This window comes from Lygodium microphyllum, chromosome 30 (genome assembly GCF_053477565.2).
Source record: "Lygodium microphyllum isolate KBCC chromosome 30, Lygodium_microphyllum_v1.1.10, whole genome shotgun sequence".
In the NCBI taxonomy this organism is placed as follows: Eukaryota; Viridiplantae; Streptophyta; class Polypodiopsida; order Schizaeales; family Lygodiaceae; genus Lygodium; species Lygodium microphyllum.
In genome coordinates this window covers 78913128-79057306 of record NC_141164.1, presented here as the reverse complement: position 1 = coordinate 79057306, position 144179 = coordinate 78913128, and the positions used below count along the sequence as shown (strand labels likewise).

Here is a 144179-nt window from a genome sequence, read left to right as displayed (position 1 = left end):
AAAGTATCTAAAGCATTGCCGATATCATCATCATCTTCAGTGAAGTCTAGCATATCTTCATGGTCCTCGTCATTAGTTACTCCCAAGTGATTGATTTGAATAGCTTGCTTCTTGGACAGACAGTTTGTTGCTAAGTGTTCAGGTTGATGACACTTGTAGCAAACCATAAGCTTTGCTTTGGAGACATTACTGGTAAGGGCTAGAAGTTTGGATATATTGGGATTTGGCTGGAGGGAAGACTTAGGGTTTGAATTTGTATTTGATGGTAAAGCAGAAGGTCGAGTTCAAGGTTTACGGAAAGAAGAAGAAACAAAGCGATTTTGATTGAATTTTCGGAAGTTAGAATCTAATTGCTTTGTACCAAAGTTACCATTAACTAAAAATTGTTGCGATCACTTTTCTCGTCCACGAATTTTATCCTCCACATCATGCGCTAAAGAAATCATATCCTCCAAAGTCTTTGGCTTGAACATGTTCACTTCCGCATAGAAGTGACCAAGCAAACCGGACATATACTTGCACTTGTGGATCACCTCAGGAACATCTTTAAGCATTCGAAGTTGAAGTAAAGCACTCCAGAAACGTTCAGTGTATTGCATGATAGATTCACGATCTCTTTTGCAAGAGATCCCACTATTCGATAGCTTTCTCATAGAATTGAGGTGGAAGAAAATTCTACAAATTTTTCTTTTGAAAGGCTTCCCAAGTAGAGGGACAATCAACACTCTTATGGATAACAGTACACCATAATGATGCTCTGTTTGCTAGATAGTTAGTGATGCATTTAAGCTTATCTTTTTCAACATATTTCTTTTCATGGTGAAAATAGTCATCAAACTAACTAATGAAAGCAATAGCAATTTTTCCATCACATTACCCATTAAAACAGCGAAATTTAAAATTTATTTTACTTATCTTGGCCTCTTTCCTAAGAGATTGTACATTGAGTGTCGCATCAATAGTACGTCGAATGACATCTTCAGGTTGCGCTCTGTCTTGATCGACAGTGGATTATTGAAGTGTAGCTAGTTGTGCTTGCAAGTTTTGACGTTCCCTTCGCTCTTCTTGAAGCTGCATCATGATTAGATCCAATTTCTGTTCCATAGCCAGTTCTGACAAATCGCCTTTGCCCATAAAATCATCCATGTTATATTCCAACATCTTGCAAAAATCTCAAACAACCTCACACACTCGAAATCTCGTTAGAAGGATGAGCGTAGCTCAAATTTGGGTTTATAAGGCTTGCTTTTTTTTTAAATGGATTTTGCTTTTACGATCTTGCTTTTCTCGAGTACGACAATTGAAAACGATCTTTTTCCAAGCAAAATAGTCTTCCACATAGACTGTGCATGACAGCTTACTTGTTGTAAATCTTCAATCAAGTTGTAGGTGGGAATAGGGGCTAATTGAAGCTTCAAAACTGGTTTGGGAATACCACAGTGTGAACACCTGCTGTGTAGAAGATTGATAATTAAACTTTAATCTTTAGATTAAGCTTAGTAGCTTAAAGCTTTAAAGAAAAAGCTTAAGCAATTTGTTTAATCAATGCAAGACGGCTGCACGTTTTTTATCATGTTGACTTCAGCGAGTACATGTTGAAGTCATAATATGAGAAGTTTTTAAGCTTAAGCTTTCTAAGCTTAAGCTCTCTAAGCTTAAGCATTAAGATTAGTAATTCTCATTAGCATCAACTTCTTTCTATGTGATAAAATGAATTAAAGAGGAAACTTCCCAAGTGGTCCTCCGCCTGCTGTGAGAGTTCCTTCGCGATAAGAGGGTACAACAATGGGGGTTCTTCACTACCAGGAACACGCCTATGTTGTTAGTTCATCGCGAGACAGCTTGTAGAGCCCGTTCGTTCTAGGAGCTTTGCCTTTCCGCAAGATTGCAAGCGATTGGAAGCTCTTGATCTCAGCTTCACTCTAATACCACCAATGCACAGATAAGATGTTGTATGCATGTGTAGTGAATGTCGAAAGGTCCCCAAGAACAATGAACTCTACAAACCTTCATAAAAGCAAAAGGGAATTTGCACGACATGAGACAAAAAGATAAATTGGGTGCAATCTCCCCCCATGCCTTGTGTGAGCGCTTCACAAGGCATGTATTTATAGATTTATTTATCTTTAAGCTAAAAAATAACCCACTTTACAAATAGCATGCTTTTGCATTTGCCCAAATATAGAGTAAGGTGTTTGGGCATCCAAAAGTCAAATACAAGTATCAAAGAATGAAATATTTAACCCAACGCCTTTGCGCATACAATATAATAAATGTTTTGTCAAGCACTTTAATAAATAAGCGTACTTGAATAAATATTGGTGCCGCGCCTTTAGTGATAAGGCACACGCCCATCAAAAATAGTAATTCTTCTAGGCATTTGGATTCATGCTATCACCCAGTGCTACCCAACGCCACGATCACTTGCTCTACACATCAACTGAAGCATTCACAATTGTTAAAAAAAGTGAATATCTAGCAGTCTTTAGCTACAAAATAATTAAATGGGTCAGAACTCTGTCTTGACCTTAATTTACTTTGAGTGTGCACTCTAAACTCGTAAACATCTATTAATTTAATATGTATTTTACGGAATCACCTGTTATGGAATTACCCATGTGCACATTAAATTAATCTGACGCTTGAAAAGGGCAGGTGTCCCCGTCAACTTCTTGCACAAGGAATCGACTTTGAGCCTTGGCAAAATAAATAAAATCATAGAATCCATCGTGGAATATGCTTCCTGGCATCAGTGTGTATATGGGCATACCTTTGTGGACCATATGTGCATGCATGCACAGCCACTAACAATCCTTGTAAACTCGTTGCATACCTAGGAACATGCACAACACCACACTAACCCAACTGCCTTTTGCATGACACCTATAAGTACACTTGCAAGTTGCATGTCACAATTGGAAAGTGTCCTAAAAGAAAGCATTTTTTACATTTTTCTTCAAAACAAACAAAATTAGGAAAAAAAATAAAAGAATGGCAAAACCAACAAACAAAACAACAAAACAAACTTATAAAGCATTCACAGATTTTGACATTGATGACAACCACTACACATTCTTAGCTCATGGACTAGGATCTACACAAGAGTGCATGTGCTTAAGAAGTGGTTGTGAGCTTCATAGTTTTCCTATCAATAGGGACCCAAGCATTAGTCACACCCTTGACCTAGAAAATACACTTGTGCACGACCTCATTAATCACATCATTAATCTAGTCAATTTAGAGACCACATGGACTGCCACAAGCACTATGGATAGCTAGTAATCCTGGTGACTTCCAAGCCACAATTGAAGGCTTCTAGCAATCTATGAGCTTCAATGCTTCAAGCATGACTCTCGGAGTATTACAACAAAAGATAATAGAACGAAAGGGACAAGGAACACTCGCCCTCAACCTCCCAGTTGATCTCAAGAATGACACAAAGTTATAGCTTGCCGTTGTGCAAGCAAAAATGGATAGCATCTATAAGATATTACTCAACACAAGAGCAATTGGCTCATCACAAGACTCTCTTTGATTTGGGTGCAATGGAGACTATTTGGCCCATCAAATATGCTCTAGGTTGGAATGCATATCACACAAACCATTCTAACTAGGATAAGAAGCACGCTGACCCATAGAGACCAAGCTCAATTCCCTTTAGTGTCCAAATAACTAGACAAATACCACCCTTACAATTTCATTAAGTGATTTGAGCAAGTTTGTGAGGCAAATAACCTCATGGGTGATTATAACCAAGCTCAAGCATTCGGTCTTTATCTAGGTGAAAAAGGCTGCACCTTGTTTACAGATCTAGATGCTACAGAGAAGGCCTCATTCACACTACTAAAAGACTCATTTATCAAGTGTTTTGGTGAAGTTGGTTGCAGGGATAATCTCATCATTTGGATAATGAACATAGAATAGCAGGAGGGGGAGAGTACAAGAGATTACATCTCTAAGCTTAGGAGCCTAAGGCAATTACAAAAGCCTTCATCAAAGGCATCTGGGATGAAAGGATTTATGAGACATTAACCAAGAACTCTGAGCTAAATCACTCCATCATAAAAAATGACATCCTCAATGAGGCTATCCATGTGGAGGACCTACACAAAGAGCACAATAGGGACAAATGAACAATGGGATCCCATCTGGAAAGTGATATAGGACAAACATAGACAGAGAATAAAGAGGCACTAAAATTAATCACCGATGTTAAAAAACAATATCAAGAGTTGCTTAAAATGATAGAATCCCTAAAAATCTCAAAACTATATTGCCAAAATGTGTAGTGCATGCAGTGAGGTGGAGAACTCTTCCTTCGAAATGCTTCAGACCACCAAGGGTGTGCAAAAATTGCACACATTTTGGACATGAAGTCACATATTTCAAAGCCCCACAAAGACTCCATGGTCCTAATTTTTGCATATCAACATTATAGTTGAGGTATTGATTATCCTTAGCAACCTCCATTCGCTCCACAATGGGCTTTATTAGCTCCTCTAGGTCACAAAGCCCATAGCCAACAAGTTGATATCAACCCATCTAGTATTCCTAGGCCCCCAATGCCCATTATTATGTACACACCTAGCAATGACCAACTCCACTTCATTGAAGAACCTAGGGAAGAAGAAGAATATATGAATGCTTTTGTTTACTACAATGATGAAGGACATCCCATCTTGATGGACTACCACCCAGTGTTGATTATGATATTAAGACAAGGCCATGAGTGACGAGGCATGCCTCCAACCTAAGAACCATCACTTGTTTTGGAACTATAGGCAACCAATGTACCTTTCCTTGAGAAGCCCACAAAAACATGAGCAAGCCAAAGCCAGCAAAGTTGATTAGCACTATTATAAATGTGGAATTATGCAAATGTACCCAAAGCTATCCACACTACAAGGCAAGCAGTAGCAAAGGAGTTGTGCCATCCATGCCTTTGAGCCTATTTACTGTAGAAATCCTACATGATGAAGAATGTATTCCCATCCCAGTGCACGTCATCTCACTCGTGCTCAAAGCAAAGTGTGGGGGAATCCACCTTGAGGGACCCGTGATGAAGAATGGAATAGCAAGTAGTAAGAAGAATGCAAAGAAGAGAAGAAAAAGGGTTCAACTCAAGTTCAAGAGTAAAGGGCTTACATCCCCACCTCAAACAGCTATTGTTTCTGGCATAGAGAGTGTAACAATTTTACCCTAGACCACTAAAGAAACCCTCACAAAGGTTAACACCTACCCTAACCCATGCAACAACTCGCTACAATCGACAAGGTTAAGGAATGGGTAAGGGCAACATGGGAAGAAATGTATATCGATCAAGTTAATGAAATCCTCAACATTCCTAGCTTGTCCCCTATATCCCATGCTTCTCTTCCAATAGGGCCACGACAACCTAACAAAATTACCACCACAGAGCCACCAATCGATCCTTAGCCCCAAGATTAGGAGATTTATCTTACTCCTGTTGGTTGCAAGTTGCTCATTATACATCTACAAATATATCATACCCACCATTATTGTAGCTCTTTCATCAACTAATATTTCCATTCCACTTGGACCGTTGCTCAAAGGTAGTCCCATGATTTGGCAGGCATTGAAAAACTATGTGGAAAGCAAAAACTCTACAAACCCTACCCAATCACACCATACATCGTCACTCAATATTAGTGTCCCTTTAACCCTCATTAATTTAAGGGTTAGCACATTTTTGAAAGAAGTCGAGTGATATATTATGCTTCCTGTGGAGACCCTTGGAGACACTATGTGGCAAAGAATGGTGGACACATGAGCTAGGGTAAGTATTGTCAATTAGAGTGTACTCCAAGCCTAGGGAAATCCACCAATTGAGCCAGTGCACTTTAATTTGACCATGGCCAATGGATTTAAAGTTAGACCCTTGGGAGTCTTAAGGGATTGGCTGGTCAAGATTGCTGGAGTGTAATTCAAAGTAAATTTTGTTGTCATGAATAACATAGACTATGACCTATTACTCGATCGACCTTGGATGTACAATGCATGTCTCATTGAAGATTGGGGCAATGGTTTAGTCTTTCTCAAAAATTGAAAGGAGGCAATCTACATTGAGATGGAGTTTTGGTTGCACAATGCACGTCTCATTGAAGACTGGGGCAATGTTTTAGTCTTTCTCAAAATCGAAAGGAGGCAATCTGCATTGAGATGGAGTCTTTGTTGCACAATGTGCACATCTCATTGAAGATTGGGGCAATGGTTTAGTTTGTCTCAAAAATGGAAAGGAGGCAATCTACATTGAGATGGAGTCTTGGAAAACATCCCATGTCAACCTAGATGCTATCTCTACACTATTATGAGGTGACTCTAATGACCCTCCGTCAACACACCCAATAACCAAATACATTCCCTTCCCTAAAGATGAGCAAATTATATGAACATACTTGCAACCCTTGAATTGCCATTCACACTAAGTAATTGGAATATCATTAAGCCCATGCTTAAGTTAGAAAGATGCACCACTTACTATAGATGTTATCATCAAACCTTCAATAGAATCTATTTCAAATCCCCTTTTTATGATGACCCCTGACTTAGCCGCCACCACTTTCAAGGGCTATCCAACCCCGATAGATAGGCTCGCATTGCATAAAATCCTTACCCAATGGCGATCGTGCTTCCAAAATCAAACAGATACCAATTTGATTAGTTTTGAAGAACTCATGACTGGCCCCACATGGTAATGGACAAGTCCTGTTTGACTTTCACAATGACCTTTTCATCTTGCTAATGCAATACCAAGATGTCGATGCTGAGAAACCAAGTGACTTCGAGGATGGTCTCTTAATTCAAGACAACAAAGATTCTGATTCCAACTATGTAGATTATGACATTGATGGCTATACCATTTAGCAAATCTACTTGGATCCCAAGCCCTCTTAGCCTGAGACTCTTCTCATTAATTCTGAGGTTGTTAAAGTAATGCCAGAATTGGAATGGCTTAAATATCTTAAAGTTATAGACTACAAACAAACAAGACATCATAGCAATATAATCCATGTCCAGACCTTGAGACGTTGCTTGCAAAAAGTGGTAACCAAAAAGGCCAAGAGACCATTAGAGTGAGTGTTTGCACGATATAGACTAACCCAGAAATTCCCCAACTAACCCAGTCCATGCAGTCTAAAACCAAACTTCCAATCCATTTGTGAGGGAACCGAAGAAAACACTTGAAGAACAAGACATGTGGCACTATATTAGAATCTTGCAATCATAAGACCAAGTGATTTATCTCCCCACTTCAAAAAATTTAGGAAAAGCGATCAAGTAACTATACTGCTTGGAGCTAAGCGTGAAGGAATATCTAGTGAACCCATTGAGGGACCAATGAAAGTCAAAGAGGTGAATATTGCCGAGGCTCAAAAACCTATATATGTTGTTGAAGACCTAAGTGAAGAGAATGAAGAACATCTTGTAGAATTATTTAAAGAATATTAAGATGTTTTCACATGGAGCTAGTGTAACCTTAAGGAAGTCCCAATACAAGTCCTTGCTTACACCATTCCTCTTAAGCCCGATGCCAAGCTTGTCAAGCAAAGACCATGTCCCATGAATCCTTGCTATGTCCATCATGTCAAGGATGAGATTGAGAAACTCCAAAAAGCATGATTCATCTATGAAATAAAGCATACTGACTAGGTGTCACCTATTGTTTTGGTACTCAAGAAAAATGGAAAAATCCAAATATGCATAAATGATAGGAAACTGAATGTTGCAATGTTATGAGATCATTATCCCATGCCCTACATAGATCATGTGCTTGAGCAAGTGGCACAGGGTAAGGAAGCTTACAGCTTCTTAGATGGATTTTTAGGATATAACCAAGTCCAAGTCCACTTAAACAACAGACTAAAAATTGTCTTTGCCACTAAGTGGGGAGTGTATGCATATATTGCCATGCCGTTTGGGCTAATTAATGCCCCCGTGACCTTCCAATGACTCATGTTCATTGTCTTTAAGAACATTCTCGGGAATGGCTCAAGGTGTTCATGGATTATCTTTGTATCCATTCCAATTGGGAGGAGCACCTTGAGAAGCTTCGGCTTGTGATGTCAGCAATACCACTTGTCTCTGAATCCTCTAAAATGCCAATTTTGGGTAAAACATAACATCATCCTAGATCATGATGTATCCAAAAATGGAATTGCCACAAACACAGCTAAGATCAAAGTTATTATAAACCTCTCTCTACCCACCAATTTGAAGGGGATCCAGTGTTTTCTTGGCTATACTAGGTATTGTCGTCATTTCATACTCAATTATGTTGCAATCACTTGACCTCTTTATAAGCTACTAGTCACCTTGGACATGAATTGAGGAATGCCAAGCCACCTATCAAGCATTGAATAAGGCTCTCATGATAGTAGCCATTTTAAGAGCCCAAAGTAGATAATCACATTTCATGTACATATCAACGTCTCCAAGATTGCAATTGGAGCTATGTTGTGCCAACCTAGTAAACACAACATGGATTTCCTTGTTAGCTTCATTAGTCGATAGCTTAATGAGACTGAGATGAATTACTTGGGCATAGAATGCAAAGGCTTAGCAATGGTTCATGTTGTAATAAAGAAGTTTTCCTATTATATTCTTGCTACACCTTTCACTTTCTTTGTGGACCATCAAGCGTTACTTTATCTCATGAACAAACCTTGTGCTACATGCTGCATTTCTCGTTGGCTTCTCTTATTATTAGAATTTGATTTTCTATTGTTGTAAGGAAAGGAAAATAGCACTTCATGGCAGACCACTTATCACGAGTCGCCAATGGGAAAAAGGCTGTAGGAGTTAATGGCCAACTCTTGATGCTCACATATTCCATATTCATTAAGAAGCTCAACTCTTCAAGGCCAATTTAACATGTCAATGGGCTAACAACATAATGCAAATCCTTGAAAAATGTCTACAAGAATGATCAAATGAGAAAGCACAACTCATGCACTTATTAATTAAAGCCTGACCTTACCAATCAATCTTGCTAGTCAGGTATCACCTAGGGTAGGATGGGCTTCTTATGAGATGCATCTGTGAAAAGAAGAGATTGAGACTGTGTTAGAAGAAGCTCATGGTGGCATTGTAGGAGGAGGCTTTGACGTAACCTCTACTAGAAAAGTTCAATCGCAATTATGGTGGCCCCCTCTTTTTAAGAATGCTACATGATTTGTTCAATACTATGATGAGTGCAATTGGACAAAATTATCTATCAAGAAGGATAAAATGGAACTTACACTAGTAGTCTCATGCCAACCCTTCGAGAAGTGGGGTATAGACTTCATGGGCCCTATCACCCAACTACTCAATACTTGCAAGCCCAATACATCATCATAGCCACAAATTGTATGACAAAATGGGCGGAGACTAGGGCCACCCATAAAAATTATGTGAGAACCACTGCTCAATTTCTCTTAAAGCGGGTCACCTCATGTTGTGGATGCCCCATCGAGATCATCAGTGATCAAGGGACACACTTCCTCAGTGAAGTGATTCAGCATCTCATGTCCGCATTCTTGATTATCCATCAGAATTCCAGTCCCTCTTACCCTTAACCAAGTGGCCAAGTAGAAGCTATACACAAAATCCTCATTAATGTCTTGACAAAAATAGTTTTAGCTTCACAATCAGATTGAGATCACAAACTCATGGTAGCACTTTGGGCCTATCACACAGCCTACATTACTACTATAGATCAAACTCCTTTTCACCTTACATACATCACTGACACCATTATGCCTATAGAGTTCTTGATTTTTAGCTTGTGCATTGGTGTCCAGAAGTGATGGGAAGGCATCAAGTCCTTGCAACATCACTTGGAGGAACTTAAGCATTTGACAAAAACCCAACTCCTATAGCAACTCACACCTTGCTTGCTGAGAAGGCTCAATCCAATGCTTGGTTTAATAAACATGTCAAATAAATATCATTTGACAATGGGAATTTTGTCTTACTCTACTCAATTAAAGGTGATAAGCAAAAATTAAAATTACAAAGCCTCAAAACTTTTCATGTCCATGCGATTAGGCAAGACATGAAATGTTGAGTTAGGAACCCTTGATGGCCAACCCATTGGCCATTCTAATGGAAATTGAATTAAGAACCACTCTCTGCCTAGACATCCATTATATGAACCACCCATGGAAAATGTAGAGAGTCCCGTTGTGCATGTAGAATAGATGTTCCATGAATAGTTCAATACCCAACCTTACCGCCTTCTACTCCTAACTCCACCATAGTAATTGTTAGAGCTATCACAATTAGTGACATAGACCCTACTGACGAGCCTATGATCCCAACCACATACCTTTGCATTTGCCTCACCTCAACTAATTTGGAAGGTGGCAATGGCCTCTATGTAGTTGAGCAACACTCTTTGCCTTGAGATGGGTCAATCATGTGAGCATGTCAAGCCTACAATGCAAATTATCACCTTGGGATACATATTATGGGGAGACTACGATGTCAAGTTGTGAATTGCTTAAGGATGGCAGTGAGATCATGTTGAGAAGTATGAGGCCAAGTAGAGATTACACCTTGAGTATGTGAATAGGGTGTAATGTTCTTGATGAATGATTCATAAAATTAGCACTTGAGATGCTTTCTCAAAAAAGTAAAGTGCTATGTTTTTGGAACCCTAAAGTGATTTTCTTGCATTCCAAGCTAAGGAGACACTTGCTCTTACTCTTCTACTTGCTAGCCACTACTATCATTATGCTTTTCCCTTGTTTTTAATTAATGAGGGTGGAAGCTATAGCGAATGTGATTATGATCACCTTGAGTGGTGTGGCAAGGTTTCTCTCAAGATTGTGAATTACATCAAGTGAATCCATCATGATCAATTTGTGCATGATCAGCTCCAGTGTTTGTCTCAAGTAAGGTTTTATAATTATCTTGAGTGTTTGCCTCATGTGCTGGTGGTGGGCAGTGTTTGCCTCAAGCAGGATGGATTACTTCCAGTGGATCACCTCAAGTGGGGGGCAAAAGGTTATCACCTCACGAGTGATTGCATGATGATGATCGCCTCAAGAGATCAAGCCAAGGAATTACCTCAAGTACGCTAGAGATTACCTTGAGAGGCTACCTCAATCGGAGAATAGTGAGTCACCTTGTGTGGAGCATCATGTCACAATATTACATTGAGTAGGAGAATGTCTCTATTCATGGCCAACATGAGATTGACTTGAGTGGTTGGTCTGCAAGGATTTATCACCTCAAGTGATCTATCATGGGATCACCATGTGGTGCGCAAATCGGATGCTAGATGCGTACATAGTGAGCGCCAAAAGGTCCCCAAGAGCAAAGAACTCTGCTTAAGCTCAAAAAGCAAGAAGATAGACTTGCACGACATTAGACAAAAAGACCAATTGGGTACAATCTCCCCCCATGCCTTGTGTGAGCGCTTCACAAGGTATGTAATTATAAATTTATTCCTCTCAAAGCTCAAAAATAGCCCAAATTTTACAATAAGCATGCTTTAACTTTTGTGTTTGCTTTTGTCCAAATAAAGAATAAAGAGGTTGGGCGGTCCAAAAGTCGAGCTCTGCCCAAATACAATGTTCCATAATGAAATATTTAAACCATACGCCCATGCGCATACAAAATAATAAATATTTGTCAAGTGCTTCAATAAATAAGCACGCCTAAATAAATATTAGTGCCACTCCTTTAATAATAAGACGCGCGCCCATCAAAAATGATAATTCTTTCTAGATAATTTGAATACACGCTATCGCCTAGTGCTTCCCAACGCCATCGCCGCCTGCTCTACACATCAAGTGAAGCATTCATAATTGTTAGAAAATAATAAAATTAAATCGACAAAAGTGAATACCTAGCAGTCTTCAGCTACAAAATAAATAGATTCGAACTCTGTCCAAATCTTAATTTGATACTAATGCACTCTAAACTCATAAATGTCCATTAATTTAAATATGTATTTTATAGAATCACCCACTGTGGAGTCACCCACGTGCACATTAAATTAATATGACGCCCGAAAAGGATAGGTGTCCCCGTCAACTTCTCACACAAGGAATCCACCTTGTGTACGAGCCCCACTAAATAAATATAGTTTTATGGAATCCACCGCAAAACCTCACGGAATCCACCGTGGAATAAAAACTCATGAAATCCACAGTAGTCTCACAGAATCCACCGTGGAATATGCCTCCTGGCATCACCATGAGTGGAGAAGGAGACAATAGATTGCCACATTGAGTAGTTGGTCATGGTCAAAATCTTGAGCTAATTTGCAATATCACTTTGAGTGACTCATGAATGGTCTTATCTTGAGTAAGGACAATTACACCTTGAATTGGAAATTGAGTGGGCCTACTTAGAGCTAGAGTTGTGATTCATCACCTCAAGTTGGAGGAGTGGATCCTACCTCAAGGAACAAGGACCAATCATGCATCACTAGAGCTTAAATCTTGTGACTACCTCAAGCAAGTGAAACACCTCAAGACAAAGACAACCTTCTGCTGAGGAGCTCACTTCCAAATCTAGAGTCTTAGGTTCATCTTAAGCCAATTTTGTACCTCGAGTGTAGATGAGTTGGACCACCTCGAGCAACAAGGGAACACTACCCAATCTAGGTGGGAGAGAAGGAGCAAGATGAGAACAATGGGGGTGATAACATGAATGTTTTAGGTTGCTTAAGGAATTGAGTGTGATGGGAGGATCACAAAGTGATGGGGAAGGTGGTGTTGAGAAAGAAGGGCTCTATCATGTTGAACTAGAAGAAGAGGTTCAAATCAATCATAATGATGATAACCACAAGCCATTTCCCATTGATAGGGTGTGATAGGGGAGGATGAGTTTCCCAAGGTCTATGAGGAGGAGAAGGCAAACCATCTTCCCTCTCTCACTATGTCCTTCCCAATGCATTTACTAAGGGAGAGCTCAAGCTACAACCTCTAACTTTATGGAGCAAGTGCAAGTACTATGACCAAAATGAGGATCGCTATCACCATAAGGTAAAAGGGATGTGATGCATAACTCAAGGTGGTTTTTGGCTAGCCTCTCACAAAGAGTTTGGGATACCCACTAGATGATCAAGCAACCTTTGACTAGTGTCCTTCATGTTTATGTCCGTTTATTGACTTCATAGTGGTGGCAAGTTCCCTCCTTCCATACCCAAGAGCTTTTTGGACATGAGCTCAAAATTTTCCATTTACAATAGCAATTTACTATGCCACAAATGGCTCAACCCACTCAAGTATTGAAGAAATAAGGAGGTGACCTCTAGGAAGCCATTGATGAGCACTCTATCTTGTCTATTCTGATCAATGAGTATGGGAATTCTATAGGTGGTTTAAAACCTAACATTTTTAGTCCTAAACCTACAATTTATGATTCAAAGCACTCCATGGTTGATAGGAAATCCAAACATGATCAAACTATGTGTTATCGGCATCTTAAACTAGTTCATCGATGTCTCAAAGAGCCCCGAGTATATAGGTAATTAGGTTAAATCCCTCAATTGAGTACATGAGGCCTCAAATCCACAATTTTTCAAAGAAAAAATTGAAATATAAATGTTTGTAGCTTCTCTTGAGTCCAATTCAAACTATCCGGACTATGTCCATTTATAATCTCAGTGAAACTAGTCGTGCCCTATAGGAAGATTACTTGTATTAGTTGAAAGTCCATCTTGATATCATGATTAAAATAATATCAAATCACTGTGTACAATAGGTTTTGGGCCTATTTTGGTAGCAAAATCATTTGAGAATTTATATCCCATAGAATAAGAGCATTAACAATTCGAATTCACTAGCTGCTTATACCTCTCACTAGCTAGTTTGGTATTGAACTTGTCAACACTTGCGCTTCTATTATAACACTAAAAATTCAAAAATTTTGAGAGAATTTACAGTCAAAACTCATATTATTGCATCAATCATTCACTTCAAAATCATATGTAACAAATCTCCCAGTATGCTATATATTAGCACCATTGATGACTAGCTAGTCATATTGTACATATCCCCATGGTTTAATTACTCCATGACATTATAATTTCAAAAAAAAAAGCATAACCAATGAATTAACAATTGTTTTTAGCAAAATTTTTAATGAGCCTACTTGGAGTAGACCACATCTAGCTAGTTGCAATCCTCTCTTGACCCATGACATGCTTTAAATTTCCCATGATAAAATATTATAAAAATTAGTGAGAAAATAGTGAAAATCCTATACTTTTTTGAGTATCGACTTATTTGAAGCATGAAAAAATTCTAAGCACTTGATAGTCACTAAAATGCATGTACTAATGATTAGTCGACAAGTGATGAAAGCTTTTTTAAAGTTTTTCAATAATTTTCAAACCAAAAACAAAAATCCTAATCTAAAAAATCGCATTAGTCATCCTAATCTATCAAAGAAAAATCCAAGAATCCTCGGATTGGTTCCTTCCAACCCGCCCTCCTATCCTACGATACACATAGTTTTTGCATCAAGGTCATCATTGCAAGAAACCAATCTCACTCAAGTCCAACATATTCCTCTTGCGATCTATAATTAAGAAGATCAGTCGAATGAGATTCCGTCGTTTCCTAACAATAGAACCAAAATGTAGCTCTTATCAACTATCTTGATGAATCTAGACAGATGAGTGCATATCAATTCATGTCCTCAATCGATCAATCACTCTCATAGTCTCTCATCCCACAAGCTCCCCTACCATGTATATCTACTAGCTCGACTATTCCCATATAGAATCCATGACTCTACGAAGCTATGCAAAAATAGTCTGGCCAATAGACAAAGCAAAAAAACTAGCCAATTGTTGTAGTCTAGGTGTGTTAGAGAGCTCCCAAGCTTTGACAATTCCATTGATTCAAAAGCTCCACATATCTCAATCCCCTCAAGCTCGTGTAAGATTGTGTCTCCTTGCTTGTTCCTCCAAGCCGAGCAAGATTCTCTCTCTCTCTCTCTCTCTCTCTCTCTCTCTCTCTCTCTCTCTCTCTCTCTCTCTCTCTCTCTCTCTCTCTCTCTCATAGATATATTGGTTTTCATCTCATAGGACACATTGGCCTTTTGCAGATGTATATATATATATATATATATATATATATATATATATATATATATATATATATATATATATATATATATATATATATATATCCTTCTTTCTCAAGCTCTCCCACTCTGTCACACAAGCTCATTGTCTCTCTATCCCTCAAACTCAGGTGTGGCCCAAAGAAGGTGAGGAGATGAGATGGAGAACCTCACAACAAAGATTAGAGAAGCAAAACAAGACTAGTCTAATCATAAACACACTTCCTACTTCAATCTCCAAGCTTTCATGCACATAGAAGTCGTCAAAGAGAAGAGTTGTGAGATGAAAAGAAGAAAAGGATAAGCTTTCTTAATTTATAACCATTGGAATGTTTCAGTAAGGTATTTTTCAACCTTAAAGATGGGTTGTCTCCCTTATATTTGGGTAGGATCAATTCCTATAGTGCGGCCATGGCCAATAACTCCTTCCTTTCATGTCCTTGGGGCCAATAGTGACCCATGCAAATTGTCTCAACATTAAATTTTCCTCAACTCATTCATTTTTGGCACTTTAAATGCATGTTGAATTTACAAGGCACACAAAAGTGAGCTTGATGCTCAACAAATATTAAATACTCGGGGAAATAAATGTTCGAGGAGTTCTAATCATTAAATTTACTATTTTGTCACGAACATTGTTTCCTTCATTAGGAGCAACTAGGAGAATAAGCTCATGGCAACTCTTTGGACCTATCAAAGAGCCTGTAAGATTGTAACAAACCAAATCCCTTTCAAATTTGTGATGTGATATGGACCCAAAACAAAGACAATACAATCTCCACATATTGCTCAAAAGTGGTCCATAGGAGTTCCATTCTTGATTGCCGTCTTTCAACTTTAGCTTGAACAAGTGGACACAATAAAGGATTGTGCTAAAGGGTAGCCAAGTCCGTAGAAGACAAATAAAGTAGTGTGGGAACACTAGGATGTTCCATCATGCTAGGTCCAAAGCTGCAAAGCTCTTAGAGGTTGTGCACTCCTTGCAATTTCTTAGCTCTAACATTAAGTGTGACAAAGCATCCAAAAAAATCAAAAGACTGCTAGCATTGCTTATAGTAGCTAGGATTTTGTTGATTGCTTTTGATTGCTTGCTTTATGCTTGCATGAGCTGGGATTTTTTTTGTGTGATTTAATTTAGGATATTTGTGATGTTTTTTAGTTAGCTTTTCATTACATAGTTGATGTTTCTTGGCTAAGATTGTTGTTCTTTTTCTAGGAGAAACTAAACTTCACTAAAGCTACCAAACATTGAGGAAAACAAGTAAGTCTTTGTTACCTTTGACTTTGCACTTCAAGGTTTTGGTTCACAAGCACTACACTTGTACATTTGGTTAGATTAATGCCATGGGGTTCATCTCCCTAGAACAAATTTACTTCCATGCCATGGGTTGAGGTTGACACGTGCATGTACCATCTCTTAAGCACTTGCATAGTGTGAGACCCCCTACAACTTTATGCAATTTCGATACATGTGCACTTGAAATGCATCTATCATTGTGCATGCATGTTCTTGCACACACATTGGAATTTTTGAGGGTCATGTAAGACATTGAAAATTGTGAGAAGGGTTTTGTCTTCTAGTCATCATTAAATGACCACTTCTTTAAAATCATCAATGAGTTTATGGGAGGGTGGAGAAAAGAGACATTATCTCTTTTGAAGAGCGATGAGATGGAGTGTAAATGACTCTAAACCTAATCAAGGAACATTTGTCTTGCATTGTTGCATTGAGCATGCATGCATTAGTTTTGGCTAATCACTATTCCTTCACTGCATTCATGTCTTTATATTGTTGGGGGTAAAGGTGTATGTGCCAAACTTTCCATATTCTCTCACCATATATTATACTTACACACTTTTATACCACAGGTGGTGGGTGCCTATCATTATCACTTTATTCTTTATTATTTTAATAACTATTGAATAAGGGAAGGCCGATCACACATTGCAACTATTGGAGTTCCCACATATGGTGTCTCTCTCTCTTGCTCTCTTGCTCCATCCACCATAGCTCTTGCTTTATTCTTGCTTCCACTTATGTGCTACCACTCAGACTCTACCTTTCAATTGGTATCAAAGCTTGGACTAGAGAAGCTTCACCAATCATTTGCTTTAATCTACGAAGAAGCTTCAACTCTAGGTTTCATGGCAGTCATTGTTTCTTCCTCCCAAGGTATGCATTGTCTTCCCTTCTCCTGGCTTGTTCCAGCTTGCTCTAGCTTATAGAGAACCTTCCTATGGCTTAGTTGAGCCTTGTTGAGTGCTTATTGAGCTGAGATACAGCCATTCTATCCTTTTTGAGTGGATATAAAGCATGCTACAGAAGCCTTGGACAACTACGATAGCTTAATATCACTTTTATATTTTGGCCTTAACTTTTGCATATGATATTGGATTCATGTTTTCTACAGCTAAAAACAAAGAGCAAAACAAGATCTACATATTTGAGCACTCATAGACTTGATTATGTGTAGTAGAATAGAATAGTTATGGTTTGGACAACAAGCATTTGATTCATTTATGCTCTATTGATGCTTATAGGAAATGTTTGCAATATCGAATGATGCATTGATGTTTCAAAAAGACTTTTGGGCTGATTAGAGCTTGATTAGCTTAGTCAATTAATTGTTGTGATGATAGTTTGGAAAGCAAGTATACAACAACAACCTTCATGCTTTGAATGCCTATTGTGCATATATAGTATTTAAGGCATACTACATGTCCATGGTGATGTCTAACATTGATGTATAAGCTCGGATATGGTTATGATATGCTTTGGCACTTGGATTTGAGCTACATTTGATATACTTGAGCTTTAGTCAATTGCCTTGAGCTTCCATGCTCACTCACTCACAGATATTAAAGCTTCATTAAACACTTATGCTCTCAGATATATTTGTGATATGCTTGGGCTTCTTAGATGCTTTGATGTATATGTCTTGAGCTTTGCTTGCTTACTTTGCATTCCAGATTCACTTCCAATGGGAGACACTTGTACTCACTTGGTAGAGCTTGGTTCTTTGAGATGGTGAGACTCTTATTCATGTGGTCAGTGATGTGTATACCATGAACTGAAATATTCAAAAAAAGTCAATAGTAACTATTGACTTTGTCAAGCAAGCTTACCACGGTACTTTTATGCTAAGGCAATTACTACTACTATGCATCTCATTAATAGATCCCCATGCACTAGTCTTGGTTGTCAGGTTGCAAAGGAGGTATAGTCTAGAAAACCTCCATCATATGCTCATTTGAGGGTGTGTGTATGTGAGGCTTTCTGTAATGTTCCTAAGACACACGTAACAAGCCAGATTTGAAGTTTTTCAAATGCATCTTTCTAATATGGTGATACAAGCGAGATGGGCTATTGCCTATGGGATCTGTAGACTCAGAAGGTTATCTATAGCCCTGATATAATTTTCCATGAGGAGAATATGTATAAGCAACCTAAGTACGTAGTTGAGGTATGCATGGTGGTCTTTTAAGATGAACCTTCATCCTACTGCAATTATCGATGATGTAGTGACCCACAATCCGTGTATTGTATAGATAGATGTTGTTAGACAGAGAGGACATATTGTACAAGCACCACTGTTAAAATATTGAAGATACAAGCTAAGGAGGATCACTTATGAGCAAATAGATAATCATAATGAGCCATAAGCAATGACAAAGAAGAACAACTGATATTATCCAAGCATAATACAAGTACAACTAAATGAGAATGATAGATGAAATGAGTATAGGAATGGGTGCCTTTTATAGGCTTATAGTAGGTGGTATTGGTAGGTGGAAAAAAGTGGAAAGTGACCATGGTATTCACCAACCGTGGTTTTAATAAACCATGCATACATGACTTAGTCTTATACTTTATTTGCAATGTGTTTCTTTGCCTTGATGTTCCTTACAAAGAGGCTATGGTGGATGTGACTGCACATTTCTCAACACCCCTCCTCAATCACAACCAAGAAGAACATTGAGTATACAGAGGCTATCATGAGTAGAGTCTTGCTAAGTGTAGAGATGGAAAGAACCAATCATATAAATTTAGAGGCTGTCACAAGGCCTCACTAAGTGTGTAGAGGCTGTAGTGTGCAAAGGTTACATGAGGAGTATAGGAGCTTATGGTAAGAACATTAGGCAAGTCCACATTTAAAACTTTAAAAAGTCTATCAAAAAATGAGCTATAAAAGAGAAATTGGTGAGTCCTATCCTTTTTGTTCTTGGGTGTCTTCTTCTTCTTCTCCATTGTTGTCTTCATCTTCTTTGACTGTTGCAAGATATGCTCTTTGAGACCTTTTCTTAGCATGGTAAAACTTCTCAATATGCCCAGTTCTGTTACAAAAGTCACAAACTATGCTCTTCTTCCCTTTCACATAGAGGAGTTGTTGGTCTTCTCTTGGGATGCTTGTTTCTCCCTTGCTCTTGATCTTCTTTTCCTCTTCCAAGAGAGAGGCTTTGATATCCACAAGCTTCGATGTTGATTAATGTGGTAGACACATTGTCAAACTCAGGTGGAAGACTCTTGAGATGCAAACGTCTTCATCCATCTTCAAGTTGATTCTGTAAGTTGTGTCAACAAGCTTTCCATATAATTCAAATGAGTTGCAAGTGAGGTACTACTTTTCATGTCAAGCCTAAAAAATTCAATCAGTAAGCCATATTTGGAAGATTTTGAGTGAGCTCCAAATAGGGTTTCTAATCGATCCCATGTTGCTTGAGAGGTTTCACAATCATCAACATGATGAATGTAGTTGTCATCAAGTTCGAGCTTAAAAATAGCTTGAGCCTTATCATCATTTTTATCCCATATGACTGAAAGTGCAACTTCCCTTGGTTTCTTTTCTTGACCATTTGTGATTGACCACAAGCCTTTCTTCATCAAGATCAGTTTGATCCTAGTTTACCATGTATGGAATTTGACATAATTGAATTGAACTATCGGTGAGTCCTTGCCCATGTTGAGGTTGCAAGATCAGTAGCAAATTAGCTCCAAAAATTTCAGATTTCAGTAGCAGAAGAGTTGAGCACAAGTGCCAAGAAGCACTAGGTGATTAGTATCAAGAGTTACTAGGTGACTAGTATGCCCTTTGAACTTGAGATCTTCAAGGTCTTGCAGGTCTGAGTCTTCCCCTTCTTGATTTGATGCTAGAGTAGTACACAAAAAACTCAGATTTGATCAGAGGCAAAGCTGATTGTGTCAGATGACATAGTGACAAGAGTCACTAGATTAGTGTCAAGAGACACTGTGCTTGAATATGCTTCAATCTTGCAAAAAAATCACCAAGATCTCCCCTCCTCAATGATTTGTTGTGAGAATGTATGCCAAATCCAATGATATTTGAGTGGTCACATTGTGGCTTAAGTGGCAGAGGAAAAAAATGAAGTGAAATAGAAGCTTGAAGTTGAAAGAGCTATGGCTTCTCTGTTGGGGTTATAGCAGGCGACTGATTTTTTGTTGATTGCAGCATGTACATGTGATTATTTAGCAAGAGATTTGATGGGAAGGTAGATTAGATAGTAGGCTTCAAAAACCCCATGGAAATCGTCAGCAATGTTGCATGCACGGACTCTGCAGGTTGTAGAAATGGACAGTAAGCGCGAACAAGCAGCAACCGAGAAACCACGCAATGCTGGAGAGGAGAGCCACCAATGTCACACTGTAAAGTGATAGAAGTCAAGGAAGAGTTCCCCAAAAGAAAGCTAGATCTGAAATGGCATGGTTTGAGAGATTCAAGCCCTCCAATGAAGGTGGGTGGCTATGGAGATATGTGAGAGATTCATGGAAAAGTGGAGGGAGTCAAAAATTCAAACTGGATTGACCCAATCAGTGGCCTAATGACTCATTAGCTTGAAATACGCTCTGATACCATGTTAAAATATTGAAGATACATGCTAAGAAGGATCACTTATGAGCAAATAGATAATCATAATGAGGCATAAGCAATGACAAAGAAGAACAACTGATATTATCCAGCATAATACAAGTACAACTGAATGAGAATGATATATGAAATGAGTGTGGGAATGAGTGCCTTTTTTAGGCTTATAGTAGGTGGTATTGGTAGGTAGAAAAAAGTGGAAATTGACCATGGTAGTCACCAACTGTGGTTTTAATAAACCATGCATACATGACCTAGTCTTAGGCTTTATTTGCAATGTGTTTCTTTGCCTTACTGTTCCTTGCAAAGAGGCTATGGTGGATGTGATTGCACATTTCTCAACAACCACAACTAGCTTTGAGATGCTCTGCTAGAGCTTCACATCCTCTTGAGCACTATGAGCCCTTTATGAATTATGTCATGGTGACAAACTCTGCTGAGCCAGTTACCTATGATGAGGAGACTATGTATAGAGGTGATTCTCGTTCTTGGGAGAGGGCTATACAGCTTGAATTTGATTTTTTTAGAAAAGAAATGTATGTGGGACTTTGCCTGATGAAAAACATATATTGCCATGCAAGTGGGTGTACAAGTTGAAAAGTACCCATGGTCACCTAAAGCTAACATGGAAGGCTAGATTGGTTGCAAAGGGTTTTAAGCAAGAGCATGGTATTGACTTTGATGAAGTATTTTCTCCTATACTCAAGATGACTATCCTATGCTTCATATTCACCACGGTTGCTTACTTGGATCTAAATCTTTATCAAATGGATGTTAAGACTGCTTTCTTACATGGGGACTTGCATGATGAGATTTTCATGTAGCAACCTAAGGGCTTTGTGGACAAAGGTAGGGAATACCTAGTATGCGAATTGAAGAAGAGACTTTATGGGCTTAAATAAGTACCTAGGGAATGGTACCATAAGTTTGATGATTTTATGCATTCACAAGGGTATTTCTGCAATGATATGGATCTGTCTCTATATACAATGAAGACTCATGATGGTAGCCTTGTTATTTTGGTACTCTATGTTGATTATATGCTTACAATTGGGAGTGCTCATACTGAGCTAGATGCTTTGAAGAAATCTGCTTAATAACAGCTTTGAGATGAAAGATATGGGATAAGCCTTACACACACTTGTATGTGCAATCACTCTGAGGGACTTCTGTACTTTTCCTAAAAGTAGTATATCCATTGAGTACTTGAGCATTCCATATAATTACGGTACTTGTGGAAGATCTCAATAAGTAGTATATTCCTTAGAAGATTGATAAGTACACGATGAGATGATATCTTTCCTTATCTTGCTGTACTCCATGTACATGTCATATTTTTCTCTTTTCCCTTTTACTTCTCACTAAGGCACATTTGCATTTAAGTGGGAGGTTATTGAGGTAAAGGCAATTGTGCCTAATCGCTCAGATTTACTCACTATACACTATACCTATACACTTATACACTACACATAGTGAGCATCCATCATTGTCACTTTATTATTTATTCTTTTAGTGACTATTGAATAAGGGAGGGTTGCTCACCCATTGTGATTGTTGGAGTTCCCATATATGGTGTCTCTCTCTCTTGCTCTCTTGCTCTCTTGCTCCATCCTCCGTAGCTCTTGCTTCCACTTGTATACTTCCCATATATGGTGTCTCTCTCTCTTGCTCTCTTGCTCTCTTGCTCCATCCGCCATAGCTCTTGCTTCCACTTGTGTACTTCTGTTCGGGCTCTACCTTGCATAAGCATTTATTCCAAAATGCACTCCTTTATAGATCATTATTGATTGAGCACAAGATTCATTTTTCCAAAGCATGGATTCTAATTAGGGTACTTATTGAGATCTTCAAAATGTATGTACTTTGACAAGAAGACTTTTCAAAGACACATTGGATCCCTAACATGGTTGGGCCTTTTCAATTTTGGTTTTTTGTAAGAGGATAAGGTGGATTTATTCACATTGTATTTTTCTTGAATGTTACTACCATTAATCAAAGATATTGGATTTGTGAGAACCTTCTTGATGCCAAGGGTTACATGTTCAGATGGGTTTATCTTGCCCTTGTGAATGTTTGATCAATGGGTTCTTTTGACACTCTAGTGGAGCTTAGTGGATTTTTTTGGTATTTGGCTTGATTTGTGCAAAATACTCGATCAAGATATCTCAAATTCATTGTGAGTAGCTACATATTTTAGACATTGAAGGAAACGTCTAATGAGAGTTTTATGGGATTATGTGCTCTAAGGTATCACCAAGAGAATGATGTGAGAACACACCTCTTTCAAGAGTTACAGCTCATTTTGTGATGGTGTATATGAATGCATGTTAGTACACTATTATTGCATCTCAAAAATAAAATAGAAAAAATAGGATGGAGAAAATGATAACCATGAGAAACTAGGTGACATGCAACTAGTCTTAGGTAGTTGTATTTAAAAAAAATAAAATCCAAGTGCTTGGTTTATAGTAATATTTTGTAATTATCTTCTTGACCATGTGTTGTTGGTATGCAAGGATGAGGATTATACTTGATAGAGCTATTGAAACTTGCATTTGTTCTATAGATCGATCACGCCTTTGTGAGAGGGTATTCTCATGCTCAATCAAAATTACTCCACAAGTTGTGCATATTATTAGTGTATGAATGATCCTTGCACTCTCAGTTCTCCAAGTTGATTTTAATTTGTATCTATCATACTAGCTTATGGTATATGGTTTTAGTGACGTATTTCTTGAAGTTATAGTTTTCATTTTCCTAGAAGAGCTTAATGAGGCCATGGGATTTGACATTTGCATGGGTGCATTGATGTTCTTTGTTGTATTAGTATAATAATGTATGCTTATTCACGACAATAGTGCGATTATATAATTAAATACAATTTTATATCTTAATCTATATGTTGAAAAGAACTACATGATTATTTAGAATGTTTTGATAGAGTTTCGTTACTCACGAGTTTTTAAAACTAATCAGATTTGGCTAGAATGTTGTTGTATAGCCTAAGATCTTGTGTCGATGAATAGTTATAAAATAAAATAAAAAAGAATGTTGCTTGGTCAAAGTTTATGCGGTGGCTTTCATGCTTAACTAAATTTTTGGTTAATAATTAACTTATAACTTTGTAAAAGCATAGTAGTAACCCAATAAAATACATAAACATGCTATAAAAGCAACATATTGAAGAGCTGGTGCATGCTTCTTTGTTGTTTTATAATTATGGGGAACGTGTTGTTCCCAATCTCTTGAGAAGATTTGAAATTTTATTTGATTTTCTTTATTGTTCTTTATCAAAAAATGGAAAAAAAGGTAGATTCTAACCTTATGAAAGATTGTACATATGAAGATTGCAATTATCTTTGCTAAAGTCAAACCTATAATTATGAGATAGAACTGAATAAGAAACCTAGATTAATTCTAAGTAGAACAATTATTAGTTTCATGTTTAACCACACAAACACACACATTGTCTCTCTCTTTGTCTTTTGATTGGAACACTTCAATTGACTTATTAATTATCAACTACAATACAAACTAGTGTATTGCATTAAGACTTATTAGTTATTAACTACAATGTACAATTACTACAATCAATCAATCAATTATAACACTAACCATTACTAATAACTAATTACTTAATTGATTACAACATTAACTATTTATTAGCTATGTTATTTGAATTTAATCACTAACCACAATGAGTAATCTCTCTCTCTCTCTCTCTCTCTCTCTCTCTCTCTCTCTCTAACACTATTTAATTGACATAACACCATGGCACTAGGGACGATGAGAGACATGGAGATGGTGGGCATAACAAAACAAACTAATAGTATATGATAAGACTATATTAGCTACGTTATTCATGTTATACTAAAATTAGTTTATCTTAATACCTAATAACACTAATTAATTAATTAGTTTACATACTCCAACACACACACACACACACACACACACACACACACACACACACACACACACACACACACACACACACACACACACACACACACACACACACACACACACACACACACACACACACACACAATCTAATCAACACTGCAACACAACATTAGGGACGACAAGAGATGGGGAGATAATGGGCATGTCAGAACAAACTAATATTGTATTGTAAGACTTAGTTTACCTAATACCTAGTAATACTAGTTAACTAAAAAGTAATTAATCACAACCATTAATTATCTAATCAATTTAGATACATAATCAACTACTCAAAACCAAAATAATGTAGTAATGTGTAACTAAACTCCATAGCCTGCCTAATAACTAATTAAACACACACAACAAAAAAACTAAACGAACACAAATGTAATTTAATTTTTACTAATTAACTACTAAGAACTAAAGTAGCACATAATTTACTGAGAACTACCATATATCTAATTGATTAATACTACTACATATAATTAATTAATAATGGCTAAAGTAACCTAATTAATTAATCAAAATAAATAATAATTAATTATTACTAACAAACATACTAGTTAACTACTAACATAATACCTAATTACTAGTTAACTCCATTGTCTTTGTGTGTATTGAAGGCGTACTAAAGGTGGAATGGAAAGACGACGATGAACAATGTATGTCCATAGGCAATGGACAATGGACGTTTACAACAAGCAGTAGTAATGCGATGGACAACATCAATGAACGGATAGGAGAAATAGATGGAGCTCACAAAATAGACATCGGCAAGCTCACAGTACCTGACAACAGCAATGGATGAGAGTAGTTGGACAGACAGTAGCACGGATGGAGCTCATGGTACTCCAGAGCAGTAAAGGATGGATGATGTAGCTCACATCAATTTCACGGGAAAATCGAAAAGCAGCAACATTGTATGGGTAGATAATTGCAATACTTATCACCTTAAAAAGCACTAGCATATAGTAGCAACGTTCGCTTTTTTGAGCATTGGTTTTCATTAGTGTTTGTACTAGGCGCTCCATGCCTAGACTCGTCCCGTTGCTTTGCACCGGGGCGGGCGCAATTTTTGCAAGGGCTACCACGTGGCACCTGCCCCCCACCTCTCCTTAACTAATAGTATAGATTTTGTATGAGTTCCAAACAAAAAAAAAAGATAAATCAAAAACCTTCAATAGATGGACGTGTAAAGAAAGAAAAGTGAATTTTGCGTTTGACGCAAGGTGGACAAGAACTTACAAGAGAGAGAGAAAGCAAAGGTCGAGTATATACTCGAAGAAGGCTTCAGCCTTAGTCAATTAGAAAAGGCCTCCTCCTTCCTTTCCCATTCGCTAGTGGCGAGAAGGTCCCAGCAACCAGGGAGGGGGGTTTTGGAGGAGGCCGCTGGCTATTTCGTCGATGGCAAGTCTGCTGTGTGGTGTGGCAACATGCTCAGGAAGGTGATGGTTGTGGCGCTTGGGCTGGTGGAGACAGTCGACCAAACAGAGTTTGGAGCAAGTCATACTTTGCCTGTACGGCAGCGGCACCTTGTAAATAGCTAGCGATGGCTATTCTGCGGGTGAAGGTGTTCTGATAGTGGCAACACCGAGGCTAGAACCGACATTACTGACCAAAGTGGCAATAATACAGCGATGTAGTTGGAGGGTCACCTTTGAAGCCTTGGAAGGTGACAATTCTCTCTTGTTCATGTGTATTGCTTTGGAATTACAGATGTGATGCCATTCTCTTTTCTTAAAAGAATTTCTTTTGATACTACACTGAGTCACAAGAGGCATTTTTGTGTGATTGTTTTGCTTTTGTTCTGGATAGAGAAGATTTTTCCATCGAGATTGTTTGATTTGCTTAAGTCATTCTTCCCATTGGCACTCCTTTTCATCTCATCTTTGGGTTGTGAGGCGTGTTTTCATGTGTCACCACTCGGCAAACAACGTATGGATTCCATTATGCCCTCATTATGTCTATTGGGTTTTTCATGTTTATTGTATGAGCAACTATGCAAAAACGGTGGGAGGACAATGAGGCTTGGAGCAAGTGTCTCAAGGAGTTAAAATAACTCTCAGAACTAGATTACTAGCCATGCATGCTCCAATTTGTGAAAAAGCATGAAGGAAAGTCTCGTTCAATAAGCACATCAAGTAGTGGATTTCATGCAAAAAGAACTCACTTTTCTTATTGTTAATGACCAACTAACGCAGATGCAATTCATTAAACATCATTGTCAAAGTGTTTCCTATGCTCTACCTCATTCTTTAAAAAAACAATCATGTTGTCAAAGAATATCCCCACATCATTGTCAAAGTGTTTCCTATGCTCTACCTCATTTAAAAAAAAAACAATCATGTTGTCAAAGAATATCCCCACAGATACTCAACGTAGTCTAAAGATGTGATACATCATCCGATTAAATGTGGCAACAACATTCATAAACCCAAATAGCATGAAAAGAAGCTCAAACAACTCAAAAGATATGCTGAAAGCTGCCTTAGTATATCCTTTGGTCTAGTACATGTTTGATGATACATGCTTTTTAAATCAATGTGGTTGAATATGGCTGCCCCTTGCAATCTATCCAAAATGTCAAATATCTGCGGGATTCTTTTTTGTGATTTTATTCAAGTACGATAATCAATGCAGGTATACCATGAACCATCCTTTTTTTGCAGTTAAAGCATCGAGGAGCAAAAAGGAGATGTGTAATATTTCCGTACGAAATATTAATGACCCCGCACACGATGCGCAAAAAGCGGTTCAAAATAATCTTCCGCGCCGATAAATGTTGGTGGCTAAGTGTTCCCTCCGCGCGCATTGATAAATTCCAGCTCCGTGACGTGTATAAGATGCCGTGGCTTGAAAACCGCAAGCCCGCAAGAGAACACCTCTTTTAGAGGGAAAAATGGGATAATGGTTAAAATTTTGACAATTTTTTTTAATAATTCCCTCCCCCCCCCCCTCAACAGATGCATGGCAGGGGGAAAGGGAGTGTGAGAGGAGTGATGAGAAGTAGAAGAGCACGGGGGGAGGAGGAAGCATGCAAACTAGCCACATGTGTGGCTATCTTCCCCCCCCTCTAACTATATGAAACCCCTCTCCCCCCTTCTTGAAGCTTGGGGGGAGGAGAGAAGGAAAAACGACTGCTAATGCTGCCATGAAAAACGCGCTATGCCAGGGAGCTGCCGCCATCGACGCCTGCTGTCGCCATGTTGGCCCACTGCCACCTCATCATCATTACCATCATCCTAATCATTATCCTTTTCATTATCCCCTCCATCACTTCATTCTCTCTCCACGTTTTCTGACAGAGAACAGAAGCTTAGAAGCTTCTTTGGAAGCTTCTAATTTTAGGCTTTCATAAAGCCTGTTCTCCTGTGCATTGCGGGTTTTTTTATAAAAAACCAAGTCTGCAAAGGTCCATGTCCTGCACAAAGGAGAAATACTTGGTCGGAGAGGGATTCGTAACGCATAAAGGGCCCAAGAGGAAGTTGCTGAACCGGGATTTGAGTCGTCAATCCAAGAAAATGGCGAGAGGCGCACATGCGGGAGCCTTCACTCCGAGTTCGCATGCGGATAACACCCGGACCTCAATGCCCAGGTTCTTAAAAATTGGTTTCGCATGGGACGAATACACTAGGCATATCCAATTCTCATAGGCAAGTTTAATCATGTTTGGAAATTTTAGATTAGTCACCGATGTACAAGAATTAGTTGCATGATGTGCATTTTGAAATTGCTTGCATTTCCAAGTGCAATCCTATTGCATAGGTTAAAAGGTGGATTTGTCTAAATGCATCCTTGATTGCCTCGCGAAAAAGAACAACGCATAATGCATCTAGGCAATAATTTCCTAGTTGTGATTCGTATGAGTTAATCATTAACATCCATTAAATGATGTCCAAGTAGTCGCATTGCATGAAGGGGATTTAAGTACCTTGCAAATGGCATGCGGTGATAATTACATCCTAGGTTGGGCTGAGTGTCGAAGGACGAATTGAATTGATAATGGTCTCATGGTATTCGTTCATGCATGGAGTCTTTCCGTCAAAGATTGTATTTTAGGCAAGAATGCAATTTCATATTAAAGCTTGAATTCAATGCATTAAGCGAAGGGTTATGAGCATAGTTCTTGACGAAATTCAACGTAGGTTTTATACGAGTTAGCCCTAAATTGTCAATCATTAAGGCTTGGTTCCGTTGCATCATTATAGTCTTAGCGCGAGGGAAAATAAATGATCATTGAAATCTTTTAGCTGTATAGAAGGAAAAGTCTATGAATCGCATATTTCCATGGAATGTTATGTCTTGCAATTATTTACATCTCTTAAGAAAAGGATTTGCATCTCTTCTAAGGAAAGATTACCTCTTGTCTCAAGACAATTAGATCAGTTAGGTAATTCGTTGTAAGGGTGTAACTCAAATGATGACCACTTCAATGCGCTAGGTAGAGCTAAGCCGCGTTAAAATTCTGCTTAGTATCGCACTCGGAAAAACCGACTTGATAATTCCGACCTCAAAGGTCCTACCCACATTCACGGAATGTTAGGGTTAGTTAGATGCCCATACAATAACGATCTAGGGTTTTTACCCTAGGGTAAATTGGCCTAATACTAGACTTCCGATTGAGTTTAGAAACCCTAGGGCCAAACGTTGTCGGCCTAGTATGGTTAGGGTTGGGTTGGGTCAAGAGGACTCCCAAACCCTACATCTTGACCAAATGTATTTCTTGACCAAGGAACGCCGTTTGATGGGAGAAATGATTCCACAAGTTAGGTGCGACACTTGTCTCGTGCAACAAGTTGCAACGTCGCATGGTTTTGTGTTTAAATCACAAGATAGATTTGCCACTCCTTGGAACAAGGTTGACAGGTTCTAAGTACAAGTTTAATCTACAAGAGGATGAGTAGTCATCCTGCTACATCACCCTTCCTTGGGCTGATTTGCCAAGTTAGAGAAGTTATGTCTTGCCTAGCAAGCAATTGACCAATCAAGTTAGGGCGACAAGGTTGCCCAGGATTTACTGTCTTAATTTAAGGAACCTAAGGTGCTGGTTAATTTGGGTTAATAGGGTATAAACCCTAACCCAAGAATAAAAGGGTAAACAAATAACAAAACCCTTGGGATCTTGCTAAGTTGCAATTGATCTCGGATCGAATACTGGATGCATTCGGAGAGAAGGATTCACACCCTAGCAGTTGGCCAAACAAACGACCACTGGATTGATTGTGTTTGTACAAGTAGGAGCACTGTTTGTACTTCTTTGCTCAAGGAATTAAAGTTGGAAAAATAATTAATGCTTCAGGTTGAAGGTCTGGAGGGAGAGGCAGCATCAGTTAACCTCGACTGTCTGCCTGACCCTAACCAAGGGGGTTGTTAGCCGCGCCGTGTAGGTGGACCGAACCCGCCGCGAGAGGTCTCTCCGTGGGTGCTACTTAGAGCAGGAGGATGCTTGTGTGCCAGGGGAGGCTCTGGCCGTAAATCCCTTGTCTTCGGGTCCTGCACAAGAGGCCGACGTGACTCGGGATTGGATCTTGAGGCCCGCATACTAGTCTACGGGCGGAAACTTAGAATAACGATCTCTGAGGATTGCTGGATTGCCTTCGGGCGGATTATGGATTAGCCTTCGGGTTGGATTATGGAATAGCCTTCGGGCTGGATTATATGATGTATTCCAAAGACTGATAAATAAGATCAACTGTTGAAAAGGAACTTGCTTGACATTGTTTTCCTATGTCAGTGCTAAGATTACGTGAAGGAATCGGTGATTAATTAAGGAAGTTGTTTTTGCGTGTCAAACTAAATGTGGCAGGTAATTAGATAACTAAAGCAACCCTGAGGAAAGTGCGGTGGATGTGACCATGGGTCCGTCCTACGGAAGGGTGGTCCCGGTTGGCCGGGAACTTTTCTCGAAGGAAATTGACAGCAAGAAACGATGACCTAGAATATAGAGTACTAGAGTCTCGATTTATGCTGTTTTAGGGGAACGGAATGGGACTATACCTTACGGGCAGAGAGGTTGAGCTTTGTATCCCTCTCGTTTTCCATTCTCCTTGAACCAAGTGCAGCATGAATCCGCTTCGACCCTGACGTTTCTGCGTAAAGTAGTTCGCCTGGGGTTCGACGCTAGCTACTGTTCTAGGAATTTGACCACTAGGAAAGCCCTGATTCAGGTTGGTCCTAAGTGGAAACGGCCGGAATGCTTCCGCTTCGTGGCAGACTCGAGAAGACCTCGATCGCAAATCCTGTGACATTCCGAGGGAGTGCCGGGCGGCGCTTTCTGGACTCTCTTTCCGATGGGCTGCTAAAACGTGTCCTACGAGTGAACAGGTGGACACGTTACAGTTGGTATCAGAGCGAACCAACGAGGATCTAATAATTTCATGGAAACTTAATGAGGGGAAATAGAGCAAATGTCGCTGTTAAGAACATTTCCTTATTTACTTATCGATGCTGACCTGTAGAGTTGTGAAGCATGAAATAAATTCTTGGTGTTCCAGGTTATGTTTATGACCGCGATGCGTGCTTTAGATTACCGACGGAGGCTCGATATGATGAATATCCTAGACCGCATCTACAATCCTTCACCCTTGTACGTGGAACGGAGATGGACGGGTGATTCAGGAATTTATTACATAGCTGCCCACCGACTTGCGTACCTTCGAACCAACTTGAAGAGAATCAAGTGGATGGAGGACTTAAAGATCGTGAAGCTGTTTATCTTTGTTGAGGCTCTCGCAAACGCAACCCTACATGTCGGTGGTTGAAAGGTCAAGCAGAACACGTATGTGTACGAGGAAGTGACTCGAATAATCCCTGCCGACAGAATCAAGGCATTGGGACATTATGAAAAGAACGGGTATCAAAGGAAAGGATACCCTAAGCTTCCTATGACCTATCAATTCTTGAAAATCCATGACCCCAATCCATACTATTACTCAGTTCTTGTAGTTGAATGTAACACAAGCTTATTCTCCCCGAATTAATGTATCAGCTTGTTCCATCTTCCCAAAAATAATTGTACTCGAAAGGGCTATACCCATATGAATGAAATAGACTTTTTTTATCAATGATTGTCTTGGCTGTGAGTATTGGTAAAGAAGTTAAGTGATTAGGTCACTTGGCTAAAAGCTGAATTGGGCATGAAATGTAATGTGAGAAACGCTTAGCAAGTTTTTAACGTTAAGAATCTCAATGCCCAGGCACAACCTCAAGTCCAGATTCCTAGTCCGACCCCTATACCAAGTACGGCCGTGATTCAGGAGAAGAAGTTTCTTCTCAAGCAAATCAAGCCACCAGAATTTGATGGCAAGGGAAGGACCGTCCAAATTGATGTCGAGATTTGGATCGAATCCATGGAGGATTATTTCGAAGCAGCTGGTACTGCGTCCGCCAATCAAGCAATGCTCGCCAAGCTGAAGCTTACCGGCGAAGCAAGACTTTGGTGGAAGTCTTGGTGCAGAGACCAAGGGATCTCGGAAGGGTTAGTTACTTGGGAGAAGCTAAAAAGAGCTGTGCGAGGAAGATATCTACCACATGCCTACCGCACGCAGAAGATGAACAAGTTCTATGAGCTGAAACAGCTTGGTTTATCTCTTGACGCATACTATTCAAAGTTCGTTTCTCTTTTGAAGTATGTGCCACAAATGGATATGATACAACAGGTGTCAAAGTTTTGTGCCGGATTAAACCCACCCGTAAACACCCGCCTCGAATCAATGCGCCCAACAGATCTTCAGGATACGCTCATTCGAGTTGCACCCATAATACAGGAGATGCAGACCAAGCCAAGAAATAACAAGACTTGGTCTTACAAGAATCAGAACAAAGGAGTGTATAGGCCCAGGCAAAGAGAGCGCAAGGCCAAAATCCGGGACAAAGGAAGAAAGCTAGAACCAACATTGTAAATAATTTTGTTCCTACTCAAGGTAATGGCCGCAATCTTCGTTGCTTCCATTGCAACGAGCCCGGTCATTTTAAAAGGTAGTGTCCCAAGCTTAACAGAGGACAACGTCAAGGACCATCCCAGGGAACTGTCCGTGGCCAAGGAGCCGCCACCCGGGCCAGAGGGAGAACCCCCAGTGTCGCCAACAAGGAGTTCGGTGATGAAGAAGACCCAACCATGGAAGCTGACTTTGAGAGGGCCACAATTCATGCCGCTCTTCACAAGAAAGGCCCGAATCGCCAATTTTCGGTGATTCAAACCCCATCGGATTATCAAGGTAAAAGCTTCAAAACCTTGATTGATTGTGGCAGTACACATTCCTTTATTTCACCAGTTTGTGCAAAAAGATTAGGAATAGCCACAATAGACGCACCTACCTTACTTGCAGAATTAGCAAATGGTCGTGAGGTCACTTGTACCGGGCAAACTGTGAAGGTGAAATTTCTACTGGGTGGAAAGTCGACTTCGGTCAGATTCAGGGTTATGAACCTAGGTATCCATGAGTGTTTGCTCGGAATGGATTGGCTTAAACCTAATGATGCCCACATTCACTGTGGAAAGGGCCAAGTTTCCTTTCGAAATTCTGAAGGGGAACTGGTCACAACTCAAGGAGAGGCTGGGAAGCCATAACGTATTTCCTGAAGAGCTGACGGAACTTTCTCCTCAAAGGGAAGTTGATAATGAAATCAAGCTAGCGCCAGGAGCTGCACCAATCGCAAAGAGGCCATATAGAATGTCCATCCCGGAAGCGATTGAGCTGAAGGAGCAACTCAAGGAACTGTTAGACCAAGGCTACATCCGCCCTAGCAGTTTACCATGGGGAGCTCCAGTGTTGTTCCAAAAGAAGAAAGATGGAACGCTTCGGCTATGTGTTGATTACAGAGGGTTGAATCAATCAACCATTAAGAACAAATATCCCATTCCAAGAATAGATGAACTTCTTGACTGTCTTCAAGGTGCGAAGATCTTCTCCAAGATCGATCTCAGGTCTGAATATTATCCGATAAGGATCAAGGAAGAAGATATCCCAAAGACGGCATTCAGCACAAGATATGGACACTTTGAGTTCCTGGTCATGTCATTCGGGTTGACAAATGCTCCTGCTACCTTCAACAGGCTAATGCAGGATATCTTTAGGCCATATCTTGATGACTTCGTACTCATCTTCTTTGACGATACCTTAGTCTACTCCAAACAGGAAGAAGATCATGAACCCCAGCTTCGCATCGTCCTTGAGACAATGAGGGTACACAAGCTTTATGCCAAAAAGAAGAAGTGTGCATTTTTCAAGCGACAGATTGAATATCTGGGATTCATTGTATCAGCGGAAGGAATTTCAGTAGACCCGGCCAAGGTCAGAGACGTTCTGGAGTGGCCAACGCCTACAACTGTCAAAGAAATACGTAGTTTTTTTGGATTGACAGGATGGTACGTGGTCTTTATAAAAAACTATGCTTTGATTGTAGCACCGCTGACCGATCTACTGAAGAAGCAAACATCAATTGTATGGTCACCTGCTGAACAGTCCAGCTTTGATAAACTAAAGCAAAGCTTGGTATCAGCACCTATTTTGAAACTTCCGGACCTTAGTAAGGAGTTTGAAGTAATAACTGATGCTAGCACACTTGCCTTAGGATGTGTGCTTATGTAAAAAGGTCATCCTGTAGCATACTCTTCAAGGAAACTGAAGAGCCATGAAAGGAACTATGCTACCCACGATCTGGAGCTGTTATCTGTCATCCATGCTCTCAAGCTTTGGAGACACTACTTGCTGAGTAACAAGTTTACCCTAGTGACGGATCATAAAGTCTTAAATGGATTTTTACCCAGAATGAGCTCAATATGAGGCAATGTTGATGGGTTGAAGTGCTGGAGGAATATGATTTTGAAATCAAATACCGGCCCAGAAAGGAGAATGTAGTTGCCGATGCACTTAGTCGCAAGGCATTTCTGAATTCTCTGATTTTACAAGATCCATCAACAACAAGATCTTTAGCCACAAAGGTATCCATGCCAAACAACCCAATACTTGAGCTAGCTAAAGAAGAGGCATGCCATGATTCAACCTATTAGAAATTGCTAAGGGAGATCCCCATCAAGGATCAAGACCTGAAGCTATAGGCAAAGTATCTAGAATTCTCTATCAATAGTGGACTTGTCTACTATAGAACGAGATTATGTATTCCAGCAAGCCAATCACTTAAACAGAAGATACTTTGGGAAGCCCATGACTCACCTTTTTCAGGACATCCCGGCTATGCCAAGACCCTCAATGCAGTCAGAAAGAGCTATTATTGGGAGAGGTTTAAAGGTGACGTTCTCAAATATGTCACTGAATGTTTGTCTTGTCAACGTGTTAAGGCCGAACATGTCAAAATGCCAGGAAAACTGCAACCACTTGACATTTCCCAAATGAAATGGGAATTCATCAGTATGGACTTTGTTGTTGGCTTGCCCCAAGTTCAGGGAGGTTACAACTCCATTATGGTTGTGGTGGATATGCTCACCAGGGTTGCACATCTTATCCCTGTTAAGACAAACTATAAAGCCTCAGACATTGCAATGTTATTTATCAGGAGATATTCAAATTGCATGGGCTGCCTAGAAGAATCATTAGTGATCGTGACTCTCTCTTCACATAACACTTCTGGAGGGCCATCTTTGAAGCCATTGGGACTCAGTACAGCTTACCATCCCCAAACATACGGTCAAATGGAGCGAGCCAACCAAGTCATTGAGGATATGCTAAGGGCACACTGCTGTCGTGAACCCAAAAATTGGATTCAATATTTGCCACTGGTTGAGTTCGCCTACAATGCTTCTTACCAACAAAGTATTCAGATGACCCCCTTTCAAGCATTGTATGGGCACGACTGTCGTAGTCTTTTAAACTTTTCAGATCCAACCTTGAGGGTTGAAGCTTCAAAACAGATGCTGGAAGATATGGATGGCCAAATCAAGTCAATAAGACAGGACATCCAAGCCGCCAAGGATATACAGAAGGCTTACGCGGACTTGAAACGTCAAGATAGATCCTTCGTTGAAGGTGACATGGTCTTCATTCGCGTACGTCCAAAGAAGAGTTCCCTATCCTTGGGTGAATGCAAAAAGCTTAGTCCAAGGTATTGTGGACCCTACAAGATCCTCAAGTGCCTAGGACCTAATGCTTACAGACTTCAACTCCCCGAGAACCTAAAGGTTCATAATGTATTCCATATCAATCTACTGAAAAAGTATGTACCTAACCCTAGTCATGTGCTTGATGATCAACAAGTTGTAATGCCTAGCCAAGGAGTCCTTAAGCTACGGCCTGACAGGATCTTAGATGTTAGTGAGAGGCATTTGAGTTTTCCTCTAGTGGAGAAGTGGAAGTGCTACCTTTCCCTTGAGCATGAGGTGGTGCTTTGGACCCTTACTCTATTAAACTTGACTAAGTTTGAGATTGAAAGTCCGGCCTTGAGGTCCACTATATACCAAAGTTGTCAATTAGTGGAGGAGTGGAAGTGTTATCTCCCCCTTGAGCATGAGGTAATACTTTGGACCCTTGCTTTATTGAACTCGATTGAGCTTGATCGAAAGTTAGCTCTAATTGAAAAGCCTCGAGTTAAAGTTGCAATAATTGAGAATGGTTTGCCAAGCTAGTGGTCACTCTCTTTCATCCACCTAGCATCCATTGGTAAATAAATTCTAAAACTTCACCAAGTATCTTTTGGAAACTTTACCTTCGAATTTTTTTCTTCTGTGTCAAAATTTGCTTGGATATCAATATCTCATCCAACTCCTCAATCTCTAGCTGAATTTTAGCAAATACATATTTTGGCACATCACCATGAAAAGGCCTCAACAAGTTCACATGAAAAGCATTGTGTACTTGCCAATGTGGAGGCAATTTCAGTCTATAAGCAACATTGCCGATCCTCTCGAACACTTGGAGGGGACCATAATATCTCATACTCGGCTTTGGATACAATCTTTCTCTATCTTTTATATTTTTTAGCCTTGTCTTTTCAAAATGCAACAACACATAATTTGTTAGCAGAGTATTTGTCAGCTCATGTGTGAGTCTGAGCTTGATCTGGGCTGGGCATTTTTATTAGGTATTTTAGGTTTTTTTCTAGTGTGGCATTTTATGCCAGTGGAGCATTTTTATGCACCAGTCGGCCAGCATTAATGCTGTCCGACCAGCATTATTGCTCCCCACTTTTTCAGTCTATATATACTCAGTGGCTCCTCCTCAGTCATTATCATCATCTTCACCATCTGCAGACTCTGTGGAGAGAGGAGCCAGTGCCAGTGCCCACGCAGCCAGTGACTCACTGTTGTATGCGACTGTCTCGTGTTCAGATATATGGATTCCATTTCCCGTGCATACATCTGAGTTCTCGTCTGTATCGTGTTCTTTCTTTTCTCTTTTTGTCTTGTGTTTCAGCAATTTATTTCAGCACATGTTTATGCTTCCACCGCTGCTCCACTTCTGACATGGTATCAGTTTTCAGGATTTGTGTTTCTGCTGTGTTTTCTTGCTGATTTCAGGACTGTTTAGTACCCCTGCTGATCTGACGATTGCTGTTGCAGACAGGCGACCTGTTTTGGGGCTGTTTTCAGCCTGCGTTTTTTGCAGTTTTGCCATCGCCTGCTGCCTCCGCACCCTCTGCTGCCTACGCACCCTCTGCTGCCTGCGTTTTTCATCTGTAGCTGCTGGCAACAGTTTTCTACCTGTTTTCCTGCAGTTTACAGCCTGCGTTTTTGCTGATTCAGCATCTCTCGTGGCTGGGTGACTGTTAATTCAGGCCGTTTTCTCTGTTTTTGGCAGTTTTTGACTGATTTTTTGACTTTCTGCAGCAGATTTTGTCTTCTATTGATCAGATTTTGGGTTATATTGCATGTGAACTCTCATTTTCTGTAGTCTGTGCTTGTGTTTTGGCTGTGTTTCCTCTCTAAATTCCATCTCTTCTCTACTTCTCTTCTTATCCTCTCCATATGGCTCCTCCGTGCACTTTCACTGATGATACGTTACATGGACTTGATTATCTCACATGGCGTGCTGTCATCGTCTGTGGAGCTATTGCTCGACCTCTCCGTCCTTTTCCTCTTCCTGAAGACTTTGATGAGGACAACCATGATGCATCCTTGAGATTACAGGGGCGGCTTCCGGCACATTATGGAGGTGAGGCTTATGTAGCTTCAGAGAGGGGTGATGGGAAGAAGAAGTCGAAGGCCCAGTGTTACCACTGTGGCAAGAAGGGACATTTGCGGAAGGACTGCAAGAAGTTAGCGGCTTCCAGGAAGAAGGAGCAGAAGACGAAGCGGGATGTTGACTCTACCGATGAGTCCTCTCCTTCATCAGACTCCGACTCCGATCCTCCGACCAAGGTGAAGTCCAAGGCGCGGAAGGGATCCTCTTCTTTGGATCGCGGGAAGGGCTTGGTGGCCCCTTCCTCGGCTGCTTTCTAGTGGTGGTGATGAGGTCATCCCTCACGACTCTCTTGTGCCAGAGAGGGAGTGTGAGCGGGTGTTCAGATGGGGCAGCCGTGCCTCATCTATACTTTTATACAGGTGCACAGGTTCCAGAGAGGGACGTCCCTGACGCATCGACTTCAGTCTGGCGGAATCAAATCCTGGAGCTGGGATTGACATCCAGGTTCATGATGAGTTGGTTATCTGACAGAGAGCGGGAGGCTTTCGTCTGGAGCTCACATGAGGGGACACTTTGGTGGTCTGGCCAAAGGCGGGGAATTCATGGTCACCTATGTTCAGGGGCATTTTTGACAGGCTGGTCTTGTATGCTACTGCAAGACATTGGTGATGGACACAGAGACATGCTATGATCTTCTCTATTTTCAGGTGTTTGGTACGATCGACATCGACATCAGGTTCTCTCCGAGGCACCTTGGTGGTGGCTTGATCACCCACTGCTTGGGTATCCATGGTTCTACTTGGTGGTTCTATGTTGTATAGTTTCTGATCCCTTTTCATTGTACTATTGTATTGTATCAGATCACTCATGATCTGAGAGAGGGTGTTAGCAGAGTATTTGTCAGCTCATGTGTGAGTCTGAGCTTGATCTGGGCTGGGCATTTTTATTAGGTATTTTAGGTTTTTTTCTAGTGTGGCATTTTATGCCAGTGGAGCATTTTTATGCACCAGTCGGCCAGCATTAATGCTGTCCGACCAGCATTATTGCTCCCCACTTTTTCAGTCTATATATACTCAGTGGCTCCTCCTCAGTCATTATCATCATCTTCACCATCTGCAGACTCTGTGGAGAGAGGAGCCAGTGCCAGTGCCCACGCAGCCAGTGACTCACTGTTGTATGCGACTGTCTCGTGTTCAGATATATGGATTCCATTTCCCGTGCATACATCTGAGTTCTCGTCTGTATCGTGTTCTTTCTTTTCTCTTTTTGTCTTGTGTTTCAGCAGTTTATTTCAGCACATGTTTATGCTTCCACCGCTGCTCCACTTCTGACATAATTACCCTTTGCAAATTGCAAAGTAGGTCTACGGTGATCAACTGCCTTCTTTTGCTTCTCTTGAGACCTTTGAAGAGTATCCTTGACCTTTGTATAGGCTGTATCTGTGTTTTCCACATAACGACTAGTCTCTCAAAAATCTTATCTTTTGTGTGCAAAACAGGGGGGACTTTCTTGCCACCCTCCACAACTTCAAATGGAGCTTTTCCGGTGGAACTATGCACTATATTATTGTATGCAAATTCTACCAAAGGTAAATACTACTCCCATTATGTCTTATGCTTAAACACATAGCATCTTAAGAGATGAAGCACTATAGAATTTGCCTTTTTTGATTGACCATCTCTCTGCAGATGGAAGGACGAATAAAATTTTAGCGTGGTACCCATGTTTCCAAACAGCCCCTTCCAAAATAAACTAGTCACTTGAGGGTCTTGATCATTGATGATCGACTTTGGCATGCCATGATACTTATACATTTTGCAAAAATAAATGTGCTATATGATCAGCCTTTATCTTCTCCTCATTGGAATGAAATGGGCCTCCTTATTGAACCTGCAAATAATGGTTCATATCCCATCATTTTCCGTAGGTGCCTAAAAAGCTCAAAGATAAGGTCCATAGTGATGCTCTGCCAAGGTTGTATCCCATAATTCCTTGTAGCTCAAAACTGTTGTCGCTTGCATTCTCAGGGGTCTCTTAGGCCGTCGCCTACTACTTTGTGCTTCTTTGAAGGCTGCTATGGCCTTCACATTGCAGGTGCAACTTTCTCTCTCTCTCTCTCTCTCTATGCATCTCTACCAAACTCAAAATGTTTGTGATTCTCTCTTTCTACCCTCCAATAGCCTTCTTTCCACTTGTATCGGTAAGTTTTGCCAAATGCTAGCCTTTCTAATCCAAATTTCACCAATTTCTAGCCATTTAACTAACTTTCATAATTGATTAATTTTGAAAATTAATTTAGGCCTTTGACCTTGCCCATAAAATTGATTACGTCCATCCACAACTTAATTGGATAGGCCATTTTGACCCCCAAGTGGTCTTGTGCATTATTTGACCCTTGAATAAGCATCAATTAATACCTAGTTTCTAGTGTCACCATTGATACTTATTGGTCAAATGATTGTTTTAGACCCAAAGTGACACTAAGTACCACTTGGTATCTATTAGTACAACTTGTCACAAGTTTTGCCTTTGGCTTCAACTGATTTCTGTAAGTCGTGGGTCCCACATTATAAAATGACTAACTTGCACACCACATGCGTAAGTCACATTGCACATTTGATTCACTCTCAATCAAGTGCTAAGTAGAGTATCAAAATTTCATGTCCTTGTGATAGAGACCACCATACATCTCCACATATACCCCCCTCCCCCCACCCAAAAGAAAAAGAAACTGCCCCTCCTTTGCCCCCCTTTTCCTGTCAACTGCCTTGGAGTGACATCACTGCCAAAAGGGGTTCGGGATGGTGTGATTTTGTGTTTGGGTCTAGTACCTTTGGCCTTTGAGTGACAATTGTCATCTACATGGCTAGGTTTTTGGAAAAATGCACAAATTCTATTCTTTTTAGGCTTGTAATGCTGGAAGGGCCTTTTTGATATTATGACTTTACCACTCTTTTTTTCCTTCAATGAAGTAGATTGACCATCATTATTGGAAATATGACTAGGATTGATCAGGGAGTGTGAGATTTGGTTTGAATTGTGGAGGTAATTTCTTTCCACTCCTTGTGTCTTTCCATGAAGTAGGTGGCGCGCATTAGCATTGGGCCAAACGATAGACTTATGCACTTGTGGATATGAGCGAGGTGCATGGTGCGCTGGTGTCATTCTCGGTAGAAAAGTATCAAGGTGCAAATTGATACACCTTTGAGTGTGTAATGATGGCCTAAAGTGTAAATTTGTTAGAATTTGCCAATTCTATGGGCAGTGCCCAATGTTTTAGTCTTTAAATTGTTTTCAGTTCTTAGTGTGAACACAACTAAAGTTGTTGTGTCACCACTCTTAGAGTTAGAGTTAGAGTCAGTTAACTCTAGTTGAGTTAGAGGTAGGTCTATCTTAGACCTATCTTGTACCTTTCATTCTCATTCTTTTAGTTCAGCAAGTACACTCTACTCTTTTGCTTCAGCACACTCTCATTGTCTCTCTTTTTTCTCCTCCGTAGCTGGCTGTCATTTTCCAACATTTGGTATTAGAGTAGGTTCTATGTGCAGATTCAGTTCAGCCATCGTTAGCCGGTGCCGCCCTGTCTAAGGTCCTATAGCTATCAAGAAGCTCTCTACCCGAGGAAGAGAAGGACGAGCTGCTGCTATTTTCAGCCTGCGCGCAGCCCTATGTGCAGTCCTACGGACAGTCCCATATGCAGCGCGCATGCAACCTGAGGAGCTGCTGCTGTTTTCAGCTCTGCCCCTTATTTTCTCACCTTTGCCTGCGATTTTCTGCAAACCCTAAAAAGTGTAGAAACCCTGATTTTCAGATTTGAGGGTTTTTCAAAATTTTTGCAATTTCTCATCCATTTTGGCTATCTCTTTTTGAATCACAACTTGTGCCGTCCAAAATTTGGGGCTTTTGTCAATTTTCGCTCCAAGAGTTCAAATTGACAGCTAATTTGAAGAAATTTCACAATTTCTTTGACTTTTCCACAAAAAATTTTGGGGCCTTTGCTCGATTTGCAGTCCATGTGTGAATCTTTATTGGAAGCATCGACAATGCACAATTTCATCAACATTTGTACAAGAAATTTGGGGCTTTTTATCCTAGAGGCTCCGACAAGCATCATGAGGCAGATTCCAGCCATTGTTCACTGTTGGCACACACCCCGAGGTGATATTATTGCAGATATTCAAGCTGAGGTACAAATTTCTTTGATTTCTTTGAGAACCTTGTATAGAGATTTGTTTTTGTTGGATACCTATGATGCACGATCTCATGATGCTTTGGCAGTCACTACTCTATCACTGGCTATGCAGAATGCGGAGCTATGGCATGCCCTCTATGGACATATGAGTTTTGAGTTTGATGACCCTTCAGAGGTGTTATATGGTAGATGCATTGCCTCCAGTGGAGGTTCCACCTCCTCATGCATGTGAGGAATGGATTTTGGGCAAGGTGCACAGATTTGCCTTAAAAAAGGATGGTGCAGTGCATGTTGTTTAAAAATTGCAACTTATTCACTTTGATGTTTGTGGTCCCATGAGGACACGTGCACTTGGAGATCATCTTTACTTTGTTACATTTATTGATGACTACTCTCGGTATACATGGGTGTATGGGCTAAAAGCAAAATTTGATATGTTTATGCATTTTAAACATCTTGTTGCAAAGCTTGAGGCTGAAATTGGCTTGAAAGTATAGATACTTCGCATGGATAGAGGGAGGGAGTATATGTCTCGTGCTTTTGAGACATATGTGCTTGATCATGGCATTATGCATCAAGCCACTGTTAGAATGAATCCTCAATAGAATGATGCTGTTGAAAGGACGAATCACACTCTTATTGAGATGACTTGTTGTATGCTCAAAAGCAAGGGGTTGCTTGATAAATTTTGATTAGAAGGCCTTCAGTGTGCAAATCATGTGTTGAATTGTGCACCCACTAAGGCACTAAAGACAGTCATCCTGTTTGAAGCTTGGCATGGCAAGAAACCCAAGGTTGACTACTTTTGGATATTTGGTTGCATAGCCTATGCACATGTTTTGAAAGAGCTTTGTGGAAAGCTTGATGATAAGGATGTAAAATTTATATTTACTAGCTACAGTTCGGAAAGCAAGGGCTATTGCTTGTATGATCCATGCACAAAGAAAGTTTTTGTCAGTAGGGATGTCATATTTGCTGAAAATGCTGCATTTTCACATGATTAGTTTTAAATGCGAGCCATCCATGTAGGAGGAACCCATTTGGCTGATTTTATGGAAATAGATGATTGTGATGAGCATGCATTTATGAGCTCACTGTTGGATGATGATGAGCCTACTTCCTTGGACGAAGCTGAGCAAGATGTACAGATGTACATTGAATGGAGGCCATGCAAAGTTAGACTCTATTGCCACTAACTCTACATGGGAGCTTGTGGATTTACCACTTGGCAAGAAGGCCATTGGCACAAATGGGTTTTTAAACTCAAACGTAAGGTTGATGGTACCATTGACAGGTACAAAGCACGGTTGGTAGCAAAAGGCTATGCATAGAATAAGGGCATAGATTATAAAGAGACTTTTGTTCCTACATCCCATATTAGTATAATGAGATGTATAATTGCTATGGCCGCAAATCATGGTTGGACGGTACATCAGTTGGACATTAAGACAACATTCTTGAATGGATTTGCATGAGGATGTTTATATGTCACAACCTCCAGGGTTTGTGGTTAAGGGGAAAGAGCACATGGTATGCAAGCTAAACAAAGTTCTTTATGGTCTTAAATAGGAACCTCGTGCATGGTACTCTAAAATTGATGCATATTTGGCCAGCAAAGGGTTCGGTAAAGAGATGTCTGATGTTGCAATTTACAACCAAGCTTTTGGTTGTCTTATTTATCTTTGCAACACACACCCTGATATTCAGTATGCAGTATCTCAGGTGAGCAGGTATATGCATAGCCCCCGGACTATACATTGGCAAGTTGTTAAGCGGATCTTCAAATACTTGCAAGGTACTCTGTCACATGCATTATTATTTTTCGGGGGGGAGGGGGAGATTTGTAATTACAGGCTTACAGTAAGTTAGATTGGGCCAGTGATATAGACACTAGGTAGTCTATTAGTGGACACTGTTTCTTTCTAGGCCATTCATGCATTTCATGGCTAAGCAAGAAACAATCTATAGTGGTTATCTTGTCATGTGAGGCTGAGTACAGGGTAGTCTTTACATCAACAGTGGAATGTCTATGGCTGTGTAGATTGTTGGCCGATCTACATTTACCATCGGAGGGTCCTACACCCATTCTTTCTGACAGTCAGGGTGCTATTGCAGTGTTACGAAATCTTGTGTTTCATGCTCACACGAGACATATTGAGGTGCATTACCTTTATGTCAGAGAGAGATGCTATGCAGGAGAGATCAGCTTGATGTATGTTTCTACATAGGAAAATGTTGTAGACATTTTCACCAAGGCACTACCTCGTGAGAAGTTTGAGGCTTTTCACAAGTCTTTAGACTTGCTATCCTTTGGTGATTGATCATTCTTGTACTTTACCACATTGGTACTGCAGAGGGGTGTTAGAATTTGCCAATTCTATGGGTAGTGCCCAATGTTTTAGTCCTTAGTTCTTTTTTAGTTCTTAGTGTGATCATAACTAAAGTTATAAGTTGTATCACCACTTTTAGAGTTAGAGTTAGAGTCAGTTAACTCTAGTTGAGTTAGAGCTAGGTCTTAGATACACTCTACTCTTTTGCTTCAACACACTCTCATTGTTTCTCTTTTCTCTCCTCCATAGCTGGCTGTCAATTTCCAACAAAATTTGCATCAAAGATGACATATGCTAAGATGGAATAACAGATGGTTGTTCTAAAGTAGGGTTCTACATGGAATGTAGATGAATCTAAATGTATAAGTGACTGTGGGAGAAAAGGGTGGGAAATGTGAGGATGATTGTGAAGCACCAAACTCATATTCAAACAAAACAAAAGATAAAGGATTGCCTTGTCGAGCATCTTTGATCATAGTGTTCTTAAAATCCATATTGATATTGACTTGGGTCTTCTAGGTGTTGATTCTTGCATAACTGAAGGAAGAGTGTAGACATAATCAAAATCACACAATAATGGATTTCATGAACTTGCCACTTGGCTTGAGTGCAAAGAATTCAAACTTTTGGTTGTGTCCTAAATGGATAGTCTTTGCTCAACAAAGAGGCGATCAGTCTCATCAACGGAGTGCCCCTATGAGGAATATGAGACACAAGATGAAGATGCGGAGCGTTGTTCTCCAAATCAACACCATAATGCCTCAACAAGGACTCCATTGGATGAGTAGCCAAAGAAAGTGTTAGAGGATCCCAAGATGGAGTGGGCTGAGCGATTGTGAGTCAGCATATGACATATAGTGTAATTAAGAAAAACCAAGCGCTCCACGCTAGCCTCAGGTAACTCTTTAGAAGAGCACTAGCTTTGATACCATGTGAAGATATGGTAGAGTTTGCATGGAGAAAACATAGAATGTATGAATATGACTAAAACACTATGACTAAGACATTTCTTATGAGGCCAAAAATTGACCTCAAATCCCCCCTAATGATAGGTTTGTAATTATCCATACCTACTTCTTCAACATTTCCAATGCATGTTGCCTCTATAACAACTATATACTCTCTAGAGTCTTAATTATCTCTATGCCAAGAAAATAGCATAACTCTCTAAAATCCTTCATCTTAAATTTAGTATTGAGGAGACCCTTCACATGGTCAATCTCTCTCTGACCGTCACCCACAATGATCAAATCATCCACATATATAATAATAACTACAATACCTATATCACTCTCATAGACATAGAGTAAGTGTCAACTTGTGCTACTCTGCAAAATCCAATGTTGACAAGGTATTCAACAATCTTATCATACCATACCCTGGGGGTTCTTTTTTCAAACTATATAAGGCCTTACTAAGCTTGCATACATAATCTCTAAAAACACAAATAGAGAAGAAAGATACTTAGATGTAAATGAATGAATACTGTGAATGAATCAATGATTGGAGAAGATGCTCAAAGGCAGAGCTGTCAAACCACTGATGACTCTCGTGGAGGGGGTTGAGGGAGAATCGGAGAGTGAAGTCCATCAGAGATGGATCCTGAGGGCTGTAATCACCAGCTAGAGCTGTGATAATGCTGAAAATGACAGGGCAGCAGTCTGGAAACTAAAATGCACCAGTCTTTGATGCTGGAGCTGGTAAACACAGCATTGTAGTGCCTGAAAATCTGTGCAGTTGGTCACATGCAGCAATCTGGAGCTGGGCGATAGCTGGCTCGAGACAAATGCAGACGACTGGGGATGGAAGGGCAGCTGAAGAATGTGGATGGCAGCAATGGAGGTGATGAGGAATGAGTGGGCAGCAGGAAGAGGAGGGGCTGGCAGTCATGTGATGTTAACTGGGGATAGACTGGGGATGCCTGCAGGCTGCAATACAAGGGTTGCAAGCGAGCCAGCACACTTGCTATTTATACATGAGAAACCGACCAAAAATTGGGAAGTTTGCTTGTGGGACTCTGAGACACACTCAGTGAATTTGAGTTTTGGAGCTCTTTAATGAGCTAACGTAGATTGAATGCACAATGCACCTTTTTTAGCTGAACCAGAGCTGCTTTAAAAGCAGGGCAATGGGCATCTGTTCCAATTTCTTGTGCAGTATATCTTCAAGTTCAAACGGTAAAGTAAATGTTTTGCCCCCAAACACTTGCTCCTTGATAACTCAGGGTAAAGTTCATGCACAGCTTACATCATATGGTGCTTGAATAAAGTGTCAATGACGGGAGCCACCTCTTATGAAGAGTAATTATAGTTGAAACATCTCCAATTATGTATGTAGATACTAGAACTGGTAATTAGCACCAAGTAGATCAATCTCTGTCCATATTGAATCTCTGAGTGGGCTTTACAAATGATTTTAGAAAGAGTGTCCTGCAATTGCCCTGCTTTAGTAATGAACTACAAGTTGGATTATTCTGATGGCTAGCAGAGTGATTGGCTTTTGTAAGGATTTGGACCTATACAGCAAGCAAGACAGCACCAACACATGACTAGCCTTTTTGGAAAACTGTGGCTGCATGTGTGGGCCATATCATTTTTGGACCAAACTGCTAATGTTACTTATCTTCATAGGATAAAGGAGTCAGAAATAGTAGTGCATTATGAGGTGAAGAAGTGCAAATTAAAATGCACACAACATGTGTAACCTTGTTATCAAACTTGTTTGAACTTGGTATTGACTTAGCCTTACAGTGAGTCAGTGTTCTACAAGTTTTTGCAACTTTCTATGGGCAAGTGATATCTACTTGATGATGTATGTATATTTCTTAACTAATTTATACTTCCTTATTTGCATTAAAATGTATAGTCAATATATAGAAATGATATGGATTATGTAGATATTGAAATGTTATTTGTCAACATAGATGCTGACAAAGCTTGATCATGGTTGGATACTTGTACAGTAATAACACAAATCTCGAAAACAAGAACAAAACATAATCCACAGCAATTCGGATATTGAAAGTTGAAAACAAAAAGAGAGACCAAATGCACTACAAGAGAGCGGGATCGACTAGAGGCTCCATGAGCAGGTTCTCTCTCTCTCTCTCTCTCTCCGTGTGTCTGTCTCCCTCCCTCCCTCCCTCCCTCACACACACACACACACACTCTCTCTCTCTCTCTCTCTCTCTCTCTCTCTCTCTCTCTCTCTCTCTGTGTATGTCTTCCTCAAAGCTACGCCATAAAATTCATGACATTTTGTCTTTGTCTGTATACAGTTAGTGGGGACATCCAAACCTTTGAACCTGAGTTGGCTGCATTGTTAAGGATTAGTGGAAGAGCTAATTGGATGACCTCCGAATGAGACATCATGGCTATAATGCAAGTATTTATCCCTCATTCAAAAGCCAAGCTACTTTTGATTGATAACTTTCAAGTAAAGCAAAGTAAAGCTATACAGCCATAGTGTTATTGATGCTAATTCCAAAGTTAATCGAGTGATGGCCTATTGGTGCAATCAATGGCTTGAATGAGTATTACAGACTTGCATGCTGTTTTGAGTGATATGAATGAATTCAAAAGCATAAATCTTGTGTTCTCGTGAACTTAAATTCAAATGTCCATTGTAGAGATCAAGGGAACCTTGCACGTCTTTTCTTGGGTGAGCATGGCCATCTTGTTGCCTTTGTTACATCAGGTTTAGGAGACTCTTCAGAGGCAGCTCCTAGAGACAATAACTAGTTAGGTCTTGAAAGATACATAAGAGGGACTAGGGTGATTTCTGCTTTGTGTTCCAGATTAGGTCATGAGATGTAAGCTCCTTATTTTGCAAGCAAAATGGATGTTGTTGAAGATGAGGCATGAACCAATTGAACGGGGCGCCATTTGCATTGATAGTGAGGGCATTGATTGGTGGATAGAAATACACAGCAAGAACAGGTCCAAACAGTAGATGAAAAGTCAAAACGCAGACCTGCACCAGCACAAAACAGCAGCAGGAACTGTGATCCTGAAATCTAATACCATGTCAGAAGTGGATGCAGTGATGGAAGCATGGAAAACTGCTGTAATAAACTGCTGAAGACAAGAGACAAAGGAAATGAGAAACACTATAGAAGAAAAGAGCACTGCACAAAGAACTCAATAGCAAGGAGATACTTAGGAAATGGAATCCATATACCAAAATATGAGATAGTACAAATCCAACGTGAGTGAGTGGCTGTCAAGGCACTAGCACCGGCTCCCTCTCTCCACTAGAATTTGAAGGAGGTGAATGATAATAACTAAGGAGAAGAAGCCCCATTATATAGGCATAAAATATGTCTCAAATAAAGGCTGGTCGGACAGCATTAATGTTGACCGATTGGCATAAAAAATGCCATATGTGAAATGTCCACTAGAAAAAGTGCCTAAAATAACTACAATGTACCTAGCCCTAAATGGCATGCACAGACTCACACATGAACTGGCATATCCGCTAATAGTAGGGTGATCGTCTTCTCTCTTATGCTCCTCTTTTTTGCTTCTTTTTGGGCTTGAGAGGGGGTGTTGAGAAACCAAGTCATTCAATACATTTCTCCTACTTCATTCCTATTTTGTTTTCCATTTATATCCCCAAAAATGCTTTATTTGGATCATTATTTAGTGTTGAGGTGCCACCAAGAGAGTTGGGGCGCCACCTTCATTCTTCATCCCACATATTCATTCCTTATGACACTGTCACTCTCTTCCATATTCTTCTCTTCTTTCTCCATCCTCTCCACTGCTATTCACACCATGGAGGATGACATTATGGTTCATGGCTTTTGCATTCATCTCCACTTGGCATTTTGCAACCTCATTATATGGTGTTAGCCCTCTTTACTTGTTATCATTATCAGGCTTCGTTTGTAGTAGATTTAGGCCATTTACAGTAGATATTCATTCCTTCTGACATTGTTACTCACTTTCATATTCTTCTCTCCTTCCTCCATTCTCTCCATTGCTATTCATACCTTGCGAGGATGACATTATGGTTCATGGATTTTGCATCCATCTCTGCTTGGCATTTTGCAACCTACATTATCTGGTGTAAGCCCTCTTCACTTGTCTTCATTATCAGGCTTTGTTTGTAGTAGATTTAGGCCATTTACAATAGATATTCTTGCATTGTATTCTCCACTTGGTTGCCCATCATTCACCTTGGTAGGAACCATCATCTTGGAGAGATTTCAGCATATGCTTAATCTCTGACAGCTCTTGAGGACAACGTTTCGATCCCTCTGCATTTGGTTGTCCTTTTCTTCACCATTCAACATTACCTTCGATATCCTATTGCCGGAGGATTGCGTTTTACTCCCTTTACTATGCAAATCCGCTACAGGTGCTGCCACCTGATTTGGACAGGACAATGTGGTTATCTTAAGAGCTTTAGCTTTGTCGTATCAATGTGATTCACTTAGCATGATTCAGTGATTCATCATTCACCATCTCCTTTTGTGTTTTTTTGAGTGTTTCTTCTCTCTCGATGTTTGCCGTACATAAATTTTCTCGTGCAAACCCTACTGTCTCTCTAGTTTTTTTTCACAACAGTTATATTTTGACATGAAATCCTAATTTCGGCTGTAAATTAGGCTTTTTAGCAGCAATTTTTGCAATTGCTCTTCACCTCAAATTGCAAATTGTGAGGAATGGTGGAGGGAATGTTAGAGGATGAGAGATAAGGATGTAGAGAGAGAGAGAGAGAGAGAGAGAGAGAGAGAGAGAGAGAGAGAGAGAGAGAGAGAGAGAGGGGAGAGTGAGTTTTGTCGCGATGCTGCCGTCGGTGCGCCCCGTCCTGTCGTCGCCTAGACCTGCGCGCCGCCTGACGACCTGCCTGATGACTGCCGCCTGACGCCTGACTGCCCGCGCGATGACTTGACGACCTGCTTGACGACCTGCCTGACGACCTGCCTGCGCGCCGCCTGACGACCTGCCTGATGCCTGACGACCTGCGCGCCGCCTGACGACCTGCCTGATGCCTGACGACCTGACGACCTGCCTGATGCCTGACGACCTGCGCGCCGCCTGACGACCTGCCTGATGCCTGACGACCTGCGCGCCGCCTGACGACCTGCCTGCGCGCCGCCTGACGACCTGCCTGAAGACCCACCCGCCGACGACACCCGTACTTCACAGGTCTGCATCGTCCCTGCCTCTTTTCCTGCCGTCGCATCCGTCCTCTGCCGTGGCCATCAGGTCCAAACCCGCTCGCCCTCTGCTGTGCGACTGTGGCCCACTGCAAGGAGTTCTGCTTGACGTCTCCCCTCGGACGTTGCACACTCACCTGGATCTGTGCCCTCAGCTGCTCGCCTGCCTTCACACGCCCTATTCGTCAGGGGTTCACCGGCGCGCGTCTGTCCTGTTCTGCACAGGTGCTCCGTTGCAGTCCTGTTGCTGCAGCCAGGTGGTTCCCTGATTGTGCCGGTCTGCGGGACTTGCGGAGCGAGCAAGAGAGAGAGACAGAGCGAGAGAGAGAGAGAGAGAGAGGAAGGGACAGGCAGATAGACATTTTACAAGGACAGATCTGTGCCGAGGAGGCAGCAGATTATTGAAGAGCAGAGACTGTAGACAGTGCATCCTGCTGCTGCAGTGAGGGAGCGAGCGAAAGAGAGAAGACAGCGGTATGGCTGGCCTGGATATGGATTTTCTCGACCGGACGGTGGCAGCCCTTGGCCCTGATTCCGATACCGAGGAGCCGGAGGATATGGTGCCATGCACGGAGGAGCCGCCTCCGGGTTCTGAACTGCCGTCGGCAGGCAAACGCTCTAAGCACACTTCAGACGAGCCAATGGGTCCTCAGGACCGTTCCTATGCGCAGGTTGCCTCCGAACCTGTGGATTCGCAGGAAATAGACTGGGAGCATTTGCTGGACTTTGCCAATACTCTGCTTGGCGATTATGTCCAGCATAATAATGAAACTTTCTCTGCTGCGGCTGCGGATGATGTGCTGGAAGCGACAGTGGACCCAAAATCAGTCTTGCGGTCCTTCTCGGTGTTCTATGACCGTGCAGTTATACTTTTTTTCACCGGCAGGATCCCAGTGCTCTCACATATTCGCCAGTGGATGCACCACTTATTGCAAGGGGAGTATGTTGAGGAGATCTTCCTTGGCCCTCGCGGCTTTTATGAGGTGCTGTTGAAATCTGAATCGCATCGAGCTGAGCTACTGTCCAAGTTGCCACTATTCTTTGACCGCCGCTTGGTCCATGTGGTACCATGGCGCCCTATGGCTGACTTCCAGCGTCTGCTTCAACGCGAATGCTCGGTGTGGGTGGAAGTGGAAAATTGTCCAGCGGTATATTGGCCATTGTTGAAAGACGCGATGGCGGTTGTGGGCACAGTGCTGGTTCCCCCCAGCCTCAGGGCTATGAACCGAAACCGTCTATGCATGTTATGGGATACGGCCAGGAAAAGGCCTGCGTGGCTTCGCCTCAATTGCGCTGGCATGCCTCCTTTGCATTTTCGCCTGAAATGGGGCAATTTTGCCGGACACTGCTTTTCATGTGGTAAATTAGGGCATTTTGTAGCTGAATGCCCGGAACGGCAACTGTCTTCTGAGGAGGCGCAGGTTGTGCAGCCCAAGGATGACATGGTGCTTGATGCCCAGACACAGGAGACCCTTCAGCCCCCTACTGTCATGGAAAAAGGTAAACAACAGTTCCGAGCTTTGGATTCTCCTAGCTCTGATTGGATTGAGGCACGACAAAAAAAAGGTAAAAAGTTGGACGCAGGCCTGGCAGATCCTGGGCCTCATGTTTCCCCGGATTCCGTGCGCACGTACACGCGCAGGAAAGACATGGTCACCCCACAGCAGGTTGTGCGTACCATGGCCCCGTCAGCCCCCCGCAATCCGTCTTCAAGGAAAGTCTATTCCGAGGGCCCCAAGGGCCCACCTGCTAAGCTGGCGTTTGATGCGAAAGGCAATGTGATTACTCCTTGGGATAGGCGTTATCCCCGCCCTGCTCCCAAGGTAGTGGATTTCCCTTCTACCTCTAAAGCAGGTCGCCCGAATTCATTTGCAGTATTGGCTGATTTTCTGGATGAGGGTGTCCTGGATGCCCTCGCGGAAAAGATGCAATCGAGGCAACAGGCGCCTCGTTCCTGACTTCCTTTGTTTGAAAATATATGAAGATTGCCACGTGGAACGTGCGAGGCATTTGCTCTCGCCATAAGCAGCATACCATGTGGTCTGTCTTGCATGAAAATCAGTGGGATGTATTATGTGCAGTGGAGCACAAAAGTCATGGTGAGGCAGGAAAGGTTGTGGATTGTCGTGGATTTCGTCTGTTTTATGCAGGGACACATGCTAAGCATTATTCGGGCGTGCTGATGATTGTTCATGAGAAATACCAGCCTGTTCTTGTTAAAAATGATGTGCACGGCCGCTTTCTGGTAATCGAAGTCCTATTTGAAGGTGAGATTTTATGGCTGCTGGGACTTTATGCTCCCAATGATCCCACATCCCGACGGGATCTATGGTTGACTTTGCAGGGCTCCATGGCACTTGGCCGCAGAGGGTTTTTGATGGGAGATTTCAATATGTGTGTTGACTCTTCGCAGTCCACCTCAGGGCATTCGGTAATGGATACGCCAGAAAGCCGGGTGTGGAACTCCTTTGCTTTGCACATACTTAAGCAAGATCTTTGGTCGTGGCTTCACCCTTCTGTTTCAGGTTTTACTTTTCATTCTGCGCAATATGCAACCACTTGGTCGCGATTGGACAGAATGTATATCATGCAGGGGGATGATTTTCTTCCCGAGATGCTGGAGATGAAGGTCTTGCAGCAATATGCGTTGTCGGATCATTTTCCCCTCCAGCTTGAGATGCGGGCACAATCTGTTGCACCTTTTATGCAGTTCCTGGATAAGCTCCCTTTACGCTTCAACTCCTCTTATTTGAAGCATCCAATTTTTCAGGATTATATGCAGCAACTGATTGAGAGGTTCTTATTGGACTTCGCCTCTGAGGGCTTGGCTTCGTTTGCACGCCTGCTCTCTAATGTGCAGCGGGTTGCTCGGCAGTATGGGATTCACACTGCCTCTCTTTGTCGCCGCCGTCGACTTGCAGCAGAGGACTTATTGGCCTTGGTCCGTTCCTTGCTCCTGGATTCCCCAGATGATGATTTTCTGCTGTCACTGGAGCGGCGTTTGGCCCATCTTATTCAAGTCTTTAGCTTGAAATCTTATCAGCAGGCCAAGCTGCATAACTTGACTGACACATTGCAAGATAATGCCTGCCAGTCTCATAAGTTCTTTCGCGCCTTGCATGCTTCTCCGGCTCGCGAAAATATGACTCGACTTCAGGACTCGGAAGGTCGCATGGTCACTGATCCGCAGACCATTATCAATATGTGCAGAAATTATTTTATGGATCTTTTTGGTTCTTCATCCTTGCCGTCTAGCCAGGTTACGCATGCCCGCTCGGTCTTCTATCAGCTGGTCCACCAGCAGGTTCCGCTTGATATGCAAGCCTCTTTGGAGGCGGATATTTGCGAAGATGAGGTTATGGATGTGTTGTTGCACCTGCCTAAGGATAAAAGTCCTGGTTGGGATGGTCTCACTAATGAATTTTTTGAGCACTCAGCCACGCAGTTGGTAAAGCCTTTGGTGGTCATGTTCCAGCAGGTTTGGGAAACAGGGGTCATGCCTTCTTCATGGAAAGAAGGCCTCATCAAACTGATCCCCAAGGTCCCTTCGCCGTCAAAGCTGCAACACTGGAGACCAATTTCGTTGATGGGCGTGATGTATAAAATCTTTTCCAAAGTGCTGGCAAATCGGCTTCACAAGCACCTTCCAGCTCTTGTGCACCCCCTCCAATATGGTTTCATTAAGGGACGCAACATTTTGCACAATATCTTGAATGTGCAAATGGCTATTGATTATGCGAGGCACTCCAATCAGCAAGTGGTCTTGATTCAACTGGACCTGGAAAAGGCGTTTGACTGTGTGGACTGGTCTTTCCTTGCAGAGCTTATGTCTGCTATGGGCTTTGGGATCCGCATGTCCCGATTGATCTACACCATTAGTACTGAGGCTTCTTCAAGAGTTATGCTTAATGGTGGGGTCACAGAGCCATTTCTCCTTGCACGCTCGCTCAGACAAGGCTGCCCTTTGAGTCCTCTCTTCTTTGCCTTGGCAACTCACCCGGTCCTTTCAATGTTATCCTCCATGGCGGCTTCTGCCCAGCTGGCAGGGTTATCTCTTCCTTTGGGGCAGCACTTCATTAGCCAATCCTTGGCTGATGACTCCTTTATGATTTTGCAGGCGGACAGGGATAACATTCGCAAGGCATTAGATGTTTGGACGCTCTTTGGTCAAGCTTCTGGTCTTCGCATCAATGCCTTCAAGTCAGCCATTCTCAGTTGCACGGAGCCTGATTTAGAGTCATTAGGCTGGCAGGGCCAGGTGGTTTCTCATGGCGCGATTGTCAGGCATCTTGGATACCCATTGGGGGTGGATGTACGGCCAAAGGCCCTGCTGGAGTGGATTTCACACAAACTGGCCGTGAAGTTTATGTATTGGAAGTCGCAAGCCTGGCCGTTCCATGTCCGCCTCAAAGTGGCTCAGACAATTATGCTACCAATGCTGACGTATTTCCTGCCATTACTGCCATGGACGCCCAGTACTTTGAAGGCTCTTACTCATCCCATTCGTTTCATGCTATGGAAGAAAGATTCACTGCAGGCAGGCATTTCCTGGATTTCATGGTCACATGCATGTACCCCTAAGCGCATGGGTGGTGGAGCTATTTTGGATGCAGAAACTCATATGCTGGCTCTTCGTTGGTCTCTGTTTCGTGCCATGTGTGTGGATCATCACCCGTGGACCATCATAGCCCGTTATTTTCTTGAGGACAGCGGCCTCCGCCAGGGTAACACACAGCTTCGAGCCTCATGGTGGCATGTCCTTAATGCTGACGCTCGTTTCTCCAGTCCCTCTTCCTCTTTGTTAGTGCATTTGGTCGGCTCTTGGAAAGTGGTGCTCCAAAAGGCCCGTTGGCATCCTGTAGGGGACCGCGTGCAGACAAATTCTTTTCAGCTGGAATTGTTGGCGGTATCCACATTACTTTCATGGGAAGATAAACATCAGCTCAGACCAAGATTTAACCGCATGGCCCGTTTGGGTGTGACTTCGATTGCGGATGCTACCCTTGCCACTCGCAATGTCCTTGCATCATTTCGGACTGCTAGGAGACTTTTCAGGATCCCGCGCGGATACCGTGATTTGTGGGGGAAGCTTTCCTCGGAACTTCAGGGTAGGCAACCCTTTCCTGCCCTGGCTATGGATCGCCCTTGGCAGGACTGGGACCTTGCAGGCCGGTTGAGTCTGGAAAATGCCTCTACTAATCAGGTGTATCATCTTCTCATTAAAGATCACCAATGGTTGGGCGTGAAAGTTAATGCTGTTTGGGGCCTGCGGAAATCACTGTCATGGTGGCAGGCAACGCTGATGGAGGGATGGCAGAACAAGACACCTTTCAAATGCAAGGTCTTTCTGTGGCGGGTAATGATTGGTGGTCTTCCTCTTGCCTCGGCCCTTTCCAAGCGTCGAATCTCGAATGGCACTTGCTTCTTCTGCACCACTTCGGCGAAATCGGCCCGACATCGTTTTCTTTCTTGCCCGCTCGCCAAGAATATCTGGTCACTCTTGTCACGAATCTGGCACGCGGTGGTGGGGTCTTCACTGACTCCCTTCGATTGGGTTTTTGTGCGCCCGAAGTATCCCACACCACCACCGTTACATATGAAGATCTTATTCCATTTTTTCAGATACTGGGGATGCTGGCACATTTGGACCACCCGAAATGCTTTTCTCTTTGATTCGGCTTCTAATGTACCGCGACATATTGCAAGGCTTAAAGGGCTCTTGCATTGGCAGCTAGATCTCATCAGGCACTCTGACTTGCTCCCTCGGGAGGATTTGTATTCCTGGCATTTGGCAATTGCCTCTGGGTCCTTGCCATGATTGGTGTAACTTTTTAGTACCCTAGTCCGGGGATTTCCCGCACGTTGGCCTATGGCCCTCGTGCCTCTTGTACTCGTGTAATCATGTAATCTTGTACTTTCTTCGTAATTAATACAATTACCTTTTACGAAAAAAAAAAAAAAAGAGAGAGAGAGAGAGAGAGAGTTAGTTGAAAGGAGTATCTTTTGATCGATAGCTCTGACAACAATTGTGATGGTGGTAATAACTTTCAAGCCCTCCTCTTCTGCTTCCACCTCCCATTGAGGTGGAGAAGGAAACATGTTGTCCTTGTTTTGTTGCATTGTGCAATTAGCTGCTACTTCTCTTAGAGCTCATTCAATGGCTCTTCCTTTCTCCCTTAGCTTCTTGATGTTGGAATGTCCCCTAGTCAGCTCCTAAACAACCCTCCCCCAATTTGCATGAGAAGTTTTGACAAGTGGCATCTTGTCTTGCCACTTAGCAGTTTTTCAAAGGTAATTTTCATAATTAATTAATTAATTTTTAGAGTGATTCTTTTGACCTTGCCCAAGAATTGGTTAGCGCCCATCCACAACTAATGTGCTAATCCTTGTGGCACATTTAATGTCCCAACATTAATTGGCCTTGGAAGAAGAAGTTGATGTACAATGGGATTCTCGTAATCCCTTTCAGCATTCCAACTCCTCGTGTGTAATGTCCCCATTACTTAGTTTATTTTAATGTGCGTATACATTCCAAAGAAAATTGATTTATGAAACTGACTCTCATTATGAAGATAATAATTATTATTAATGAGGTATTATATTCCAGTTCATGAAAAAAAAACTTGGGAGACCCTCCTAAGACTAGCTTATTAAAACTATGTTTGTAGTATAAAACAACAAAAAGAACTAGCCTAGTGGATAGTCACTTGGTGGTTAAGTGCACTTAGGTGATGACACTGTTGCAGCCCGTTGCCAAGTATGCTAAGGCCAAGATGCCAAGGTCTATGCCTTGGTCGCCACCTTAGTCGTAAGCCTTGGAGTGACGGCCGTCCGACGACATGCCACGCGGTGCTCGCCCATAGATTCGTAAATTTTTATCTTCGTGCTACAAAAGTGGAGCTCTCTCTTTGACGTCATCAATGATGTCATGAGAAGCGCTAAAAGAAAGCGTTCTCTCTTTATCATCGATGATGTCATCGAAAAATGCTAAAAAGCAAGCGTCGTCTCTTTCATCCCCCCCCCCCTTTGCAAAACTATAAATTGAGGGCTTGGGGGAATGACCAAGAAGAGGGACGAGCAATTTTGACGAGGACGAGACGCTGATCGAGAAGGAGGAGACTTTATTCCACGAGATGAAGAGACATCATTCCATTCAACCCAAGGAAGGGGATACGCAGAAGATCTCTCATTCTCTTCTATTCTAATCCGAGAAGAGAAGACACTGAATAACTTTATCCTATTCTATCAATCCGGTTAGAAGTCATACCTCTATTCTCGTCCCTTTTCCGTCTACTAGTGAGAGAGAAGTATTGCTCTCAACGAAGCAAGAAGAACCATCCGTGAGGCCTACATCATTGAATCCCGCAATAACCATCATCATCATCGAGAGTCTTATACCCTTGCCAACTGGTATTACTGCTGTGTTTTTCTTCTTCTACGAATCATATTTCCGTCATGGCCTCGAAAAAAAAGAATTCAAAAGAAGAAATTGCGAATGACCCTACTAACGTGGAAGCAACAATTGGAGTTGCGAGCATAGGAGTCAATAACGGAGTTATGGGTGCGGATAACAACCCTTTACTAATTGCGATACCACAGGTTAAAAAAAGAAAAAATCCATCCAAATTCAATAGAAATAAGGTAAGTCTCTTAAGGAATGCTGCGATCTTAGAGTATTCACTTGGTAAATTATTAGAACATCTTATAGGCTAGAAGCTGTTAAGGGAACTATGAAAACCTAGAACTCAAGAGAAATCATGAGGAATTTTAATGTTAACCCCATAGAAAAGAAGACTACTTGGTCATCGACTATTTTATTAGGCAAACCATAAAGTCTATAAAGTTAATCAACAAAAAGACCAGCCAATTCATGGCTTTTGACGGTCGTCTCTATAGAAATGAGTCAAGCCATTTTCATCAATTGGTCGACCACAATCAAGATTGTGTCATGACCTCGATTCGTATGGAGCAATCCTACTACAAAGTCCATAGAAATGGTACTCCATTTCTTATTAGGAATTTGTAAAGGATGCAAGATCTCCGCCTATTTGTAGCGTTTAGCTTTGTTAAGCTGACATTGCGGGAACTGACACATAAGACTCAACCATAGTCTTAATATGTGGCCAATAAAACCAAGGCCAAAGTTTGGTGTATGCTAGGGTGTTTAATGCTCGACGCATTGTGATACTCGTACAAAATTTTCTTGCTGATATCTTGATCATTGAACACACACGCTTTGCTTTGTTTAAAAAGTAATCCATTTTGAATGGAATACTTTTTTGCCATCTTTCTCTCAACAGCCAGCTTTCGGGTATCTCGACTGCCAAATCTTCTTCGGCTTCTAGGTTACCAGCTCGTGAAAATAGAGGAGATCGTAGGATATCTTTGTGTTTGTCCCAATGTCTCTCAGTAGCGTACATGATCATCTTGTCAAAAATGCCTCTGTAACATATGTGACCATGTATTCTCTGCCTTTGGCTAGACTGCCAAAGTGTCCCCTCATGTGAGCTCAAGACTAGGAACCAAGCCCATTCTCTGTTAAATAAACAACCCATCGTGAACTTGGATATCAATCTTAGCTCCAGGGTTTGAACCTGCCAGATTCAATCGATGCATCAAGGAAGTTCCTCTCTGGATCTTGTGCATCTGGTAGATGTATAGATGAGGTGCGGCTGCCCCATCTCACTATCCTCTCACACTCCCTCTCTGGCACTAGAGAGTTGTGAGGGATGCCATCACCACTACTACTAGAAAGCAATTGAGAGAGGAGCCATCAAGCCCTTCTTGTGATCCGAAGAAGCTGATCCTTTCCACGCCTTGGACTTCTCCTTGGCTGGAGGATTGGAGTTTAAGTCGGAGGTAGACGATGACTCGTCGTTGGAATCCACATCCTGCTTCATCTTCTTTTCCTTCTTCTCTCTAGAAGCCGCTAACTCTTTGCAATCGTTTTGTAAATGACCTTTCTTCCCATAGTGGTAACACTGGGTCTTCGACTTCTTCTTCTTTGAACCCCTCTCTGAAGTTGCAAGAGCCTGTCAGAGTGCAGCGGTGCGGAAGCGTAGGACTGAGAGAGAGAGAACACAGAGAGAGAGAAGAGAGGGAAAGAGACAGTGGAAGATGAAGATCTACTGTATAAAGTGTGCTGTATACAAAGATATGCAGATATATACACGGGCGCAGTGCGCTGGACTACGTGTCTCCACCTCGATGATGCAACCTGCTGTTCGCCTCGAAGTCCGCTGCAGTCTGCACTGTCTCCTGTCTGAAATCTGCGAACAGAGACAGAATCTGCGCGAGCCACCAGCCTGTAATCTGCGAGCAGAAGAGTGTAGACAGAAGACTGAAAACTCGGCTATAAATAGCCAGGATCTGGGCGCCAGAAATAGCAGGTCGGCTGCATTAAATGCAGCCGACTGTACTGCAGTCAGTCGGACTGCCACGTGGCAGTCCGTCTGTACAGTCCGACTGGATTGTGCAGTCCGGACAGGCTATGATCTCTAATACCCCCTCCCAGAGCCTGGGCGGGGCAGAAGCCTGAGGGATTTGGAATGGCTCCGAAGTAGAGCCTGGGGAAGTGCCTTCGTAAACAAATCTGCAAGATTGTCCTCCGTCTTGCAGTACTCCACGGTGATGGTCTCATCCAGAAGCTTCTCTCTGATGAAGTGGTACTGGATCTCTATGTGCTTCGTCCGGGCATGAAAAACAAGATTCCGTGCCAAGGCAATGCAACTCTCATTGTCGCATTGCAGCAAAGTAGGATGAGTCTGGAGGTAGCCAAGCTCCTCCAACAATCTCCGAAGCCACACAGCCTCACATGTGGTGGAAGACGCGGCCCGATACTCCGCCTCAGTAGACGAAAGGGCTACCGTGGGCTGCTTCTTGCTACTCCATGAGACAACACCTGCACCCAAGGTAAAACAGTAACCTGTAGTAGACCGCCTGTGGTCCACATCACCGGCCCAATCGGAGTTGCTCCAACCTGTAAGAACAAGATCTGAACCACCTGTGCCTGCGGGATAATGAATCCCTAAATCAGACGTCCCCCTCAAATACCGAAGTATCCTCTGAGCAGCCTGCCAATGCACCGTCTGAGGTTCACTCATAAACCCTGCCAAGAGCCCAACAACAAAACAAAGATCAACACGAGTGTTGAGGAGCCAAATCAATGATCCAATCAACTGACGATAGTGGGAAGCATTCGCCATGGGAGAAGCTGAATGGGAAGTGGCCTTCCAGTTCGGATCCATAGGAGTAGAAATGGTCCAACAATCCTCCATCGCAAAAGAACTGAGTAGACCCAAGTCCGTCATCTCGAATGTCCGATGTAAAGCTGCCTTCGTCTCTTGGACCTTCTGTGCATGATCACCTGTGACAATCAAATCATCAACATACAACACAAAAAGCACACAACCAGCCTCGGAAGTGTGTACATAAAGCTGCGGATCGGCCTTAGAACGCCGATATCCCAACTGTGACTGAAGGAACGAATCAATCTTTTCATTTTATGCACGCGGAGCCTGCTTGAGGCCATACAAGGCCTTCTTCAACCTGTAGACTTTCCCATCTGAAGATCCAAAGCCAGGAGGCTGCTCGACATAGATCTCCTCCTTCAAATCACCATTGAGGAAGGCCGACTTCACATCCAACTGATAGACAGGCCATCTCCTATGGCCAGCCAAGGCAAGAACAACTCGAATAGTCGCCATACGAGCAGTGGGGGCAAAAGTATCATGACAATCAATCCCTGGGCGCTGTGCAAAACCTTTAGCAACAAGGCGAGCCTTATGCTTGTCGAAAGAACCATCGCTAAGGTACTTGGTCTTGAAAACCCATTTGACACCAATCACCTTCTTATTCGGGGGGCGTGGCACGAGTAACCAAGTGCCATTCCTCTCAATAGCCTCCAACTCGGCTTCCATAGCTTTCTTCCATGGTGAGGACTGTAAAGCCTCCTTCACGGAGGTGGGCTCTCGATCCTGCATAACATAGGTCATCAAACAATAGTTAGAGCAAACAAGCTCCGTAGAATGTGCCTGGTGCCTCCGTGACCGCCGCGGACCATCTTGCGGTCCCCACTCCTCAGGGACCCCCTCGATCCCTGAATCACGGAGTGTGTCACGGGCCCAACGAGGAGGAGGCCGGACCTCCCCTCGTCTCTCTCCATCAGCTGAAGACTCTGGGATATCCACCGGTGGTAACTCCTCGGGGGTGACCGGTGGAACAGTAGATTCTGTGTCAGAAACAGAATTAGAATCAAAAGGCGCGGGCTCCAATGGAACTGTAGCGGGAGCCCAACTCTCCCTTGGATCTCCAAGAACGGGATGCTCCTTACTCGCTGGTATGGCCGGAACCTCCACAAACCGCACATCTCGACTGGTGTACACATCCCGCTTGACGGGATCATACAGACGATAGCCGTGGGACTGGGAGCTGTAGCCAACAAATACTTGTCTTCGGGAAGCTGCTTCAAATTTATCACGATGAGCCTTGGGAATGTGAACATAGGCATCACACCCAAATACCCTAAAATAAGAAACATCGGGCTTAGTCCCAAAGTAAGCCTCAAAAGGTGTCATCCCATCAACGGCTGAAGTGGGGGATCGATTAAGGATGTGGACTGCAGTAGCCACAGCCTCGGCCCACAGAAACTGATGTGTCTGTCGGTGCTCCATCATGGTGCGCGCCATCTCGATCACACTACGGTTTTTCCGTTCAAGAATGCCATTTTCCTAAGGAGTGTTGGTATTAGGAAACTCCTGGTGAATACCTTTATCTGCACAAAACGAGCAAACTCATTAGAAACAAATTCACCACACTTGTCGGATCGCAAGGTCTTCAATCTCCGGCCTGATCGGTTCTCCTCAAAGAGAAGCCAATCCTTGAAGTGGGAGAAAGCTTCTGACTTCAATGCTAAAAAATAGGCCCATGTCATCCTGCTATAGTCATCTACGATCAGCATGAAGTATGAGCTCCCGCGCAAGGACTCGTTCTGCATAGGGCCACAAAGATCCGTAGATACAAGCTCCATCGGTGAAGTAGACCGCCGCGAAGCTTTGTGGGGAATGGCATCCCTATGCTGTTTCCCACGAATGCAGGAGACACATGGCTGCTGGCTCACCACTATGTCCGGCAACCCTCGAACAATCTGTCCACGTGACGCCCTCCGAAGATAATCATAGTTGAGGTGACCAAACCGAGCATGCCATAACTCTGATTGTGTTTGAGAGGTAAGAAGAAGAGTAGAGAGGGCGGTGGAAGACTTCAATTTATAGATGCCGTTCTCCTCATATCCGGATGAGAGACCTTCCGAGATGCACGATCAAGGACTCGCACCGAATCACTGTCAAACTCCACCAAAAGTCCAAGGGAGCAAATCTTATGAACTGACAGAAGATGATATTCTAAACCTGGTACATGCAAGACCTTTGAGGTATGGATACAGCCGCGTCCATCTGGAATAAGCTGCATCTCACCCCGTCCTGCAATAGACATGGAAGAGCTATCTCCAATGAGAATCTGCCCACGCGAGGGTCGCAACTGGGCAACACCATCTGATGAAGGAGTCATGTGCCGGGAGGCACCACTGTCAACGATCCACTCTCGAGCCTAGGGAGCCGTCATCGTAGCATCAGAAGCATTCGGTGTAGAGTCCTCAATGACAGCTAGATGAAGAAATGCAGCTGATGAGGGTGCAGCCACCGCTCCAGAATTCTTCGTATCCTTCTTGTTGGTGTCCTTCTTGTCTTTGTCAGGGCAGTCCTTCCAATGGCCAGTCTTTCCACAAATATGGCATGTGGATTCTTTGTCCTTGTCCTTGTCCTTCTTTGACTTGTTATTCCCCTTCTTCTTCTTTTGGTCCTTCCCCTTCTTCTGAGAGGCTTGACTTGTTAGTGCCTCCGACTTGGAAGCATTCTGTCCCTTTAGTTGTTCCTCTTGGTCCAAGACCATAGGAACCAACTCTTCCCACCGAAGAGTGGACTCACGCCCCGAAGCAATAAGGGCGGAGTAGAAAGCACCGAATCGTGGCGGCAACTGGGACAAGAGTGTGATCGCCATGTCTTCGGAGGAAATCGGCTTCCCCGCATTCTAAACCTGCATCTGAAGCTGTCTAAGCTTGTTGATGTGCTCCCGCAACGAAGAAGACTTGTTCACGGACAAGGTCCGCATCTGAACCTCCAAAGAAACCCGCTTCATAAGGGTCATCCGGTTATACATCTAATCAAGCTCCAGCCATATCTCCCGAGCCACCATCAACAAGTGCTCGATGTGAGCTATCACAGCTGTAGTACAAGACAGAAAAAGAAAGGAACGAATCCTGGCATTCAGTTTGTCCCAGTGAGACTGTGCCTTGGCCAACTCCGCACGAGCATCGGAAGAGAGTTTGGACTCATCTCTCACCGAGGGCCGGTCGATCTCCTCCTGTACAAGCTCCGCCAAATCGTAGGACTCAAGGATGGCCAACATCATCACACGCCAGATGCGGTAGTTGTCGCCATCGAGCTTCTGATTTGCGGGAAGAGCCGGTAAGACAGGCACCTTCCAGTCCATAATCGTCTGGAACTCCAAGTCAATCTCTGTAGACATCTTCACCTGTAATGCCTTCACAAACGCAAAAGTAGCCCCCTCTGACTGTGAAAACTCAGCCTGCTAGGGCTCTTCCGCGTCCCAAAACTTCTTCACCCGCCGGAGGCAATGAAAAAGCAAAACCTGCACTTGAAAACTAAAAACTCAAACTTCCTCCTCGTCAAACAGCAGTAAACAGCAGCAAATCCACCACTTGGACTCCTTTCCCGCGCGCCCACGCTCGCTTCAGCCTTGTTCCGAGGCGCAGTCCTCCTGCCTGCCCTCAAACGTTGAAAACGCAGCCTTGTGTCGCGATAGAAACTCCTCTTTAGGTTGGTTCTGCACTCAGTTAGCCCTTTAACACTGCTCTGATACCATGTCAGAGTGCAGCGGTGCGGAAGCGTAGGACTGAGAGAGAGAGAACGCAGAGAGAGAGAGAAGAGAGGGAAAGAGACAGTGGAAGATGAAGATCTGCTGTATAAAGTGTGCTGTATACAAAGATATGCAGATATATACACGGGCGCAGTGCGCTGGACTGCGTGTCTCCACCTCGACGATGCAACCTGCTGTTCACCTCGAAGTCCGCTGCAGTCTGCACTGTCTCCTGTCTGAAATCTGCGAACAAAGACAGAATCTGCGCGAGCCACGAGTTTGTAATCTCCGAGCAGAAGAGTGTAGACAGAAGACTGAAAACTCGGCTATAAATAGCCAGGATTTGGGCGCCAGAAATAGCAGGTCGGCAACCGACTGTACTGCAGTCAGTCGGACTGCCACATGGCAGTCCGACTGTACAGTCCAATTGGACTGTGCAGTCCGGACAGGCTATGATCTCTAACAGAGCCTCACCAAAACCTGACGAAAGCCGCCATTGTAATTGCAAAGATGCCTCATGCTCAAGTAGCATCAAGGTCATATGAGTAGTACTGATAGGAGTCAATGATGTCTGCGCCCTCAAAGCATTCGCCAGTCCATCAAACACCGGAGGGTGTTTGGAGAGTACGAGTCAAATAAGATGAGCCTCTGGAAGGGTAGGTTGCATTTGCTGAAGCTGGTCTTGGATGTGGGTCACACGAAGTAGAAAAGACTGGATAGTATCTTTGGCCTCGAATGGAATTTGCTGGAGCTATCCATAAAGAGTAACTACCCTCATGGTGGAAGGGGCCATGTATATCAGTTGTAACTTCGTCCATACTTCAGAAGATGTCCTAAAGGAGGTAATCGTTGGTAGGACTTTTTTGGAAATACACCATAGCAAGGTTGAGTAAGCACGTGCATCATCTGAATCCCATGTAAGCACCGCTTCCTCATGGTTGTCTTCATCAAAATCAGTTGGAATAGGAGAAGGCCGTTGAGGATATTCAATAGCTCTGCAAATCACGTATCATAACTGCTTCTGTATAACCCAAGCCTTTATCACATCACTCCATGTAAGATAATCAGGTCCATGTAACTTATCATCAATGGATGTGTATGGAGGAGTCATTTGGAGAGGATTTAGAAGAGAAGTAGAGAAAAGAAGGTATTTAGAGAGGGAACACAACCAAACCACAAGCACAGAGTGCAGAAAATGAGAGTTCACATTCAGTATTCATCAAAACTTGATCAAAACAAGAAGAAAGCTATTGAGAAAAGGAAAATAATTAGCCAGAAACTGCTTGAAATAGCAAAACGGCTTGATAATGCAGTTGCCTAGCTAGGAGGAGATGTAGAGGCACCGAAACGCAGACTGGAACTGGCACACAGGTAGGAGAGAGGCTGACACAGGCGGTACAGATATTGACGGCAGCAAAAACTCAGGAAAAACAGGTTGCCTAGTTGGAGCAATAGTAGCTTGATCAGTATGGGTCAAAACAGTCATGAAATCAGCAAAGAAAACACAATTGGAAGATAGAAATTGAAATCTGATACCATGTCAGAAGTGGAGCAGCAATGGAAGCGTAAATATATGCTGTAATAAGCTGTTGAAACACAAGACAAAAGAGAAAGGGAAAGAAAGAACATTGAAGAACACAATACAGATGAGAACTCAGATGTATGCCCGGGAAATGGAATCCATGTATTCAACACGAGACAGTCGCATACAACAGTGAGTTACTGGCTGCGTGGGCATCAGCAATGGCTCCTCTCTCCACGGAGTCTCTACACGTGTGATGTTAGATGAGTGATTGAGTGAGGAGGAGGAGCTCGAATATATAGGACAAAAAATATGTTCTCAATATGATCAGGTCGGCCAGCAATAAATGCTAAATATGACCAAAATGAAGACAAGAAAAAATGCATAAAATATCCTAGATAATGTGCCCAGCCTTTGCATGCATAGATTCACACATGAATTGACATATCTGCTAACACATAGTCATTAAGAAATTTTTGAAAAAATTGAGTAAAACCCAAAGAAAACTTTACTTGCCTTATGGTGCAAGAATAGGCCAATCGAGCACTACTTGTATCTTTTCAGGATCAATTCGAATGCCATCACTCGGAAAAACATGACCAAGGTATAATAGCTTTGTGCGAAAGAATTTACACTTGGATAGTTTAGCAAACAATTATTCTCATATTTGATGGTATTTGGACCTTAGATCGATTTTGGTAAAATAGCGCGCACCACAAAGTCAATCTATAAGATATCCTTGGCAACAGATATTTATTCTTGATCGTCACCTTATTGAGATCCTTATAATCGGCATAGAAGTCCATCATATCATCCTTCTTTTTGGTGAGAATGACATGCATGCCCCATGAGGATTTGCTTGGCTCAATATAACCCTCAACTAAATAATCTTGAAGTTTTCTAGCTATCTTGTTCTTCTCTTTCGGGCTAAACCTATAAGGTTGCTGAGAGATGGGTTGGGTACTGGGCAAAGATTCAATACGATGGTCTAAGATTCCACGAGACAACGGAAGTTTGTCAGGTAACTCAGATGGAAAAACATCAAGGTACTCATGTAATATCGGATCCAAATACTCATTTACATTTGAACTAATATTAAGATTATTATTAAAAGAAATCAAAGTTTGATGCTTTGAGCATAAAATTTTGGGGCTTTTGACCGTTCGTGTCAAATCTTACGCCCGTGGGTAATGTACAACAGAAATTGCAGCTGAAATTCATGTAATGTGATGCATATGCCCTTGGAACGGCTGTAATCAGTTGTGGAATGCTGTAGCACATGGTTTGGTGCTTCTGAAAATTTAATTACAGATCTGAAAATTGTGCTTCTGTGTGAAAATTTATTGCTGATTGGTACTTGTTTGTTACTTGGTCACTTGCGTGACAGTTTTGGGCCTGCATTTGCTGTTTTTTGGTCACATTTGGGTTGGAAATCATGGCTGGCAGCAATGACAGCAGTAATCTGATGCACATAAAGAAGCTTAAAGGTGCACATAACTTTGCAATTTAGCAAAAGCAGTGCTACAATATCCTGTTGCAAAAGAAGCAGGCAAAGCCGATTAAAACCAAAGGGGCAAAGCCCGCTGACATGGAATAGGACGATTGGGATGAGTTGAATGAGCTTGCATGCTCAACCATAGAGCTGTCGATTTTTGATGCCTTGCTGTTCCACATTGAAGGTTTGGATTCTGCATATGCTATGTGGACTAGATTGGAAGAACTGTATGCACAAAATAGTGCTGCAAGCAAAGTGTATTGGCTGAAAAAGCTTATGGATTTGCGTATGAAAGAGGGTACAACAATGTCTACTCACTTGAGTGAGTTTAACTCCATTTTCAGCCAGTTGGTTGCCTTGAAGTTCATGATTGATGAGGAATTTAAGGCTACTTTCTTGCTTTGCACTCTACCAGAGAGTTGGGATACATTCAGGACTGCTATGAGCAATTCTAATGTAATCCTTTTGTATGTTGATGTAGAGAGTGCTCTACTTATGGAAGAGATGAATCGGCAGAACAATGCATCCAGTAAGTTTTCCAATACTTTGTATACTAGGGACAGATCATAGCAAAAGGACAAATATGATAGCAAGGGACATAGTAAATCACGTGGCAAAGATGTTGAATATCATCATTGTGGCAAGAAGGGTCACTTTAAACGTGATTGCTACAAATGGAAGAAAGAGAAAGGAAAAGGCAAGAAGATAGATGATAGCAAGGAAGAAAAGAAGGACAATCAGCCTAAGAAGAGTAGTGTAAAAATTGAAGAGGTGAATGTAGCCACTCATGACAATAATAGTGGGAGTGATGTACTATTTGTCTCTTCACATTTTGGTGCACATGTTTTACTTGCAGATACAGATGATGACATGCATACCTGGATTCTCGATTCAGGTGCTTCCTTTCATGTCACCCCTCATCGTGAGTGGTTCTCTGCCTATACAGGGGGTCGACATGGTGTTGTCCATCTTGGGGACAACTATGCATGTGACATTTCAGGTATTGGCAGTGTGTAGTTACAGTTTCAGTATAGCTCTGCCTTTATACTTCAGCATGTACGGCATGTACCTCAGCTCAAAAAGAGCTTGATTAGCATAGGGCAGCTAGATGATAATGGTTTTCATACCACCTTTGGTGATGGAAAATGAAAGATCTGTAGGGATCTAAGGTTATTGCCAGAGGTTGCAAGAGTGATACTTTGTATCCACTTCATGTATCTAGTGTGCGTGACCATGTTGTTGCCGTGACCGAGCAACCAAGCGTTTCTTTGTGGCATGGCCGGTTGGGACACATGAGTCAAACATAAATGAAAGTGCTTTCTCGTTTGGGTTACTTGCCTTGTTTTCGTTATGCTGATTTTGAGCATTGTGATCATTGCATTTATGGCAAACATGCACGGACATCTCATAAAAAGTCTCTTTCTTTGAAATCTTCTCCTCTAGAGTTAGTACATTCGGATGTATGTCAAATACCAGGATTATCTCTAGGGGGAAATAAATATTTTGTCACCTTTGTCGATGATGCTACAAGGAAGGTATGGGTTTACCCTATTCGTAGCATGGATGAAGTACTTGACAGATTTAAAAAATTCTTGGCTTTAGTTGAAAATCAGACAGATAAGACACTTAGGTGTCTTCGCTCTGACAATGGTGGGGAATATGTGTCCAAGGCCTTTCAGGCATTTTGTGACAGCAAAGGGATAGAGAGGGAGCTCACTGCCCCTCATAATCCACCCCAAAATGGAGTTGCAGAGCGTATGAATCGGACCATACAGGACAAGGTCCGTACGATGCTGTCTCATGTTGCATTACTCCATGGTTTTTGGGCAGAAGCTGTTATGACAGCCGTTCACTTAATTAATCGGTCACCAAACAGGTCTTTGGGGGGGGTGGGGAGTTCCCCAAGAAGTCTGGTCGGGCAAGCCACCTTCATATGCTCATCTAAAAGTGTTTGGCTGCGAGGCTTTTGTGTACATTCGTAAAGAAAAACGCAGCAAACTTGAGCCAAAGTCCTATAAATGTATTTTCCTAGGATATGGTGACGAGGGTGAAATGGGGTATAAATTGTGGGATCACGAGAAAAGGAAAGTAGTACGCAGCAATGACGTTATCTTCCGGGAAGATCGCATGCACAAACAGCCTGAAAAGACTGAGGAGGTCCGTAGGGTTGTATTCTGGGAAGAAATACCTTTTGGACAACAAAATGTGCCCACTGTACAATAGCAAATACTTGCTGTAAATGAACCTGTGAATGCAGGAAATGATGCTGGAAATGATCAACTAGCTATTTCCTATGAAAATGAGCCATTACATGTGCAGGAACAGCCGGGACAGCAAGCTGTTAATGCTGATTTGCAGGCTGAAATGCCAAGACAGCATGCTGAAAGTGGAAATTTGCAGGAACAGCCAGCAAACAATGACCATTGGGTTAGGAGATCATCTAGGGCTACTAGACAACCTGATAGATTTGTTCCTGGTGCAATTAATGTGGCTGATTATGTCATATTGACAGACTGTGGTGAACTGTCTTGCTTCAAGGAAGCAATGGACAGACAGGACAGCAAGGTTAGCAAATACATGGCATATCTTGGCAAAAAGCATTGGGAAGTAGTGGAGGGTATCATGAGATACCTTAAGGGCACAAAGGATTTGTGTACCTACTTTGGTAAGTAGAAGTCATCTTTTGTTGGGTTCGCGGATGCAGACTATGGTGGCCATCTTTGCTGCAGAAAGTCAACTTCAAGATATGTGTTCATGTTTACAGGTGGAGTAGTCTCTTGGATATCCAGGTTGCAAAAGTGTGTTGCATTGTCTACTAGAGAGGCAGAAATGTGGTTGCCACTAAGGCATGCAAAGAGGCTTTATGGCTTTCACGTATGGTTAGAGAGCTTGGTATTATAGAGGTTCCTATCCTCCACTGTGACAGTCAGAGTGCTATCATGCTAGCACGGAATCCTGTCTTTCACCCAAAGACAAAGCACATACAGGTGAAATATCACTCTATCAGGGATGTACTTGACAGCAAGAGCATTGAGCTTGTCAAGGTACATACAGATGATAACCTTGCAGACTTTCTCACGAAGGTCTTCTAGCAAAGCAGTTTGCTCATTGTCACCAGATGATGGGGGTTGGATAGTATATGTGTATTTCAGCTTTGTACATACATAGACTTAGTCGATTCTTTTCTCTACCTTCATGCACGTTGCCTTTAGGTGGGAGGGTTGGGAATAAAGGCTCACCGTGCCTTTTATAGTATTTGGGTGTGAACGCACCCTTACACTCTTATACTTTATATATTATCTAAACTTAAAAAGTGGTACACTTGTCATTGTACCAAAATACTGATTGTGTCATGCTCACACTCTTGCTACTCAATCTTTTCATGCTTCTCTCTATACTGAATCTGTAGTCTCGATCCTAGCAGTACAGTCAGCCTGCCTCCAATGGCTTTCCAACCTTGCACGACTACTGCTATATCATCACCATATGCTCTCCAGCCCACATCGATTGCCAGCCCCTTCATTAGGTGCTTGTCTATTGTCGTTGGCAATAGCGTCTAGCTACTGGTGTCTGCATAATGTGCCCTAGAAGTGTTGCGTTTGCTATTTCAGCCAGCTTCCGTATTGATCAGCATCATCTCTTGTATTAGCGAGCTTGTGTTTTTGGTAATGTAGGCTTGCTTATCCTCCGATTGACCCTTCTTAGCTGTCATCCTCTTAATACAGCCTTGGTGATTAGTTTCCAACTTTCAATTGGTGGTACACTGCTGCGTTTACCCGATTTCAGCCTCCAAATTTATGTGTTTTGGTAGGCAGCCTCTTGCCCTTCCAATTTAGCACTCTTTTAGCTCCGATTGGTACTTATAGCACTCAGGATCTGTCTCTGGTGGACGTCACACTTTGATTGCATTCACTACTTTGCCTTTGAGCATTCTGTACACTCTTTCCATCATTTACAACATCGATTCATTCACTTTAGAATTCTCTTTCTTCTCTATTGTGCTTATGTTTTTGTGTTTTGCATTTATAATGTCACTGTTTGAGTTATTGCGTGTGTGTTTTCTTCATGCAAACCCCATCATATCTTTTTTTTTTGCAAGTAAAATGTGGCCGATTATATTACTCAAAAAAATTGATTACATCGGAGTGCTCATGCTCAACAGACTAGTTGGAGCTGATGCAAAATCACAAATACATCATGTATACAAGCCTCTCAAGGTGGTCTAGAGGGATGGATGCAAGAAGCCATGGGGAGGGGGGGGAGGGGATATATTGCCAATTGGGGCTGCCTGCCTGCATCACGAAGAATAGGTCCTGGCCGCCCCAAGTGCGCATGAAATGACAGCGGAGCTCCTGACGAGCCCTGGACTCGCCTTGCACTTGATCCCATCGGCCACGAAGGGAGTGGATGATGGAGGTCCAGAGCTCTGCTAATGTCGCCTGTGCTGAAAGAGTCTCTCTGTCGAAAGCCTCCTGACACTGCGTCTTCTAGATATGCCATCCAGTAAGACTCCCTATGATCTCCCATACCTTGGAGTGTTCTGCTATGGGCTCCAGTACCTGGCGGATGGGTAGAGCCTCCAGACCCACCACTGCGCATGACCCTGCCTCGATAATGAATATCGTGTCCTGCATCCCGGCCTCATACAGAGGTGATGGCCCTGGCTGACTGCCTGCCAATAGAAAGCTCCCCATGAGATACATTTAAGGTTGGGTGCTATACAGCAAAGGATGTGGCACGCTCCTCTCCACACGAGTTGCACCTCCTCACACGACGAAAGGCAGTGCTTTGGGGTTTCCAGAGGCTGCTGTGTGCAATGCTTACAACCTCCTTCCTTCTGCATTTGGGTAAGCCAACTTCCCACCGCCAGGCCTCCATGTGCCACCAACCATAAGAAATGCGACACCCTCCTCGGCCTCCAGCTATCCCATAGGCGGCGCCAGAAGGTCCGTCAGAAAGGCTCCGTGATGCTGTGCTCTGCTCAGTGCTTGCTACGTGACGACGCCCAATCGATATCCTCCTGCATCAGTACATGTCTACCAATCCTGGCAGTGTACTCTAGGAACCTAGGTGGCTTCTTGGCAACCGCAGTGGCTGGCCATAGCCACTCTCCTGGGTCCCACTCCAGCTCATCAAGTGGTCTGCCCTCCCACATCCAAAGGCGTCACTCCGTGAGCTCCTTCCTGAAAACATAGGGGTCCAGTCGCCACGTCTTCCCTTGAAGGCCCACCACTCGAATCCTCCTCCACGAAAGGGCAGCTATCTCCTCATTTTGCTGCCCTCTGTCAAGGGCCAAACGTCCCCCCTCCTGCACCGCGAAGAAAGTCCCTTGTGGGGCGCCGCCTACTCTACTTGCCACCTATAGGGGGATGCCTGCTGGTGAAAACCTAGCTGCCCATACCTCCCCGGGCTCAATCGACTCTCGTATCGGGGGAGCAAGCCACTCTAGCGTCTATCTCCCTTCTTCTCAACTCCACTCCTCTCTGGCAACCTGATACATGCTACAACACCTCCTCGTCTGCCATCCTATACACCTCCCGCCATGTCTTGATGTTACGAGCCGGGCCGGTCTCCCAACCAGCCCACTGGATGTGGGGGTGCTCACCGATTTGTACCCCTTCCCTATCTTTGACCTGGGGGTTCCAGATCACCGGCTGACGGTCTATCTCCTTCTGGCAGTCTGTGTTAAGAAGACTGCTAGGGTTTGCACTGAGGACACATAGAGTGTACGACCACGACAGAAACACAAAGACATAGACACAGACATAGAGGTCAAAACTCAAACCCTAAACACAAAACACAAAACTCAAAACTCAAACACAAACAGAAGAAGAGAGAGAGAGAACACAACTTTGAAGTGAATGAATGCTGTAAATGAATGTAAGAGTGTACAGTGTGCTCAAGGGCAGAGCAATGTCAGAGTGTGACGTCCACCGAAGACAGATCCCAAGTCTGTGACCACCAGTTGGAGTGTAGGAGTGCTGAATAGTGAATGGCAGCAGGCTGGTCACCAAAACGCAGCAGTTTGGAGGCTGGAAATTGGTACACTCTCCAGTGTACCATCTATCGGGGGCTGGAAACTATGCACAGCAGGCTGAAACAATGTCTGAGAGTGTCAGGGCCTGATATGCTGAAAACGTAGGTTGGCTAACCTTGGAGATGATGGACAGCAAGCTGAATAGCAGTCTGGGACGGTTTGGAGCAGTCGCCAGCAGCTGAGAGCTATTGCCTACAGCAATGGACAGGCTGAAGATGATATGGCTGTAGTCGATGATGGCTGGACAGCATATGGAGGCGGGCTGCAGGCTGGAAACTGGGCGCCAACAGCAGCAGAGGGTGTGTGGGCTGGTGTAACCTGCAAAACAAGGATGATTGCTGAATGGGGGCAGCCTGTCTATTTATAGATGTGGAAGGGCGCCTCAAAAATTAGGGTTTTCACTAAACTTTCTCGAACGGCTCCCCGTTTTAGGGTTTCCATTGAACTCTCTTGAACTGCTCCCCTTTTAGGGTTTTACCCTAAAAGAGCATTTTTAGTGTATTTTGGAGCTGTTTAAGAGGCTAATCAGCAAGTAATGCATATTTTAGCTCAACACCCCCTCTCAAGCCCAAAACTGAGCCAAAAGGTTAGACGAGCCATGGTGATGTTTATAGGTGTCCCACCCCAAAGCAGCCAAGGCATTGGACAAAGGGTGTACGTTGGCTGCCCATTGGCCTACCAAGACTACAGAGGCGATGGTTATCTTACCAAGGGAATCCAAGTAGTCATCCCAAAGAGGACAGGGCATCGGATAAAGGGTGCATGTCGGCTGCCCAGTGGCCTACCAAGCCCTACAAACTACATGGAAGTTTTGTTTTGTTTTTGTTTTTTTTTTTTTGAATAAGTGTGGTAAATTTTATGGGATGTGGCCGATTGAGGAATAGTGACCCAGAAGACCGGAGTAGGGAGGGTATACCCAACACATCACAAAACAGTACAAGCTAACCCATCCACTCAGGGTGTCGATGATGAGGAAAAGTAGGTGATGAGGTATCCATGTGATGAAGAAGGATGGTGGTGTGGTAACAACAGCCACCGGTGGAAACAACTTAGGATCCGCTCAAGTGGTGCTCTGCACAATGAGATGCAAAGTATGCTACATGCTGAAGAAGGCTCATGCAGTAGGTGCCACTTGGACAGTGTCCCTCATGGGGAAATTGTTCACTTGCCCAAGCGCCCTAGTACAAAGATGATGAAATCATGCAATGCAAAGGGTAAGGTACGACAGGGGGAAGAAGCTGATGTTGAAGACAAAGTTTTGAAGCCTGTAGAATACCAAGAAGGGTAGGAACCCCCTCTCAACCTGGATGTAGATGTCGAAGAAGGAAGAGGAGCATGATGTCGGTTGTCGTGTGGTGCCGAGAACCATAATGAATGAAGAGGAGGAGGAAGCATCCTAGCTGGAAGAGCTAGGTAGAAGTCATCGCCATGATAGCATCAAGAGAGATGCTGCACGATCCGCTTGGGGAGGTGAAGCCTCCATGCTAGTAGAAGAGCAAAACTCCAAGGATGATGAAACCATGAAGGAACGACGCGCATCCCAAGTCTCCAGCCCAGGTAGGACTGGACAAACCTGCATGTTAGTCCTACACTGAAAACAAAACCTGCAAAGGAGATCAACGTCTGCAAGCACAGAGGTCAGTAGTGAGATGCTCCAAAAACAAAACAAAACAAAAATGAAAAGCTAACTGAAGGAACAAGTGCAAAGATGCAAATGTGTATGTATGTGTGAGTAAATGCAGCGGAAGACTTAAAATGTAGAGACAAAAATCCTATGGGCCCGACTTTAACAGTGCAAAAAATGAATGCTAGATTGACCTAGGGTATTCGAAAGGACCTAGAGACATGCTAGTCTAAGAAGGTGGCCACCATCACGTACGTCCAATAGCAGGGCTCTGCCAAGGGAACGCTTGACGAGGTGGGGAGGAAGGTGAGATAGATGCATGAAGTGCAACGGGATCGGAACCTGCATACCAATCAACCAATCCTCAGGAGTAGAGAAGGATGGCCGCTGAGGTTGTTCGGGTGCCATATGTCCAGCAGTCGCTGTGGGGGCTGGAGGAGCAGATGGGGCAGCAGCGGAAGGCATAGCCCTATTGGACTGTGAAGTCGCAGCGGTCTACTGAGGCTTTTTAGGTGGAATACCTTGGGCCTTGGAGCGACACTCCTCGTCCACATGGCCTGCTCTCTGGTAGTGTGTGCAAAACCGGTTTTTCTTAGGGAGTTGCTGCTAGATAGGTCTTGATTCTTTGGTTCCATCGGAGGAAGAGGAGTCACCCTTTGATTGGCTTGCCTTCGCATCTAGTGAGTTCTTGCCACTGGTGGTTTTTCCTCTCGAAGAAGAGACAACCAACCCCCTCTGCTCTGAATAAGGCTGTGATGAGGATTTCTTGTGGACTTGAGGTTGTGATGAGGTTGGCAATTGAGGTTGGGAGATAATGTGTTGAATGAAATCGAAGTATTTTGCGGAAAACTTATTCAAGAAGAATGTAACCTGATCATCTGACTTTGGAGAGCCAATAGTGGCGAACTCGGCAAGTAACCGCCTATAGTTAGACTTTCAGATCATCCCCTTTCTTAAGAGAGAACTCTTGAAGCTCAAAGTCGAGATTGATGTGCCGAGTATGATCACGAGCCGCATAGCAGTCGAGAAGGTGACTCCAACGCTTTGACGCGAGCGGGAAGTGCTGCAACTAAGAGTGAAACTCAGGAAGCAATCCCTGCATCAGCTCAACATTGGCTATAGCATTGCAGACTCTCCATTGACGAATGTAGTCAGGGTGACCTAGTCAAGGGTCCAGCATAGGCTCTAGACCAATGACGAGGTCCCAAAGACCCTGAGACTCAAGCACTTGTTGCATGAAATTCGACCAAGTCGTGAAATTTGACCCGTTAAAACATGTCTTATGCGTGAAGGCATTCTTGGCCGATGCAACAGGAGTGGTAGTGCTCGGAGATGGTTAGTGTGAAAAAGTGTAGTGGGGGTAGGATGGGGGAGTGGAGTATACTTGGGAATGGGCCCCAGAGTGCCCACCAGGCATGCGGGTAGTGTGCAAGGTGGATCCATAGGTAGGGATGGGCTAACTAGGCATGGGTATGGTAGCCACATGAGGAACCCAAGGAGGTGGGATGGGAACACGGGGAGCAGAAGATGGGAATCCCTGTGTAGGTGTAACCCAAGGAGAGTGTGAAGACACACCATAAGCTGAGGATGGAAACCCCTGCGTATGAGTGGTCATGGGAGATATGAAGCTGGGGATAGTGAGGGGGATGCTCATCGCAGCCGACCCAAGAGTTATGGGTGTGCTCATTTGCTGAAAGGTGAGAGGCATTGTGTTAAAGGGTGGCATTCCCCCTAACGAAGTACCATGGTGCAAAGAGGTAGAGAATGGGGTGGAGAAGGAAAAGGTGCTAGGAGTGGAGATGGAAGATCCAACCCCTAGGGTGTGTGAAGCAGATGTGGAGTGTAATCCAAGATTTTGGAAAGATGATAAGAGATGATCAAGGTGTGATATAGAAGAGGGTGGGATGGGAGGGAAGTGAGAAGTGTGTGTAATATGCTCAAATGAAACAGAAGTTGTAGATATACTTGAATTTCGTCTGCTTCGTGAGCCCCCTCTATTGAAGTTCACATACGCAAAGCCATCCGGATCTTGTACCTCAAAAGAAGAAACAAGCGAGGGTTTTGATTCATGCAACACAAAAGAATTGTACAAACTTGACATTGGACCTAGCGGAGATGATGAGGATGGATCGCTAGACGTTCCGAATGCCGTATGTCCTCCATGATGGGAGAGGTGGCCAGCCTCACCAACCGGTCCGAATGTGGTAGCAAAACTGGTAGGAGGGGTGTAAACATGACCGTACTTGTTGCGATAGTACTCCTTAAAGTCCTCCTCTGTCATGTTAGTGAAATCTGGTGAAGGTGGAGTGTCGTCCTCCTCACCATGTTAAGAAGACTGCTAGGGTTTGCACTGAGGACACACAGAGTGTACGACCACGACAGAAACACAAAGACGTAGACACAGATACAGAGGGCAAAACTCAAACCCTAAACGCAAAACTCAAAACTCAAACACAATCAGAAGAAGGGAGAGAGAGAACACAACTCTGAAGTGAATGAATGCTGTAAATGAATGTAAGAGTGTACAGTGTGCTCAAGGGCAGAGCAATGTCGGAGCGTGACATCCACCGAAGACGGATCCCAAGTCTGTGACCACCAGTCGGACTGTAGGAGTGCTGAATAGTGAATGGCAGCAGGCTGGTCACCAAAACGCAGCAGTCTGGAGGCTGGAAACTGGTAAACACAGCAGTGTACCACCGCGGGCTGGAAACTGTGCACAGTCTGCTGTAAACAGCAGGCTGAAACAGTGTCTGAGAGTGTTAGGGCCTGCAATGCTGAAAACGCAGGCTGGTTGACCCTGGAGATGATGGATAGCAGGCTGAACAGCAGTCTGGGACAGTTTGGAGCAGTCGTCAGTAGGTGAGAGCTGTCGCCTACAGCAATGGACAGGCTGAAGATGATGTGGCTGCAGTCGATGATGGCTGGACAGCAGATGGAGGCGGGCTGCAGGCTGGAAACTGGGTGCCAACAGCAGCAGAGGGTGTGTGCGCTGGTGTAACCTTCAAAACAAGGATGATTGCTGAATGGGGGCAGCTTGCCTATTTATAGATGTGGAAGGGCGCCCCAAAAATTAGGGTTTCCACTAAACTTTCTCGAACCGCTCCCCGTTTTAGGGTTTCCACTGAACTCTCTCGAACCGCTCCCCTTTTAGGGTTTTACTCTAAAAGAGCATTTTTAGTGTGTTTTGGGGCTGTTTAAGAGGCTAATCAGCAAGCAATGCATATTTTAGCTCAAGAACCGTGCAGGCTCTGGATTAGGGCCTTACAGAGGCCCTTTCACACGCGGAGTAAGCTACGAAGGAAAGGTGATCTGGGGGGGTTGATTTGGGTTGACGTGAAGATCCATCTCAAGGATAGCCTCCACTCACTACCAAGCCTCGGTCTACAATCTTGAAGACCCTCCTGCAATAGGACCTTCCAAGTTTGCCCTCCTGGTGCGAGGCCGCAGATTACTAGCTTACCCAAGAGGTCCATACTCTGATACTCTGGTTCTATGATCCCAAGTCCTCCCTCTGGCCGATGCCGTATGATGGTTGCCCACGCCACCTTGGCTCTGGAGACCCTGGAACCATCTGACCTTGACCAAAGGAAGTTCTGCACTAGGCCGCAGAGCTGTACTACGCATGACGAGGAGAAACACCAACATGAGGCAATGTACTAGGCCGTCGCTAGGAGTACTTGGTTGACTACCAGGGCTCAGCCGGCTAGTGAGAGGCGAGCCGTGCTCCAGTAGGTCAGTTTCCTTTGAATAGAATTAAGGAGAGGAAGAAATTGCTGGGCAAGAGTGATGTCGAGTCCCACTTGGAACCCTAGGTATCGGACGGTCTGCCCTCTGCTCACCCATCTAAATCCCAGGTGGACACCCCACTCCGTGCTGGAGTTGAGTTCGGGTCTGTGAGGAACCCAATTGATTTTCGCCAGTTGATTTTCTCACTTGTTGCAGAATAGAACACATCCAGAGCCAGCCTCACTCTCTCCAGCATCAACTCATCGTCCTCTATGTAGAGTGCTGTGTCATCTGTATACTCTGAGTCCAACAACTCAGTCTGCTCTCTCATTGGAAGCCGGAGGCCGCATAATCCGCTCACACGTGACCTGAGGAAGTGAGACATCGCCTGTGCAAAGAGTAGAAACAGGAATGGGGCCAAGGGGCAGCCCTATTGAACCGATCTCTCCAACCGAAACTCTTCCCCTCGCCTTCCGCTTATGAGAACCCTGCTGGTAGCCGATTTGTACAGGGTGGAGACCTTGCGAATTCAAACCTGGGGGAATCCCAACCTCACCATGGTGCCCTCTAGGAAGTCCCAGTCCACCCTGTCATAAGCTTTCTCGAAGTACGAGAGTAGTACGGCCAGTCTCTGCCCACTGTGCTGCGCCCACTCTGTCGCCTCAAAGCAGGTAAATACATTGTCCAATATGCTCCTATCCTGGACAAAGCCTATCTGTGTGTCATGGATGATGTCTAGAAGCACGGGGTGTAGTCGCCTACCAATCATCTTTGCCAGTGCCTTATAGGCCATTGACATAAGGTGATCGGTCTCCATTGGGAAAGCTCCAACCGGTCTCCCCCTTTGGGGGGAAGATTGATAAGGCCTATCGAAAGACTCCCTGGCATCTGACTTGAAGCGAAAATCTCCTGGAAGGCCATCAGTAGAGGGTCACCACTTCCCAGTAGGTGGTGAAGAAGGCCTTAGATAGGCCATTCTCCCTCAAGCATTTTTGCCCATCCTCTGTATGGAAGGCCTCCTCTAGTTCCTTCTCTATGAAGGGGGCAAGGAGGGAGCGTCTCATCTTCTCTATGACGAGGGACGGGATGTGATCCTAGACCTGCTGTCTGCATCGCTATCCTCTAGCTGAAGCTGTCTCTTGTTGGAAGAGGCGTGTGTAGTGGTCGGTTGCAATCTCCATCACCTCATTTGGGCTAGAACGAGTCCTCCTATACTGATCCTGAAGGCTGCGTATTTGCTCTCATGCGGTGTGAGGCTGGTCACCTATAAGAACTCCCTGCACATCGTGTCCCCCTTCCGCAGTCATAAGGCTGCTGAGGTCCGGAAAGAGAACTCCGAGCGCGTGTCCTCTAGGCCAACAATGGCTGCTCGTGCATGCACCGCCTGTGCGTGGAGGGTGGGATCCCTTGTGCCTCCTGTAATAATCTCTGCGTGGCTGCAAGGTCCTGTCGGAGTGCTCTCTCCTCCTCCTAGCTTTGCCGCTTGGCTTGTATGACTGCCTCATGGCAGATTCTGCTCAATTCGGCCAGTGCCTCTGCAACCTCCTCTGCTATGCGGTCCCTCCTGTTCCACTCTCTGGTCCAAATATGCTCTGTCTGTCTCGCCACCTCCTCCCTCCTATAGATCGAGTCAGGGATCCGATAGGATCGTGTGTCAAGGGCTGATGCTAGGGGATCAAGTGTTAGGAGAACCGGGCAACGATCGGACAACGTGGTGTCTGCCAACTGCTCAATCTGGCCTTCACGAGAGCCTTTCCACTCTCCCACGTAAAACCTGTCCAACCGCTCTAGCAGTGCTTCTCCTAGACGCCTGTATCCCCAAGAGAAGTCCAATGAACTCTCCCTCTTGTGGAAGGCAAGGCCTTTCAAGGCATCCCGTGCTTCTACTGCTAGCAGAAAGACCTCCCATGCCTACTGCTCCTCTCTAGCCATGCCCTGGTAGTTTCTGCCTTTGCCTTGTTGGTCCTCCAAGGCCTCCAGGTTGTTGAAGTTGTTGGAATCGATTAGGCACGGAGATCGAGGCAGACAGTCGTTACGCGCAGTTAGAGAGATAGAGAGAGTGTGAGTGAGCAGAGTAGAGAGTGAACACGTTTTTTCGGTATAATGTCGAGGGTTCCACTTTAGGTTTTTAGATAGATATATGTATGAAAGTACAATGTGCTAAGGGTGTTGTGACATTAATGTGACATTAAAAGTAATATTTAATGTTACATTAATGTCATAAGTGTGGAATGTGACATTAAAAGGGATATTTAATGTTACATTAAGGTAAATTTAGGGGAACATGCACGAGAATGACCGTCCGGGCTCTTGGGCGCCCGAACGGGGTTAAGGGGAGCCTAGAGAGTGAGGGAGTCCAGAAATAGTAGGACTCCAGCTAGTTGACGGCTGGCAAAGAGATAAGCTTAAAGGCCAGCACTTATCTAGGCGTGGTTGGGAGGTGAAGAAGTCTCGTGCTTCCATCAATTTTCAGAAAATCTGTGCCTGTAATCTAACATTGGTATCAGAGCCTATGTTTCTGATCATTAAGAATCTGTCAGGCCGTCAGTCAAGAAGCGGGCCATCAGTTAGAAGTGTTCTGTTCATCGCGTGAGAAAGCGTGTCGTCTACCCTGTCCCGTCGCGTGCAGTACTTCCGCCCTGCCCCGTCACATAAGAAAACCGTCACGCGATCTGACGGAGTATTTCCGCCCTGCCTCGTCACATAAGAAAACGGGCCGCGAAGAAAAAAATTAAAAGGAGAAGCCACGTCACGTCACATTAATGTGACCATTTCGTTGCGGGCAGGAAACGATTACACCACATCAAGGCGACCCGTTTCGTTACGGACAGAAAAGAATAATAAAAAAACGTAAGGACCAGGGTCACGAAGACCAACCAGACCTGCGCGAAGACCAACTAGACCAGGCAGGCAGCCGTCAGCATCCGCGAGGACCAACCAGCTCAGAAATGGAGCTGCCAGTGTCAGATTGCTGTTGACGGACAGGACTGCTCCTGAGGTGAATAAGACTGCGACTGCTGTGAGACAGGCAGAAAACTTCATACACAACTGAAGCCGCAGCCTGCCATAAAAAATCAGGGAAGTATTTTATCCTGTATGCAAATTTCTTATTTTTGCTTTCCAATTCCAGTGTATTAATGGCAGAAAAAGGGAAAGAAAGGGTAATGGAAAGCTCTAGTTCCGGGGATCAACCTATGGTAGATCCCCATGAACCAGACATACAAGAAGAACAATGGGAAGAATTTTTTGCCACGAGAGAGCAATTTGATGATCTTTCTGCTCGTGTGCAAACTCAAGGGGTTCAAATGGAGTTTTTAACTCAAACACTAACTGAAATAAAATCTCAGTTAACTTTATTGTTGGAAAAAGACAAAAATAAGATAGAAATCTCAGATGTCCCATCTTCATCGAAAGATTTAGATGCGACCATTCGAGATTCTAAAGAACCCCAAACCTATCATAAATTGAGGGATAATCTGGTTTTAAAGGATATGAAACCACCTCAATTTTACGGGGAGGAAAAAGATAGGAATAAAGATACAATCTTTAATTTCCTCCAAAAATGGGAAGATTTAGATAAATTAAAAAATACACCACCACATCTCCAAGCACTGGAGGCCAGTTTAACTTTGGGGCCCAAAGCATATAAGTGGTGGCGAACCTTAAAGGAGGCGAATAAAATACTTGAAACTTGGGCTCAATTTGAATCCGTATTTTTAAAAGAATTTCTTCCTGAAAATGAAATGGAAAGAAATTGGGAAGATTGGGATTATGTCAGACAAAAGGGACGACCCCTACTGACATATTTGGAGGAATATCGTGAGATAATCCTCAAACTAGAAGGAATTGATGAATTCCAAAAAACAAGAGGATTCATTAGGGGACTGGATAAAGCCTGTAAAAAGGAAGTAAAACGGAGTTTACCTAAGACGCTTGAAGAGGCAATTAAATTTGCATTAATTTATGAAGATAGCACGCGTCCAGGTACACTCACCAGTCTCACTGATATGGAGCCCAAGTCTAAGGAATTAGAAACCTCAAAATTTGTGGGCAAATTTAAAAAAAAAAAGCCATTTTTCAAAGGTAAAAAACAACCTTTTGAAAAGAAACCATATATGAGGCCAAAGCTAAGTCCTGATGACTTTGATAAGGCCAAAAAACAAAAATTGTGTTTTAATTGCCTATCCCCTAACCATGCTGCTTGGAATTGCCCTCAAAAGAAAAAGGGGGAAGACAAAGAAAAGGACAAGGGCAAGGGGAAAGAAAAACAAATCCATGTAGTGCAGACCTTAGAATTAAAGGGTCATGAAAAGTATAAATCTTTAAAGGTCTTGCACATGGATGTACAACATAAGTGTTGTATGTCAACTTCTTTGTGGCAGCCTACTTTTGGGCCACATGATTTACTTAGAGTACATGGATTGATAGCTGGAAAACGGGTTAGAGTCATGATTGATGACTCTGCCACACATAATTTTATAAATTATGTACTTGTCAAAAAATTGAAACTTCCCCAACAAAACAGTGAGCATCAATACGTTGTGCGTATGATGCAAGGCCAAGACAATAAAATATGGGATACAATGGTATCCAATTTGGAAATCGAGATTCAAGGATATAAAGATAAGCTTGATTTCCAAATAATGAATATGGAAAGAGCTGATATTGCTCTAGGGAGGGAGTGGCTATGGGGATTGGAACCATCCTTGAAACGTAGCTATCACCATAATACACTGGAATTTGAAAGGGATGGTAAGACTTTTGTCATTCAAGGTGAACATGAAGTATCTGATAATCCTTTGCTGTGTTCTACTGAAGTTCAGAAGCTGATAAAGAAGGAAGTTTGTGAGGTATATATGCTATGGTCTTTTCCTGTACAAAATACTTTTACTTCCTGTAATATAAAGCAACAATTTTCTTATGTTTGCGAATTGAATGTAAATAATGAATTGAACAGTTTGTTAGATGATTTTAAAGATGTGTTTCCTTCTGATTTACCTAGTGGCCTTCCACCAGATAGGGGTGAAATAAATCACCCAATTGATATAAATAAGGATACACACCCAATTTCAAAACCACCATATAGGTTAAGTGAAACACAGCATCAAGAAGTTGAGAGACAAATTAAGGATTACCTGGATAAAGGATTTATTCAACCTAGTAATTCACCTTGGGCTTCACCAATTTTATTGGTAAAGAAAAAAGATGGTTCTATGCGACTTTGTGTTGACTATAGAGCACTTAATAAAATAACGGTGAAGAATAAATTTCCTATGCCCAGAATGGAAGATCTTTTTGATCAATTGCAAGGGGCAAAATTCTTCACAAAGATAGACTTAAGATCAGGTTATCACCAAATAAGAATTAAGGCACAAGATATTTCCAAAACGGCATTTCGTACTAGATACGGGCATTATGATTTTTTAGTGATGCCTTTTGGCCTCACTAATGCACCAGCTACCTTTATGAAGTTGATGAATAGTGTTTTACGGCCCTATCTAGGACATTTTGTAGTAGTCTTTTTGGATGATATCTTGATCTTTAGTAAATCAAGAGAAGAACATTTGGAACACTTATTATTAGTATTCCAACTGTTAAGAACACATTCCCTTTATGCGAAGAAAACTAAATGTGAATTCTTTGCACAAGAGGTCAAATATTTAGGGCATATAATCTCGAAAGAGGGAATCAACATGGATCCAGAAAAAGTAAGGGCAATTATTGAATGGCCACCTCCACGGAACCTGGAAGAGCTGCAGATCTTCCTAGGTTTATCTGGATTTTATCGTAGATTCATTCGAGATTATGCCAAAATAGCTGTTCCAATGACAGACCAACTTAAAGGGAAAGGGAAAAGTTTTAATTGGGGAACAGACCAAAATGAAAGTTTTCAAAAACTTAAGGTAGCTATTGCTACAGCTCCAGTATTATTAATAGTGGATCCCAATAAACCATTTGTGGTTGAAGCTGATGCCAGTGATAAGGCAATAGGCGCGGTCTTATTACAAGAAGGTCGACCAATTGCTTTTGAAAGCAAGAAATTAGATCGTGCAAAACAGAATTATTCTGTTTATGAGAGGGAGCTGTATGCAATAGTACATGCAATGAAGAAATGGAGGCACTATTTGTATGGTGCCAAACTTTTGATTTTATCGGATCATGAAAGCATTAAGTGGCTTAATGATCAACCAGATTTACATGGGCGTAAAGCCAGATGGGCCGAACTCCTTCAAGAGTTCGACTATGAAATAAGATATAGAAAAGGAAAGTATAATATAGTAGCTGATGCACTCAGCAGAATGCCCATCATTAATGAATTGAGTTTTACTCAGTTCACTTCCAACTTGCTTGAATCTTTAAAAGGGAAATGTCAGGTTGATCCGGCATATTCCAACATATGGGAAGCAATAAAAAATGGGGATCCAAATGAAAGTGCTTCTACTGAGGAAGGAATATCTGAGGATGTTCAACTAGAAAATGGAGCATCAGGGGTTGCTCAAACTGGATTCAAGTGGAAGAATTTTACCATTGATAATGGTTATTTACTCTACAAGGATAGGGTATGTGTCCCGAAAGATATAGAAATAAGGCGCCAGATACTCTTTGAGTGTCATGATACCCCTAGTGCGGGACATCCAGGAGTTAATAAGACTTATAGTCTTATTAAAAGGCAGTTCTATTGGCCTGGAATGAATAAGGACGTCCTTGACTATGTGGTCAAATGTAATAAATGCCAGGTTAATAAAGCTGAAAAATTAAAAATGGGAGGACTTCTCCATCCATTAGAAATTCCTTCGGGAAAATGGGAGAGTATCTCCATGGATTTTATTGTTGCTTTACCTAGAACACAGAGGGGGCACGACTCTGTGTGGGTAATTGTGGATAGGTTAACCAAAATGGCTAGGTTTATTCCAACTTCAACTGATGTTAAAACACCAGAATTGGCTAGATTGTTCGTAGAGAACATATACCGATTGTATGGCCTTCCGGCAAATATAGTTTTTGATCGGGATAGAAAATTTGATAGCCATTTTTGGCGTGCGGTATTTAGGAAATTGGATACTAAACTTAGCATGAGTACGGCGGATTATCCGCAAACTGATGGGCAAACTGAAAGGGTTAACCAAATTCTTGAAGATATGCTTAGGGCATATGTGAGTAAAAGGTAAACTAATTGGGAAGAGTATTTACCGATAGCAGAGTTTGCATATAACAGTGCCAAACACTCTTCCACTGGATATAGTCCATTTATGTTGATGTATGGGTTTCAGCCCAGAGCTCCTTTTGCAGTAGGACTGCATAAGGAAAAGGTTCAGGCAGCTAAAGACTTTTTGGAGGATATGAATAGTATGTTAAAATTTGCTCAAGAAAATATTAAAAAGGCTCAAAGTCGAGCTAGAGCATATGCCAATCCTCACCGAAGAGACATCTCCTTTGAAGAAGGAGAATTGGTCTATCTTAAGGTGCCTGAACAAACTAAAACTATGAAAAAGGGACATTGTCCAAAGCTTTCACCAAGGTATTGTGGTCCTTTCATAATACTTAAAAGGGTGGGAGAATTGGCTTACAAGCTCCAACTACCTGCTGGTAGTAAAATACATCCAGTTTTTCATGTAAGCAAATTAAGGAAGAAGCTGGGTGATTTGGATAATTTAGTCTTAAATGATGACATTGAGGAGTTATTCTATGACCAATCTAATCCACATGAACCAGAAAAAATATTAAATGTTCGTAATAGACGAACCAGGAATACTATTTATCAAGAATATTTGGTTAAGTGGAAAGATTGTTCAGAAGAAAGCTCAACATGGGAGCGAGTAAGTACTTTAAAGAAAAGGTTTCCCGATTTACAATTAGACCTTCCAAATATCGTTTTCGAGGACGAAACCGATTCTTAAGGGGAAGGAAATGTGACATTAATGTGACATTAAAAGTAATATTTAATGTTACATTAATGTCATAAGTGTGGAATGTGACATTAAAAGGGATATTTAATGTTACATTAAGGTAAATTTAGGGGAACATGCACGAGAATGACCGTCCGGGCTCTTGGGCGCCCGAACGGGGTTAAGGGGAGCCTAGAGAGTGAGGGAGTCCAGAAATAGTAGGACTCCAGCTAGTTGACGGCTGGCAAAGAGATAAGCTTAAAGGCCAGCACTTATCTAGGCGTGGTTGGGAGGTGAAGAAGTCTCGTGCTTCCATCAATTTTCAGAAAATCTGTGCCCGTAATCTAACAGGTGTGTTCACACCCGTGCACATATAAAAGGCACGATGGCCCTTTATTCCCAACAACCTCCCACCTAAAGGCAATGTGCCTTAAGAGGAGAAAAGAATCAGCTAAGTCTAGGTATATACAAAGCTGAAATAAATATATCTATCCAACTCCCATCATCTGTTGGCAATGAGCAAACCACTCTGTTGAAAGACCCTTCGTGAGAAGGTCTGCAGGATTATAATCTGTATGCACTTTGACAAGCTCAATGCTCTTGCTGTCAAGTACATCTCTAATGAAGTGGTACTTCACCTGTATGTGCTTTGTCTTTGCATGAAAGATAGGATTCCGTGCTAGCATGATAGCAATCTGACTATCACAATGGAGAACAGGTAACTCTGTGATGCCAAGCTCTCCCACCAGACATGAAAGCCATAAAGTCTCCTTGCATGCCTCAACGGTAGTTACATACTCTGCCTCTGTAGTAGACAATGCAACACACTTTTGTAGCCTAGAGATCCAAGAGACTGCTCCTCCTGTGAATGTAAACACATACCCAGAAGTGGACTTCCTGCAGTCCGCATGACGAGCATAGTCTGCATCCGTAAAGCCAACAACAGATGCCTTTTGGTTTCCAAAGCAGATGCACAACTCCTTTGTGCCTTTGAGGTATCTCATAATACCTTTCACTGCATCGCAATGCTTCTTGCCAGGCATTGCCATGTATCTGCTAACCACTCCCACTGCAAAAGCAATGTCAGGACGTGGAGCAACAATAGCATATATCAAACTGCCAACAGCTGAAGCATATGGTATCTTGGCCATTTCAGCCTTCTCATCATTAGATGTAGGGTTGTTCTCTGCATTGAGTTTCACATATGGAGGCAATGGAACCCCAATTGCTTTCCCCCCCTCCATATTGAAATGCTGCAAAACTTTGGAGATATACTCCTGTTGAGATAGATAGAGTAAGCCTTTAGATCTATCTCTGAGTATTCGCATGCCAAGAATGTGATTTGCATCACCAAGATTGTTCATGTCAAAGCTGCCATGAAGACTTTGCTTCAGTGAATCCAAGGCATGAGTATCCCTGCCAGCAATCAGCATGTTATCTACATACAAAACCAAGATAATTAGACTGCCATCTGCTGCCTTCTTGGTGTACAAGCAGTGATCCACTTGACTTCTATGAAAGCCTTAGGACTGCATGAATGTATCAAACCTATGATACCATTCTCTTGGGGCTTGTTTCAGCCCATACAAACTCCTTTTGAGTTTACATATCATTTTTTCCTTCCCTTGTTCAACAAACCCTTCAGGCTACTGCATATATATGTCTTTATGCAGATCACCATGTAAAAATGCAGTCTTTACATCCATCTGTATGAGCTCCATATCCTCAACTGCAACCAAGCCCAAAATGGTTCTGAATGTAGTCATCGTGACTACAGGAGAGAAAATCTCATCAAAGTCAATTCCATGCTCCTGCTTGTATCCCTTTGCAACCAATCTTGCTTTACACTTTGGTGAGGAACCAAAAGCAGCCTTCATCTTCTAAACCCATTTGCATGGAAGGGTTTTCTGCCCTTTAGGCACCTGCACCAAGTCCCAAGTGCCATTTTTTTCAAGAGATTCCATCTCTGAAAACATGGCTTTATACCATTTCTTGTTGTCCTGTCTGTCCATTGCTTTATACCATTTCTTGTCATGTCCTTCTGTCCCAAGTGCCATTTATTTCAAGAGATTCCATCTCTGAAAACATGGCTTTATACCATTTCTTGTTATCCTGTCTGTCCATTGCTTCCTTGAAGCAAGACGGTTCACTACACTCTGTCAACATGACATAATCAGCCACATTGCTTGCATCGGGAACAAATCTGCTAGGTTGTCTAATAGCCCTAGACAATCTCCTAACCCAATGGTCATTGTTTGCTGGCAGTTCCTGCAAATTTCCATTTTCAGCATGCTGTCCTAGCATTTCAGCCTGCAAATCAGCATTAACAGCTTGCTGTCCTAGCTGTTCCTGCACATGTAATGGCTCATTTTCATGGGCAATAGCTGGCTGATCATTTCCAGCATCATTTCTTGCATTTACAGGTTCATTTACAGCAGGTATTTGCTGCTGTACAGCGGGCACATTTTGCTGTCCAAAAGGTATTTCTTCTCGGAATACAACCCTACGGACCTCCTCAGTCTTTTCAGGCTGTTTGTGCATGCGATCTTCCCGGAAGATAACGTCATTGCTGCGTACTACTTTCCTTTTCCCGGGATCCCACAATTTATACCCCATTTCACCCTCGTCACTATATCCTAGGAAAATGCATTTACAGGACTTTGGCTCAAGTTTGCTGCATTTTTCTTTACGAATGTGCACAAAAGCCTCACACCAAACACTTTCGGATGAGCATATGAAGGTGGCTTGCCCGACCACTCTTCTTGGGGAAACCCCCCCTTCCCCCCCTCAAAAAGACCTGTTTGGTGACCGATTAATCAAGTGAACGGCTGTCATAACAGTCTCTGCCCAAAAACCATGGGGTAATGCACCATGAGATAGCATCATACGGACCTTATCCTGTATGGTCCGATTCATACGCTCTGCAACTCCATTTTGGGGTGGATTATGAGGGGCATTTAGCTCCCTCTTTATCCCTTTGCTGTCACAAAATGCCTGAAATGCTTTGGACACATATTCCCCACCATTGTTAGAGCGAAGACACTTAAGTGTCTTATCTGTCTGATTGTCAGTCAATGCCAAGAATTTTTTAAACTTGTCAAGCACTTCATCCTTGCTACGAATAGGGTAAACCCATACTTTCCGTGTAGCATCATCGACAAAGGTGACAAAATATTTATTTCCCCCTAAAGATAATCATGGCATTTGACATACATCCGAATGTACTAACTCTAGAGGAGAAGATTACAAAGAAAGAGACTTTTTGTGAGACGTCCGTGGATGTTTGCCATAAATGCAATGATCACAATGCTCAAAATCAGCATAACGAAGACAAGGCAAGTAACCCAAACGAGAAAGCACTTTCATTCCTGTTTGACTCATGTGTCCCAACTGGCCATGCCACAAAGAAATACTTGGCTGCTCGGTCACGGCAACATCATGGTCACGCACACTAGATACATGAAGTGGATACAACGTATCACTCTTGCAACCTCTGGTAATAACCCTAGATCCCTTATAGATCTTCCATTTTCCATCACCAAAGGAGGTATGAAAACCATCATCATCTAGCTACCCTGTGCTGATCAAGCTCTTCTTGAGCTGAGGTACATGCCATACATGTTGAAGTGTAAAGACAGAGCCATGCTGAAACTGTAACTGCACATTGCCAATACCTGCAATCTCATATGCATAGTTGTCCCCAAGATGGACAACACCATGTCGATCCCTTGTATAGGCGGAAAACCACTCACGATGAGGGGTGACATGAAAGGAAGCACCTAAATGAAGAATCCAGGTATGCATGTCATCATCTGTATCTGCAAGTAGAGCATGTGCACCAAAATGTGAAGAGACAAAGAGTACATCACTCCCACTGTCACTGTTATGAGTGACTACATTCACCTCTTCAATTTTTACACTGCTCTTCTTAGGCTGATTGTCCTTCTTCTCTTCCTTGCAATCATTTGTCTTCTTGCCTTTTCCTTTCTCTTTCTTCCATTTGTAGCAGTCACGTTTAAAGTGACCCTTCTTGCCACAATGATGGCATTCAACATATTTGCCACGTGATTTACTGCGTCCCTTGCCATCATATTTGCCCTTTTGCTGTGATCTGCCCCTAGTATGCAAAGTACTGGAAGACTTACTCGATGCATTGTTTTGCTGATTCATCTCTTCCATAAGTAGAGCACTCTCTACATCAGCATACAAAAGGATCACATTAGAATTGCTCATAGCAGTCCTGAATGTATCCCAACTCTCTGGTAGAGTGCAAAGCAAGAAAGTAGCCTTAAATTCGTCATCAATCATGAACTTCAAGGTAACCAGCTGGCTGAAAATGAAGTTAAACTCACTCAAGTGAGTATACATTGCTGTACCTTCTTTGATACGGAAATCCATAAGCTTTTTGAGCCAATACACTTTGCTTGCAGCACTCTTCTGTGCATACAGTTCTTCCAGTCTAGTCCATATCTCATATGCAGAATCCAAACCTTTAATGTTGAAAAGCAAGGCATCAGAAATCGATAGCTCTATGGTTCAACGTGCAAGCTCATTCAACTCATCCCAATCGTCCTGATCCATGTCCGCAGGCTTTGCCCCTTTAGTTTTGATCGGCTTTGCCTGCTTCTTTTGTAACAGGATATTGTAGCACTGTTTTTGCCACACTGCAAAATTATATGCATCTTCAAGCTTCTTTATATGCATCAAATTACTGCTGTCATTGCTGCCAGCCATGGTTTTCAGCCCAAATGTGACAAACAAACCAGCAAATGCAGGCCCAAACTATCACCCAAGTGACCAAGGTACAAAGAAGTACCAATCAGCAATAAATGACCACGCAGAAGTATAGATTTCAGATCTGTAATTAAGTTTTCAGAAGCACCAAACCAAGTGCTACAGCATTATCCAACTGATTACAGCTGTTCCAAAGGGCATGTGCATCACATTACATGAGAATTCCCAAAATTTCAGCTGCAATTTCTGTTGTACATGTACCGACGGGCATAAAATTCGACATGAACGGTCAAAAGCCCCAAGATTTTGTGCTCAAAGTGTCAAACACACATCTGCATTTCCTCTATCATACATAGAATTGTGCAATTTTGCCAAAATAGAGCAATTTCAGCAAAACCCCCAAATTTTACCAAGTGTTGATGTCCAAATTGCGTGGAATTTAACCTGCATGTACATAAAATGACCAAATGCTGCACAATTTTTGCCCAAATCGCAAAAGCCCCAAATTGCACGGGGTCCAATGTGCCTCAATGTCAAGAAATTGGGTTAATTTCAACCCAATTTGTGCATGTACATGAAAAGCCCCAAATGTGGTGGACAAAATGTCACAAATTCCTGCAATTTCTAAGACAAATATCACTATTGCATCTTGCTCGCACCAAGTCTGGACAAATTCTCAAATTTTCCAAGTCCTGCATACACTAATTTCAGTGAAATTGAAAGAAATTCACTAAAATGTGAAAAGCCCCAAAATCCCCGGGCAAATGTGCACGGACTTTGCAATTTCTGAGTCAGATTGTCCAATTCTGTGTTGAGATCCCCAGATTCGAGAAAAGCCCCAAATTTTTGAGCCGATTTTGCACAAATCTGAGATTTTGTGCTTACGTGCACGTTACCCCGTCAGTGGGTAAAAGAAATTTAAAAAAAGATTGAATTTGAGTCCGTTGACCCGCCATACGTGCACTTTGATGCCCACCTGTACGCCGTTACGCGCTGTTCGCGGCGCTGGACACGGTGCCTGTCGCAGGTCCCTCACGCCACGTCAGTTGGTTGCCGTGCTGTCGCCCCGTCGCGCGCAGCTGTCGCCTTCGCCTTGCAGCTGTCACCTTCGCCGTGCAGCTGTCGCTTGTTGCACGCTTGGTCCACGCGTGCTACAGTCGCCTACTGCAGTCGATTGTCATCACTGCTTGTAGCTTACACCTGTGACTCTCGTGCTCGCCTTTGAGCTCTCGTCACCACGTTGGTCTTCTGTCTCAGACTGACGACCGTCTGCAGCACCTTACGCTCTGATACCAGTTTGTTGGAATCGATTAGGCACGGAGATCGAGGCAGACAGTTGTTACGCGCAGTGAGAGAGATAGAGAGAGTGCGAGTGAGCAGAGTAGAGAGTGAACATGTTTTTTCGGTACAATGATGAGTGTACCACTTTAGGTTTTTAGATAGATATATGTATGAAAGTACAATGTGCTAAGGGTGTGTTCACACCCGTGCACATATAAAAGCCATGATGGCCCTTTATTCCCAACAGAAGTCTCCTCCAACGATCCAAGAGTCCACCTCTGGGAGTCCATCCGCGATCTCCACCCAGAACCTGCTACATGTCCTAACCTCCGTAGGGGCATAGACATTGAGGACTCCAAGGCACGAGCCCCCAATATCCAATCTAATCCATAGAACCCTCCCTGCCACTATCGTCCCGTGGTCTCGTATACAAGCGGTGAGACTTGGGCCAATAGAGGTGCATACGCCTCCACTCCTGCCGTGGGCACCTATGGTGTACTCCTAGTAAGTGTGCAGGCTGCCTGGAAGTACCTTCCCAACCCGCTGGGCTTGGGTGGGGGTGAGCTTGTACTCCTGTAGAAGTAAGATGTTAATTCTTCCGGCAAGGGCAGATTGCAACTCTTGCTGAACAATCGACTTCCTAGAACCACGTGCCCCACTATAGTGGAGACTATTCACATTCTAGGATGCAAGGTACAAGCTCATGGGGAGACCTATGACTAACTGAATAGGCATCTATTCAGTGTGGAGGCTGCCGATGAAGAGGAAAAGCTATGCGGCATGCAAGTATGCTTTGCCGCCGGTCTAGATGGCGAGCTCCAGTTCCCCATGGTGGCCCTCGACTGGACCATAGGGGTGATAGATGCTCCAGGTGGTACTATCAATGCATCTATCAGCCATGCTGAGAATCGTGACTTTGTACACTGGTAGAAATGGGCCGCTTGTTCGAGGGGCCACTCGATCACATCCCTCGGAGCTCTCCACTGTGGAGGAGCTTGAAAGATAATGCTTAAGTGTGGGACCTGGGCACCAGCCCACCAGTTAATGTCCATCATGCAACCAGGCCATTGCTGGGCAAACAGTGCTAGTCCTTCTTCTCCCATCCATTGGGAGATGTAGTCTACTACCTGACTCTTTAACTCTTCCTCTACCTGTGTAGCCGTCCACTCCCCTGAGCGAGATGACTGAATAAAAAAGGCGTAGTTTGGTCCATCCGATGGTGCTAGTAGATGGGCCTTGCCTCTCCTTGACTTACGAACCACGAAGATCCCCACCTTTAGAGGTAGTGGGAACTCTCCTCTCTCCGCAACTCTCAGGTAGGACCATGGGCCATTGCCGAAGAAATCCTGTGGCAACAGCTATGCCTGTCTCGGGAAAGTGTGACGTGCAGGAGGGGCGGATGAGCTGGTGGCTGTATGGGAGGGGGAAGACTGCTGGTGTGAGGAGGATGTAGGCGTGTGTGGCTCATCACCTCTTGTGGGAGGTGGATCTAGGGGGGAACACCTGTACCGGGTGCAGATCAAGGGGGATGCTCGGTAGGGGGGGTGGGGGAGGGGAGGAGGATCGAGGGATGGTGGGATGGATAGAGGTGCATGGTGGGTGTGGTGGGGGGACTGGTGGCCCTGGAGAGGGGGGGACTGTGGGCCAGGGTTAGTGGGGGGGGGGGGGGGTCATGGGATGTTTGGGGGGGGGGGGGTGTGGGGGCTATGGGATCTCAGGTGAGGTAGTCCGTGGTGTGGGTGGTGGATGTGGGGGGCTGCGGTCTTGCTGGGTGGGGCGGGTAGGGGGGTTGTGGAGTGCTCTGCCTAGGGGGCGTCACTCGCCCACCTGCTCCCTATTGACGAGGCTGGGTTTGAGGAGCTGGCTGTGCCTCCCCCTGCCGTCTCCCTCTCTGTCGTCTCTGGACCCGTGTGAAGCTATCAGCGTCCACCTGTGGGCCTGTCGGTGGAGCCCCCCTGGCTCTGAAACGCTGCTGCCTGGTGCCCAAAGTCGTGGTAGCGCAGGCACTGCCTTGGCTGCCCTGTCACAATGACTTGCTGCCTAAAGGCGTGCCCGCCCACCTCAATCTCTAGGAACTGTGGGATATTCTTGACTTCTTTCACTGCCACCCGTACCTTTGAGACTCCTGATGCTGTCACTGCATCCGCGAAAAACGTGGAAAGAACAGTGCCGAAGAGCCGTCGAAAGTCTTCCACCAACTGGCGATACTCTATTGCCAGGCTGGGGAAAAGAAGGGTGATCGGGTGCCGAAGAAACCTGTTGTGGAGTGCAAATGCCTCCACGATAAAGCCACTGTACCAAGGTACCATGTATATGACCCCTTTCATGGGCACATATGTGGAGTGCAAATGTCTCCACGGTAAAGTCACTGTACCAAGGTACCATGTATATGACCCCTTTCGTGGACGCATATGGTGAACTAGCAATTAACTTGTGAGCTGTGTTTGCCGAACTGAGCTTAACCATGAAGATCCCTTGGCCCATTAGGACCGCCTCCACTATCTGCGCTGTGCCGATACGCAGCGTGGAGTAAAGCCAATCCTGAAGCTGGGCCCTGGTTGGGGAATGTCCTACTACCTGAGAGTGTGTGAGGGTGAGGGACCGGGGAGGAGAAGCTCTCCATCTTCTCCTCTCTTCTTCTCTTCTCTTCTCTTCTCTTCTCTTTTGGGAGCTTTCTTTTGGGAGCTTTATTTTGGGAGCTCCTTTGACTAATAGATTGAAGAAGGAAGCTTTCTTTTGGGATGTAGTTGCAGACAATAGCTTCAACTAGTTAAAGGAATTACTTCTGCTCCTATTCTAGTGTGTTTGGATTTCTCTAAAGAATTTACTATATAGTGTGATCCCAATGGCCATGGCATAAGGGCTATTTTGCTATAGATTCGTGTCATTGAAGTATGATCTGTTTTATTCTAGTCTCCTCATCTCCCATACAAGGGGCATTATCACTTGGGAGGATTTGATTGCTATGGTACTTGAGTAGGATGTGCAACACGAGGAGACATTGTGTGGTAGAGCTAGTGCACAAAGCCATGTCTTTTAGCATTATCTCCAGGTAAAGGACAAGCCAAGCATAATAAAGGGAAGAAGAAAAAGTTCAAGAAATTAGATTCTTTTTTAGACTTCGATATAGTTTTAGAGGGGAAGCAAAAGGATATCCGGAGTGTATGCGATTTAGAAAGACCTCACCCTTGAGAACAAGTGTTGGAAGAGATATTAGAGCCTTCCTCTACCTCTACTTCTCAGTTGACACCTACGGTTACTCACGATTTTGTGTTCCTTCTCATCCATGGAGATGGAGGAGCCTTCTTCAACTATTGCGTTTGCTAAGAGGCCTGGACTTATTGACACTAGTGCATCGAGTCATATATAAGCAATGTTCAACTTAAGAACGATGAAATCCCTGAGATTGCATGAATGTATCAAATTTGTGATACCATTCTCATGGTGTCTGCTTCAGCCTATACAGACTTTTGTTGAGTTTACATACCATGTGTTCTTTTCCCTTTGCAACAAAACTGGCAGATTGCTGCATATAGATTTCCTCATACAAATCACCATGTAAGAAGGCGGTTTTTACATCCATATGTATGAGTTTCATGTCCTCAGATGCAACCAAGCCCAAGATGGTTTACAGAGTAGTCATTTTGACTACAAGAGAAAATATTTTATCAAAATCAATTTCATGTTCTTGCTTGTACCCTTTAGCAACCAAGCATGCCTTGTACTTTGGCAAAGAACCAGAAGGGACTTTCATTTTGTAAACCCATTTGTAGGTTAGCACTTTTTGTCCTTTTGGTAAATATACCAAATCCCAAGTGCCATTCTTCATGAGAGATTCCATTTGTGATAGCATTGTTTTTTGCCATTTCTTACTATCTTGTCTGTCCATTGCTTCTTGGAAGCATGATGACGGTTCACAACAATTTGTTAACATGACATAATCAACCACATAGTTTACTCCAGGAATAAATTTGTTTGGCTGTTTTTGCACTTTGCTTGACATACGGACCCAGTGGTCAAAATTTGCTGGCTGTTCAGCCTGCAAATCTGCATTAACAGCTTGTTGTTCTACAGGTTCAACATGCTGCATAGCTGGTTCAAGTTGTTCCAGGTGCACATGTTCTTGCTGGTTTGTGGAACATCATGGGCAAGATCTTGCCGATCATTTTCCCCTTCATTCCTTGCATTTTCAGGGACACTTACAACAAGTATTTGGTGCTGTCGAACGGGCATTCTTTGCTGTCCTATTGGTACATTCTCTCGAAATACAACCCTTCGGACCTCCTCTATTCTTTCGGGTTGTTTGTGCATGTAATCTTCTCGGAAGATGACATCAAATCTGCGTACAACTTTTCTTTTCTCAAGATCCCATAATCTATATCCCATCTCATCTTCATCACTATATCCTAGGAAAATACATTTACAAGACTTTGGCTCAAATTTGTTGCGTTCTTCCTTGCGGATGTGCACAAGTGCCTCGCAGCCAAACACTTTCAAGTGTGTATACCAACGTGGCTTGCCCGACCACGCTTCTTGAGGGACTCTTCCCCCCCCCCCTCCCCCCCCCCCCCCCCCCCCCCCCCCCACCCCCCCACCCAAAAGACTTGTTTGGTGAATGATTAATCAAGTGTACGGTTGTCATAACAGCCTCTGCCCAAAATCCATGGAGTAAAACAGTCTGTGACAGCATTGTATGAACCTTGTCTTGAATGGTTATATTCATACTCACCGCAATACCATTTTGGGGTGGATTATGAGGGGCAGCGATCTCCCTTTATTCCCTTTGCTGTCACAAAAGTCTTAAAAGGCTGCGAACACATATTCCCCTCCATTGTTAGAGCGAAGGCATTTTAATGTCGTGCTGGTCTAATTTTCAGCAACTGCTAGGAATTTCTTAAATTTATCCAAGGGCTTGTCTTTAAGACAGATTGGATAAACCCATACTTTGCATGTGGCATCATGAACAAAGGTAATGAAATACTTCTTCCCCCCTAAAGATAATCCTGGCATTTGACAAACATTTGAATGTATCAACTCTAAGGCTGAAGACTTTAGAGAAAGATTTTTTGTGTGATGTTTGAATATGCTTACCATAAATACAATGATCGCACTGTTCAAAGTCAATATACCTCAAAGATGGTAAATAACCCAAATGAGAGAGCACTTTCATTTCAGATTGACTCATGTGTCCCAACTGGCTATGCCACAAAGAAACACTTGGCTGCTCAGTAATGGCGACTATATGGTCACGCACACTAGATACATGCAAAGGATACAAGGTATTACTTTTGGACCCCTTTGCAACAATGCGAGAGCCCTTACAGATTTTCAATTTGCTATCCCCAAAGGTGGTGTGATAGCCTTCATCATCTAGTTGCCCTGTGCTTATCAAGCTTTTCTTGAGCTGAGGTACATGTCTCACATTATGCAAAACAAACATGAAGCCATGCTGAAATTTCAATTTCACACTGCTAATGTCTGCAATTTTACATGCATAGTTATCCCCCAAGTGGACAATGCCACGTACATCACCATTGTAGCCAGAGAACCACTCATGATGTGGTGTGACGTCCAAAATATCATCGATCTGAGGGATTGGGAAATGATTCTTTATCATGATCTTGTTCAGAGTATGATTAACAATACACATATGCCATGAACCATCATTTTTTTGCAGCAAAAGCACTGGAGAATAAAAAGAAGATGAGCTAGGCTGAATCAGCTCTTTTTCTAACAGCTCATTCACGTGACTCATAATCTCCTCTCGGTGGATTGCACTAACTCTGTAGGGTGGCTTATTAGGTGGGCTACTTCCAAGGATACGATCTATGCCATGATGTTCAAGCCGTTCAGGCGGTAGTTGCCTTAGAAGTGATTGATTTCTTCCCACACAGCAATATCTGCTGTAGCAGCAATCTCTATGAGCTGAGACATGCTAGACACATTGGATTTAAAGCAAAGATCCTTGATTCCTTTGGGCAGCCCACAAACATATTTTTCCACTTGCTCATGAAGGGGTATAGGGCGATAAGAAGTGAGGGGCAGCAATGCATCCTCAAACTTCTTATTATATTGTCCCAAATTCTTACATTCCTAAGCATCCAGCTTATTCCAAGCTATTATGATGTCCATCTCAAAGGTACTTGTCAACCTATTGGATGCAAACATTTGCTTGAATTATGCCCATGTTGACGGTGCTCTACCTTGCATCAAAAGAGTGGACTACCATTGCAATGCATTCCCCTTCAAGAAAGTGACTGCCTTTTGAATCTTCGAGGACTCGGTGAAGTTTCCCCTTAAATAGGTTGCATCAAACTATAGAATGAAAGTCAAAGCTTTCAGTCTATCTCGTGCACCATTGAAGGACACAAACTTCACTTTTTTTTGCATCCTCATCATAGTCTTTTGCAACCCCTTTGGGTTTCAAGTTGTCATACACTGGCTGCTGAAAAAAGGGTGCATTCGCTAAATTTACATCAAAACCAACACCAAATGGAGCATTTGCATGACCAACACTCATTCCTTGAGCCCCATTAGCATTCAAGGGTGTAGATGCATTATCAAACATGCTATTTTGTCCCCCAGGCATCAAACCAATGCTGCCATACATAGGATTTTGCATATTTCCAACCATACCTAAACACATTGGGCCTTGCACACCATGTAGTGGCTATTGCATACCATAGGGATTTGTGCCATACATTCTCGTATGCGGTCCCTATCCAACCGTAGCTTGAAAAATCTTGCTACCACCAAAGTATCATGGCTACCCCATTATAGCATGCATGCCGAGCTGTCCAAAATCCATTGGATTGGCACTTCCATGATGGCCTTGCATTTACATTCCTCGCCCTGTATGTATTGATTGTTTTTTCTTCATAGCATCTTTGGGAGCTTCAAATGAAGGCTTTGGCATTTCCTTTGATGCACCTTGCTGTCCCAAAGGTGTAGAAGATAACTTATTCTTCTTGCCTTTATTGTCCTTCTTTGGAGCATTCAAAAATCAGGTAAAGTGAGGATCTTTTGTCACAAGACTGTGACAACTATTACCTTTTTGTTGATTTCTTTATTACATATTTTATTTGGTTTTTCTTTTTGGAAGGATCCCTCTTGAAATCTAAACGCCTGAGTTGCATGGCCAGTTTGTGAAACGGACAGGAATATCTAGTGAGTCAAGACTGGACATTTAAGGTCCAGTATAAGTCTGGAAGAGACTGATGGCACTGTAGATTGACAAGAAGAGACTTGTGAAAGTGTAGTGTGTTGAAGAACTAGCCTGGAAGAGACTAGTTCAAAGTGAAGATGGACAAATCTTCAAGAGATTAGTCCATATGGGGTCATCAGTGGAAATTCACTTTCAGTTGAGCTACATTGCAAATTTGATGTAGCCATAGTTTGCAAAGATGGTCAGAAGACTAGTGGGGATGCAATGGAAGCAACTCCTAAAATTTAGGGAGTTACTATTTTTGGACCCCAGAATCTGTTCGCGTCATTATCTTCGTTTTTGTACGAGGATTAATCCTCTGGTTTGTGCCGAGGTCAAATTCTGCACCGAGGATGGAGAATTTTAGACCGAAAGGTTTAAACAGGAAAATTGTTACATGTATGCCATGTGTCACAATTTGGGCATAAATTCCCAAAAGAGAGAGAGAGGGCAGCACAAAAACGAGTTTCAATGCATGGGGGGGCTCATTTTGTGAAAGGGACATGGATAGCTGCAGATGGAGAGCTCTTGAGAGCTGGTCTACCTTGTCTATGGTGCACAGAGGTCTGGGCTTGCTTCCTACTCTCTCTCTCTCCCTGACAGTATGGTTATGCTGCAGAATTAAGGGCCTTTCTTCTGATTCAGGTACAGCTGTGTGGAATATGCTGTTTTTGCATGAGGCAAGAGCCTTTTTTCTCCAGGAACAGGAGCAGTTGTTTGCTGCCCACAAGTAGGAACAGGTGAGGGTGGTAACCTCATCAAGCAAGTGTCTGAAACAGCATTAAATCAGTTCTGATTCTGGACTGTTCAGAGGTTATTTCAGAGCCCAATTGATGTCAGAATCAAGGGGCACTTGGCCCAGATGATGCAGGACAGTGCAGGGAACAATATGAGCTGAGAACAGGTGTCAGAATAGGTCTGAACCAGTAATTACAGTGGGCAAAACAGTGCAGGGAACAGTATGTGTTGTAAACAGGTCTGAACCAGTAATTACGGCAGACTGAAATGGTCAATTCTGCACTCCAACTAGAAGTTTCCGACTTGGGCAGAGTTTTCCCTCCTGGTCAACTTGATTTGGGTCAGCAATTGTACTGTTATGCTGTCAAATTTTACCCAGAATAGGTGAAAGACAGCCCATTGTACTTTCTCTCTTTAAAAATAAAGAAATACCGCAAGGGACGCCTGACTTAGGGGCCAGCAGGGTGTTTGTGTTGCAACAGGAGCATTCTAGCTTCCTGTATGTCTTCTTGATTTTGTGTCTTTAAGTTCAGGTAAAGTGGGCGATTGTTATTTTGGGTGAAAGCACTTATATATTTTGGTTGTACACTACCGCCCTTCCCAGTGAACAAGCCGGTTACATGGTTCCGTTGCCGGGATCGAATCACTTTTTCCCTAAAGAGTGAGCCAGGGTTTTTTTGGGTGCAAGACACAGAATTATGCATTATGGCTGATAGAAAGGAAGACACCAGAGAGGAAGCGTCTGCATCACAGGAGATCCCTGTTGTTCATGAGGTGGGAGAGTCTTCTAGACCTCCACAGTTTGTTACTCCTCCTGTTATGGTTGAGCCACAAGTTCTTATGGCTTCTTCTATGGATGAAGACACTTTCAAGACTCAGTTAGTTGCTGCTGTGAGTATGTTTACTCAAGTGATGCAGAATCCAAGGTTTTTGGCATTTTTGCAGCCATCTGCAAAGATTTTGGATCCAGTAGAGGTCCAGGATAAGGGTAAGCATGCTGCAGATTCAGTGGAAACACCAAGGCAGCTTGCAGAGTCAATGGAGACTCCAAGATTGGTTCCGAATGTCCAGGAACAGGTGGCGGAAACGCTAGTTACACAGGCATTGCCAGTTCAGCCTGCCACTTTAAAGCAGCCAAAATGTTGGCCTAAATGGACAGGGAAACAGTTTTCAGGCTTTACCACAGGTTTTCCTACCGACCTCTGTACATCCTGGGTACTTTGGAGGTGGATCTGTATTTCAGAGTATGGCTGGTTATGCACCTGGAAACCAGATTTATGTACCAGGAACAGTGTTTGGGGGTTCACAGGGTTTTATGCCAAACCCCATGTATGGCAATATAGGCATGCAGCTTGGATTTCAGGGAGTTCAGGGCAGTTTTGGCATGCCACAGGGCACTTTTGGTATGGCTGGTTATCAAAATCAGCAAGTAAGTATTGTGTCCACAAGCCCTGTAGTCAGTGGTCCGGCAACTCCTATGCCACCTGTTAGTGTTCCTATGTTACAGGCATATCCTACGGATCCTTTGATGGCTTATGAGAAGCCAAAGCCATACAAGGAAGGTGGTGCAGCCGTGCGGTTTGATATCTTTCGAGGATTTGAAGATAGGACTAAGGCTCTCTCTTTCTTACAGCAGTTTGATGCCGCATTTGCAGGAAGAAACTTTACAGAGCCTTCTAAGGTTCGGAAAGCTGCTACTTTTCTTAAGGACAATGCTAGTCAGTGGTGGAGTACACTGTTGATGCAAGGACAAGCTCCTGCCACTTGGACTTATTTTAAGCAAGTATTTGCTTCTGCTTGGTTGACCAATGAATTTGAGATTGATGTTATGTCAGCTTGGCACAATTTGGATGCATCTAAATGCAAGGATTTGGAAGATTATAACAAGAAGTTTTGGGAGGCTTTGCTTCCAGTCACTTCTTACAGGGTTGTGCCATTGACCGAGCAGATAGAGAAATATTGCTGTGGGCTGCCCAAGGAACTCCGGAATTATTGTACAAAGACAAAGGTCACCACTTTGACTCAGTTAATTGAGAATGCCACTACAGGAAATGCATTATTGTTGGGACAGTCAAGTGGTTTTGGGGGCAGCATTAAACAGGACAAATCTGAAAAATTTTCAGCAAAGAAGCCATTTGGTAAACGGGTTTTTTCAGATTTCTCAAAGCACAGGTAAATCTTGGCAGTTCAAGAAGAAGCCAGCCAAGTTCTTTAGACAGCAGTCAAAGGACCAGAAGAAACCTTTTGTGCGCAAGTCTCTTGAAGAGAGAAAGGCTTTAATGGCTGAGAGGAAATGCTTTATTTGTGAGCAGACTGGTCATATTGCGTCTAACTGTCTGGACAAGAATAAGAGATCAGCTGATGATGATAAAGAGGACAGGAAAGGAAAGAAGCCCAAACCTTCAGCAGGTTTAGTACCAGATATGCTCGGATGCTAATGAGCTCTGCAGAGCTTGGGGTAAAGTTAGGGATCAACATGTACTTATTTTCTTTGATCCTGGAGCTAAGGCAAACTTTATCTCACCAAAGTTGGCTTCTACTTTGGGCATCAGAGCAGATGAGATGGGCTACACAGCAGAGGCAGGGTTGGCATGTCCTGGCCACTCAGAGTTTGTGACACCCATTCTTGGAAAGCTGCGTCTTGATATACAGTATTATGTTGATGCGGAAGAATTTTATATCGTGCCACTTGAAGGTTGTGATGTCTTGTTGGGAATGCCATGGATGTTCAGAAAGCATGGTGTGTTGGATGCCTTTAACAAGACACTGACTTTGGAACATAGGGGAAAGACTCATGTGCTTGATGTGAAGCTTAAAGGAGAGTCTGTACCTGTTGTATCGGCTTCTGCCATTACATTTGTAATAAAGAATCATCTTTCTGCGTACTTGATTTTTGCACGTGATGTCAAGGATAATGATGAGTCAAATTTTTCTATGTTAGATAGAGACAGGTTTGCTTTCTTGTCTCAGTTCAGTGATTGTTTTTTTGACTCATTACCATCACAGTTGCCATCGAAGAGGTCTGAGGATCATGCAATAGATTTGGTGCCAGGCAGTAGCCCACCAAATAGACCTCCGTATAGGGTTAGTGCAGCCCAACAGAAAGAGATATTGAGCCAGGTGAATGAGCTGTTGGAAAAAGGGCTGATTCAGCCAAGTTCATCTCCCTTTTGCTCACCAGTGCTCTTAGTGCAGAAGAAGGATGGCTCTTGGCGCATGTGCATAGATTATCGAGCATTGAACAAGAGTACCATCAAGAACAGGTTCCCCATTCCAAGAATTGACGACATCCTTGACCGTTTGGAAGGAGCGTCAATTTTCAGCAGGATAGATTTGAAGAGTGGATACCACCAGATTAGGATTAAGTGAGAGGATGTGCATAATACTGCATTTAGGATCACATGTGGTCTCTATGAGTTCTTGGTAATGCCATTTGGACTTACTAATTCTCCTGCTACGTTTAATCGAATGATGGACAGGATTTTTCGTCCATACAGGCAGTTTGTTGGTACATTCTTTGATGACATGATTGTCTTTTCAAAGAATGAACAGGAACATAGAGCACACTTGAAAGCAGTCTTTGATGAGCTTTGCAGTAATAGGTTGCTTATCAATGGCAAGAAGAGTGAGTTCTTCTTGGAAGAAATCCAGTTCCTGGGGCACATAGTGTCAAAGGATGGTGTCCGAATGGATCCTGCTAAGGTTGAAGCAATTAGAATATGGTCAGATCTGAAGACTGTCCATGATGTTAGAAGCTTCTTGGGTTTGTGTTCTTATTACAGGAGGTTCATTCGCAATTTCGCAGAGATTGCTTGCATGCTTTACAGAAGAAAGGAGTCTCTTTCGAGTGGACATAGAAAGAGATTTCAGCTTTTAATCTTCTTAAAGAAAAGATGACTTCTAGTCCAGTGATCATTCTGCCAGATCTTAGGAAGTCATTTGTTATCCAGTGTGATGCCTGTGGCAATAGCATTGGTGCAGTGCTAATGCAAGATGGCCGGGTAGTGGCTTATGAAAGCAGAATCTTGCGAGGGCCAGAGAAGACTATGCAGGTCTATGAGAAAGAATTGCTGGCTGTGATTCATGCACTTTCTTGTTGGAAACACTACCTACTTGGGGCAGATTTTGTTGTCCAGACAGATCATCAGACATTGCGCTATTTCTTAACTCAGACTAAGCTGTCAAAAAAGCATATGCGTTGGGCAAACTCTTTGTCAATGTTCCATTTTCAGATTATGCATGTGGAAGGCAAAAAGAATGTTGTGGCTGATGCTTTGTCAAGGAAGCCACAAATTTCAGCTGTGTCAATTCCTTATCATCATGAGCTTGATGATATGAAGGAACAATATGCTGATGATGGAGATTTTGCAAGGATCTTTGATCAGCTTATCAATGGACAACATCATGAGCATTATCTTCTCAAGGATGGTTTCATGTTGATGCATGGTAGACTATGTGTGACTATGCCATTGAGACGGAAAGTTATGACAGAGAGTCATTCTCCACCGTATGCAGGGCATCGTGGTATTGATGCAACAGTTAAAACAGTAGAAATGTTCTTTTATTGGCCTACTTTGAGAAGAGACGTAGATGCTTTTGTGCGGCAGTGTTTGATTTGCCAGAAGGTCAAGTTTGACAGGCAAAAAGCACCAGGGCTTTTACAGCCATTGCCTATTCCAGATAAACCATGGGAAAGCATAGCTATGGATTTTATCTTTGATCTTCCAAGGACACAGACAGGAAATGATGGGATATGGACTATTATTTGCAGGTTTGGCAAACAGGCTCATTTCATTCCTGTCAGGAAGAAGATAAAACCAGATCAAATGGCACGTTTGTTTATGTGCAATGTCTTCAAGTATCATGGTATGCCACAGTCTATTGTCAGTGACCGTGATCCACGGATGACAAGTCTATTCTGGAGAGGCATATTTGAGAACATGGGCACAACGCTTAAGTTCTCATCGTCATTTCATCCATAGAAAGATGGACATTCAGAAGAGGCAAATTGTATTGTCTTGGATTTGCTTAAGTGCTATGTGTCAGAGCACAAGTCAAAGTGGGAGCAGTATTTGCCTTTGGTTGAGTATGCATACAATAATACTATGCATTCGTCAACAGGCAAAGCCCCTTTTGAAATTGTTGAAGGTGGTAAAAAGGTTCCTCCCATTTTGCATACAAAGGATAAGATCTTTCAGGCAGATCAGTATGTGCAGAGTATGGGTGAAATGTATTAGAAAGTTAAGCATGCCTTGAAAGGACTCAGGCAAAGCAAAAGAAAGCTGTTGATCATCACCATCGTGAATTGATATTTTCACTTGGTGATTGGGTACTGTTGCGGTTTGAAAAGGCACGCTTAAAGAAGTAGAAAGGCAAGGAAAGTCTTTTCACTAAGCTTAGTATGCGATACTATGGGCCTTTTCAAGTAACAGAGAAGATTAGTGATGTCAGCTATAGGCTGAAATTGCCTGACAATTGGAAGATTCATAATGCTTTCTATGTAAGTCTTCTTAGACCTTATGTGGGTGATGTGCCAGAAGATATGCCAGCTGAGGAACAGCCGAAGTTGAGGAACTTGATGAAATTCTTGTTCCAGAACAGGTATTGGCACACAAGGAAAGGAAAGTGAAAGGCAAAGTTGCTAGAAGGTATTTGGTTAAGTTCAAGAACTATCCAGCTATAGATGCTAAGTGGATGGACGAAGGTGAACTTGCAGAGTCACCTAATGTGTTGGAACTTTACCTTGAAGCATTTCGCTTGCAACCTACCTTGACCCCTTGTATCTCTAAGCTGAAATAGATTGTCAAAGTGACAATTGCTTAAGAAAGAAATTATGTACAGAAACAGATTTTGTACAAGTTAACACTTATTGTGCCCATATGGTTTTCTCAATGATAAAGAAGTAAGTATTGCTTGCAAGAATACAATTTTTACTTCTATTGAATTGAATACATGTTGTAACAATGGTTACTCGATCGGGCATGTATTCTGTGAATTGACTCAGTGGGGATATCATTTTGATGTACCGGCCACTAGATCTCTAGTCAGGGTGATGTGGAGTCATCAAATGAGAATCTGCCACTATGGGGATATCATTGTGGTGTACCGGACACTATATCTGGAAACAGTGATGTGGAGTGACATGATGATAGTCTGCCATGTTTCACAATTAGAACATACATGTGTTAACAGTGTGTTCAGTTCACAATGTTGACTGATAGCATGTATGTGTTGTACATGTGCTGCCAAGTGTAAGTTCATTGGGTTAGCTGGAAGCATGTATGACATTCATGCAAACGAGGACGTTTGCGATTTCGAGAGGGAGGTATGTCACAAGACTATGACAACTATTACCTTTTTATTGATTTCTTTATTACATATTTTATTTGGTTTTTCTTTTTGGAAGGATCCCTCTTGAAATCTAAACGCCTGAGTTGCATGGCCAGTTTGTGAAACAAACAGGAATGTGTAGTGAGTCAAGACTGGACAGTTAAGGTCCAGTATAAGTCTGGAAGAGACTGATGGCACTGTAGATTGACAAGCCTGGAAGAGACTTGTGAAAGTGTATAGGGACAAGTGTGTTGAAGAACTAGCCTGGAAGAGACTAGTTCAAAGTGAAGATGGACAAATCTTCAAGAGATTAGTCCATGTGGGGTCATCAGTGGAAATTCACTTTCAGTTGAGCTACATTGCAAATTTGATGTAGCCATAGCTGCAAAGATGGTCAGAAGACTAGTGGGGATGCAATGGAAGCAACTCCTAAAATTTAGGGAGTTACTATTTTTGGACCCCAGAATCTGTTCGCATCATTGTCTTCGTTTTTGTACGAGGATTAATCCTCTGGTCTGTGCCGAGGTCAAATTCTGCACCGAGGATGGAGAATTTTAGACCGAAAGGTTTAAACAGGAAAATTGTTACATGTATGCCATGTGTCACAATTTGGGCATAAATTCCCAAAAGAGAGAGAGGGCAGCACAAAAACGAGTTTCAATGCATGGGGGGCTCATTTTGTGAAAGGGAGATGGATAGCTGCAAATGGAGAGCTCTTGAGAGCTGGTCTACCTTGTCTATGGTGCACAGAGGGCTGGGCTTGCTTCCTACTCTCTCTCTCTCCCTGACAGTATGGTTATGCTGCAGAATCAAGGGCTTTTCTTCTGATTCAGGTACAGCTGTGTGGAATATGCTGTTTTTGCATGAGGCAAGAGCCTTTTTTCTCCAGGAACAGGAGCAGTTGTTTGTTGCCCACAAGCAGGAACAGGTGAGGGTGGTAACCTCATCAAGCAAGTGTCTGAAACAGCATTAAATCAGTTCTGATTCTGGACTGTTCAGAGGTTATTTCAGAGCCCAATTGATGTCAAAATCAAGGGGCACTTGGCCCAGATGATGCAGGACAGTGCAGGGAACAATATGAGCTGAGAACAGGTGTCAGAATAGGTCTGAACCAGTAATTACAGTGGGCAAAACAGTGCAGGGAACAGTATGTGTTGTAAACAGGTCTGAACCAGTAATTACGGCAGACTGAAATGGTCAATTCTGCACTCCAACTAGAAGTTTCCGACTTGGGCAGAGTTTTCCCTCCTGGTCAACTTGATTTGGGTCAGCAATTGTACTGTTATGCTGTCAAATTTTACCCAGAATAGGTGAAAGACAGCCCATTGTACTTTCTCTCTTTAAAAATAAAGAAATACCGCAAGGGACGCCTGACTTAGGGGCCAGCAGGGTGTTTGTGTTGCAACAGGAGCATTCTAGCTTCCTGTATGTCTTCTTGATTCTGTGTCTTTAAGTTCAGGTAAAGTGGGTGACTGTTAAATTGGGTGAAAGCATTTATATATTTTGGTTGTACACTACCGCCCTTCCCAGTGAACAGGCCGGTTACATCTTTTGCCAATTCAACAAAGAGATTTACTACCGTCCTCATCCATTTCTTAAATTGGTTATTAAATTTCTCTCCACTTTGTTGGTTATCAATCTCATTATGTCTTGAGGGCTCTATATCTTGCCCAACAACAGCATTTTCAGCTTGTTGTCCATGGTCTGAGCCTTGTTTAAGATTAGGCAGTACATTTCCTTATTCTCCATGTGAGTGTCCATACTGAGATGCATCATCACTGCTTGGCATCTCACTCTATGAAGACATATTGTTGTAATTTCGCAGCTGAGAGCAAAAATCAGCACTAGCACAAAGTTTTGGCTTACAATGAGATGCCTTGGGTCCACCAAATCAATGGATCGAGTGGTATCCTAGCAATGGAACCATGAAACCAACCTTCCTCCTCGGATAGGGTGGTAAAACTTGATCAAGCACTTAATAATTGAGTATAAACTTAAATGTACACATTACCTTAACAATCTTGGACAATAGACACTTGGTTGGTCCTAAAACTAGAGCTCCTTTCGGTATTTCTTTATCTTTAATTGCTAATGGATAGTATACAAGTTGAGATTCCACAATCTCCTTTGTTGATCCAAAAGCCCCTTGCTATAATAACAATCGGCAAGCAATTCGGGCCATTTTTCCCTTGACTTTTCACCCAAGACTCACACAATTGGAACCATAAATTGGTCAAATGCTGCCCCAATTTACAATGAATGGACTAGCATCTAAATTCCTTGACAATTACACAAATTTCAAGTGCTGAATTCATATGATACCTTCTATTGGCACGGGTCTCGAGGTTGTTGTTTTAAACCCTAATTTTTGTAGAAATTTAGGGTTTACAGCAAAAATCCTCCTGTTGTTCATTAAATATGGTTGAGATCTACTCCAAATGACTGAGAAATGTTGAGATCTTTTGAGAAATTATTGGAGAAGTTGAGAGAAAGCCAAGATGAGAGAGAAATATGATTTTCTTCGTGAGAAAACCCTAAAATCTGCCTACTGCCTGCTCTAGTCTGCATTTAATATAATCACCTACCACTGCTAGGCACCTCCAAAATACATTCACTTGATCGACAATGCAGTTGCTAGCCGTTAGAAGGTGTCTCCCTGTTGTCCCTTGCTTGTTGAGGCTCCTAGATGGTTATCTTCTGCAGCAAATTGTTGTTCTTTGATAAAAAAATGGACCAGTAGCTTCCTCCCTCTCTCTTCTAGGCTGTAAACTGATTGAATGGTTGAGATCTAGCACCCAAAAACGTTTTCTTAGTTTGCCTGGTATTTTTGCCAAGTGGCATCCATCTAAACCCATTTTTCAACATTATCTAGCCATTTAATTAATTTTCAAGATTTGATAATCCTGAAAATTAAATTTAGCCCTTTTGATACCTTACCCAAAATTAAATGTACCCATCCATAATTAAATTGGCTAGGCCGTTTGCAGAGTGGAGAGTGAGTTGAGTTTGATGCTGTGAGTGACGAGGAGGTTCTAAATAATTTAGCTCTTTACATCTTTGTGCACTTTGCAAGCTTGCTCCCCTACACCTATCTAGCACACTCCATTGACCCACTGTCTCTCTTCTCTCTCCTCTTTCTCCCACTTCTTTTGGCACTGCGCACACCACCCCCCCCCCCCCCCCCCCCCCCCCCCCAAAAAAAAAAAAACCCGCTCCACCCACCCCACCTCACTTCACCTCAAAAAACCCCGCTCAACCCACCCCACCTCACCCCCCCATGACATGGCCCCTCCTATCTCCATAGTCTCGGTTTCAAGTGCCACGATGGTTTATCTCTATTTGAGGGACGTCTAAAAGTCTCATGTAGCACTGCCTCAAGTCATTGGCAGTTAGTCATTGTGACTAATTATACCAAGGCCCCAAGACAATCTAGAGGGGGCCAATTTGAGAGTGGAGACTGGGTTGAGTTTGATGCTATGAGTGACCAGGAGGTTCCAGAGGCTAGAGGGCTGCCTCAACAGTCTCAGTTTTAAGTGCCATGTTGGTTCATCACAGTTAGAGGGATGTCTAAAAGTCTCACATAGTAGGGCTTAATTGTACGTTCTAAATACACTGCCGCAAGTCATTGGCTGTTAGTCATTGTGACTGATTATACCAAGGCCACAAGACAATTGTGGCAGAGAAGATGACAAATCCTAATGTGGGAATTGATTGTGGCCCTTTTCATTGTATAAGAGAGGCGATCGTCATGTAAATGCCAGTGTGTGCATATGGCTTGATTGCCACTTCATACCTCAACTTGATGTCATGGTTTAGATGATGTATGTGTATTCTGTCCAGAGGCAATTTTAATGTTCTGTAGTTTCTAATAAGTAACATCTCTCCTAAAGTAACATCTTTTGTTTTTGAAGATCTTGTTTGTTGTAGATGTATTTTTCAGTGTAGGGTCATCCAAGTATCTAATGTTGGTTGGTACTTTTTTGGTGGTTGTAGGGATTGGGTTAGACGTCATAAGAGAAAACTTCTTCTATCAGCCGGTGCAGTTGTCGTTGGCTATGTTTGCTATCAAGCTGTCAAGGCTCGTTATGGCAGACACACTGAAATTCAGGAAAGAGGACAAAACATGTCTGTCTTTCAACAAGCTGAACAACATGCTGAGTATCAGTAAGCATATCTAGTCTTAGAATTGGTGAAAATTTTTGGAGGTGTCTTTTTTCTTTTTGGAGGAATAACATTCGAGTATTCAACTATTAATGTATTTCCTGCTTCTATGAATGTTGATTGCTGCAGGTTGCAACATCATTTTCAGAATATACAACGGATTTCAGACACAACTACTTTACCATCCATTTTACCTTCTCTAAAAAGCCAACTTTTTGATCAGTTAGATATTTCAACTATAACGGAAATGCTGGCACAAGGAAGAGAGAGTTCTCGGGAAGAAAAGCTGGAACTATGGCAGGAATTGAAGATACTAAGTAAATTTCCACCTAAGATCATGTTCTATACTTGTTTATGATACCTTCTATTGACTAACTTCAATGTCCCTCATTGATGCACAGGTTTTACAGGTGCAGCTTGTTCGATGTGGGCACTCACATTGCTTGTTCTTTTTGTCCGTGTTCAAATCAACATTTTAGGGAGACATATCTATTTGGATACAGCTCGGGATATTTCCACTGTAGATCCAAGGGTAAAACCTCAATTGGACAGCTAAATGGCTTGAGTACTCTCAGATCAAGTGAATAGGCTGTAATGCCCATGTTTAGACTTGAATGGCTTTTACATTAGTTGGTTGTATTACATTTAATTGATCTATGCATGTAGGATCTGAACTTACAAGATCAAAGAGGAGTACTTTCAAAGAGTTGCCAACAAGAGTACATTGCGTATGCTGAGTTTTTCTCCAACAGAGGCCTGGATGGACTGATTTTGGCTGGAAGATCAGTAGTGGAGCGAACTGTTGGGAGGTACTTATACTAATCATTGACCTCTTGTCAAACTCTTACAAATTCGAAAGAAGTATTTTTGAACATCTGTAGCTTTGGGTTCTCTTGCTTTTGAATGTCACAGCAAGTCTTTGCGAGAAGTATGCTCCTTGGCGGATGTACAGGAGATTTTTGAATGTATTCTGAGAGAGTTTCAAAGCGATGAAGCAAACTGGATCTCTTTTGTGCTTCCACCGCACAACGTACTGGCTGGTGATCCTGCTACTGTTTCTTCTACTGTGGGGACTGTCGGATTTTCCACATTATCACAAGATGATGAAGAAAAGCTAGAGCAATTGCGCAGTGAAACTAAATTTATATTGGAAAGGTAAGTCTCAAAGTCATGTATATCATATCCTACAAGGTTGTGATGTCTCCATTATCATTATCAATAAAGTATTGGGGTTGATGATAAATGCATCTCTCACGGTTATCGGAGTTAATGAATCTTGGTGTTCTTGTTCAGCAAAGAGTTCAAAGAGGTACTGGCCTTGTCATCGAGTGTGGTGCTGCAGAAAGCAATGGAGCAGCTTGATGCTATGTACCAAGAGAGATCTACGACCACTCTACATTTCGCAAGGCTGCTCCCTATTGTAGCAAAGGTGGGGTCCTTGCTGCTTGAGCAACCTTGGGACATTATTGAATCGATCACCAGTCAGCAGCAGCTGCAAACATTCTGTGTGCTTGTTTATTCTGCTAGGCAACGGTAAGAATGGATGAGCCATCCTTATTGCAATGTGGCAGACTCATAGATCTCTATCGGAGTTTGTCATGTGCTTTACTGAGATCATAATCTTTGATTAGTTAGAGAATCTCCTTCAGAAGTCAATTGTGGAATAAGATAGATAAAGAAGTATGATCCGTAAGCTTGGGCCTAGCCAACACTTGTACATGGTCGGAGGCTTCACAACCTTCTTGGTCTTTTCTGGTGAGGGATTCCTGTTTCAATCTCATTCGTTGTGTAATTGATGATGCCAGTTGGTATCGTCTCCTTCCATGGATGCATGTTGCATGTGGGTTCAGAGGATAATGCTGCAGTTGCCAGGTTGTGCAAGGTTAATACAGTTCATTTGCAACATTATGAAAATAGAGACATGTAGCAAATCACAATGAAGCGTTAAATCTTAACCATTACATCTCTTTATTGTTTTCAGAAATTCTTTATAAGAGGCATGTGCAGTGCTTGAAATTTGCAAAGGTTCAATTATGTGCCTTTTGGCAAAACCTAGGATTCCTCTCTGCAATTGCTTTCTTTTCTATTAAACGTAGGCCTTAGTAGTGAAATTCCACCATGTTCCATAGGTTTTCCAATATATTTTCCCCAAAGTTTATGTTATTTGTGCAATTTTTGTCTTTTCATTTACTAGCATGCAGGGTTAAATAAAGTTGTGGATCCCAATAATGTTGCAATATTCTATTATAGGGAGGGATTAGCAATGTGATATGCGAGATCCCCTTCTCGATGTATAAGGAAAGACATGTACGGTGTTGATTGGACCATGGAAGTTCTGGCAGTAGCCCTCTTGAATTAGTTTGAATGAGCCTATTTGCATTTCTTTGTGCAACCTTTTTTTGGACTACATGAATCAATGTCATCTCATTGATGATCCCTATTTCATAGTGTATATATAGCTTGAGAATATATCTTGAGAATTGTTTTACAAGCAACAAGTGCCATAGATCAGATCCCATGACAAAATTCTCAAAAATTCTCTTATGAGATGAAATGGAGGGCACAAGCCAAATGTCTCTTATACTTTTGCATATAGTTACTTTCACAATAGGAACTAACTCTTGTTCACATGGCATGAATGAATGAACGGATAAGTAAGTGCACATGTGCATGTGCGCACACACGCACACACACACACAAAGTTCGTTTAGGGTCATCATATATTTAGTACCTCTTATAGGTTTAGTAGTCACTTTTCAAATTTTAGTCAATGACTTTGAAATGGATTGTAAGTAAAATCTTGATGTGTATGGTTTTGTCCTATGTGCCTTTAAGGCTCCTTAGCAAATTTTAGCACCATGATCTCTTTCACTCAACTCACTCACTCACTTTGGATATTATGGAAAAGCAATATTGTTTCAAGGAGATGACCTTACAGTGCAACCTATCTAGTTTTACAAGCTTGCATTGACCATGGCACCATCGCATGATTCTTACCAATGAAATATGATACAATCAATAAGCATGTGTTGTCTAATAAATAAGCTTTATTAGTACCAAACATGCTAAAAGTTCATTCACAAGTTCCTTGTAATGTACAGTGTTACATCAATGAGCAAGAATAAACTATGCTCCTTGTGTAGGAAAATGGTTTCTTGATACTAAAGGTATGCAACATTGTCCATTTTGATTTCAAGTAAGAAATTAAAGATAATCATTCATTAATGAAAGCTTATAGATAACATGGTTCCCTAGCAAAATGCTATCGAGAAAGAGGATGAGCTAAAATCAAGATGTTTAATAATATTTTGATCTAGTAGCATGGCCATTGGTACTTGTTGGGAGGGCATTGCTGACAAGTGATGGTGTTGAAGGCGATTGAATATTTACTAGAAAGCATGTCATGTAATGGTTTCAAGTCTAGGAAATAGAAGGATTGCATGGGTCTCTCATTTGAGACATTAGTGATTATAGATATTTATCTTGTATGATTTTTCTTTCCCATATTTCCCTTTGTGTGTGTATGTGTTTGTGCATGCATGATGAAAGTATATGAATCCCATGTGAACAATAGTGCTCTCTCAACTTGAAATTAGGTAGTAATATGTGGACTTACAAGTGAAATTTGGTGTAAAGTATTAAATGAAAGAAGACATTACAAGATGAGAAGCTAAGACCTCTATATCTAAAGTAGCTGAATGTATGACATCTACATATAGAAGATTAATGAAAAGAGAAATGCATGTATTCATCCTACCAATTGGTAAAATAACATTAAATTTAATGAAAAAATCCAAGACTCCAAAAGGACATGAAAACCTTAAAACTTAAAAGTTTCAATGTTTGCCTCACAAAAACTAGATCCTATGTGAACATTAAGTGTCCAATTTACTAAATAAGAGGCACGTGTTGCTAATGTTCCCTTTTTACAATAAGGAAAAAGAATTAGTATAGACCATTGGAAGGAAATAATCAGATTTCAATGGCTGATGTCCACATGTAAGAGCATCAAATATTTAAAATCGTCAACATTTGAAGATAAGTGAAAAGAGGTGGTTATAGCCACTTATGTAGTAAGTTCACAATAAAAGACCATGGAGAAAAAATGCAAAAGGAAACTAGAAAAACCTTACTAATCTTGGTTTTTGCCTTAAAACCAATGGAATCTTATCATGAAAGTGGTTCAGGACTAATCTCGATTAGCCTTTATGGCTTTGGACAAATAGAGGCATGGATTGTTCATCTCTTAACTTTATCGCGAGCAACAAATAATTATTTCTTCAAACATAGTTATGAAATCATGTTACCCTTTTATAGAACTAAAGTTTATGAATTGATGATGTTAGAAGTCACCATTTTGTATGACAAAAGTTCATGGATTGGTGACGCTAGGACCTACCATTTTACATGACTAACCATAAATTGTTGGGCAATGTTTCTTCTATAGAGGTTTTGGTGATCATCAATCCACGACATTTATAGGTGCAAAAGGGCAATTGCCATTATCAACATGGACATGCTCATTCTAAGTTTTGGCAATCATCAATCCATGGACTTTAGTCATGGAAAAGGGAACCACAATTATGTTTGAACAAATATTGCACCATTTTCTATTAAGGGGTTCTATTGAACCATTTAATCTACGCCTTATCAAAGGAACAAAAAAGTCACATATAGAGAGGTTGCAAGATTCATGAGAAGAATTGCAAGGAGTTTGTTGGATTCATTGGCTTGCCCATTGCTCCACAATAAAATATTAACATATAAGTGGAATGTGGATTATCCATCAATGCTTATTCAATGTTTTGTGATGTAATTATCCTTTTGGATTTTCTTCATGCCATGCCTTTGTATCATTTGATTGGAGGGTACTTTCATGGGATTTAATGTCTCTAAGATAAGCATGAAGTTAAAAAAGGAGAAACCAACTTAGAGAAGCCAAACAGTGCACAAAAGCGCTCTAATCTTCGTATAGCACTGAATTATAAATTTTACAAAAAAGAAGGTGCAAAGGGTAGCTGCATTGTTAGGCGTTTTGAAGATTTAGTTTTGTGTTTGGTTTGCAGATGCAGCTGCCCCTTTATTAGATGTGTGCACATCAATTATCTCCAATTGAAACTCCCGGAATCATCGTATGTGTTCTATGGACAAGCGACACTTTTGTTTGATTGCTAGCTTGCATTGAGAGCAAGGACACGGGACACACTAATTAAGATACGTCTCGCGATCTTGAACATCATGACCATCATCATTTTCCATTTTGTCTACGTTATTACAAACGATTGGTTTTTGTTCTCATTCTCTTTTTCTTTCTTAATTTGTTTGAGAATGTCAAACAGTAATGATTACCCTCAGCAAATGCTCACTGTCTGCAATTTACAGCTTGTTATAATAAATCACAACAGTAGGTAAAAGAAACCAAAAGCGAAGCTATCACTAATACATGACCAAGTACAATTGCCAGGAAGCAAATACACATCTAACAATGAGTGAAAAAGAGCAATGGGCACCAAGAACTATCAACCAAGCAAGGTGTTAGACAAGATACATCTCGTAGACATAAAAGTCGTGCATGTAACAAGTCTCGTGGTAACAAAAGAGACCAAGCACAAGCACAAGTGATAGAGCAGTGTAAGTAAAGCTCAATATAGAGCCATTCCAGATGCATACATAACTAACAACACCATGACAGAGATAGGTGTCTGCCCAAGAGTAGTGCCAGATCAGCCCACTAAGCATGAATTGCATACATGAAGCACAGAGAGAGCAGATACATGTCAATGTCCCACAATCTCAAGCTTAGCTACAAAGTCAAAGCTCTATGTACATCCAAATAGGCCAGGATCTCCCATTGGAAGGAAAGTTAGATGTAAACGGAGCAAGCATTGCTCAAATATATCAAGTATATATCATTAGACATTTGACATCCAAGTAGGATACATTCGGAGCATAAATCCCAAAGTAGCTTAAGCCCATAAAGAATAAAGCACTGAAGCTTCCAAAGTCGAGTAGCTAGCAACCAAATAGAGCGTCCAAGATCTCCAAAATGCTTAAATGCAATCACAGATGAAGCCCCAAATGTTGACTAGACATAGACATTCCAAGTAGCATCCATTTCTAACATAAGCATCAAAGCGTGAAGCCTAGATGTCAAGCATAGACAATAGGCATAAACTATCACAAAGAATGCCAACTGTAGTCCAATGCTAGTTAGCGTAGACCAAAACAGAGCTTAATCACTTTTAAAAGCATTCCGAAACCAAAACAAAGCATTTTCCAACCTCCATATACATCTATATGGTCAAATGAATCACCCGTAAATAAGCAATAGGTAGAGCATACATTGACCAAATAGGCTTTAGCCCTAGTTACTACAACAGTAAATTTACTGTCAAAGCTAAGTAAATCAGTCCTCAAATCAAGCTCAAAGCCACTTCAAATCATGGGCATATGATATAGTAGTGCACTAGCATCATGGTACACATCAATAGTGCATATATAGAACACCCGAATCATACCCAGGAGCAATAGGCATATAAAATTCCTATTAAAAGAGATATACAACAGTGAATACATTGTCAAACCAAGCTATTTTAGTACCAAAATCATCTCTAAATCCAACCCATAACACGGGCATAGCATTCTCGCATAAGTGGGTATCATAAGACCAACAAAGCTGATCATAGAAACAACAAACATGGTATTGCCCTATTTTATGATAGTTTGTGGACTGTTATAAGAGTCCAAAATTGAAGCTTAATGCTCAAATCGAATGCCAAGAGTGGAAGGATCAATGCCAAGCATCAAAACCAAGTGCATAAGTGCTTGTATAATTGTCCAATGAAGAAGATATGTTTGTGGGAGCTTTCGCTCAACCGCCAAGACCCACGGACCGCTTATTGTTTCAAGCGTTCCAAGCCGAGCACTAATGGATACCTCTCACATAGCCGACGCGCCATCCATATCTATGGGTGTAGTGAGCTTACCTCCATGCCAATCGAGTTACCTCCTCTCCCGCGCACTCCAGTAGCTCCACGATCCAAGTGCAAGCTTCAAGCAAGCTCCCTCCTCAAGCTCCACGCTTCAGGCTCGATAGCCATGAGCAAGAGAAGAGAAGAGAAGAGAAGAGAATAAGAGAGGAGAAGATGGAGAGCTTCTCCTCCTCAGTCCCTCGCCCTCACATACTCACTCCCTCACACTCTCACTCCCTCTCTCAAGCACAAGCTCAAGCAAGCAAGAAGAAGAAGAAGAAGAAGAAGAAGAAGAAGAGAGCCACTTTTGGCCACACACAAGAATGAGCTTCTCATTCACTTTTCAACTTTATATACAAAACCCTAAATCCCTTTTGGGCGGTCATCCCCTTATCCCCTTTTTTACATGGCCGGCCGTAGCCTAGGCTCTTTTTCCCATTGTCCTTCTATCTTCCTAGCTTATTTTCCACCGCATGTCTACATTTACAAATTGCACGGGTAAGGAGCCCGGTGCTCCTTAAATTAAATCATGATGCACTTGCGCTCTTTTACAAAAGTATTGACTTGCGCTTTTCCTTGTGTGTCTTTTTCCCTTATTTAGAACTTTTATTGCGCTTCTTGTGTTTCTAGATTTTTCTTGGCGCGCCTTCGTCTTCCGTTTCACTTTTCCTTGGCCTTTGTCCTTTGCTTTAGCTTTTCCAGATTTTCCACCTTGTTCGTCTGACGGTTAACAATGTTGTAGGAGATGAAATACATGAGTTGTTGCTATAAAAGGGCATGTTCCATGCAATGTGATGCTGCACCAGTAGGGTGAGGGCTATGGGGGGCTGTTCCAACTTGCTTAAGAAGACTCAAAGAGTGCCCAAGAAGAATGCAACCGATAGGAAGCTCGAACAGAGTGGCTATGGCTACCAACAAAGAGATGATTGTTGTAGGTATTCAAATGGAAGCTAAGGGTGTGCTAAACCAAGCTTGAGCTCATGAAGAAGAATGCTCTAATACCAGTTCAAGGGAGGTGAGCCTTGAAGTGGAAGCATGAGCGGGAGCAAGAGCTATGGTGGAAGGGGCAGAAGCGAGAGAGAGAGAGAGAGAGAGAGAGAGAGAGAGAGAGAGAGAGAGAGAGAGAGAGAGAGTCCAAATGTGGGAACTCCAACAATCACAATGTGTGACAAGCCTTCCCTTTATTCAAATGTCACTAAAATAATAAAGAATGAAGTGACAATGATGGGTGCCTGCCGCCTGCAGTGTGCATGCATGGGTATTGTCAGTGTAGTAATACAGGGGTGGCCAAACAAAGGTTCCTTTACCCCCAACAATACTCTCAAATTAGATACTTTCGTTGGCCTTGGTTGGCCAGCTCCATCCCTAATCCCCTAGCCCCTTTATTCATTCCCCCCATACTTTCTCAGGTACATAAAGGGCATGACACACCTAGGGAGCATGCCTTGGCTATGGTTAAGCTTGTCACCCTGAGTTACTTGCACATTTTGTTCTCTATATCACATCAATGCCACCAACAAAGCTAGGTGGAAAAGCACTAGAAGAGGAGACCATTCTCTTCAATCTCACTAGAAGCAACTATAGCGAGTGAAGTCCCTTATTCTCAGGTCATACATATGATGCATCTTATCCAACATACTAATGGTGTCTTTAAAATCTTCTTCTTTTTTGCAAGTAGTAGCATTTTTCCCTTCTCTTCATAAACAGCACCACCATGAGGAGCGAGAATGGCTATCTTCTAACTAAGTAATACCTAAGTATTCACGCATTCTCACATAATATCTGCACAACAATCTATGCACAAGACTTTAAGTTCATTTGGGGTTCAAACTATCTCTCAAACCAACAAAATATATCTTGTGTACAATAAGAAGACTAGCACTTTCCCCTAGGAAGTGATTGTATGAGAGGTTTTTATTGTAGGTATTGAAGATCCCAAGGAGTAATGCACCATCAGCTCATCTTTAAGTTTTTCTCCTCCCAACCTAGTATTGCTTCCTTTTGGCCTGCCAATAGGAACTCATTGGGAGAATGATCACCATCAACACCACGAGGAGAATCCCAAGAATACTCTGAACTTTAGCAACAAGATCACCTACCGCCACTACAACCACAACTTACCTTACACCAATAAGCTTTTGTTATTAATAGTCTAAAGGACTCCTCCAAGGATGACATGCAACGGTCTTAGTATTCACCTCTTTGGTGTGAGCTAAAGTATGTCACCTATGATGTAGGCAATGTGCAAGTAATCACAAAGGAGCCTAATTTTTGGATTATTAGCCATAACATAATGTGCATAAAGCACTTCCGTATTTGAATTGCCTATTCTAATATTACAAATTGTATGGGATCAACCCTAACCCTAACCCTAAAAAGTTGTATAAAAAAGTTGAAAGAGAATGGAATCACAAAGGAGCCTAATTTTTGGATTATTCGCTAGAACATAATGTGCATAAAGCACTTGCATATTTGAAGCCTATTCTAATATTACAAATTGTATGGAATCAACCCTAACCCTAACCCTAAAAAGTTGTATAAAAAAGTTGAAAGAGAATGGAAAAGGCTATTCATGTGTGTACAAACTTCTAGTACTTGTTGTCTTGCTTTTGCCCTGAGAAAGTGTGAGATTGAAGGAAAGAGAGTGAGAGTGTGAGGTGAGGGACCAAGGGAGTGAAGCCTCTTTCCTCTCACAAGTACTCTCTCATGCCTTGGCCATGCTTTCTCCTTGCATAACAAAGGCCGTGGAGGGTTGAGGAGTGAAGGAGCACTCACTTGAGTCATGGAGCTTGCATGTGCAATCTTCATGATTGAAGGTATACTTTGCAATGCTCAATATAATGGATCTCAATCTATGTACAAGTGGCTAGGTGAGAGCTAGCCCAAGGGTTTCATGCGTCAAAGTTCTCAAAATAATAGGAGTGTGTCCAATGGTCCCAAAACATTAAGCACATGCTGTCAAATACCCTTCTATACCTCCATTCATTGCATTAGTTGCATGTGCCTTTCGTCCTCTATTTGTATGCAATCTACAGAGCTAAGGGAGAGAGAGAGAGAGAGAGAGAGAGAGAGAGAGAGAGAGAGAGAGAGAGAGAGAGAGAGAGAGAGAGAGAGAGAGAGAGAGAGAGAGTGTGTGTGTGTGTGTGACTCCATCCGCAATGGAAATTGCTGTTGAGATCCATTGTTTGCTCTATTGGCCAATTGTCCTTTTCTCAATGCTCACTATGTTGGCTTGTTGTGCTGGTCTGCTACACTTGCCCTCGGATCTGCTATACTTGCACCTTCTATCCCACTTTGGCTGTCCTCTAACACAAATGATCTAAATGGAACAGTGACACACAATCTTTTCTCATAAAACATAAATCCATTAGAATAAGACAAAGAATCAATTGGAATTCAGTTATTAGTAACTAATTTATTCACATCAGCTTGAAAACTGGGGTATTGGTCATATGTATCTTTCATAGGGGAAACATAATCAAAAGATAGAACGGAAATATTATGGATACTTGGTCTTCTACTTAAGGCATCGACAATAATATTCTCTTATCCGGGTTGATATTGGATAAGTGAAAACTTTGAATGAAAGCATGCCATTTAATATGACGGTCAGAGATTTGTGGTTGACTAAGGAGATGTTTAATATTTTGTCGGTTTTAATCATGAATTCAAATCCCATTAGATAGTGTTTCCATTGACGTAAGACATATACTATAGCTAACAATTCCAATGTGCATGCTACACCCTCTGCTCATTGTTTTGGCCTCATTGAACCCCCTTGCCCCCCCCCCCCCCCCACCCCCCCCCCCCCAAACACACACACACACGCACATGCACATGCACATGCACACGCAAGCACACATGCACGTATGCACACACACACATGACCTCTTTGTGCCTCCATCCACAATGGCAATTGCTACTGGGGTCCATTGTTTGCTCTACTAGCCAGTTGTCCTTTGTCTCGATGCTCATTATGTTGGCTTGTTGTGTTATGCCTACCCTTGGACTTGTTGTAGCTGTGCCTTTTATCCCACTATGACTTCCCTCTATCCCATTATGCATGCTGCACCCTTGGCTGCCTCATTGAACCTCACACACACACACACACACACACACACACACACACACACACACACATAGAGAGAGTAGAAGCACTCACTTGAGTCATGGAGCTTGCATGTGCGACCTTCACGATTAGAGGTATGATTTGCAATGCTCAATACAATGGATCTCGATCTATGTGCGAGTGGCTAAGCTAGCCCAATGATTTTGTGCGTTTGGAGCTCCTAAAATAATAAGAGTATATCCAATGGTCCCAAGATGTTAAGCACATGTTGTCGAACACCCTTTTGCAACCTCCATTTGTTGCGTTAGTTACTTGTGACCTTCGTTCTCTATTTGTTTGATCTAGAGAGAGAGAGAGAGAGAGAGAGAGAGAGAGAGAGAGAGAGAGAGAGAGAGAGAGAGAGAAGCATTGAATTTGTTAGCTAGCAATAAAGGGGGAAAATTTTGAAATGATAGGTTGGAAGTTGGTGTAGGTTTAGGAGGCCCTCTAGAGGTTTGGGACCTCCTGAGCTTATAACCAAAATAATATAATATAGATATTCCGGTGCTACTTGCTATTCTCCAAAGATAGATAGAGAGAGAGAGACACGTGTTCAAGAATGGGGCTACTAGTGCCTTGCCTGGCCCCTCTACACCTTCCTCCATTGCACTAGCTACTTGCAACCTACGTCCTCTGCTAGTCCGCGACCTACAGAGCTAGGGAGAGAGAGAGAGAGAGAGAGAGAGAGAGAGAGAGAGAGAGAGAGAGAGAGAGAGAGAGAGAGAGAGAGAGAGACGCTCTTTGCCTTCAACCACAATGGCAGTTGCTACTGGTCCGCCTCTTCTATTGGCCAGTTGCCCTTTGTTCTAATGCCCACTATGTTGCTGCCTTTTGACTTGCTGTACCTATACCCTCTATCCCACTGCAACTGTCCTTGTCCCACTATGCATGCTGCACCCTCTGCTCATTGTACTGGCCTCAATGAGAGAGAGAGAGAGAGAGAGAGAGAGAGAGAGAGCTCTTTGCTTGGATGCATATTAAGAGAGAGGGAGTGGCCACTATCACTCTCTCTCGCACTCATTTCTATTAAGCACACACACACACACACACACACACACATACACACACACACACATATATAGAGCATTGAATTTGTTAGCGAAATATAAAAAGGGGGGATTTTGAAATGATAGGTTTGGAAGATGGGATAGGTTCAGGACTTTCCGAGCCTACAACCAAAATAATATAGTATAGATATTTTCTCTCTTCAAGGCCCTCCTCTTTCTATAGAAGTTTACTATACATGTCAACTATTGTTGATAGCCCCCCTCTCACTCACCCACACACTCTCTCTCCCTTTGCCCTATACGACTATTCTCTCACCTAAAACAATCCCTCTCTCCTAGCCAATGCAAGTGGGGTCCACACCTAGTCTTATATTACTTCATTCGGACAAGTGTGCAAGTGCAAGAGGACATTGGAGGGTGAACCTGTTTCTCCAGTGAATATGTGTTAATAGCCCTAAGTCACCCGCCCTAAGTCCTACAAAATGTTTCCTGCATCCCTTTCGTTCTTGGGCGTGGTGATCATGTGCCGGTCAGTTTTGCCCCCCATGGGACACTTTTTGGGCCGCGTCCTTTGCTTTGACACATCAGCGTTACGCCCCTGCATCTTTTCATCGTCCGCCTGGTTTGTGAACCCGGCCTACGCTAGCGATGGCAGGGGCTCCTGACGAAGAGGAGCCGTGGGATCTGGGGGACGACCTAGAGGCGTCCTCCTCAGGCGACCTGCAGAGGGAATGGAGCTCACGGAGAACGCATTTCCACACCGTATCCTCGTCTTCCTTCTTTTTCATTTGTTTGCTGTTTTTATCTCCCGAAGCCTTTCCCCTAACAACACAGAAAGCTCGGCTACAGAGATGGCATTGAGGCTGGGAAGAACTCAGCCGTCCAGGAAGCATTCGAGGCTGGATATGGCGATGGCGTGAAGGCCGGCTATAGATGTGGCATGACCAGAGGCTGGACTAGGTGCGTTGCATCCGGCAGAGAAAATTTTCATATCATCATCCAGTCTCTCACACACACACACACACACACACACAGAGGCCAATCATGGCTGCAGACAATCATCGTCATGCTACGAGAGAGAGGACAATCATGGGTGTAGACAATCGTCGTTATGATATACCTGAAATCATGGCGGTTGTTGGGCAGATCTTTGTACGTAGAGCCGGTAGTCGTCCAGTTTGTTAGTTTTCTTCCGAGGAAAATATCTAACTGTGGATTAGACAAGGGAAAGAGTCCTACGAAGTTTAGTCTGGGCTCTTCCCTACTGGAAGACTCGCTTGGTCCTCCTCGAAGATGGTTGTGGAGGGTCCTGGTGCAATCAAGCTCCACCATTTATTCAGCTTATGAGCTATCTTAGCTGCCCATAGTAGGTTGATGTGTAGACTTTCCACTCGCACTCATACACTGAAAATACAGCCTTGTTGACATGCCCAATTTTGCTTTTCAGATACGTGTGGCTCAGTTCAGCCCTTCACTGCTTTGATACCATGTCAAAGTGCAGCATTGTGGAAGTGGATGCACGGGCCAAGTGACAAGTGCCGTTCCTCTCAATTGACTTCAGCTCTTGCTCCATCGCGCTCTGCTAAACTAATGATCATGTTGTAAAGCCTCCTTCAGAGAAGTGGGCTCCCGATCTTGCATGGCATGAGTCATCAAACAGCAATTGGTGTACACAAGCTCGGTGTGGTGTGCTTGGTTCCTCCAAGAACGTTGTGGGTCATCTTGCGGTTGCCATTCCTCAGGGATCCCTTGAATTCTTGCATCATGAAGAGTGTCACGAGCCTGAGGAGGAGGAGGTTGGATCTCTCCTTCTAGCTCTCTATTTGCTAAATTCTGCGGAAGGTCCATTGACTGGTGGGGCTTAACTGGTGAGTCTGGTGGCTTAGAAATAAGCTTCTCATTTGAATAAGAATCCTCAAGAGCACAGGCTCGAGAGGGATAGTCGCTAGCACCCAGCTATCACCGCGATCTCCAAGAAGAGGGCATTCCTCACCCTCATTGAGGCTGGAACTTCCACGGACTGAATATCACGATTCATACTCAGCTCCCATTGTTGCCAATGATTGGCTGCCATCATCTTCAGGCGGTTGCATTGCTGCATTTACCAGTTCCAGCCCGAGAGACTATTGCACATTGGTTTCCAGCCTGCTGCGCTTCCACTTTTAGCCTCATCTCAGCTCGAACTGGTGGCTACAGCACTGGAGATCCATCTTCGGTGGACGTCACATTCTGACTACTCCCTTAGCCTGCTCCTAGGAGAGCCATTAGTTGTTGGGCCATTTTATTAGTAAATTCCAACCTTATGCTGCAGTCAAAGAGCTTGTTTCAGCAGCTCGCAATAGCTATACAAGTTCGGCAAAATCAGAGAAACAACTGCCAAATATTCTTAATGTGAAACTGATTTTAGATCCTTTAAGTGTGAGGGTAGTTCAAAGGAGTCACTTCTGGTTATAATAGAAAAATAACCCTCTATGTTGAGGAGATCAGGTGGTGGCATAGTTTTGTGACCGAGGAGGCCCTTTCAATATGGATGCTATTGGAAGCAGAGAGGTAACATAACTGGATGTATGTGTGTCATGATATGGGTGTTTTAAAGTTTTAGCGTTGTAAACACTGTATTCATGTGTTTCAAATGAGGCCAAAGCATTGATGTATGTTGCTATGAACTGAATGCATGGCTATGCAATGTTTGGCTGCCACCTTTGTGTTTGTGTGTGTTCCATTTCTTCCAGGCCTTAAGAGGATTGTTAATCTTTGTAATTGGACTTCTTCACTACTTGAGGTTTGTCTAACTTTGATACTCAAGGTTTCAGTGATTGGTTTGTGATATTTTAGTTTTCACTTTCCAATATGTTATTATGAATTTGACAAGGAAATTTGTGTTTAGTGCTTTTACAGCGTTACCTGAATCAGCCCAGAGATTGCTCTTGGATGGGACTGCGAGCTTGAGAATTCAGCAATCACAAGCAGAATTGTCTGCAATTTCTTCGGATAAAGCACTGCGTCTTTTTTACAGTGGCATATGTAGAACACAGGTATTGGAGGATGGAAAAGAAAGAAGCCCAGAAAGCTTGTCTACTTTACCTGTGAACACTAGGGAGGATCACTATACAGCAGTTGTAGGTGCCAATCAAGTTGAAAATCTGCACATGGAAATCAAATCAGTTCTGAAGTCTTCTGGATTGGCATTGTAACATAAGTCCAGGTGATCAAAACTGGCAAAGGCTTTTTACTTAAAAGAAGCTGATAATAGCTTCATGGTGCAAGCTTTATATAGACATTCATTTGTGGCATGTTGATAGCAATATATTCACTCTGTTCTAATTCTGTATTACAATAATGAATTATTGGCCAGATGGTTGAGAAGCTCGCTTTCCAATTATCCAAACGATTAATACACAATGATGTAGATTCCAGTTTCTAACGGCTATGCTTAGTTTTGTTATTAATTTTACAGTTTCAATGCATTCTAGAATTTGAGCATCTGAAGGTGGATTGAGTTAGTGACAGTCTTATTGGAATACAAAGTTAAAAGCAAAGGGGCATGGGTTATAGATTTGTTTTAGTCAGCAGACAAACATGGCTGTGTTTTAGTGCCTCAAACCTTACATTCCTCACTGTGAACTCCTGTGAATGACCCCTAGATCTTTTCCTGGCTTATCAAGCTTTCAATTAAATGAGAGGACCCTTGATACTGTCAGTAATGCAGAAATCTTGATCTTTCAGGAATGCATGCATGCCAGACAGAACACCAAAGTTTACAATGGTTTTCTGGAGCCATTTGGATAGCCAAGGAGACGTTAATGGTTATGCTTCATTTATGGCAGAAATCTCGATATTTCAGGGATGCACATATGCAAGACAGTACAACAAAGTTCACAGTGGCTTTCTGGAGCCATTTGGATAGCCAGCGAGACATTAATAGTTACCTTCTAATGATGTCAACACTGAAAGCAAAGTTTGACTATAAGGGACAATGTTGAGCGAGGCATTTGATTAGTCCTCACATATGGCAACTGAAGTTCTTTATGTATTGGATTCGGGCTTCAACCTTCTATCCATTTGTGGTCTCACTCAACTTTTCTCTTGATACTATTTTCACAAAAGAGGAGGTCAGCATAGAGGATGCTTAATCTAGTGATACTCTTTGGACTGATCATCATTAAGCGGGTGGGATATACAAACTCATTGCCATAGCAACCCATTCTTCTTTTGGTTTGGGGCTGTTGTGGCATGCCTGATATGGTAATCTCAATTTGGAGTCTCTTTGACAGGCTAGCCATCAATGTTTAGTAGAGGGGTTACTAAACTTTTCCACTCTGATTCCATTGTTTCGCCCTAGTTTGTGTCAGGGGAAAGCAACATAGGGCAACTATGGCCAAACAAAGGCATCAATGTTTAATAGAGGGGTTACTAAACTTTTCCACTCTGATTCCATTGTTTCGCCCTAGTTTGTGTTAGGGGAAAGCAAAATAGGGCAACTATGGCCAAACAGAGTTCATGTCAGGCTACTACCCATTTGGAGCTTGCCCATGCATATTTTTGCAGCCTCATGCACACTTCTTTGTTTGAAAGGCCCATTTATTTGATGCAGATTGCTTTTTTGAGATATATTAGGCCTTTCTTCTTGAACCTCAAAGGAGGCTTCATCTTCTTATTCTGAGTGGAAGGTAGTGGTGGGGAATTAGTCCATCTTCAAGTTTTGAGGTGTTATAGCTGATCAAGGCAAGTTTCACTCCTTGAAACTTGGTAGGTTTTATAGGCAACATGACTTTCATATAGAGTTTGCCAGTACAATTATGCCTTTGGAGAATTGTGTGGTGGAGAGAGAATCATGCCATGCTAGAGATGGTTAAGTCCATGCTTGAGCCTCAAGTAAGCACTTGGGACTTGGTAGCATACCATACTAGAGATGGATAGAGTAGACATGGATGTAGTTTGCAAAAGGCTGTCTATGGCTTGAAGTAAGAACCATAGTTGCCAAGGGTTTTTGGAAGGGGAGGTATGAAATGAGCTTTATAGGTTTCATACAAGTTTCACAAAATGTTTCATTCGAGATATAAAAAGTATGAACGTTCTATATACATATATTGTATGTGATGTAGGAACACAATTTGATATCATTCATTATTCTATACAATGCAAATGAACATTTAACATAGCATTAATATCTTCATGCATCACCCATATCCAATATTAACTTTAGCTATAAAAGGAGCCATTAATATATGCAATCATCATGGATAACAACTCAAAACAAAACTTTGGTAATCAATGCCAATATCCATATTAATGTGTTAAGTAAATCCATGATAAATGTTGATTACAAAAGTTTGAAGACATTTAGGGTATGGCATTTGTGAAAGTTTAAAATAGGTGTTTCATATGTTTATGAAATGCCTAGGTATAAAATGAGTTTTCTAGCCTTATGAAATGAGTTTCTTGGCAACTATGGTAAGGTCCTAGAGCTTGGTATCAATGAATAGACTATTTCTTTCTTTATCGTGGCTTTATGAGATTGAATCATGACCTCAACGTCTAATTTTGATTTGGGGCTAGATAGTGCATTTGCAATACTCAACGTTTAATTTTGGTTGGAGGCTAGATAGTGCATTTGCGACAGTCTTATGTTAATGATCATATTTTGATAGATACCCATATAGAGGAGATGAAGCATGTGCAAGAGGTACTTTCCTTTGAATTTGATATGATAGACCTTGAGATTCTCGATTTATTTTTTCTACCTCCTTGAGATGCGCATTCCATTCGGATTGATGCTTATAAGACCGTCTCATCCCCCGTGTAATCTAAACCCAAACTCTCTTTTAATGGTGATATAGAGTTGGCTATGATGTCCTGCTATCTAGTTGTTAGATCCTTGATATGGCTCATTCATACTCGATTGAGCATCTCTTGTGTCAGGACTCTTCTTTATCTGATTCATGAAGAATCCTAAGTGAGAAGAGATCTAACTAGCCCTCCACCAAATGACTAGAGTAAAGCTAACTAACTTGAGTCCCTAGTGTACCTACTTTTAAATGTCAACACACACACACACACACACACACACACACACACACACACAAGTGGCACTTATTAAAGTGTCCATACTACACATTACATGGGCAGTGTTCAAAATTGACAAATTCTAACATCCCTCTACAATGCCAATGTGATGAAGTACAAGGATGATCAATCACCAAAGGGAAATTAGTTTGAGAACTTCTAAAAAGCCTCAAACTTCTCGTGTGGTAGTGCCTTGGGCAAAATGTTTGCAACATTTCCCTATGTGGGTATATACATTGTTGATCTCTCCTACATATCATCTCTTTGTGACACAATAGTAATGCACCTCAATGTGTTTTGTGTGAGCATGAAACTCATGATTTTGTACTATTGTAATAGCACTTTGATTGTTAGAAAGAATACGTATAGGACTCTCTAATGGTAAATGTAAATTAGCCAACAATATGCGCAGCCATACATATTCCACAATTGTTGTGAAGGCTACCTTGTACTCAGCCTCACAAGACGAGGTAGCTAGTGTAGGATGTTTCTTGCTTAGCCATGAAATGTATAAGCATCCTAGAAAGAAATAATGTCCATTACTAGACTGCCTAGTGTCTACATTACCAGCCCAATTTGAATTACTATAAGCATGTAACCCAAAATATATCCTCACATGCATGAGGAGGCAGGGTTTCCATTGGAGGCAATGTATCTACCATGTGACCTTAGAAGGGTCACTAAACTCCCAAAACTCATATGTCCATAGCGGGTATGCCATAGCTCCGCATTTTGCATTGCGGGCGAAAGAGTAGTAACTGCTAGAGCATCATGAGGCTATCTATCACAGGTATCCAACAAAAACAGAGCCTTGTATAGAGTGTCGGACAGCTTGAGTGCACAATCCATCTCTTTGTCTCTATCAATGCATTTGTCATCCTCAAAGATGAGCTAAAAGCCATCCTTATTAAAATAAAAGATAGACAACAAATTCTTTGCCAAGGACAAACAAGACATCTAGAAGCATGAAATTAGAACCATCTACAGCAGTAACGATGACTATACCAATGCCACATACATCATAATTGATAGTATTCGCACATGTAGCATGCTTTCCAGTAGGGGATGAATGTGAAAAGGTAAACAAACACTTCCTAGAAGTGATGTGCTTTGACACCCCATTGTCAAAATACCATGTGTGCTACATTTCAACAACATTAAATGTTGAATTAGCTATCGAAGAATCAAAAATGTATGTGAGAAATGCATAGTCTGTTAGCAGAGTATTTGTCAGCTCATGTGTGAGTCTGAGCTTGATCTGGGCTGGGCATTTTTTATTAGGTATTTTAGGTATTTTTTGTTGTGGCATTTTATGCCAGTGGAGCATTTTATGCACCAGTCGGCCAGCATTAATGCTGTCCGACCAGCATTGTTGCTCCCCACTTTTTCAGCCTATTTATACTCAGTGGCTCCTCCTCAGTCAGTCACTTCATCTTCACCATCTGCAGACTCTGTGGAGAGAGGAGCCAGTGCCAGTGCCCACGCAGCCAGTGACTTACTGTTGTATGCGACTGTCTCGTGTTCAGATATATGGATTCCATTTCCCGTGCATACATCTGAGTTCTCATCTGTATCGTGTTCTTTCTTTTCTCTTTTTGTCTTGTGTTTCAGCAGTTTATTTCAGCACATGTTTATGCTTTCACCGCTGCTCCACTTCTGACATGGTATCAGTTTTCAGGATTTGTGTTTCTGCTGTGTTTTCTTGCTGATTTTAGGATTGTTTTGTACCCCTGCTGATCAGACGACTGCTGTTGCAGCCAGGCGACCTGTTTTGGGGCTGTTTTCAGCCTGCGTTTTTTGCAGTTTTGCCATCGCCTGCTGCCTCCGCACCCTCTGCTGCCTACGCACCCTCTGCTGCCTGCGTTTTTCATCTGCAGCTGCTGGCGACAGTTTTCTACCTGTTTTTCTCCAGTTTACAGCCTGCGTTTTGCTGATTCAGCATCTCTCGTGGCTGGGTGACTGTTACTTCAGGCCGTTTTCTCTGTTTTTGACAGTTTTTGACTGATTTTTTGACTTTCTGCAGCAGATTTTGTCTTCTATTGATCAGATTTTGGGTTATATTGCATGTGAACTCTCATTTTCTGCAGTCTGTGCTTGTGTTTTGGCTGTGTTTTCTCTCTAAATTCCATCTCTTCTCTACTTCTCTTCTTATCCTCTCCATATGGCTCCTCCGTGCACTTCCACTGATGATAAGTTACATGGACCTGATTATCTCACATGGAGTGCTGTCATGAAAGCTTGGTTTGTGCAGAAGCGGTTATGGTACATCGTCTATGGAGCTACTCCTCGTCCTCTCCGTCCTTTTCCTCTTTCTGAAGACTTTGATGAGGACAATCATGAGGAAGCGGTGCTCACATGGGACTCGGACGATGCCCGTGCTTACTCGGCGTTGCTTCGGTGTATTTCTAAAGCGGTCTTACCGGCGGTTACCTCCTGTAGGACATCTCCTGAAGTATGGCAGAAGTTGCAGCAGATGTACGAGGCACCTTCCACCATGCGGGCCATCACACTTTATGGCCAGCTCCAGCAGATGAAGTTTGAGCTGAAAGATACTATTCAGTCTTTTCTTCTTCGTGTTACGCAGGTACAGGACCAGCTTCGGCACATGCAATCTGCTCTTCCCGAGGTGCATCTTATCGGGACGGTCCTCTACAAGCTCCCCCTGGAGTTTGATGGAGTGGCCAATGCTTTGCGGGCGCAGACATCATCGACTCCTGTCAGTTTTACACATATGACCTCGATGCTTCTTGAGCATGAGGCATCCTTGAGATTACAGGGGCGGCTTCCGGCACATTATGGAGGTGAGGCTTATGTAGCTTCAGAGAGGGGTGACGGGAAGAAGAAGTTGAAGGCCCAGTGTTACCACTGTGGCAAGAAGGGACATTTGCGGAAGGACTGCAAGAAGTTAGCGGCTTCCAGGAAGAAGGAGCAGAAGACGAAGCGGGATGCTGACTCTACCGATGAGTCCTCTCCTTCATCAGACTCCGACTCCGATCCTCCGACCAAGGTGAAGTCCAAGGCGCGGAAGGGATCCTCTTCTTCGGATCGCGGAAAGGGCTTGGTGGCCCCTTCCTCGGCTGCTTTCTAGTGGTGGTGATGAGGTCATCCCTCACGACTCTCTTGTGCCAGAGAGGGAGTGTGAGCGGGTATTCAGATGGGGCAGCCGCGCCTCATCTATACTTTTATACAGGTGCACAGGTTCCAGAGAGGGACGTCCCTGATGCATCGACTTTAGTCTGGTGGAATCAAATCCTGGAGCTGGGATTGACATCCAGGTTCATGATGAGCTGGTCATCTGACAGAGAGCGGGAGGCTTTCGTCTGGAGCTCACATGAGGGGATACTTTGGTGGTCTGGCCAAAGGTGGGGAATCCATGGTCACCTATGTTCAGAGGCATTTTTGACAGGATGGTCTTGTATGCTACTGCGAGACATTGGTGATGGACACAGAGACATGCTATGATCTTCTCTATTTTCAGGTGTTTGGTACGATCGACATCGACATTAGGTTCTCTCCAAGGCACCTTGGTGGTGGCTTGATCACCCACTGCTTGGGTATCCATGGTTCTACTTGGTGGTTCTATGTTATATAGTTTCTGATCCCTTTTCATTGTACTATTGTATTGTATCAGATCACTCATGATCTGAGAGAGGGTGTTAGCAGAGTATTTGTCAGCTCATGTGTGAGTCTGAGCTTGATCTGGGCTGGGCATTTTTTATTAGGTATTTTAGGTATTTTTTGTTGTGGCATTTTATGCCAGTGGAGCATTTTATGCACCAGTCGGCCAGCATTAATGCTGTCCGACCAGCATTGTTGCTCCCCACTTTTTCAGCCTATTTATACTCAGTGGCTCCTCCTCAGTCAGTCACTTCATCTTCACCATCTGCAGACTCTGTGGAGAGAGGAGCCAGTGCCAGTGCCCACGCAGCCAGTGACTTACTGTTGTATGCGACTGTCTCGTGTTCAGATATATGGATTCCATTTCCCGTGCATACATCTGAGTTCTCATCTGTATCGTGTTCTTTCTTTTCTCTTTTTGTCTTGTGTTTCAGCAGTTTATTTCAGCACATGTTTATGCTTTCACCGCTGCTCCACTTCTGACATAGTCCTCCTCCACAAACTTGGTTGAAGTATCATCATTAGTAGATTTGTCGCGCGGCTGATGTCTCCTGGACAGCCAAATTGGAGTCCTTGTCTTTGGCCAATCTCTTCCTACATTCATAATATAGTGATTGGGCTTCTTGCAATAATGACATTTCTCCTTCTTCTTAGACTTTTTTGTGTCTTGAGAAACCTTATTTGATGGCTATCCAACATTACTTTTTGTTGACTTTTTACATTTTGCCTAACTTTTCCTTTGCCTTTGTACTTGGAAAGCATAGCCACATTACTGAACACAATGCAACATACTTTTGAGTTTGTTCCTCTTGTAGCAAGAGGCCTTCCAACTCCACAAATGTAAGGGTCCATTGCATCAAAGAAGTGCGAAACCAAGATGACTCAGAAAGAGAGCCCATTGTGATGTTTATCAATTCAGACCCCTGAATGACCTTATCAACATTGAGCAGTTGCTCATGCAAATCCTGTATGTGAGTAAGGTGATATGTCATACTTTCGCTCTCATCCATGTTCACGTTGGCTAGCTCTCTATGGAGATAGGATACACTCAAGTACATCCTAAGTTGATTTTGAGGTCCTCTAAAATCGAGTGTGCAGAATAATTGCCATTCTCACTAATAAGGCAATCAAACAAAGTGCATATGCATCCTTCGAGTCCCACTTTCTCTAATCCTCGATAGGAGCGGGAGGAGAGGCAACAGTAGAAGTAGCAGTAGCAACTTGTCTTTGAGCATTACGTTGAGGTGTAAGACCTCCTAGTTGCTTCAGATCACTTGTGACATAGTCCCACAAGTCCTTCACCACCACCACAAAAAGGTTATGAACCATAAAGCTCCACAACAAGTAGTTCCTACCATCAAATTTGTCCTCGTGAGCGAGGACACCAAGGATGTTGCTTTGATCATTATGCCCCTAATATGCCATGCTGTCAATAATGCACAAAAATTAGTAGCCAAATACTTCATAGTTGAAGTATAGTCTTGTTGGAGTACCAAAAATCCCCATGGGATTAAAATACAAGTATCAAACTACCACAAATATGCCAAAATGTGCCTAATGTCACAGAAGTTAGCACTTAACTTGTGTGAATAACAACAATGCATTGTTGTAGCACACATGTGCCTCAAAATCTGTACCCATAAAAGTATAATTTATTGCAATTTAATACTGATTCTCACCAAAATTTAGTAAAAATTCCCAAAATTTTCTATTCAATCTGACTGTAACAATAATTAAATGTTATAGGACTACTTGATTTTTGCCTTAGAATGTGTTTCGAGCAAAAGCCTCAAATTTCTTAATAAAATTTCAAAGAAATTGAAAATATTTATAACTTAAAGCTCAAATTTTTGTGAAAATATCACATTGGGATATGTGGCAATAGTGAATAACAGCTGGAATCTGCCTTATGACGTGCATTGGAGTCTTGGAAAATTTTTTATTGAATTTCTTGCATGAATCGAGATGAAATTGCACAATGTTGGGTTGTTGAGTGTCAATTTGCACGTTGGTGGTTGAAACAATAAAAAGCCCCAATTTTTGGATACATTGGGAAGTGTGTACAATGTATGGGACTCGGTAGCAGCTCAGAGTGCAACATGTAGGGACTGATGGTGGTGTGAGATGGGACATCAGATAGGTTGGTAGGCGGGGCAACAGATAATGACCAAAGGCAAGTGTAATGGGCAAGAGGCAGTGGCTTTGGGTGCAACGGTCGCAGTAGTTAGCATTGCAGAATCAATGGGTAATGGTGCCTCAAGTGGCACTAGCAATAAGCATTGGAATAGAGGCGCAAGGTGGCGTAGGCACAATGTCGGCATCCTGGGTGTGATGTGTTGGAGACATGTGGCACAACTTATGCGAGCATTCGATGGTGGCAAGGATAGGCGTAGCTAAGCAAAGCTGGAGCTGGTGAGGTTGTTGTTGGGTGGCATTGGATGGTGGGAAGAATGCTGAAACAACTTGGACATTCTTCTCCTTCTTCCTTGGGCTAAGAGTTGGTGGTAGTAGGACCTCAGGCAGAGTGGCATTGGCTAATAGTGGTGGCTGAATGGAACCTATGGGGTGTGGGTGACTCCACAGTGGGTGATTTTGCAAAATACATATTTAAATTAATGGACGTTTATGAGTTTAGAGTGCACTCGTATTAAATTAAGGTTAGGACAAAGTTTCAATCCATTTATTTATTTTGTAGCTGAAGATTGCTAGGTATTCACTTTTTCTGGTTTAATTTTATTATTTTCTAACAATTTTGAATGCTTCAGTTGATGTGTAGAGCATGCGGTGGTGGCATTGGGAAGCACTGGGCAATAGCGTGTATTCAAATTATCTAGAAGAAATTATCATTTTTGATGGGCGCGCATCTTATTATTAAAGGCGTGGTGCTAATATTTATTTAGGTATGCTTATTTATTGAAGTGCTTGATAAATATTTATTATTTTGTACGAGCATGAGCACACGGTTTAAATATTTCATTATTGGACATTGTATTTGGACACAGCCCGTCGACTCTTGGGCCGTCCAACCGCTTTATTCTTTATTTGAAAAAAAGTAAATACAAAAGCCAAAGCATGCTAATTGTAAAATAGGGCTATTTTTGAGCTTTGAGATGAATAAATTTATAAATACATGCCTTGTGAAGCGCTCACACAAGGCATGGGGGGAGATTGTACCCAATTGGTCTTTTTGCCTCATGTCGTGCAAGTCTATCTTCTTGATTTTTGAGCTTAAAGTAGAGTTCATTGTTCTTGGGGACCTTCCGATGCTCGCTATGTACGCATCTAGCATAGGATTTGCGCATCAGTGGTATCAGAGCGAAGCTGAGATCAAGGGCTTTCAATCGCTTACCATCATGTGTGAAGACGAAGCTCCTGGAGAATGAGTAGACTCTACAGTCAGTCTTGCGACAATCCATCAATACTAGCGTATTCCTGGTGGTGAATAGCCCCTTGCTGTGCTATCAGAATACGAAGAACCACACCTAGGAAGCGAAGGACCACCTTTGAAGATCCTTCGTAAGACTTTGGTATAATAGAGAATAGAGAAGAAACTTTCATTAAGTTTGAGTTTATTAAGCTTAAAAATCTTAAGCTTTTCCAAAACTCGACGTCGATAGCGGCAGCATGTACTCCTTGGCGACGACTTCAGCATCAACGTTCTCTCGTCCTGTAGATTGATGATTTGTATAAGCTTTAATTAAAAAGCTTAAGACTAAGCTTTATTAAAGCTTAAGAGTTTCATTAATAATCTCCTTCTTAGCAACTGCTCACACTGAGTTAATTCCAAACTCGTTTCCAACTTCCCTGCAAGCCCCTATTCATACCTGCACTCTGACTGAGATAGTTTCCAACGAGCAAACTGACACACACAGTATATTTTCTGCTTGGAAGAAGGATTTCATCAATTTTCATACCCACAAAAAGAAGAAAGATCGCAAAAAGCCATTTAAAAAAAAAAGAAGCAAGCCTTGTAAACCCAACTTTGAGAACGCTCATCCCGCTAACAAGATTTCGAGTGTGTGAAGTTGTTTGAAATTTTGCAGGATGACCGATCAAAATATGGAAGATTTTATGGCCGAAGGTGATTTACCGGAACCAATGATGGAGCAAAAACTGGACCTAATTATGATACAGCTTCAAGAGGAATGAAGAGCACATCAAACTTTGCAAGCTCAACTAGCCACTCTTCAATGATCTACTGATGAAAAAGATGGACCACAACCCAAAGATGTTATATGACGTACGATCGATGGGACACTCGAAGCACAATCTATTAGAAAAGAAACCAAGATAAGTAAAAGAAATTTCAAAATTTGTACTTTTAATGGGCTACGTGATGGAAGGACTGTTCTCGCTTTTATCAGTCAGTTTGATGATTATTTCCATGAAGAATAGTATGTTGAAAAAGACAAACTCAAGTGTGTCACTAACCATGTAGTGGACAAAGCATAGATATGGTGGACTGTTGTCCGCAAAAGTATTGATTGTCCTACTACTTGGGAGGATTTTCAAAATAAATTTTTACAAAATTTTCTTCCACCTCAATTCCATGAAAAAGCAATAAAACAGTGGGATCTTCTGCAAACAAAGAGATCGCGAGCCTATTTCATAATACATCGAGTATTTCTGGAATGCCTTATTGCAACTTTGAATGCTCGAAGATGTGCCGGAGGTGATCCACAAGCACAAGTTTATGTCTGGTTTGCTTGGTCACTTCTATGTAGAGGTGAATATGTTCAAGCCAATGACTCTTGAGGATGGGATTTCTTTCGCCCATGATGCTGAAGACAAAATTCGAGGATGAAAAAAGCAACCACAACAATTCCCAACTAACGGTAACTTCGGTACAAGCAATTCAATTCTAACTTTCGAGGATTCAATCAAAATCACTTTGTTCCATCTTCTCTCCATAAATCCTGGACACGACCCCCTGCTTTACTATCAAACACAAATCCAAACCCTAAGCCATCTTTCCAGCCAAATCCCAATATACCTAAACTCCCAGCTAATACCAATAATGTTTCCAAAGCCAAACCCATAGTTTGCTATCAGTGCCATCAACCTAGACATCTAGCGGTGAATTGTCAATCCAAAAAGGCAACTGTTCCCATCAACTACTTGGGAGCGATTGAAGATGAAGACCATGAAGAAATGCCGGATTTCACAGAAGATGATGACGATATCGGTACTACTTCAGATACTCTACTAGGTATGCCAAGTTCTTATTCTTTATTAACGATGAAATGTCTTGTGCATGGTAGAGAAAAGATTGTTTTACATGATCACGGGAGCATACACAATTTTTTTTCTGCAAAATTGATCAAAGAATTGAATTTACATACTATTTCAACCCATTATCGCATCAAGGTTGCATTCTTAGGTATTAGATACAATGGAATACAAGAAGTTCATGACTTAGAAATTAAAATTGGCGATTATGTTGAGCGCACAAATTTCTTAATTGTGCCTTTGCAATCTAGTGACATTATCTTAGGAATTCCTTGGTATCATAAATATAGATTGTGTTTATGAGTCCAAGCTAATCTATCTTGGAACCTAATTCACTTGAGTGAAAGTCTGTGTCTAGTCATCAGTCTTCATGTCTATTGCTTACGAGTTCAAACCTCCATAGCTAAACTGTGTTTAAGATCCATGTTTGTCAACATGGTATCAGAGCCATGGTGAGCTCAGTTTAGCTCTTCCCCCTGCTCCTTCAACTCTCTTGAATCTCAGCTCAGTTCATAGCCATAGAAAGCCTTCAATCTTTAACTCTACTTTACTCAATCCACACTCTATCTTGAACTGCCATGGCTGTCTACTATACCTATTGATCTTGGAGGAGTCAATGTGAACAAACCAGAGCATCTTAGCTCTCGCTTCCTTCCTGACATTGTGAAAATACCCAAATCTGGAGCAGATTTTGCCTGTAGCACTTCGTACACTCTACGCTATAGATTATTTCACGCATTCAATGAAGATTCATTCTAATGGAAAATAAATCTCATTACATGGTACACACACTTTAGATAATTTTCCATTGCTTAGTCACACACATGTTAAATGTGCATTAAGAAAAGGTAGCAAATCATACCTAATATGGGTGAATGAAATTAAAGCTAAGAAAAATCAGATGCATCCTAGGCACACACAATTTCTTTCACAATGTAAAGATTGTTTTGATACTGACTTACCACATGGCTTACCACCTACACATCCTGAAGATCATTAAATAGAATTAATTCCAAGTTCTCAACTGCTATGTAAAGCACCTTATTGATATAATCAAATTGAATAGAAAGAAATTCAAATTCAAGTTGAAGAATTATTAACCCGAGGACTCATTAGGCCTAGCAAATCTCCTTTTGGTGCACCTGTCTTGTTAGTCAAGAAGAAAAATAACACCTATAGGATGTGCATTGATTATCGTGTCCTAAATAAGATCACGGTTAAGAATAGATATCCGATCCCTAGGGTAGATGATCTCATGGATAAGCTACAAGGGGCCACAATATTTAGCAAGATAGATCTTAAATCTGGATACCATAAAGTACGACTAGACACATATGATATTTTCAAAAACTGCATTTAGAACTCAATTTCGACATTATGAATTCCTTGTTATGCCATTTAGTTTAACTAATGCACCAGCCACATCCAGTCGTATGATGAATCACATATTTTTGAAGCATCAGCATTGTGCAATTGTTTTCTTTGATGACATATTGGTTTTAAGCAAGAATGAGAACGAGCATTATGAACATCTATCTTTGGTTTTCAAATTATTGAAAGAGAATCAATTATATGCTCATCCTGAAAAGAGTGAATTTTTCCAAACCCACATTGAATACTTAGGACATATTGTTTCATTTGATGGTATTAAAGTTGATCCTAAAAAGATAGAAGTAATTTTGAATTGGCCGATATCTAAAAATGTGCATGAATTACATTCTTTCTTAGGTCTTGCTAGCTTTTACAAAACATTTGTGAGAAATTTTTCATTTCTTGCATTGCCTTTGACAAATTTATTAAAGAAAGGTATTGTGTATCATTGATCTGATAATCAACAAAAGTATTTTGATTTATTGAAACATGCCTTAACACATGCCCTTGTATTGCAACTACATGACTTTAATAGACCATTCTTCCTAGTAGTCACTGATGCTAGTGGATCTCGAATAGAAGTTGTCATTATGCAAGATTCACATCCCATAGCCTACTCTAGCTGCAAACTTAAACAATTTGAACTCAAGTATTCTATCTATGATAAGGAATTACTAGCAGTAGTACAAGCTTTACGTCAATGGAAATGCTATTTAATGGGATCTGAATTCATGATCAAAACTGACCAAGAAAGTATCAAACATCTCCTTAGTTAGCCACAAATTTCTGACCGTCATATTACATGGGCTGCTTTTATTTAAAGTTTTCATCCACTTATCCAATATCAACCAGGAAAAGAGAATGTTGTTGCCGATGCCTTGAGTAGAAGATCAACTATTCATAATATCTCTATTATATCTTTTGAATCCTTTATATGAAAGATAGCTATGACCAAGACCCTATTTTTCAAGCTGATTGGAATAAAATAGTTGCAAATAATTAGATTCCAATAGATTCATTGTCTTATACTGATGTATTTACATTTTATGAGAAAAGGTTGTGTGTAATTGTTCCATTTGGATCATTTGTGTTGCACGAAATTCATTGTCCCCCATATCAAGGCCATAGAGGTATTATTTCTACTTTATGTACATTGGTTGAAGATTTTAACTAGCTATAGATGGAATCTGATGTTTCTAACTTTGTATTTGAGTGTTTAATTTGTCAAAGAGTTAAGCGACACCATGGTAAGCAATATGGCTTATTAATGCCTTTACCAATTCCTGAACAACCATGGGAACATATTTCAATGGATTTTATTACTGTTTTGCCTAACACCCAAGCTAATTATGATATGATTTGGACTATTGTAGATCAATTTAGCAAAAAAGAATATTTCATTCCATGCAAAAAAACATTAACTGCATCTCAAGCTGCTCAATCATTTTTGAAGACTGTTTTCACTAACCATGGTTTTGCCAAAAGTTATTATTTTTGACCGTGATTCTAGATTCTGCAATAATTTTGGGAATACTTTGTTTGCTAATTTAGATACAAAGATTGATTTCTCATCTGTATTTCATCCTGAAACAAATGGGGAAACAAAAGCTACTAACAGTACAATTTTAGATCTTTTATGTGCATACACAATTTCAAAACCACAAACATGGGATACACACTTGCATTTACTTTAGTTTGTATACAATAATATACCCTATACAGCTACATAGAAAGCACCTTTTGAAATCATTTATGGATATATATTGCCTACACATGTTACCTCATTATCAAACAAAGTTAAAGTTGCTGATGATATTGCCAATATATATGCTACTATTTTTGCTGAAGTTAAAGACATGATTGCGAAAGCCCAACAATCATACACAAAACAAGCTAAGAAGAAAAGAAAAGCTATGAGTTTCAAAATTGATGATTATGTTTGGTTACGCATTGAAAAAATAAGATTACAAAGTGTTGAGAAATACTCTATTGTTAAGTTAGCCCCTAGATTTTATGGACATTTCAAAATCATTCACAAAATCAATGACAATGCATTTAAATTAGAACTTCCCAACACTGGAAAATCCACAATACTTTTCATATCAGTTTGTTACGGCCTTTTAGAGGCCAATTACATGTTCACCCTATCTATGAAAACCCTCATTTGTTAGAAGAAGAAACTGAAATCCTTGAATCCATAACTATTCTAGACACTGAATTTATGACCACTAGAACTGGCCGTAGATATTCTAGATATTTGGTTAAGTTTAAAAATCATCATGTTGAAGAGGCCCAATGGATGCACGCCCGTGATCTAAGTGCTTACCCCTCACTGTTCGCTCCACATTGAGCTAATAACAATTGAGAACAATTGCTATCCCACCATGGGGGTATGATGCCAGGAGGCATATTCCACGATGAATTCTGCGAGGTTTTGCGGTGGATTCCGTAAAACTATATTTATTTATCGGGGATCGTACACAAGGTAAATTCCTTGTGCGAGAAGTTGACGAGGATGTTTGTCCTTTTCAGGCATCATGTTAATTTAATGTGCATGTGGGTGACTCCACAATGGGTGATTTCGCAAAATACATATTTAAATTAATGGATGTTTATGAGTTTAGAGTGCACTCGTATTAAATTAAGGTTAGGACAAAGTTTCAATCTATTTATTTATTTTGTAGCTGAAGATTGCAAGGTATTCACTTTTATCGGTTTAATTTTATTATTTTCTAACAATTGTGAATGCTTCAGTTGATGTGTAGAGCATGCGGCGGTGGTGTTGGGAAGCAATGGGCAATAGCGTGTATTCAAATTATCTAGAAAAAATTATCATTTTTGATGGGCACGCATCTTATTATTAAAGGCGTGGTGCTAATATTTATTTAGGCGCGCTTATTTATTGAAGTACTTGACAAATATTTATTATTTGTATGAGCATGGATGCACGATTTAAATATTTCATTATTGGACATTGTATTTAGGTACAACCCGACTCTTGGGCCGCCCCCAACCGCTTTATTCTTTATTTGGACAAAAGCAAACACAAAAGCCAAAGCATGCTAATTGTAAAATTGGGCTATTTTTGAGCTTTGAGATGAATAAATTTATAGATACATGCCTTGTGAAGCACTCACACAAGGCATGGGGGAGATTGTACCCAATTGGTCTTTTTGCCTCATGTCGTGTAAGTCTATCTTCTTGATTTTTGAGATTAAAGTAGAGTTCATTGTTCTTGGGGACCTTCCGGCGCTCGCTACGTACGCATCCAGCATTCGATTTGTGCACCACACACACACACACACACACACACACACACATCTCTCTCTCTCTCTCTCTCTCTCTCTCTCTCTCTCTCTCTCTCTCTCTCTCTCTCTCTCTCTCTCTTTGCCCCCCCTCCCCCCCCCCCGCTCCCCCCCCTTAAAACACATATACACACACATATCAAGTCTCATTACTATTATCATATGACATGATTACTTCTATAAACTATTAGTGTCGTTGGAGTTTCTAGATATGTTTTATGGAATTTGGGTTTTACTTTTGGTAATGATTGTTAGAAATGATTTCAAAGAAATGACATGATTTTGTTAACAAGAGAAATAATATATTCATTTAAAAGTAATGAGAGAAAAATTTTAACAAGAGAAATAGCATATTGCATTTTCCTCGTAAGAGCATACTTGAGTATCGCATAGAACTTTATCCATATCCAGACCATTAATATAAATCAAATAAACCTTCTTGTCACATTCACATCAAAACTATTCCATAGATTTTTTTTTTCTTTGTGGCTTAGTCTACCATCTCTTTTTGAGTAGTTTACTGCTAGCTTACTAGATTCAATTAACAAGCACCTTATATAAAGTGAAGTTGTGTCTTTACTAGCTCAAGTATATTTTATTTGGATTATTTTTCTTTGCATGATTTAATTTTCTTAGAAATTTCACTTTGGATTAGCCAATTTGTTTGTATGAAATGTATAACAAACAATATACTTAGAACTTAAGAGTCTCTATGAGGTTGCATGATTTAAACATACCAAGAAAAAGAGATAATATTGTTAATCAATGATTAATATGAGTACTATACATACTCAAGCGCAATATAATAACTCATGAGACTACACGAAAATCTATCTCACAAATGGTTCTAGCCATGTGTTGTTGTATGGATGTAGGTAATGGTCAAATCTCTAAGGCTTGATAAAGTTACTTCCAAAGAACTTTCATTCATGTAGAGGTTGCTTCCAATGATGTATAATGAAATTCTTGTATGGATTATCCATAATTTTATTTGAATTTTTTTTTCATACAAGCATTGCATGGTTGTCCAAATACACACATACTTTTTGTGTGCGTGTGCACATGCATGTGCATAGATATGTAGATGTAAATTATTTTTAAGCTTTTATACATGGGCTTAGGTTCGATACCCTACCCTTTTGTTTGGCCC

The 144179-nt window shown here is 42.3% G+C and overlaps 2 protein-coding genes and 1 pseudogene across 2 annotated transcripts; all 3 read left to right on the top strand.

Moving 5' to 3' along the window:
- Positions 1 to 26183: 26183 nt before the first annotated feature.
- Positions 26184 to 113439, top strand: LOC148010019 (peroxisome biogenesis protein 3-1-like). Its single transcript, XM_087673083.1, has 9 exons — positions 26184 to 26589; positions 47478 to 47606; positions 47793 to 47895; positions 111187 to 111357; positions 111484 to 111671; positions 111756 to 111886; positions 112021 to 112163; positions 112267 to 112509; positions 112648 to 113439. Exons 3-9 carry the CDS (start codon positions 47885 to 47887, stop codon positions 112889 to 112891), a joined length of 1131 nt encoding a protein of 376 aa, XP_087529209.1. The 5' UTR covers positions 26184 to 26589; positions 47478 to 47606; positions 47793 to 47884; the 3' UTR covers positions 112892 to 113439.
- Positions 102248 to 103301, top strand: LOC148010020 (uncharacterized; annotated as a pseudogene).
- Positions 113440 to 124034: 10595 nt separating the features above from the next.
- Positions 124035 to 126852, top strand: LOC148010018 (uncharacterized). The gene is made up of 3 exons (XM_087673264.1): positions 124035 to 124202; positions 124279 to 124400; positions 126328 to 126852. The coding sequence occupies exons 1-3, from the start codon at positions 124089 to 124091 to the stop codon at positions 126632 to 126634; spliced, it is 543 nt and encodes a 180-aa protein (XP_087529390.1). The 5' UTR covers positions 124035 to 124088; the 3' UTR covers positions 126635 to 126852.
- Positions 126853 to 144179: the final 17327 nt, after the last annotated feature.

Bases quoted from the DNA above. Each gene is read 5' to 3' on its own strand.
- LOC148010019 (XM_087673083.1), top strand. The intron at 111,672-111,755 runs GTAAATTTCCAC...ATTGATGCACAG, and splicing joins GCAGGAATTGAAGATACTAA to GTTTTACAGGTGCAGCTTGT. The intron at 111,887-112,020 runs GTAAAACCTCAA...CTATGCATGTAG, and splicing joins TTTCCACTGTAGATCCAAGG to GATCTGAACTTACAAGATCA.
- LOC148010018 (XM_087673264.1), top strand. From the start codon at position 124,089: ATGGCAGGGGCTCCTGACGAAGAGGAGCCGTGGGATCTGGGGGACGAC. The intron at 124,203-124,278 runs GTATCCTCGTCT...CAACACAGAAAG, and splicing joins GGAGAACGCATTTCCACACC to CTCGGCTACAGAGATGGCAT. The intron at 124,401-126,327 runs GTGCGTTGCATC...ATTTGTGTTTAG, and splicing joins ATGACCAGAGGCTGGACTAG to TGCTTTTACAGCGTTACCTG.